This window comes from Lepus europaeus, chromosome 21 (genome assembly GCF_033115175.1).
Source record: "Lepus europaeus isolate LE1 chromosome 21, mLepTim1.pri, whole genome shotgun sequence".
Classification (NCBI taxonomy): Eukaryota; Metazoa; Chordata; class Mammalia; order Lagomorpha; family Leporidae; genus Lepus; species Lepus europaeus.
Genome location: NC_084847.1, coordinates 79,772 through 211,320, shown reverse-complemented (window position 1 = coordinate 211,320; position 131,549 = coordinate 79,772). Strand labels below are relative to the sequence as shown.

The 131,549-nt window shown below is 59.6% G+C and overlaps 14 protein-coding genes and 3 pseudogenes across 20 annotated transcripts in view; 2 read left to right on the top strand and 15 right to left on the bottom strand.

Annotated features, from left to right (window-relative positions):
• The window catches only part of LUC7L (LUC7 like), a 30,864-nt gene extending 25,915 nt beyond the window's left edge, over positions 1-4,949 (top strand). For all 3 annotated transcript variants that reach the window (XM_062180895.1, XM_062180894.1, XM_062180896.1), the window contains 3 exons: positions 371-400; positions 3,971-4,138; positions 4,608-4,949. In XM_062180895.1, the coding sequence (XP_062036879.1) occupies positions 371-400; positions 3,971-4,138; positions 4,608-4,749 (340 nt within the window). In that variant the 3' untranslated portion in view covers positions 4,750-4,949. The remainder of the gene's footprint in view (positions 1-370; positions 401-3,970; positions 4,139-4,607) is intronic.
• A 5,519-nt stretch (positions 4,950-10,468) lies between these two features.
• LOC133750785 (hemoglobin subunit zeta-like) lies at positions 10,469-11,321 on the bottom strand. Its single transcript, XM_062180455.1, has 3 exons — positions 11,227-11,321; positions 10,743-10,947; positions 10,469-10,597 (listed from the first exon to the last, which is right to left on the bottom strand). Exons 1-3 carry the CDS (start codon positions 11,319-11,321, stop codon positions 10,469-10,471), a joined length of 429 nt encoding a protein of 142 aa, XP_062036439.1.
• Positions 11,322-16,789: 5,468 nt separating this feature from the next.
• HBQ1 (hemoglobin subunit theta 1) lies at positions 16,790-17,404 on the bottom strand. The gene is made up of 3 exons (XM_062180912.1): positions 17,310-17,404; positions 17,022-17,226; positions 16,790-16,918 (listed from the first exon to the last, which is right to left on the bottom strand). Exons 1-3 carry the CDS (start codon positions 17,402-17,404, stop codon positions 16,790-16,792), a joined length of 429 nt encoding a protein of 142 aa, XP_062036896.1.
• A 2,701-nt stretch (positions 17,405-20,105) lies between these two features.
• LOC133750421 (hemoglobin subunit zeta-like) lies at positions 20,106-20,959 on the bottom strand (annotated as a pseudogene).
• A 6,231-nt stretch (positions 20,960-27,190) lies between these two features.
• On the bottom strand, positions 27,191-28,038 carry LOC133750422 (hemoglobin subunit zeta-like; annotated as a pseudogene).
• Positions 28,039-34,839: 6,801 nt separating this feature from the next.
• On the bottom strand, positions 34,840-35,467 carry LOC133750744 (hemoglobin subunit theta-1-like). Its single transcript, XM_062180406.1, has 3 exons — positions 35,373-35,467; positions 35,085-35,289; positions 34,840-34,980 (listed from the first exon to the last, which is right to left on the bottom strand). The coding sequence occupies exons 1-3, from the start codon at positions 35,465-35,467 to the stop codon at positions 34,852-34,854; spliced, it is 429 nt and encodes a 142-aa protein (XP_062036390.1). The 3' UTR covers positions 34,840-34,851.
• Positions 35,468-39,120: 3,653 nt separating this feature from the next.
• On the bottom strand, positions 39,121-39,973 carry LOC133750786 (hemoglobin subunit zeta-like). Its single transcript, XM_062180456.1, has 3 exons — positions 39,879-39,973; positions 39,395-39,599; positions 39,121-39,249 (listed from the first exon to the last, which is right to left on the bottom strand). Exons 1-3 carry the CDS (start codon positions 39,971-39,973, stop codon positions 39,121-39,123), a joined length of 429 nt encoding a protein of 142 aa, XP_062036440.1.
• Positions 39,974-45,441: 5,468 nt separating this feature from the next.
• LOC133751032 (hemoglobin subunit theta-1-like) lies at positions 45,442-46,056 on the bottom strand. The gene is made up of 3 exons (XM_062180911.1): positions 45,962-46,056; positions 45,674-45,878; positions 45,442-45,570 (listed from the first exon to the last, which is right to left on the bottom strand). The coding sequence occupies exons 1-3, from the start codon at positions 46,054-46,056 to the stop codon at positions 45,442-45,444; spliced, it is 429 nt and encodes a 142-aa protein (XP_062036895.1).
• A 2,701-nt stretch (positions 46,057-48,757) lies between these two features.
• LOC133750689 (hemoglobin subunit zeta-like) lies at positions 48,758-49,611 on the bottom strand (annotated as a pseudogene).
• A 6,227-nt stretch (positions 49,612-55,838) lies between these two features.
• LOC133750824 (hemoglobin subunit zeta-like) lies at positions 55,839-56,685 on the bottom strand. Its single transcript, XM_062180513.1, has 3 exons — positions 56,591-56,685; positions 56,103-56,307; positions 55,839-55,961 (listed from the first exon to the last, which is right to left on the bottom strand). The coding sequence occupies exons 1-3, from the start codon at positions 56,683-56,685 to the stop codon at positions 55,839-55,841; spliced, it is 423 nt and encodes a 140-aa protein (XP_062036497.1).
• A 6,813-nt stretch (positions 56,686-63,498) lies between these two features.
• On the bottom strand, positions 63,499-64,114 carry LOC133750753 (hemoglobin subunit theta-1-like). Its single transcript, XM_062180415.1, has 3 exons — positions 64,020-64,114; positions 63,732-63,936; positions 63,499-63,627 (listed from the first exon to the last, which is right to left on the bottom strand). Exons 1-3 carry the CDS (start codon positions 64,112-64,114, stop codon positions 63,499-63,501), a joined length of 429 nt encoding a protein of 142 aa, XP_062036399.1.
• A 2,131-nt stretch (positions 64,115-66,245) lies between these two features.
• LOC133750340 (hemoglobin subunit alpha-1/2) lies at positions 66,246-66,955 on the bottom strand. The gene is made up of 3 exons (XM_062179903.1): positions 66,827-66,955; positions 66,549-66,753; positions 66,246-66,465 (listed from the first exon to the last, which is right to left on the bottom strand). Exons 1-3 carry the CDS (start codon positions 66,919-66,921, stop codon positions 66,337-66,339), a joined length of 429 nt encoding a protein of 142 aa, XP_062035887.1. The 5' UTR covers positions 66,922-66,955; the 3' UTR covers positions 66,246-66,336.
• A 3,628-nt stretch (positions 66,956-70,583) lies between these two features.
• On the bottom strand, positions 70,584-71,435 carry LOC133750671 (hemoglobin subunit zeta-like). The gene is made up of 3 exons (XM_062180300.1): positions 71,341-71,435; positions 70,856-71,059; positions 70,584-70,713 (listed from the first exon to the last, which is right to left on the bottom strand). Exons 1-3 carry the CDS (start codon positions 71,433-71,435, stop codon positions 70,584-70,586), a joined length of 429 nt encoding a protein of 142 aa, XP_062036284.1.
• Positions 71,436-75,752: 4,317 nt separating this feature from the next.
• On the bottom strand, positions 75,753-76,605 carry LOC133750596 (hemoglobin subunit zeta-like). The gene is made up of 3 exons (XM_062180178.1): positions 76,511-76,605; positions 76,025-76,229; positions 75,753-75,881 (listed from the first exon to the last, which is right to left on the bottom strand). Exons 1-3 carry the CDS (start codon positions 76,603-76,605, stop codon positions 75,753-75,755), a joined length of 429 nt encoding a protein of 142 aa, XP_062036162.1.
• A 4,143-nt stretch (positions 76,606-80,748) lies between these two features.
• LOC133750597 (hemoglobin subunit zeta-like) lies at positions 80,749-81,601 on the bottom strand. The gene is made up of 3 exons (XM_062180179.1): positions 81,507-81,601; positions 81,021-81,225; positions 80,749-80,877 (listed from the first exon to the last, which is right to left on the bottom strand). Exons 1-3 carry the CDS (start codon positions 81,599-81,601, stop codon positions 80,749-80,751), a joined length of 429 nt encoding a protein of 142 aa, XP_062036163.1.
• A 7,243-nt stretch (positions 81,602-88,844) lies between these two features.
• NPRL3 (NPR3 like, GATOR1 complex subunit) lies at positions 88,845-123,482 on the top strand. Of its 5 annotated transcripts, XM_062180900.1 has the most exons (15): positions 88,845-88,988; positions 93,084-93,153; positions 95,486-95,600; positions 99,853-99,982; positions 102,077-102,151; positions 105,961-106,114; positions 108,370-108,451; positions 114,180-114,317; positions 116,170-116,326; positions 118,879-118,985; positions 119,383-119,512; positions 121,586-121,775; positions 122,311-122,503; positions 123,108-123,278; positions 123,395-123,482. In XM_062180900.1, the coding sequence occupies exons 1-14, from the start codon at positions 88,875-88,877 to the stop codon at positions 123,271-123,273; spliced, it is 1,821 nt and encodes a 606-aa protein (XP_062036884.1). In that variant the 5' UTR covers positions 88,845-88,874; the 3' UTR covers positions 123,274-123,278; positions 123,395-123,482. The 5 variants fall into 5 exon arrangements, with proteins under 5 accessions (XP_062036884.1, XP_062036886.1, XP_062036885.1 ...); XM_062180902.1 differs by lacking the exon at positions 114,180-114,317; XM_062180901.1 differs by lacking the exon at positions 95,486-95,600 and having other exon boundaries at positions 88,845-88,992.
• Positions 123,483-123,773: 291 nt separating this feature from the next.
• Positions 123,774-129,269, bottom strand: MPG (N-methylpurine DNA glycosylase). The gene is made up of 4 exons (XM_062180905.1): positions 129,193-129,269; positions 128,028-128,261; positions 125,552-125,756; positions 123,774-124,249 (listed from the first exon to the last, which is right to left on the bottom strand). Exons 1-4 carry the CDS (start codon positions 129,214-129,216, stop codon positions 123,873-123,875), a joined length of 840 nt encoding a protein of 279 aa, XP_062036889.1. The 5' UTR covers positions 129,217-129,269; the 3' UTR covers positions 123,774-123,872.
• Between the last annotated feature and the right edge of the window lie 2,280 nt (positions 129,270-131,549).

Sequence of the window (131,549 nt, the reverse complement as noted above, 5' to 3'; positions counted from 1 at the left end):
GGGCCCTGCACCTGCATGGGAGACCAGCGCCGGCCATAGCGGCCATTTAGGGGGTGAACCAACAGAAGGAAGACCTTTCTCTCTCTCTCTCACTGTCTAACTCTGCCTGTCAAATAAATAAAAAAAGAAAAGCCAGTGGCTGACCACCAGCTTGTACAGGTGGCGTGGGCTCCGTTCCCATGGGCCTTGTAACTCTGTGATGCTCTGTCCCTGTGGGCACTGGCTCTTCCTGCTCAAAGCCAGGCATAGGCAGGCGGCTTTGGGAGAAGCCCTCCGCCTCGGGGGGCTGGGGAGCTGGGGGGCTGGGGAGGTGGGAGCTTGGGGGGTCCTGGATGCTTCGGGAATCGCTCATCTTGTTTTCCCTTTCTAGGTCTGTGTCGAGAACCAGAGATCGCAGGAGGTGGGTCTCCGGGTCGATGGAAGCGTTCTGCGAAGTCTGCCCACAAACACTGCTGCTCCCTGCACAGCTGTCACTTGTGAAGGGCACGGCTGCTCTCGGCCTGCACAGCTGTCACTTGTGAAGGGCACGGCCGCTCTGCTCCCTGCACAGCTGTCACTTGTGAAGGGCGCGGCCGCTCTGCTCCCTGCACAGCTGTCACTTGTGAAGGGCGCGGCTGCTCTGCTCCCTGCACAGCTGTCACTTGTGAAGGGCACGGCTGCTCTGCTCCCTGCACAGCTGTCACTTGTGAAGGGCGCGGCTGCTCTCGGCCTGCACAGCTGTCACTTGTGAAGGGCGCGGCCGCTCTGCTCCCTGCACAGCTGTCACTTGTGAAGGGCGCGGCCGCTCTGCTCCCTGCACAGCTGTCACTTGTGAAGGGCGCGGCTGCTCTGCTCCCTGCACAGCTGTCACTTGTGAAGGGCGCGGCTGCTCTGCTCCCTGCACAGCTGTCACTTGTGAAGGGCGCGGCTGCTCTCGGCCTGCACAGCTGTCACTTGTGAAGGGCACGGCCGCTCTGCTCCCTGCACAGCTGTCACTTGTGAAGGGCACGGCTGCTCTGCTCCCTGCACAGCTGTCACTTGTGAAGGGCGCGGCCGCTCTGCTCCCTGCACAGCTGTCACTTGTGAAGGGCACGGCCGCTCTCGGCCTGCACAGCTGTCACTTGTGAAGGGCGCGGCTGCTCTAGGCCTGCACAGCTGTCACTTGTGAAGGGCGCGGCTGCTCTGCTCCCTGCACAGCTGTCACTTGTGAAGGGCACGGCTGCTCTGCTCCCTGCACAGCTGTCACTTGTGAAGGGCACAGCCGCTCTGCTCCCTGCACAGCTGTCACTTGTGAAGGGCACGGCCGCTCTGCTCCCTGCACAGCTGTCACTTGTGAAGGGCACGGCCGCTCTGCTCCCTGCACAGCTGTCACTTGTGAAGGGCACGGCCGCTCTGCTCCCTGCACAGCTGTCACTTGTGAAGGGCACGGCCGCTCTGCTCCCTGCACAGCTGTCACTTGTGAAGGGCGCGGCCGCTCTGCTCCCTGCACAGCTGTCACTTGTGAAGGGCGCGGCCGCTCTGCTCCCTGCACAGCTGTCACTTGTGAAGGGCGCGGCTGCTCTGCTCCCTGCACAGCTGTCACTTGTGAAGGGCGCGGCTGCTCTGCTCCCTGCACAGCTGTCACTTGTGAAGGGCGCGGCCGCTCTGCTCCCTGCACAGCTGTCACTTGTGAAGGGCGCGGCTGCTCTGCTCCCTGCACAGCTGTCACTTGTGAAGGGCACGGCTGCTCTGCTCCCTGCACAGCTGTCACTTGTGAAGGGCGCGGCTGCTCTCGGCCTGCACAGCTGTCACTTGTGAAGGGCGCGGCCGCTCTGCTCCCTGCACAGCTGTCACTTGTGAAGGGCGCGGCCGCTCTGCTCCCTGCACAGCTGTCACTTGTGAAGGGCGCGGCTGCTCTCGGCCTGCACAGCTGTCACTTGTGAAGGGCGCGGCTGCTCTCGGCCTGCACAGCTGTCACTTGTGAAGGGCACGGCTGCTCTGCTCCCTGCACAGCTGTCACTTGTGAAGGGCGCGGCTGCTCTCGGCCTGCACAGCTGTCACTTGTGAAGGGCACGGCCGCTCTGCTCCCTGCACAGCTGTCACTTGTGAAGGGCACGGCTGCTCTGCTCCCTGCACAGCTGTCACTTGTGAAGGGCGCGGCCGCTCTGCTCCCTGCACAGCTGTCACTTGTGAAGGGCACGGCCGCTCTCGGCCTGCACAGCTGTCACTTGTGAAGGGCGCGGCTGCTCTAGGCCTGCACAGCTGTCACTTGTGAAGGGCGCGGCTGCTCTGCTCCCTGCACAGCTGTCACTTGTGAAGGGCACGGCTGCTCTGCTCCCTGCACAGCTGTCACTTGTGAAGGGCACGGCCGCTCTGCTCCCTGCACAGCTGTCACTTGTGAAGGGCACGGCCGCTCTGCTCCCTGCACAGCTGTCACTTGTGAAGGGCACGGCTGCTCTCGGCCTGCACAGCTGTCACTTGTGAAGGGCACGGCCGCTCTGCTCCCTGCACAGCTGTCACTTGTGAAGGGCGCGGCTGCTCTCGGCCTGCACAGCTGTCACTTGTGAAGGGCACGGCCGCTCTGCTCCCTGCACAGCTGTCACTTGTGAAGGGCGCGGCTGCTCTCGGCCTGCACAGCTGTCACTTGTGAAGGGCACGGCTGCTCTGCTCCCTGCACAGCTGTCACTTGTGAAGGGCACGGCTGCTCTCGGCCTGCACAGCTGTCACTTGTGAAGGGCACGGCCGCTCTGCTCCCTGCACAGCTGTCACTTGTGAAGGGCACGGCCGCTCTGCTCCCTGCACAGCTGTCACTTGTGAAGGGCACGGCCGCTCTGCTCCCTGCACAGCTGTCACTTGTGAAGGGCGCGGCCGCTCTGCTCCCTGCACAGCTGTCACTTGTGAAGGGCGCGGCTGCTCTCGGCCTGCACAGCTGTCACTTGTGAAGGGCGCGGCTGCTCTCGGCCTGCACAGCTGTCACTTGTGAAGGGCGCGGCTGCTCTCGGCCTGCACAGCTGTCACTTGTGAAGGGCACGGCCGCTCTGCTCCCTGCACAGCTGTCACTTGTGAAGGGCACGGCCGCTCTGCTCCCTGCACAGCTGTCACTTGTGAAGGGCACGGCCGCTCTGCTCCCTGCACAGCTGTCACTTGTGAAGGGCACGGCCGCTCTGCTCCCTGCACAGCTGTCACTTGTGAAGGGCGCGGCTGCTCTCGGCCTGCACAGCTGTCACTAGTGAAGGGCACGGCCGCTCTGCTCCCTGCACAGCTGTCACTTGTGAAGGGCACGGCCGCTCTGCTCCCTGCACAGCTGTCACTTGTGAAGGGCACGGCCGCTCTGCTCCCTGCACAGCTGTCACTTGTGAAGGGCACGGCCGCTCTGCTCCCTGCACAGCTGTCACTTGTGAAGGGCACGGCCGCTCTGCTCCCTGCACAGCTGTCACTTGTGAAGGGCACGGCCGCTCTGCTCCCTGCACAGCTGTCACTTGTGAAGGGCGCGGCCGCTCTGCTCCCTGCACAGCTGTCACTTGTGAAGGGCGCGGCCGCTCTGCTCCCTGCACAGCTGTCACTTGTGAAGGGCGCGGCCGCTCTGCTCCCTGCACAGCTGTCACTTGTGAAGGGCGCGGCCGCTCTGCTCCCTGCACAGCTGTCACTTGTGAAGGGCGCGGCCGCTCTGCTCCCTGCACAGCTGTCACTTGTGAAGGGCGCGGCTGCTCTGCTCTCGGCCTGCACAGCTGTCACTTGTGAAGGGCACGGCTGCTCTGCTCCCTGCACAGCTGTCACTTGTGAAGGGCGCGGCTGCTCTCGGCCTGCACGCCCGGGGGCGGTGTTTTCAGGAGGCGTCAGTGAGGGTCGTGGGGCTGGCCGGCAGATACTAACCCAAGGGACTGTTTTAATCTAAATTGTACATTGATGAGAGGATTGGGAGAACTTGCCGAGAGAGGAAGGCGTCCGGGTGCGTCCTGGGCGTTTGGCGTCTTTGGCTTCTCTTCCCTCTGAGTCTTCTGGGTTTTTCCAGGTCACGTTCCCGGGACCGGCGTCGACGGCGGTCAAGGTCTGCCTCCCGAGAGCGGAGGAAGTCTTCCCGGTCCCATTCCCGAGACAGACACCGACGCCACCGCAGCCGCTCACGGAGCCACAGCCGGGGTCACCGCCGGGTCTCCCGGGACAGGAGTGCGAAATACAAGTAACTACTATGACTCCTTGGGAGTGAGCCCCTTCTCTTCGTGTTGCCAGGGTCTGGTGGTGCTCGGGCAGCCAGGCCCTGTGGCCTTCCTGGTAGCGACAGGGCCAGGTGGCTGTGCCCCAGGTTTGCGGGCCTTGGGGAATGGTGACCGAGACCCTGGGAGCCGGGGCCTGGGGAGGAGCTCCTGTGTAGAGCTCGGCTGGACCGCAGTGGAGACTGGTGTCCTGCCAGGCCCTGCGCTCTGCTGGCTTCCCTCGTGGTGGGTCGTGTTCTCCTTTGTTGTTGTTCTGGGGAGCTTTCCCTCCCACTGAACCTCTTTGTGGATGTCACTTGTTAGCTGCTACTGAGAGGCGGGCTGTGCACAGCACAGTGGCCTGGGGGTGCAGGGCTTCCCTAGCCTGGCATCGAGAGTTGCTGTTGTCGGTTCCTGAGCAGAACCCTGCGCTGACCCTCGGTGCCCACTCCCCAGGTTCTCCAGAGAACGGGCTTCGAGGGAGGAGTCCTGGGAGTGTGGGCGCAGCGAGCGGGGGTCCGTCGACTGGCGGCTCGAGAGCTCCAACGGGAAGACGGCGTCCCGGAAGTCGGAGGAGAAGGAGGCTGGGGAGATCTGAGCCTGAGCCCCGGCACTGTATATAGTCCGATCAGCGGTCAGCACAGCCTACGGCTACCCTTTCTATTTGCTGAATACAACTCATCTTTTGTAGTTCAAACTTTCTATTGTTTTGAAGCTAGCTGTGAGTTGTAGAGCTGTACAGTCCCTCCTGTGTGCCGGGAATAAACGAATCTGACGGGTAGCCTGCAGTCACTCTCCTGTCCTCCGCCGGAGGGACGCCTCCCCACGGCCGCTGCTGCTGGGCGCTGGGCGCAGTGGGCGTGGCTTGCTGGGTGTCTGGGTTGCATGTCTCGGCCCCTCGGTGCAGGGCCAGCGCAGGCCCCAGCAGGGAGGAGGCATAAAGAAAAGAAAGAACCGGCCAGGCTGAGGCTGTTGCTGCTGCCTCTCCTGGGACTGTAGCCCCCCCCCCCCCCCCGCCCCGAATGTATTTACGACTAAAGCAGACCTTGGGTGATGCCCACGTGGCAGCCCGAAGGGCCACGGGGAGCTGGTTGCTGCTCTTCGGTCAGCCGTCCCCCTTGGCCCGTTTGTGTGGCCTCACTGTTGTGTGCTCTGCCAGCTCTTTGTGCTGCGCTGCCTAGACGGGTACTTTGAGACCAGAATGGGGCTGGTGTGGCACGGCTGGTCCAGCCATTGCCCGTGACGCCAGCGTCCCGTATTGGAGTCCTGGCCGCTCCACCTCTGTTGCAGCTTGCTGCTTTTGTAACTGAAAGGCAGTGGCCGACGGCTCAAGTACTTGCTCCCCCGCCTGTGGAGTTCCCACCTCTTGGCTTCAGCCTGGCCCAGCCCTGGCTTTGCTGCCATCCGAGGAGTGAACCGGCAGGTGACAGGTTTCTCCCCTCTCCACTTGCCTCCCTCCACTCTGAGTGTCTACCTGTCAGGTGCGCAGGTCAGTCATTGCCCTGAAGAAGGAGGGGACCAGAGGGAAGTGCTAGGAAAGCGCAGGCTGTTGGCTTGCTTTGCTCCCCAGGGAGGTATTTTTGGAGGGAGCTTCTGATGGGCACGATATGGAGGCCTGGAGTCACCCCGTCCTGTCTGTCTGCAGAGGTGCAAGGCTGCCTGGAGCTGGTGGCTGTGGGCACTGTCCTGTGGATCTGGGGCCTCACAGCTGACCTGGCTGAGGCTACCCAGGCTCTCCTCTGTGGCTTCCCCTTGCGGGGAGACATGCAGGCATGTTTGTCTTCATCTACTTGAAGGGCAGAGCAGCAGAAGGACTAAGAAAGATCTCCCCGGAGCTTAAGCTGCTGCCTGAGGCACCGGCATCCCATGTGGGCGCCGGTTCAAGTCCCGGCTGCTCCACTTCCCATCCAGTTCCCTGCTGTGGCCTGGGAAAGAGATGGAAGAAGGCCCAAGCGCTTGGGCCCCTGCACCCATGTGGGAGACCCGGAAGAAGCTCCTGGTTTAAGACCTGCCCAGCTGTGTGTTTTGTTTTGTTTTTTTTTTTTCTTTTGAAAGATTGAGCTAACTATTTGAGAGGCAGAGGTGGGGGTGGGGGCTTTTCTATCCACTGGGTCACTCCCCAAATGGCTGCAACAGCCAGAGCTGTGTTGATCAGGAGCCAGGAGCGTCTTCTGGGTCTCCCACACAGATGCAGGTGCCCAAGGACTTGGACCATGTTCCACTGCTTTCCCAGGCCACAGCAGAGAGCTGGATCGGAAGTGGAACAGCTGGGATGAGAACCTCCGCCCATATGGGATGCCGGCACTGCAGGCGGCGGCTTTACCTGCTACGCCACAGCACCGGCCCCGCAGCTGTTCTTGAGGTCATTTGGGGAGTGAACCGGTGGATGGAAGACCTCTCGGTCCCTCTTTCTCTTTGTAACTCTTTCAAATAAATAAGTACATCTTTTTTTAAAAAAATGTAAAATTGGCCGGCGCCGTGGCTCAACAGGCTAATCCTCCGCCTTGCGGCGCCGGCACACCGGGTTCTAGTCCCGGTCGGGGCACCGATCCTGTCCCGGTTGCCCCTCTTCCAGGCCAGCTCTCTGCTCTGGCCAGGGAGTGCAGTGGAGGATGGCCCAAGTGCTTGGGCCCTGCACCCCATGGGAGACCAGGATAAGCACCTGGCTCCTGCCATCGGATCAGTGCGGTGCGCCGGCCGCAGCGCGCTACCGCGGCGGCCATTGGAGGGTGAACCAACGGCAAAGGAAGACCTTTCTCTCTGTCTCTCTCTCACTGTCCACTCTGCCTGTCAAAAATTAAAAAAAAAAAAAAAGTAAAATTGTCGTTCTCACTATTTTCAAGTGTACAGTTGGGTGGTTCACATTGTGCAGCCTTTACTACCACATGTTGGAGGGGGTGGTTCTGAAAAGGCAGAGGGAGACACCCCTGGACTGAGAGCCTAGGGTGTGACCTAAAGGCAGCTGGGGCCGGCAGGGCCTGTCCTCCCCGATCCTGGAGTCTGGCTCCACTGCGCTCAGTGGCTCCCAGCCCCACAGGTGTCCACCCACCAGGCTCAGTGCAGTGGGTCTGAGGGTGGTGTCAGGGTGATAGGGTGCACCTGGCCCTGGAAGTTTTCCATACACGGAGGCCCAGCGGAGGGCAGCTCATGGGCAGGGAGCCGCCTTCTCTCTCACCCTTTAGCTTGGGATACAACAGTGTGGGAAGTACGTCAGTAACTTTAAAGACAGCTTGGTGAGCCCATCTGAGGTCATGGTGGACTCGGCTGCTTTGGGTCACCCTGGAGGAGTCCTGCCCTGGCCACTCTTCTTTTTTAAGGCTTATTTATTTGAAAGGCAGAACGAGCTTCATCTGCTGGCTCACAGTGGCCAGGGCTTGGCCAGGCTGGAGCCAGGAGCTTTTTCTCAGTCCCCATGTGGGTGCAGGGGCCCAGGGATGTGAGCCATCTCTATTATTTTTAAAGATTTTATTTATTTGAGAGGTCTTCCATCCACTGGTTCACTCCCCAGATGGCCACAATAGCCAGAGCTGGGCAGATCCGAAGCCTGCAGTCAGCTTCTTCCACGTGGGTGCAGGGCCCAGGCACGCGGGCCATCCTCCACTGCTTTCCCAGGCCACAGCAGAGAGCTGGATCAGAAAAGCAGCCAGGACAGAACTAGAACTGGCGCCCATGCGGGACTCCGGTGCCACAGCTGGAGGATTGACCCACTGCGCTGTAGCGCTGGCCCCTGAGCCATCTTGTGTTGCTTTCCCAGGCGTATCCACAGGGAGCTGGATCTGGAGTGGAGCAGCCGAGACTTGAACCAGTGCCCTGGCCACTCTCGTCTCAAGGTCCCCTCCAGCCACACCAGGAGTGGGGACGGTGGTGGGCACCTCGTGTGGGCCATGGGAGTCTCCGTGGGGCACAGGCACATGGTGTGGCTCTCCAGCCAGCTCTAGAGCGATAGTCGGGGTGGGAGGCCCACGCTGGCTGTGCTGGCAGGTCCTGGGCCTTACTGGGTCACACAGGCGTGGGTGCTGGGCACTGGGAGCTGCAGGGCTTCACTGGAGGGTGTTGCCTGCTGTGGTTCGCGGGGGAAGAAGGGGAGGCGTGGACAGCACTTTACGGTGGAACCAGTCTGGTCCTACTCTGGGGAGGCTGACTCATTGCAGTGGTTCTTGGGCCCCGTCTCAGACTTCTGTTGACTGGGGTGGGGGGTGCAGGAATGTGCCATGGGGTAGTGGGTAAAGCCACATCCCATATGGACACTGGTTCAAGTCCTGGATGCTCCACTTCTGATCCTGTTCCCTGCTGATGCTCCTGGGACTGCAGTGGGAGACGGCCCCCATACCCCCTGGGAGACCTGGAGGAAGTTCCAGGGGTGCCCACCGTGGACGAGGGAGATGCCAGAGGCCTGGGCACACAGCGAGCTCCTGGCCAGCCTGCAGAACCGGAGGGCACCAGGGGGCCTGCCCAGGGCTGGATCTGGGCTGTGCAACACAGGAGGGGAGGTGGGCCCCTGACACGAACTCTCCAACCCGGGCCCTGGTTGCAGGGGAGTGGGTGTCAGTGAGAGGATTTCTGGTGGCTGTCTGTGTCAGGAGCAGCCTGCTTCTGTCTGGTGGGTGTGATCTAGTTGGCCGTATTTCAAAGGAGGGTGCTGGCCCCAGGACACTTTTCCCCTGAGGAAGTCTGGGGCCTCCTCCCCTGGCCACCCCTGTCCCCTGCAGCTGCAGAGGGGGCCTGTGTGTGCCCGGAGGAGTCCTCCAGCCTGCCCCGCACCTCAGGGAACAGAGACTCCACTGACATTCAAGCTTTAGTCAAAGACCAGGGGTGGGGTGCAGAGAGGGGGTGGGGAGGGTTCAGGGGGCAGATGGACTCCCAGGCTCCAGCTTCACCATACCTGCAGATAACTGGGGTCAGTTCTCTAAGCCCCACCCCACCCCCCAGCTCTAGGGAACGGGATCTCAGTATGGGGGGAAGGACAGCTCAGCACAACAGGCTCAAGACCCCAGCCCCAGGACCCCTCCTCAGGGCTGGGTGCTCCCTGCCTGGCCGGCCCTGGCACAGTCGGGATCCTCAGCCAGGATCTGTCTTCCAGGATCTCTTCACTGGGTTAGTGGTTTCCAAGACTGGGAGCCCCAATACCCTAGCTCCTTACTGGGGCCTGGGGAGACTTGGATTGGGGGAGGGGCCCTGCACAAGGCTGAGGGGGGCCCCGAGGCTGCATGGCACCATCTTCAGCAGGACCTCAACATCCCTTCAGGCAGGTGTGTGGCTAGGTGGGTAGGACTCAGCCTAAGGGTGGAGTAGGGGGGAAAGATGCTGCCTGTGGAGCCCAAGTCCCGTGTGGGCAGCAGTTCAGGTCCTGGCGGCTCCACTTCTGACCCAGCTCCCTGCTGATGCTCCTGGGACTGCAGTGGGAGACGCCTGGGTGCCTGGGCCCCGGAACCCACGCGGGAGATCTGGAAGAAGCTCCTGGCGCCTGACTTGGGTCTGGCCCAGCCCTGGCCACTGTGGCCATTTGAGGAGCGATCCAGCAGATGGAAGATCTCGTGTTCTCTGTCTCTGCCTCTTTCTCTGTAACTCTGCCCTTCAGATAAATAAATATCCTTAAAAACCCGGAATGTCTACACTGTGTCACATCGCGATGTATATTAACATGTTTAAACTAAAGACCCAGGATGGACACGGAGCACAGGGAGTGCCTCGGGGTGAATGAAGCCAGGCCCTGCTCCTGTTGTAGCTCCTGGGAGGAGCAGCCTGCAGGCAGCCGGGAGGCTCAGTGACAGCTCTTCCCTCCTCCTGACCTGAGTTCCTGCTCTGGGCTCGCTGAGGTCTGTAACCCCGCAGGACCCACTGGCGCCCCAGCACCTCCCGGATGTGCGATCCTGGCCAGAGATCTGGAGCGGAACCGAATGTCGCGGGCGGGCTTATCACACAGGCAAAGCGCCAGCGCCGCAGCCCTGCATGTCCTTATCAGATCAAGGATCAGTCTGTGCCAAGGGAGTGCCCAGCCTTCAGCCTGTGGGACTCAGAGCGCCTGAGCTGCTCGAACTCTCTGAGGGACCTGGGATGCTCCCTGGGACAGAGGGAGCAGCTGGATCCCCAGTGCAGCCGCTAGGGTCGCGGGAGTCGGGATGCTGCATTCAGAGTGGAACCCCAGCACTAGAGACACCGATTGGCCCTCTGGGCACAGCTCCTGCCCCTTTCCCCCTGACAAGGAAGGCGGGACTCAGCTCATCTGTCCGTATGAGTTTATTGGGGAGTGGAGGGGGGACCCGGGTGGTTGGGGGACACGGGAGGGGTGGCCAGCTATCCAGGGGTGTGGAGCGCTCTCAGCGGTTCTTAGCGGTCATGAGGTCGGGCACTCGGCCCAGGAACTTGTCCCAGGCAGCTTGGGTCTCGGCGGTGAAGTCTCTGGGCAGGTACCTGGCCAGAGTGACCTGCAGGCCATGGGACAGGAGCTGTGCGGCAGGGGGCAGTCAGGAGTGGGTGAGGGTGGACACCACTGGCCTCCACGGATCTGGGACCCTGACCCCTGCCCGGACCTCGTGCCCAGCCCTGCCCACATGGCCCCGTCCCACCCAGTCACCCGCACTGTGCGCTCACCCTGAAGTTGACCGGGTCCACGCGCAGCTTGTAGGCGAGCAGGTCGCTCAGTGGGGACAGTGCGACATCCATGTCGTCCATGTTCTTGACTGCGTCGTTTAGCGCGGCTGCCAATTCGGCTCCACGGGCCCGCAGCTGCGCTGAGCCCGGCAGCTGGTCGAATTGCGGGAAACTGGGCTTGGACTGCGGATAGCTGAGGAAGAACCTGGGGTGGGGGCACCACACCCAGCAGTCAGGAGAAAGCCCATTATCTCCCAGTGTTGGCAAGGCATAACGAGCGTGCAGTCCACACGGAGCACACACAGGATTTCAGACAGGGACTGCGGCCCAGCCCAGCCCCTGCTCCCCTGTTCCTGTCACTCAGTCCCCAGCTGCTGGTGGAGGCCCTGAGCAGGAGGCCTGGACACTGAGTCACCGTCCCTCCTCCCTGCCCTCTCCCCGTCCCTGGCCTGGACACTCAGGCTGTGACCCATGGGGCACCTACCTCTCCAGAGCCTCGGTGCCGATGGCCTCAGCCTGGGAGGAGACCTTGTCCCAGAGGGACATGATGATGCTCTTCTCGCTGTTGGTCAGAGACATGGTGACGGCCGGGGCTGGGCTGCTGCACAGGGGCTGGAGGTGCTGAGCACTGGCTGTGTGGTGCTCAGCCCGCAGGCTCCCTTATATACGGGGAGCAGAGTCCAGCCAGGCCCTGGTGCTTCTGGGAAGAAGGGAGGAGCGGAAGAGGCTGTGGGGGTGGGGTCTCTTATGGGGCAGGATTATAGAAGGTAGCCAAGACTGGTGTGGGAGGCGGGTGAGGGGCTACCACTCTTGCTGGGCCTTCGACGGGCGTTGGCCGCAGTCTGCCCACAGGGTCCAGGAGAGACAGGGGCCCTGTCGTCCCAGGGGTCATCTCGGCATGGCCATGCTGTGCTGTCCTCATCCTCCCAGAGTCACAAAATGGGGACAACCAGAGCAGCAGGGGCCCCTGCCCGCCCTCGGGCCACCCTGACCAGGCACTCGTCAGGCCGTCTGTGACCCTGAGTTCCCTGCAGGAACACGGCTCTCCCTGGGGCGCTGAGCACAGCCCTCTGTGCCCTGAGCTGGGGAGGAGCCGGCAGGCTGATGGGAGATCAGTCACCTGAGGTCATATGCCGCTGCTGGGGACCCCAGTGTTGCTCTGGATGGATCCTCCATCCGCCGGTCCACAGCTCTGCTGCCACAAAGGCCTTACATGACCCAGGCTGAAACCAGGAGCAGAGCTCCATCCAGGTCTCCCAGGGGTGTTCAAGGGCCTAATACTTGGGGCCACCTTCCCCTGCTTTTCCCAGGCTGTAACATGGAGCTGGGTCAGAGGGGGAGCTGCCATGGACTCCAGTTTGATGCCAGGGAGCAGGGGGCTAAGCCACAGGGCCACGACGCCATGACAGCAACCCCATGCTGTGCTTATCTAATTTTTAAAAATTTTTTAAATGATTTTTATTTATTTATTTGAAAGTCAGATTACACAGAGAGTGGAGAGGCAGAGAGAGAGAGGTCTTCCATCTGATGGTTCACTCCCCAGTTGGCCGCTATAGCCACAGCTGCGCGGATCTGAACCCAGGAGCCAGGAGCTTCTTCCAGTCTCCCACGCTGTGCAGGGGCCCAAGGACTTGGGCCATCTTCTACTGCTTTCCCAGGCCACAGCAGAGAGCTGGATTGGAAGTGAGCAGCCAGGACTTGAACCGGGGCCATATGGGGTGTCAGTGCCTAAGTGCAGAGCATTAACCTGTGTGCCACAGCACCGGCTCCACTTTGCTCATTTAAAAAAGTTGTCTGTGGGGCTGGATCTGAGGCCCAGTGGGTAAAGCTGCCACCTGCAGCTCTGGCATCCCATATGGGCCCCAGTTCTGGACTTAGCTGCTCTGCTCTGGTCCAGCTCTCTGCTAATGTGCCTGGGAAAGTAGTGGAAGACAGCCCGAGTGTTTGGAGCCCTCCTCCCATGTGGGAGACCCAGAAGAAGCTCCTGGCTCCAGGCTCCAAACAGGCCCAGCTCTGGCCACTGCAGCCTTTTGGGGAATGAACCAGCGGATGGAAGACCTCTGTCTCTCTCTGTCTCTTCCTCTCTATTTTTTCGAATCTCAAATACATAAATCAGAAAAAAAAATTCCTGTTTATTTTCGTTTTGTTTTTTAATGATTTCTTTATTTACTGATTGGAAATGCATTGTGACACAAAGATAGGGATTGATGTGCCATCTGCTAGTTCACTCCCCAGATGCTTTCATTGGGCTGAGTTGGGCAAACCACGAGGAACTCCCTCCAGGTCACACCTGGGTGGCAGGGCCCTAAGTGCAGGGGTCATCATCCACTGCATCCCAGGGAGCTGAGGGGAGGGAAAGCAGCTAGGACTTCAACGGGCACTCTGGAAAGACATGCAGGGCCCCAAGGGGCAGCTGAATCCGTGGCTGCACAACGCCTGATCCTCTCTCTCTCTCTCTCTTTCTCTCTCTGTCCCTCTCAAGCTGTTCATGTATTTGAAAGGCAGAGAGAGGAGAGTAAGGGAGGTAGCACTCCCATCCACTGGTTCTCTTCCCAAAGAGCTCAACAGCTGGAGCTGTCCTGGCCTCAGCCGGGAGCCAGTGTCTCCAGTGCCTGTCAGGAACCCGAGTCCTTGAGTCATCACCTCCCTCCTTCCCAGGGTGCACAGTGCAAGAAATGGATGCGACGCACACAGAGCCAGGAACCAGACCCAGGCACTCAGGGATGTGGGTATGACTTCTCACTGTGCCAACACCCACCCCTGGTTAATTTCTTCAGTGTTTTTCTATATGGAGTGAAGGTGGATGGGGCTGTGGCAGGGAGAATTGGTGGTGGGGAGGGAGCTGCCAACGGTTCAGACAGGGCCAAGGCAGAGAAAGCGGTGCCTGGGGCCTAACACTGCCCAGAGTCCTACAAGGGCTGGTGCCCCGGCTTGTGCTGGGGTTGGGCCAGGCTGGACGCCCGATGGAGCTTCCAGGGCTTTCAGCCAGGAGGGTGGTGCGAGAGCTGCCTGAGTCTGGGCTGTCTGCACTAGGACAGGGGCCAGTTCCAGGGGTGCCCGCCGTGGACGAGGGAGATGCCAGAGGCCTGGGCCCACAGCGAGCTCCCGGCCGGCCTGCAGAACTGGAGGACACCAGGAGGCCTGCCCAGGGCTGGATCTGGGCTGTGCAACACAGGAGGGGAGGTGGGCCCCTGACACGAAGTCTCCCACCCCGGGTCCTCAGGTACCAGGGGAGTGGGTGTCCGTGAGAGAGGATTTCTGGCGGCTGTCTGTGTCAGGAGCAGCCTGCTTCTGTTTGGTGGGTGTGATCTAGTTGGCCGTATTTCAAAGGAGGGTGCTGGCCCCAGGACACTTTTCCCCTGAGGAAGTCTGGGGCCTCCTCCCCTGCCCACACCTGCCCCCTGCAGGTACCGAGGGAGCCTGTGTGTGCCCAGAGGAGTCCTCCAGCCTGCCCCGCACCTCAGGGAACAGAGACTCCACTGACATTCAAGTCAAATACCAGGGAGGGGTGCAGAGAGGGGGTGGTGGCAGGGGGCAGGTGAACTCCCAGGCTCCAGCTTACCCATAATTGCTGATAACGTGGGGTCAGTTTTCTAAACCCCCTCGCTCACTTTCTGGGCAACAGGATCTTAGATGGGGGGAGGGGCAGCTCAGCACAACAGGCTCAAGAGCCCAGCCCCAGGACCCCTCCTCAGGGCTGGGTGCTCTCTGCCTGGCTGGCCCAGGCAAAGTCTGGGATCCTCAGCCAAGAGCTGTCTTCCAGGATCTCACTGGGTTAGTTGTTTCCAAGACTGGGAGCCCCAATACCCTAGCTCCTTACTGGGTCCTGGGGAGACTTGGATTGGGGGAGGGGCCCTTGACGGGGCCGGGGTGGGGGAACGAAGCTGCATGGCACCACCTTATACATGACATCAACATCTCTTCAGGCAGGTGTGTGGGTAGGTGGGTAGGACCCAGGCTAAGGGCGGAGTAGTGGGGAAAGATGCTGCCTGTGGAGCCCAAGTCTGTGTGGCAGCAGTTCAGGTCCCAGCAGCTCTACTTCTGACCCAGCTCCCTGCTGATGCTCCTGGGACTCAGTGGGAGACGGCCCCCGCACCCACCTGGGAGACCTGGAGGAAGTTCCAGGCTCCTGGCTCCCAGCTGTGGGTCCACCGAGCTCTGGCCATCGCAGCCGTTTGTGGAGTGAAACAGCAGATGGGAGATCTCGCCCAGTCTCTGTCTCTCCCTGTAACCCTGCCTTTCAAACAAATCTTTTAAGAAAAGTTTTAAATGTACTGTTTCAGAGGTAAATGAGAGCCCTCCTCTGGTAGTGAACTTCTCGCTGGGAGAAGGGGCTCAGTGCAGGTCCCCAGTGGGAGGCAGGAACCCAAGGACTTGAGCCCTCACTACATCCGCGAGAAGCCGGAGCGAGGAGCTCCCCAACAGCTGAGCTGAATACCTGCTCCACTCTGCCCGGACGTCTTGGCAGATAACGCACCGTCATTCAGCACTGTGGTCCTCTAGAGGTTGCGGTCTCGCTGCCCCGATGGGGCTCCGCGGGTTAAGCACGTGTCAGTGTTGGTTGGAGGCCCAGCTGCTCCATTCCCAACCCAGGGCCCTACTAATGCCCCTGGGGAGGCAGAGCTGACTGCCCGAGTGCTTGAGTCCCTGCCACGAATGTGGGAGGCCTGGACGGAATTCCAGGCTCCTGGCTTCAGCCTGGCCCAGTCCCAGCTGTTTATAAATGGATAAATCTTTAAAAAATAAATAGAAGTTCCAGAACGTGGTAAACCAGGGCAGCCAGCACTGTGAATACATTAAACACCACCGAACTGCACACAAATATTTACTTGGAAGGGAGGGGGACAGCAAGGAAGAGACAGAGCTTCCATCTGGCTCACTGCCGGTGCCCGCAGTGGGGTGGCCGGGCCAAGCCAAAGCCGGGAGCCCAGACTGGAAATGCAGGCTCCCACGGGTGGCAGGGGCCCAGGTGCTTGAAGTGACTGTCACCCCCCAGAGTCTGCAGGAGCCAGGCATCAAATCCTGGCACAGCATGGGCATCTCGGCTGCTAGGCCCGACACCCACCCCGGGATCTTCCCCTGAGCTCGCTTCTCTCCCGGGAACACCTCGCAGGCGCCCCAGAAATGGCGGTTCACGTACATCCTTGTCCCACGTAGCAGTGCCTGGCTCAAGTCCCAGCTACTGTGCACCTCTGATCCAGGTGCCTGGGAGGGGAGATGGAGTCGCAGACCCGGATGGAGCTCCAGGTTCCCGGCCTCAGACATTGCAGGTTTGGGGAGTGAACCAGCGGTGGAAGACCTTCCCCCACCCCACCTCCATCACTCTGCCTCTCAAATAAACAATCTTCCAGAAAGAATGCTGTGTGTCTCCGCGTGGCTGCTTCTGCCGTGCGGTACTGCCGTGCAGGAGTGATTTGCCGTGTGTCACGTGGACCTCGAAGACGTAGGTACAGAAGGTGGGTATTCTGCAGTGGCCGGGACTAAATATTTGAGGCAAAATCCTGAGCGGAGAGCAGCTCTGCCTTTCCAGGGAGGGGTGGGGTCCCGCCAGCCCTGTGTGCTGCACGGCTGTTCAAGATGGTCCTGATGTCCAGTCTCGCCATGGACCTCCAGCGTTCAGGGCCCGGTACCTGCGCTGGGCAGCAGGGGGCTCCCTTCCCCGATTGTCTGCTGTGCAGCTGCCCAGAGCCCAGGCCGGACTCCGCCCAGGCAGAGGGAAGGGCCTTGGCCTGAGACCAGGCCTGAGCACCTGGGTTTGAGTGGAGTCCAGGAGGACTAAGCGAGCAGTACTGGGATGGACCTGGACTGGGCATCAACCGCACCGCGACCACCTCCTGCCTGCCACCCTCCTGGCCAAGGCCAAGGAATTGGCATTTGGGACCCGGTGCCCCAAACCCGCCAGCCCCTTGGTTTGCGGACCCGAGGCCATCCCCACACACACATCCCCAGGGAGGACTCGCGGGCCAGGCTGCTGCCCGGGGGCTTTACTCCAACACGAAGGCGTCAGGGGCGGGGGCAGGGGCGTCCCACGACCTCCCACCCTCCATTCAGCAGTACGTGGAGGTCAGCGCCGACATGACGTGGTGCAGGAATTTGTCCACCGAGGCGTGCATGGCGGGGCCGAAGTCTCCGGGGTAGTGCCGGGCGAGGGTCACCAGCAGACAGTGGCCCAGCAGCTGCAGGGAGGGGCCGTCCCCGCTCAGGCTTCATCCATCCCCCCCCCCACAAACACACACCTCGCCTTGGGGAGCCCCTCCACGACAGAGTCCCGGTGCTCACCCCGCAGTGGTGGGGGTCCACGCGCAGCGTGCGCACGTGCAGGTCGCTCAGAGCGGACAGCGCGCCGGGCAGGTCGTCCAGGTGGTCCGCGGCGAGGGTCAGCGCGTCGGCCACCTTCCGGCCGTGGGCTCGGACCTGGGCGGAGCCCGGGCTCAGGTCCATGTGGGAGAAGTAGACCTTGGTGCGCGGGAAGGCCTCCAAGGTTCTGCGGGAGGGAGGGGGATGTGGTGTGCGTGGGGGCCCCGCGGGCGGGGGCGCGGGGGGCCGGGGCGCCCTCCCGGTGCGCACCTCTGCAGGGCCTCGGTCGCGTAGACGCCCACGTTGCTCCCCAGCTTCTTGCACAGGGCGCGCAGCAGCGCCTGCTCCGCCGCCCACAGCGCCATCCCGCAGCGGCGGGCCGGTCCCCGCGGGCTCTGGGGGCGTGGCGCAGGCCTGCACCGCCCTGCGTGTCGCCGCGCTCCCCCGGAGTCTCCGCACGCAATCTCGGTCCCCGACTTTCGGGCTTGCTCTGAACCCCAGGCCTTTCAGCAAAACACACAGTAGGAACATTCAGTGGAGAAACGTGTTGTGCACCTGCGCAGGGGAAGACCTGGCCAGGACGGGAACCCCGGGAGGAGTGCAGGCACTGAGGTTGTAGTTGTAAGCACAGAGACAGCCACACACACAAATTCCTTAGCCACTAAATACCAGCTCTATACCCATGGTGCCAATTAGCCATACTTCTACTTAGGACCCTTATCAGTGTCCACTCTGGGTTAAACCCAGCAGGACTGGCTGTTGTGATTCCAGGCAAGTGAGCGCCTCTGCTTGCTGCAGAGGAGGCCCTGGACCCGAGAGGGCACGCGGGGGTCAGGGGAAGCCGGACAAAGCCGGGGCCAGCAGAGGACTGGAGTCTGGGGTCCACCTGATGTGGGTGCCCCCTCCGGGCAGTGTGTCTCCCACTGCTGGGCCCTGGCACACGCGGGGTCCACGTCCCTGAATGGAACCCCAGGAGACCCACAGAGCACATGGGGTCATGCCCTGCCAGCCGCACCCCCAAGTGGTCCCTCACAGTGCCGCCCCCCTCCCCCAGACCCAGGCACTGAGCCCTCCCTGCCCTTCTGCTGACACAGAAGCCAGGCGGGAGCAGAGGAAGCAAGCCAGCGGCTAAGAAGCCGAGTCTGTGCCTGGAGGCACCGAGCAGCACCAGTGTGTGCATATGTCGGGGGGGGGGGGATACTTTCAGCAGCCCCCCGTGGAACTGCAAGCAGGAAGGAAGGAACCAGCCGGGCGCCCACTCCTGTCCCCCTGCAGCTGCTAGGGGGCCTTGGCACATGCACGGACGAGTCCCCCAGCCTCCTGCACCCCAGGTCACAGAGCCTCCACGGACACTGGCGGCCACTCACTCAGACTTTATTCAAAGACCAGGGGTGGCCTGGGGTGGGGGAGGGGCAGGGGGCAGGTGAACTTCCCAGCTCCAGCAGATATCTGCAGATAACGTGGGGTCAGTTCTCTAAGCCCCCTCCCTCACTGCTTTGGGGAACAGGATCTCAGTATGGGGGGAGGGGCAGCTCAGCACAACAGGCTCAAGAGCCCAGCCCCAGGACCCCTCCTCAGGGCTGGGTGCTCTCTGCCTGGCCGGCCCTGTCACAGTCTGGGATCCTCAGCCAGGAGCTGTCTTCCAGGATCTCCTCACTGGGTTAGTGGTTTCCAAGACTGGGAGCCCCAATACCCTAGCTCCTTACTGGGGCGTGAGGAGACTTGGATTGGGGGAGGGGCCCTGGACAGGGCCGAGGGGCACGAGGCTGCATGGCAAAATCTAGAGCATGACCTCAACATCCCTTCAGGCAGGTGTGTGGCTGGGCGGGTAGGACTCAGGCTAAGGGGCTGGTGCAGTGGCCCAACGTGGAAAGATGCTGCCTGTGTGGGCAGCAGTTCAGGTCCCGGCAGCTCCACTTCTGACCCAGCTCCCTGCTGATGCTCCTGGGACTGCAGTGGGAGACGCCTGGGTGCCTGGGCCCCGGAACCCACGCGGGAGATCTGGAAGAAGCTCCTGGCGCCTGACTTGGGTCTGGCCCAGCCCTGGCCATTGTGGCCATTTGAGGAGCGATCCAGCAGATGGAAGATCTCGTGTTCTCTGTCTCTGCCTCTTTCTCTGTAACTCTGCCCTTCAGATAGATAAATATCCTTAAAAACCCGGAATGTCTACACTGTGTCACATCGCGATGTATATTAACATGTTTAAACTAAAGACCCAGGATGGACACGGAGCACAGGGAGTGCCTCGGGGTGAATGAAGCCAGGCCCTGCTCCTGTTGTAGCTCCTGGGAGGAGCAGCCTGCAGGCAGCCGGGAGGCTCAGTGACAGCTCTTCCCTCCTCCTGACCTGAGTTCCTGCTCTGGGCTCGCTGAGGTCTGTAACCCCGCAGGACCCACTGGGGCCCCAGCACCTCCCGGATGTGCGATCCTGGCCAGAGATCTGGAGCGGAACCGAATGTCGAGGGCGGGCTTATCGCACATAAACGGCGCCGGCGCCACTGTCCTGCACGACCTTATCAGATCAACAACCGACCTGTGCCAAGGGAGTGCCCAGCCTTCTGCCTGCGGGACTCAGAGCGCCTGGGCTGCTGGAACTCTCCTGGGGACATGGGGATGCTCCCCGGGAGGGAGAGAGCGGCTGGATCCCAGTGCAGCTGCTAGGGTTGCGGGAGTTGGGATGCCGCGGGAGGCTGGAGAGGCAGCACTGCGGACACCCAAGCGGCCCGCACTGCAGACACTGCCCAGGCCCGCACTGCCAACACCGACCCAGCCCCCTAGGCACAGCTTCTGCCCCTTTCCCCCGGCACAAGGAACTCGGAAAACAGGGACACCTGCCTGAAGGGATGTTGAGGTCATGTTGAAGGCAGTGCCATGCAGTCTCGTGGCCCCCCTCAGCCCTGTCCAGGGGCCCCTCCCCCAATCCAAGTCTCCCCAGGACCCAGTAAGGCACTAGGGTATTGGGGCTCCCAGTCTTGGAAACCGCATGATTTTATTGGGGCGTGGAGGGAAGGCCGGGCGGTTCAGGACCACAGAGGGGTCGCCGGTGGTCGAGGGGTGCGCAGTGCTCTCAGCGGTACTTAGCGGTCAGGGCGGCAGACACTTCCTCCAGGAACTTGTCCCAGGCGGCTTGGGTGGCCGCGGTGAAGTCTCTGGGCAGGTACACGGCCAGGGTGACCTGCAGGCACTGGGACAGGAGCTGCACGGCAGGGGTGGTCACGGGCGCTCGGGGGCGGCCACCACGGGCCCCTTTGGATATCCCAGCCACACCCTGGCCCAATCCTCCCTGCCAGCCCTGCCAAAAAGACCCCCACCACCCAGTGGACCGCACTCTGCGCTCACCCTGAAGTTGACCGGGTCCACCCGCGGCTTGTAGGCGTGCAGATCGCTCAGCGTGGACAGCGCACCATCCAAGTTGTCGATGTTTTGACCACGTTGTCCAGCGCAGCCGCCAGCTTGGCCCCAAGAGCGTGCACCTGAGCCGAGCCGGGGCGCAGGTCGAAGTGCGGGAAGTAGGTCTTGGTCTGCGGGAAGCTGAGGAAGAGCCTGGGGGAGGGCGCCCCCCACACAAAAAGGTCAGGACAAAGCCCATTTTCTCCCAGTGTTTGCAAGGCAAAACCCAGCGTACAGTCCACACGGAGCACACACGGGCATTTCAGACAGGGAGTGCGCCCTGCCCAGCCCCTGCTCCCCTGTTCCTGTCACTCAGTCCCCAGCTGCTGGTGGAGGCCCTGAGCAGGAGGCCTGGACACTGAGTCACCGTCCCTCCTCCCTGCCCTCTCCCCGTCCCTGGCCTGGACACTCAGGCTGTGGCCCGTGGGGCACCTACCTCTCCAGAGTCTCAGTGCCGATGGCCTCAGCCTGGGAGGAGACCTTGTCCCAGGAGGACACGATGATGCTCTTCTGGCTGTTGGTCAGAGACATGGTGATGGCCGGGGCTGGGCTGCTGCACAGGGGCTGGAGGTGCTGAGCACTGGCTGTGTGGTGCTCAGCCCGCAGGCTCCCTTATATACGGGGAGCAGAGTCCAGCCAGGCCCTGGTGCTTCTGGGAAGAGGGGAGGAGCGGAAGGGGCTGTGGGGGTGGGGCCTCTTATTGGGCACCATGACAGAAGGTAGCCAGGTCTGGTTGGGGGAGGTGGGTGAAGGGCTAAAATTATAGCTGGGCCTTCGAGGGGGCGTTGGCCGCATTCTCCAAACTGGGTCAAGGAGAGACAGAGGCCCTGCCGTCCCAGGGGTCATCCGGCATGGCCGTGCTACACTGTCCTCATCCTCCCAGAGTCACAAAATGGGACAACCAGAGCAGCAGGGGCCCCTGCCCGCCCTTGGGCCACCCTGACCAGGCACTCATCAGGCCGTCCCCACTCATGTCTGTGACCCTGAGTTCCCTGCAGGAACACGGCTCTCCCTGGGGCGCTGAGCACAGCCCTCAGTGCCCTGAGCTGGGGAGGAGCCGGCAGGCTGATGGGGGATCAGTCACCTGAGGTCACGTGCTGCTGCTGGGGACCCCAGTGTGGCCCTGGGTGGAGCCGCTGCAGCACGGGCACCTGCCTTCTATGTCTTAGAGATCCTTTGTGTACTTGCCAGGCAGACAAGGGCCTGGATGGCCGGAGCTGGGCCAGGGCTGAGGCCAGGAGCCAGGAAGTGCATCCAGGTCTCCTGCGGGAGTGGCAGAATCCTGGTACTGGAGTGGTCAGTGCTGCCTCCCGGGGCCACACCAGCAGGAGCAGGAGTGGGCCCTGACCTGGCTCTCCCAGCAGTGAGGCCGAGACCCACCCCACACGATGAGATAGAAGAAACCTCCCAGCCCACGATGAAGTCGCCTCTGTTGCTTTAGTGTTGTCTGAGCTGTAACCAGCAGCTGCCGCACACAGCCAGCTCCATCACCCACACACTCCTCAGCCAGGCTGTGGCTGCCCTCCTGCCCTTCCCAACCTCTGGAAACCACTACAAGTTTGTGTTTTGCAAGAATATCCTACATGGGCCAGCTCCGTGGTGGCACAGTGGGTTAAGCCACTGTGTGTGAACAGGCATTGCCATGTGGGCAGCGGTTGGAAATTCCTACAAGTTTGTGTTTTGCAAGAATGTCCTATATGGGCCAGCACCGTGGCACATAGGTTAAGCCACTGTGTGTGAACAGGCATTCCATGTGGAAGCGGTTGGAGGCTGGGCTGCTCCTCTTCCAGTCCAGCTGGCTCCTAATGTGCCTGGGAAGCAGCAGAGATGGCCCCAGAGCCTGGGTGCCTGCCACCTCCGTGCCCCACAGGGTGGAGTCCAGGCTCCTGGCTCCAGCCTGGCCCAGGCCCAGCCTTTGAAGCCATTTGTGGAGTGAACACTGGATGGAAGATCTCTCTGTGTCCCTCTCTCTCTCTCTCTCCCTCTTGTTCCCTCCTTCTCTCTCCCTCCCTCTTGTTCCCTCTCTCTCTCTCTCTCTCCCTCTCTCTGTCTCTCTCTGTAACTGGGCCATTCCAATAAATAAATCCACAAAGAACACCGTGTCCATGGAGTCCTCGGTGCAGTCTGTGCAGAGGGCCTCCTTCCCCTTCATCTGGGCGGGGCCGGGCGTCAGCACTCGACTCCTCTCTGGTGCATGGCCGGATTTGGTCCTTTCACGCCTTGAGGACATTTGGGTTGCATTGGCACAGACAGCTCGCTGTGGACATTCACGGGGTGGGCTCCGTGGGAAACACAGGCTTGAATCTGCAGTGTGCCCAGCAATGTGGCCACTTGTGTCTCTGACATCCTAAGAAGCTGCCCTGTTCCCATCCTGTCGGCATGAAGGGACAGACCACGGCCTGTGTCTGTGCCGCAGTGCCCCCTCCGGGCTGTCTGACCGGCGTGCAGTCGTGTGTCCCCGTGGCTCACCCTGCGCCTCTCTGCCACCATGGACGCCTCCTTGTGTGAGCTCATTTGCTCTGCTTTATCCTTTCTGGTGAATATCTGTACTAGGGTTTTGCTCCTATTTTTTTATTGATTTATTGAAAGAGTTCCAAGAGAGAGGGAGAGACAGAAGAGAGAGATACTCCATCCGCCGGTCCACAGCTCTGATGCTGCAAAGGCCTTACCTGACCAGGCTGAAACCAGGAGCAGAGCTCCATCCAGGTCTCCCAGGGGGGTTCAAGAGCCAAATACTTGGGGCCACCTTCCCCTGCTTTTCCCAGGCTGTTACATGGAGCTGGGTCAGAGGTGGAGCTGCCAGGGACTCCAGTTTGATGTCAGGTTGCAGGCGGCTAAGCCACAGGGCCACAACGCCATGACAGCAACTCCATGCTTTGCTTAACTAATTTTATTTTTTTTAAAGATTTTTATTTATTTATTTATTTGAAAGTCAGATTACACAGAGAGTGGAGAGGCAGAGAGAGAGAGGTCTTCCATCTGATGGTTCACTCCCCAGTTGGCCGCTATAGCCACAGCTGCGCGGATCTGAACCCAGGAGCCAGGAGCTTCTTCCAGTCTCCCACGCTGTGCAGGGGCCCAAGGACTTGGGCCATCTTCTACTGCTTTCCCAGGCCACAGCAGAGAGCTGGATTGGAAGTGAGCAGCCAGGACTTGAACCAGGGCCATATGGGGTGTCAGTGCCTAAGTCCAGAGCGTTAACCTGTGTGCCACAGCACCGGCTCCACTTTGCTCATTTAAAAAAGTTGTCTGTGGGGCTGGATCTGAGGCCCAGTGGGTAAAGCTGCCACCTGCAGCTCTGGCATCCCATATGGGCCCCAGTTCTGGACTTAGCTGCTCTGCTCTGGTCCAGCTCTCTGCTAATGTGCCTGGGAAAGTAGTGGAAGACAGCCCGAGTGTTTGGAGCCCTCCTCCCATGTGGGAGACCCAGAAGAAGCTCCTGGCTCCAGGCTCCAAACAGGCCCAGCTCTGGCCACTGCAGCCTTTTGGGGAATGAACCAGCAGATGGAAGATCTCTGTCTCTCTCTGTCTCTTCCTCTCTATTATTCTGCCTCTCACATACATAAATCAGAAAAAAAAATTCCTGTTCCTTTTCGTTTTGGTTCTTAATGATTTGTTTATTTACTGATTGGAAGGCAGAGTGACACAAAGATATGGAAGTCCTCGGATTGGAATCCCATCTGCTAGTTCACTCCCCTCCCCAGATGCTTTCATTGGGCTGAGTTGGGCAAACCACGAGGAACTCCATCCAGGTCACACCTGGGTGGCAGGGCCCTAAGTGCAGGGGTCATCATCCACTGCATCCCAGGGAGCTGAGGGGAGGGAAAGCAGCTAGGACTTCAACGGGCACTCTGGAAAGACATGCAGGGCCCCAAGGGGCAGCTGAATCCGTGGCTGCACAACGCCTGATCCTCTCTCTCTCTCTCTCTCTCTCTCAAGCTGTTTATGTATTTGAAAGGCAGAGAGAAGAGAGTAAGGGAGGTAGCACTCCCATCCACTGGTTCACTTCCCAAAGAGCTCAACAGCTGGAGCTGTCCTGGCCTCAGCCGGGAGCCAGTGTCTCCAGTGCCTGTCAGGAACCCGAGTCCTTGAGTCATCACCTCCCTCCTTCCCAGGGTGCACAGGGCAAGAAATGGATGGGACCCACACGGACCCAGGCACTCAGGGATGTGGGTGTGACTTCTCACTGTGCCAACACCCACCCCTGGTTATTTCTTCAGTGTTTTTTCTATATGGAGTGAAGGTGGATGGGGCTGTGGCAGGGGGAGTTGGTGGTGGGGAGGGAGCTGCCAACGGTTCAGACAGGGCCATGGCAGAGAAAGCGGTGCCTGGGGCCTGACACTGCCCAGAGTCCTACAAGGGCTGGTACCCAGGCTTGTGCTGGGGTTGGGCCAGGCTGGACGCCCGATGGAGCTCCCAGGGCATTCATCCAGGAGGGTGGTGCGAGAGCTGCCTGAGTCTGGGCTGTCTGCACTAGGACAGGGGCCAGTTCCAGGGGTGCCCGCCATGGACGAGGGAGATGCCAGAGGCCTGGGCACACAGCGAGCTCCTAGCCAGCCCGCAGAACCGGAGGGCACCAGGGGGCCTGCCCAGGTCTGGATCTGGGCTGTGCAACACAGGAGGGGAGGTGGGCCCCTGACACGAACTCTCCAACCCGGGCCCTGGTACCAGGGGAGTGGGTGTCCGTGAGAGAGGATTTCTGGCGGCTGTCTGTGTCAGGAGCAGCCTGCTTCTGTCTGGTGGGTGTGATCTAGTTGGCCGTATTTCAAAGGAGGGTGCTGGCCCCAGGACACTTTTCCCCTGAGGAAGTCTGGGGCCTCCTCCCCTGCCCACCCCTGCCCCCTGCAGCTGCAGAGGGGGCCTGTGTGTGCCCGGAGGAGTCCTCCAGCCTGCCCCGCTGGGACTCCACTGACATTCAAGCTTTAGTCAAAGAACAGGGGTGGGGTGCAGAGAGGAGATGGGGGCAGGAGGCAGGTGAACTCCCAGGCTCCAGCTTACCCATAATTGCTGATAACATGGGGTCAGTTCTCTAAACCGCCTCCCTCACTACTTTGGGGAACAGGATCTTAGATGGGGGGCGGGGCAGCTCAGCACAACAGGCTCAAGAGCCCAGCCCCAGGACACCTCATCTGGGCTGGGTGCTCTCTGCCTGGCCAGTCTTGGCACAGTATGGGAAACCTCAGCCCAGGAGCTGCCTTCCAGGATCTCCTCACTGGGTCAGTGATTTCCAAGACTGGGAGCCCCAATACCCTAGCTCCTTACTGTGGCCTGGGGAGACTTGGATTGGGGGAGGGGCCCTGGACAGGGCCTGGTTGGGGGCCCAAGGCTGCATGGCACTGCCTAGAACATGACCTCAACATCCCTTCAGGCTGGTGTGTGGCTAGGTTGGTGTGGTGGCACAGTGGGGAAAGATGCTGCCTGTGAAGCCAAAGTCCCGTGTGGGCAGCAGTTCAGGTCCTGGCGGCTCCACTTCTGACCCAGCTCCCTGCTGATGCTCCTGGGACTGCAGTGGGAGACGGCCCCCGCACCAACCTGGGAGACCTGGAGGAAGTTCCAGGCTCCTGGCTTCCAGCTGTGGGTCCACCGAGCTCCGGCCATCGCAGCCGTTTGTGGAGTGAAACAGCAGATGGGAGATCTCGCCCAGTCTCTGTCTCTCCCTGTAACCCTGCCTTTCAAACAAATCTTTTAAGAAAAGTTTTAAATGTGCTGTTTCAGAGGTAAATGAGAGCCCTCCTCTGGTAGTGAACTTCTCGCTGGGAGAAGGGGCTCAGTGCAGGTCCCCAGTGGGGAGCAGGAACCCAAGGACTTGAGCCCTCACTACATCCACGAGAAGCCGGAGCGAGGAGCTCCCCAACAGCTGAGCTGAATACCTGCCCCACTCTGCACGGACGTCTTGGCAGATAACGCACCGTCATTCAGCTCTGTGGTCCTCTAGAGGTTGTGGTCTCGCTGCCCGATGGGGCTCCGCGGGTTAAGCACGTGTCAGTGTTGGTTGGAGGCCCAGCTGGTCCTTTCCCAACCCAGGGCCCTACTAATGCCCCTGGGGAGGCAGAGCTGACTGCCCGAGTGCTTGAGTCCCTGCCACGAATGTGGGAGGCCTGGACGGAATTCCAGGCTCCTGGCTTCAGCCTGGCCCAGTCCCAGCTGTTTATAAATGGATAAATCTTTCAAAAATAAACAGAAGTTCCAGAACGTGGTAAACCAGGGCAGCCAGCACTGTGAATACATTAAACACCACCGAACTGCACACAAATGTTTACTTGGAAGGGAGGGGGACAGCAAGGAAGAGACAGAGCTTCCATCTGGCTCACTGCCGGTGCCCACAGTGGGGTGGCCGGGCCAAGCCAAAGCCGGGAGCCCAGACTGGAAATGCAGGCTCCCATGTGGTGGCAGGGGCCCAGGTGCTTGAAGTGACTGTCACCCCCCAGAGTCTGCAGGAGCCAGGCATCAAATCCTGGCACAGCATGGGCATCTCGGCTGCTAGGCCCGACACCCACCCCGGGGATCTTCCCCTGAGCTCGCTTCTCTCCCGGGAACACCTCGCAGGCGCCCCAGAAATCACGGTTTACGTACATCATTGTTCCACCAACCCAGCCCGCTGGGCACAGCTTCTACCCTCCCCCCCCCCCCCCCCCGCACAAGGAACACGGGACACAGCTCACCCGTCCACATGAGTTTATTGGGGAGTGGAGGGAGGACCCGGGCGGTTCAGGGGCACCGGAAGGGTGGCCGGCTGTTCAGGGGTGCGGAGCACTCTCAGGGTTACTCCTCGGTCAGGATGATGGACACTCGGCGCAAGAACTTTTCCCATGCGAGGTGGCTCTCGGCGGTGAAATCTCTGGACAGGTACGTGGCCAGGGGTGACCAGCAGGCAGTTGGACAGGAGCTGCGAGGGGGGGCAGTCAGGGTGGGCGGGGAGAGGGGGCCGCGGGCCGCCCCGGAACCCATCCTCAACCCCGGCCCGGACCTTGTGCCCAGCCCTGCCCACACGTATTCATCTCACTCAGAAGCCGAACTCTGTGCTTACCCTGAAGTTTTGCGGGTCCACGCGCAGCACGTAGGGGAGCGTGTCCCTCAGCGTGGACAGCGCCCCATCCAAGTCGTCCATGTTCTTGACCGCATTGTCGACCGCGGCCGCCAGCTTGGCCCCAAGAACACGCACCTGCTCAGAGCCCCTGTGTACGGGGACGTGCGGGAAGTAGGTCCTGGTCCACGGGTAGACGTGGAAGAGCCTACGGGCAGAGGGCGCCCACACCCAGCAGTCAGGAGAAGGCACAGGTGACCCAGTATTTGCAAAGCAAAACCCAGCGTACAGTCCATAGGGAGCTCACAGGGGCATTTCAGACAGGGACTGCGGCCCAGCCCAGCCCCTGCTCCCCTGTTCCTGTCACTCAGTCCCCAGCTGCTGGTGGAGGCCCTGAGCAGGAGGCCTGGACACTGAGTCACCGTCCCTCCTCCCTGCCCTCTCCCCGTCCCTGGCCTGGACACTCAGGCTGTGGCCCATGGGGCACCTACCTCTCCAGAGTCTCAGTGCCGATGGCCTCAGCCTGGGAGGAGACCTTGTCCCAGGAGGACACGATGATGCTCTTCTCGCTGTTGGTCAGAGACATGGTGAGGGCCGGGGCTGGGCTGCTGCACAGGGGCTGGAGGTGCTGAGCACTGGCTGTGTGGTGCTCAGCCTGCAGGCTCCCTTATATACGGGGAGCAGAGTCCAGCCAGGCCCTGGCTGCTTCTGGGAAGAGGGGAGGAGCGGAAGGGGCTGTGGGGGTGGGGGTCTCTTATTGGGCACTATGACAGAAGGTAGCCAAGCCTGGTGGGGGAGGCGGGAGAGGGGCTACTACTCTTGCTGAGCCTTCGACGGGCGTTGTCTGCAGTCTGCCCACTGGGTCCAGGAGAGACAGAGGCCCTGCCGTCCCAGGGGTCATCCGGCATGGCCGTGCTGCGCTGTCCTCATCCTCCCAGAGTCACAAAATGGGGACAACCAGAGCAGCAGGGGCCCCTGCTCACCCTCGGGCCACCCTGACCAGACACTCATCAGGCCGTCCCCACTCATGTCTGTGACCCTGAGTTCCCTGCAGGAACACGGCTCTCCCTGGGACGCTAGGCAGAGCCCTCTGTGCCCTGAGCTGGGGAGGAACTGGCAGGCTGATGGGGGATCAGTCACCTGAGGTCATGTGCTGCTGCTGGGGATCCCAGTGTGGCCCTGGGCAGAGCCGCTGCAGCACGGGCACCTGCCTTCTATGTCTTAGAGATCCTTTGTGTACTTGCCAGGCAGACAAGGGCCTGGATGGCCGGAGCTGGGCCAGGGCTGAGGCCAGGAGCCAAGAAGTGCATCCAGGTCTCCTGCGGGAGTGGCAGAATCCTGGTACTGGAGTGGTCAGTGCTGCCTTCCAGGACCACACCAGCAGGAGCAGGAGTGGGCCCTGACCCGGCTCTCCCAGCAGTGAGGCCGAGACCCACCACACACGATAAGATAGAAGAAACCTCCCAGCCCACGATGAAGTCGCCTCTGTTGCTTTAGTGTTGTCTGAGCTGTAACCAGCAGCTGCCGCACACAGCCAGCTCCATCACCCGCACACTCCTCAGCCAGGCTTTGGCTGTCCTCCTGCCCTTCCCAACCTCTGGAAACCACTACAAGTTTTTGTTTTGCAAGAATGTCCTATATGGGCCAGCACCGTGGCACATAGGTTAAGCCACTGTGTGTGAACAGGCATTCCATGTGGGCAGCGGTTGGAGGCTGGGCTGCTCCTCTTCCAGTCCAGCTGGCTCCTAATGTGCCTGGGAAAGCAGCAGAAGATGGCCCCAGAGCCTGGGTGCCTGCCACCTCCGTGCCCCACAGGAAGGAATCCAGGCTCCTGGCTCCAGCCTGGCCCAGGCCCAGCCTTTGAAGCTTTTTGATAGAAGCACTGGATGGAAACACTGGATGGAATTTTTCTCTCTTCACTCATGGTTTGCAGTCTTAAACTGGATGGAAGATTTCTCTCTCTCTCTCCCTCTCGCTCTCTCCCTCTCTGTTTCTCCCTCTCTCTCTCTCTCTCTCTCCATCTCTCTGTAACTGGGCCTTTCCAGTAAATAAATCCCACAAAGAACACCGTTTCCATGGAGTCCTCGGTGCAGTCTGTGCAGAGGCCTCCTTCCCCTTCATCCTGGCGGGGCTGGGGTCAGCACTCGACTCCTCTCTGGGGCATGGCCGGACTTGGTCCGTTCCCGCCTTGAGGACATTTGGGTTGCTATGGCCCAGACAGCCGCTGTGAACATTCACGGGGTGGGCTCTGTGGGAACACAGGGCGCCAAGCAGGGTGGCCATGTGTGTCTCTGCCATCCTAGGAAGCTGCCCTGTTCCCATCCTGTCGTCATGAAGGGACAGACCACGGCCTGTGTCTGTGCCGCAGTGCCCCCTCCGGGCTGTCTGACCGGCGTGCAGTCGTGTGTCCCTGTGGCTCACCCTGCGCCTCTCTGCCAGCATGGACGCCTCCTTGTGTGAGCTCATTTGCTCTGCTTTATCCTTTCTGGTGAATATCTGTACAAGGGTCTTGCTCCTATTATTTTATTGATTTATTGAAAGAGTTCCAAGAGAGAGGGAGAGACAGTAGAAGACAGATCCTCCAGCTGCCGGTCCACAGCTCTGCTGCCACAAAGCCCTACCTGACCCAGGCTGATACCAGGAGCAGTGGCTCCATCCAGGTCTCCCTGGGGGGTTCAAGGGCCAAACACTTGGGGCCACCTTCCCCTGCTTTCCCCAGGCTGTTACATGGAGCTGGGTCAGAGGTGGAGCTGCCAGGGACTCCAGTTTGTTGTCAGGGTGCAGGCAGCTAAGCCACAGGGCCACAACGCCATGACAGCAACCCCATGCTGTGCTCATTTTATTTTATTTTAATTTTTAAATAATTTTTATTTCTGTATTTGAAAGATTACAAAGAGAGAGGAGAAGCAGAGAAAGAAAGGTCTTCCATTTGATGGTTCACTCCCAGTTGGCCGCTATAGCCAAAGCTGGGGGCATCGGAAGCCTGGAGCGAGGTGCTTCTCCTGGTCTCCCATGTGAGTGCAGGGGCCCAAGCACTTGGGCCATCCTCCACTGCCTTCCCGGGCCACAGCAGAGAGCTGGACAGGACGAGGAGCAACCGGGACAGAATCCGGCACCCTGACTGTGACTACAACCCAGGGTGCCAGTGCCACAGCGGAGGATTAGTCTATTGATCTGCGGCTCTGGCCTCCTTTTTGTTTTGAATGACTTATTTATTTATTTACTGATTTGAAAGGCAGTTGACACAAAGATAGGGAGTCCTCGGATTGATGTGCCATCTGCTAGTTCACTCCCCTCCCCAGATGCTTTCATTGGGCTGAGTTGGGCAAACCAGGAGGAACTCCACCCAGGACTCCGACTTGGAGGGGAAGGACCTAGGAGCAGGGGTCGTCATCCACTGCATCCCAGGGAGCTGAGGGGAGGGAAAGCAGCTAGGACTTCACGGGCACTCTGGAAAGACATGCAGGGCCACAAGGGGCAGCTTAATCCATGGCTGCACAACGCCTGATCCTCTCTCTCTCTCTCTCTCTTTCTCTCTCTCTCTCAAGCTGTTCATGTATTTGAAAGGCAGAGAGAAGAGAATAAGGGAGGTAGCACTCCCATCCACTGGTTCACTTCCCAAAGATCTCAACAGCTGGAGTTGTCCTGGCCTCAGCCGGGAGCCAGTGTCTCCAGTGCCTGTCAGGAACCCGAGGCCTTGAGTCATCACCTCCCACCTTCCCAGGGTGCACAGTGCAGAAATGGATGGGACAGGCCGGCGCTGTGGCTCACTAGGCTAATCCTCTGCCTTGCAGCGCCGGCACACCGGGTTCTAGTCCCGGTCGGGGCACCGATCCTGTCCCGGTTGCCCCTCTTCCAGGCCAGCTCTCTGCTGTGGCTAGGGAGTGCAGTGGAGGATGGCCCAAGTTCTTGGGCCCTGCACCCCATGGGAAACCAGGAGAAGCACCTGGCTCCTGCCATCGGATCAGCGCGGTGCGCCGGCCGCAGCGCGCCAACCGCGGCGGCCATTGGAGGGTGAACCAACGGCAAAAGGAAGACCTTTCTCTCTGTCTCTCTCTCACTGTCCACTCTGACTGTCAAAAAAAAAAAAAAAAAAAAAAAAAAAGAAGAAGAAGAAATGGATGGGACACACACGGAGCCAGGACCCAGACCCAGGCACTCAGGGATGTGGGTGTGACTTCTCACTGTGCCATCACCCACCCCTGGTTATTTCTTCAGTGTTTTTTATATTGAGTGAAGGTGGATGGGGCTGTGCAGGGAGAGTTGGTGGTGGGGAGGGAGCTGCCAACGGTTCAGACGGGGCCATGGCAGAGAAAGCGGTGCCCAGGCCTGACACTGCCCAGAGTCCTACAAGGGCTGGTGGCCAGGCTTGTGCTGGGGTTGGGCCAGGCTGGACGCCCGATGGAGCTCCCAGGGCTTTCAGCCAGGAGGGTGGTGCGAGAGCTGCCTGAGTCTGGGCTGTCTGCACTAGGACAGGGGCCAGTTCCAGGGGTGCCCGCCGTGGACGAGGGAGATGCCAGAGGCCTGGGCACACAGCGAGCTCCTGGCCAGCCTGCAGAACCGGAGGGCACCAGGAGGCCTGCCCAGGGCTGGATCTGGGCTGTGCAACACAGGAGGCAGCTGTCTGTGTCAGGAGCAGCCTGCTTCTGTCTGGTGGGTGTGATCTAGTTGGCCGTATTTCAAAGGAGGGTGCTGGCCCCAGGACACTTTTCCCCTGAGGAAGTCTGGGGCCTCCTCCCCTGCCCACACCTGCCCCCTGCAGCTGCAGAGGGGACCTGTGTTTGCCCAGAGGAGTTCTCCAGCCTGCCCCGCACCTCAGGGAACAGAGACTCCACTGACATTCAAGCTTTAGTCAAAGACCAGGGGTGGGGTGCAGGGTGGGGGTGGGGGAAGGTGCAGGGGGCAGGTGAACTCCCTGGCTCCAGCTGCCCATACCTGCAGATAACATGGGGTCAGTTCTCTAAGCCCCTCCCTCACAGCTCTGGGGAACAGGATCTCAGTATGGGGAGGAGGGGCAGCTCAGCACAACAGGCTCAAGAGCCCAGCCCCAGGACCCCTCCTCAGGGCTGGGTGCTCTCTGCCTGGCCGGCCCTGGCACAGTCTGGGATCCTCACCAGGAGCTGTCTTCCAGGATCTCCTCACTGGGTTAGTGGTTTCCAAGACTGGGAGCCCCAATACCCTAGCTCCTTACTGGGTCCTGGGGAGACTTGGATTGGGGGAGGGGCCCTGGACAGTGCAGGGGGGGGGCACGAGGCTGCATGGCACTGCCTTCAGCATGACCTCAACATCCCTTCAGGCAGGTGTGTGGCTGGGCGGGTAGGACTCAGCTAAGGGCGGAGTAGTGGGGAAAGATGCTGCCTGTGGAGCCCAAGTCTGTGTGGCAGCAGTTCAGGTCCCGGCAGCTCCACTTCTGACCCAGCTCCCTGCTGATGCTCCTGGGACTGCAGTGGGAGACGGTCCCCGCACCCACCTGGGAGACCTGGAGGAAGTTCCAGGCTCCTGGCTCCCAGCTGTGATCCACTGAGCTCCGGCCGTCGCAGCCGTTTGTGGAGTGAAACAGCAGATGGGAGATCTCGCCCAGTCTCTGTCTCTCCCTGTAACCCTGCCTTTCAAACAAATCTTTTAAGAAAAGTTTTAAATGTGCTGTTTCAGAGGTAAATGAGAGCCCTCCTCTGGTAGTGCACTTCTCGCTGGGAGAAGGGGCTCAGTGCAGGTCCCCAGTGGGGAGCAGGAACCCAAGGACTTGAGCCCTCACTACATCCGCGAGAAGCCGGAGCGAGGAGCTCCCCGACAGCTGAGCTGAATACCTGCCCCACTCTGCATGGACGTCTTGGCAGATAACGCACTGTCATTCAGCACTGTGGTCCTCTAGAGGTTGTGGTCTCGCTGCCCCGATGGGGCTCCGCGGGTTAAGCACGTGTCAGTGTTGGTTGGAGGCCCAGCTGCTCCATTCCCAACCCAGGGCCCTACTAATGCCCCTGGGGAGGCAGAGCTGACTGCCCGAGTGCTTGAGTCCCTGCCACGAATGTGGGAGGCCTGGACGGAATTCCAGGCTCCTGGCTTCAGCCTGGCCCAGTCCCAGCTGTTTATAAATGGATAAATCTTTCAAAAATAAATAGAAGTTCCAGAACGTGGTAAACCAGGGCAGCCAGCACTGTGAATACATTAAACACCACCGAACTGCACACAAATATTTACTTGGAAGGGAGGGGGACAGCAAGGAAGAGACAGAGCTTCCATCTGGCTCACTGCCGGTGCCCACAGTGGGGTGGCCGGGCCAAGCCAAAGCCGGGAGCCCAGACTGGAAATGCAGGCTCCCATGTGGTGGCAGGGGCCCAGGTGCTTGAAGTGACTGTCACCCCCCAGAGTCTGCAGGAGCCAGGCATCAAATCCTGGCACAGCATGGGCATCTCGGCTGCTAGGCCCGACACCCACCCCGGGGATCTTCCCCTGAGCTCGCTTCTCTCCCGGGAACACCTCGCAGGCGCCCCAGAAATGGCGGTTCACGTACATCCTTGTCCCACGTAGCAGTGCCTGGCTCAAGTCCCAGCTACTGTGCACCTCTGATCCAGGTGCCTGGGAGGGGAGATGGAGTCGCAGACCCGGATGGAGCTCCAGGTTCCCGGCCTCAGACATTGCAGGTTTGGGGAGTGAACCAGCGGTGGAAGACCTTCCCCCACCCCACCTCCATCACTCTGCCTCTCAAATAAACAATCTTCCAGAAAGAATGCTGTGTGTCTCCGCGTGGCTGCTTCTGCCGTGCGGTACTGCCGTGCAGGAGTGATTTGCCGTGTGTCACGTGGACCTCGAAGACGTAGGTACAGAAGGTGGGTATTCTGCAGTGGCCGGGACTAAATATTTGAGGCAAAATCCTGAGCGGAGAGCAGCTCTGCCTTTCCAGGGAGGGGTGGGGTCCCGCCAGCCCTGTGTGCTGCATGGCTGGTCAAGATGGTCCTGATGGTCCAGTCTCACCATGGACCTCCAGCGTTCAGGGCCCAGTACCTGCGCTGGGCAGCAGGGGGCTCCCTTCCCCGATTGTCTGCTGTGCAGCTTCAAGAGCCCAGGCCGGACTCCGCCTTGGCCTGGGACCAGGCCTGAGCACCTGGGTTTGAGTGGAGTCCAGGAGGACTAAGCGAGCAGTACTGGGAAGGACCTGGACTGGGCATCAACAGCACCGCGACCACCTCCTGTCTGCCACCCTCCCACCAAGGCCAAGGAATTGACATTTGGGACCCGGTGCCCCAAACCCGCCAGCCCCTTGGTTTGCGGACCCGAGGCCATCCCCACACACACATCCCCAGGGAGGACTCGCGGGCCAGGCTGCTGCCCGGGGGCTTTACTCCAACACGAAGGCGTCGAGGGCGGGGGCAGGGGCGTCCCACGACCTCCCACCCTCCATTCAGCGGTACGTGGAGGTCAGCGCCGACATGACGTGGTGCAGGAATTTGTCCACCGAGGCGTGCATGGCGGGGCCGAAGTCTCCGGGGTAGTGCCGGGCGAGGGTCACCAGCAGACAGTGGCCCAGCAGCTGCAGGGAGGGGCCGTCCCCGCTCAGGCTTCATCCATTCCCCCCCCCCACAAACACACACCCCGCCTTCGGGAGCCCCTCCCAGGCGAAGTCCCGGCGCTCACCCCGAAGTGGTGGGGGTCCACGCGCAGCGTGCGCACGTGCAGGTCGCTCAGAGCGGACAGCGCGCCGGGCAGGTCGTCCAGGTGGTCCGCGGCGAGGGTCAGCGCGTCGGCCACCTTCCGGCCGTGGGCTCGGACCTGGGCGGAGCCCGGGCTCAGGTCCATGTGGGAGAAGTAGACCTTGGTGCGCGGGAAGGCCTCCAAGGTTCTGCGGGAGGGAGGGGGATGTGGTGCGTGTGGGGGCCCCGCGGGCGGGGGCGGGGCGGGCCGGGGCGCCCTCCCGGTGCGCACCTCTGCAGGGCCTCGGTCGCGTAGACGCCCACGTTGCTCCCCAGCTTCTTCCACAGGGCGCGCAGCAGCGCCCGCTCCGTTGCCGACAGTGCCATCCGGTAGCGGCGGGCAGGGGCCCGGAGCGACGGGCCGGTCCCCGCGGGCTCTGGGGGCGTGGCGCAGGCCTGCACCGCCCTGCGTGTCGCCGCGCTCCCCCGGAGTCTCCGCACGCAATCTCGGTCCGCGACTTTCGGGCTTGCTCTGAACCCCAGGCCTTTCAGCAAAACACACAGTTGGAACATTCAGTGGAGAAACGTGTTGTGCACCTGCGCAGGGGAAGACCTGGCCAGGACGGGAACCCCGGGAGGAGCGCGGGCGCTGGGCGATTGGTGACAGCATCTCCTGGGCTGGGGCCGCCTAGGTGGTCATGGGTGGCTCACAGCAGGAGTTCCGTTGCGGGCGGCCCACACCTGCACCTGCGGAGTGCCTAGGCGAGCCTTGCAGCTCCCACACTGAGCTGTCCAGCCAGCGCGTGCGACCCTCCCCACCTCTACTCCCAAACTGCCAGGGCAGTGCCCCCAGCCCCTCCTCCAGCCACCAACCTCCTCTCTGTTTCCACGGGTTTGCTTATTCTGTTTTTTTTTTTTTTTTAAATAAATGGGATTATTCAACATGTGGACTTTTATAAAAGTCATAGATTTTTTAAATGCTTGCATATGATTTTTCTTTGGTAGAAATCAACGTTACATTATTCGAATATAGATTCATTATCCAATGATGAAACAAGATGCACACAGACATTATTAGCTGAGTTTGATGACTGCAGGCACTGAGGTTGTAGTTGTAAGCACAGAGACAGCCACACACACAAATTCCTTAGCCACTAAATACCAGCTCTATACCCATGGTGCCAATTAGCCATACTTCTACTTAGGACCCTTATCAGTGTCCACTCTGGGTTAAACCCAGCAGGACTGGCTGTTGTGATTCCAGGCAAGTGAGCGCCTCTGCTTGCTGCAGAGGAGGCCCTGGACCCGAGAGGGCACGCGGGGGTCAGGGGAAGCCGGACAAAGCCGGGGCCAGCAGAGGACTGGAGTCTGGGGTCCACCTGATGTGGGTGTGCCCCCTCCGGGCAGTGTGTCTCCCACTGCTGGGCCCTGGCACACGCGGGGTCCACGTCCCTGAATGGAACCCCAGGAGACCCACAGAGCACATGGGGTCATGCCCTGCCAGCCGCACCCCCAAGTGGTCCCTCACAGTGCCGCCCCCCTCCCCCAGACCCAGGCACTGAGCCCTCCCTGCCCTTCTGCTGACACAGAAGCCAGGTGGGAGCAGAGGAAGCAAGCCAGCGGCTAAGAAGCCGAGTCTGCGGCCTGGTCATCGATGAGCACTGCTCCCCAGCCCGAGCTGCACGGAGCTGGCGTCTGGTCGGAGAAGTGGGTGCTCCACCCCAGGGCGTGGCCTCCTGCGCCCGGCTGCTCCTCAGCAGGCAGTGTGGCAGGTTCAGCCGTGCCCCACCATCCTGGCTATGGCTGCATCACCGTCTGTCTGCCCATTCACCTGCTGAGGTGCACCTGGCGCGCTCCGCCCTCACCTGAGGTCTCCCTTCCTCTTAAGGAGTGAGGACGCCCCTTCCCACGGCTCCCACTGCCCCCGAGGTGCCCAAGGGGCTGCCATGGCGTCCTCCAAGGAGGAGCCCCAGACCGGGCGTGAAAGGACACTGATGTTAGGCAGGGGCTGGATGGCACGGCAAACCTCCCTCTTCAGGAAGGAAGCCTGCAGCAGGCGTTATCCACCCCCGGGGCCCCGCTGCCTCAGGGCAGGGGTGCCAGCCCCAGGGTGGCCGAGTGGGCACTGGGCCTCACTGGCCCCAAGCACGACCGAAGGGTCTTAGGAGTGAGCATCCCGGGGTGCTGCTGGGATCTGCAGCCTGCACTCAACCTCCGGTTTCGTTAGCACCGTGGGTGGGTAGTTGGGTAGTTTGGGAGAATGAGGGAGAGCCAGAGTCCCCCACCGAGATCCCGGGGGAGCTGGGACCCAGGCAGGAGGCACTGAGCAGCACCAGTGTGTGCATGTGTTGGGGGGGGATTATTTCAGCAGCCCCCCGTGGAATTGCAAGCAGGAAGGAAGGAACCAGCCGGTCGCCCACTCCTGTCCCCCTGCAGCTGCTAGGGGGCCTTGGCACTTGCACGGACGAGTCCCCCAGCCTCCTGCACCCCAGGTCACAGAGACTCCACGGACACTGGCGGCCACTCACTCAGACTTTATTCAAAGACCAGGGGTGGTCTGGAGTGGGGGAGGAGGCAGGGGGCAGGTGAACTTCCCAGCTCCAGCAGATATCTGCAGATAACGTGGGGTCAGTTCTCTAAGCCCCCTCCCTCACTGCTTTGGTGATCAAGATCTCAGTATGGGGGGAGGGGCAGCTCAGCACAACAGGCTCAAGAGCCCAGCCCCAGGACCCCTCCTCAGGGCTGGGTGCTCTCTGCCTGGCCGGCCCTGTCACAGTTGGGGATTCTCTGCCAGGATCTGTCTTCCAGGATCTCCTCACTGGGTTAGTGGTTTCCAGACTGGGAGCCCCAATACCCTAGCTCCTTACTGGGGCCCGGGGAGTCTTGGATTGGGGGAGGGGCCCTGGACATTGCCGGGGGGGGGGTCCCGAGGCTGCATGGCACTGTCTTCAGCATGACCTCAACATCCCTTCAGGCAGGTGTGTGGCTGGGCGGGTAGGACTCAGGCTAAGGGGCTGGTGCCGTGGCCCAACGTGGAAAGATGCTGCCTGTGTGGGCAGCAGTTCAGGTCCCGGCAGCTCCACTTCTGACCCAGCTCCCTGCTGATGCTCCTGGGACTGCAGTGGGAGACGCCTGGGTGCCTGGGCCCCGGAACCCACGCGGGAGATCTGGAAGAAGCTCCTGGCGCCTGACTTGGGTCTGGCCCAGCCCTGGCCACTGTGGCCATTTGAGGAGCGATCCAGCAGATGGAAGATCTCGTGTTCTCTGTCTCTGCCTCTTTCTCTGTAACTCTGCCCTTCAGATAAATAAATATCCTTAAAAACCCGGAATGTCTACACTGTGTCACATCGCGATGTATATTAACATGTTTAAACTAAAGACCCAGGATGGACACGGAGCACAGGGAGTGCCTCGGGGTGAATGAAGCCAGGCCCTGCTCCTGTTGTAGCTCCTGGGAGGAGCAGCCTGCAGGCAGCCGGGAGGCTCAGTGACAGCTCTTCCCTCCTCCTGACCTGAGTTCCTGCTCTGGGCTCGCTGAGGTCTGTAACCCCGCAGGACCCACTGGCGCCCCAGCACCTCCCGGATGTGCGATCCTGGCCAGAGATCTGGAGCGGAACCGAATGTCGCGGGCGGGCTTATCACACAGGCAAAGCGCCAGCGCCGCAGCCCTGCATGTCCTTATCAGATCAAGGATCAGTCTGTGCCAAGGGAGTGCCCAGCCTTCAGCCTGTGGGACTCAGAGCGCCTGAGCTGCTCGAACTCTCTGAGGGACCTGGGATGCTCCCTGGGACAGAGGGAGCAGCTGGATCCCCAGTGCAGCCGCTAGGGTCGCGGGAGTCGGGATGCTGCATTCAGAGTGGAACCCCAGCACTAGAGACACCGATTGGCCCTCTGGGCACAGCTCCTGCCCCTTTCCCCCTGACAAGGAAGGCGGGACTCAGCTCATCTGTCCGTATGAGTTTATTGGGGAGTGGAGGGGGGACCCGGGTGGTTGGGGGACACGGGAGGGGTGGCCAGCTATCCAGGGGTGTGGAGCGCTCTCAGCGGTTCTTAGCGGTCATGAGGTCGGGCACTCGGCCCAGGAACTTGTCCCAGGCAGCTTGGGTCTCGGCGGTGAAGTCTCTGGGCAGGTACCTGGCCAGAGTGACCTGCAGGCCATGGGACAGGAGCTGTGCGGCAGGGGGCAGTCAGGAGTGGGTGAGGGTGGACACCACTGGCCTCCACGGATCTGGGACCCTGACCCCTGCCCGGACCTCGTGCCCAGCCCTGCCCACATGGCCCCGTCCCACCCAGTCACCCGCACTGTGCGCTCACCCTGAAGTTGACCGGGTCCACGCGCAGCTTGTAGGCGAGCAGGTCGCTCAGTGGGGACAGTGCGACATCCATGTCGTCCATGTTCTTGACTGCGTCGTTTAGCGCGGCTGCCAATTCGGCTCCACGGGCCCGCAGCTGCGCTGAGCCCGGCAGCTGGTCGAATTGCGGGAAACTGGGCTTGGACTGCGGATAGCTGAGGAAGAACCTGGGGTGGGGGCACCACACCCAGCAGTCAGGAGAAAGCCCATTATCTCCCAGTGTTGGCAAGGCATAACGAGCGTGCAGTCCACACGGAGCACACACAGGATTTCAGACAGGGACTGCGGCCCAGCCCAGCCCCTGCTCCCCTGTTCCTGTCACTCAGTCCCCAGCTGCTGGTGGAGGCCCTGAGCAGGAGGCCTGGACACTGAGTCACCGTCCCTCCTCCCTGCCCTCTCCCCGTCCCTGGCCTGGACACTCAGGCTGTGACCCATGGGGCACCTACCTCTCCAGAGCCTCGGTGCCGATGGCCTCAGCCTGGGAGGAGACCTTGTCCCAGAGGGACATGATGATGCTCTTCTCGCTGTTGGTCAGAGACATGGTGACGGCCGGGGCTGGGCTGCTGCACAGGGGCTGGAGGTGCTGAGCACTGGCTGTGTGGTGCTCAGCCCGCAGGCTCCCTTATATACGGGGAGCAGAGTCCAGCCAGGCCCTGGTGCTTCTGGGAAGAAGGGAGGAGCGGAAGAGGCTGTGGGGGTGGGGTCTCTTATGGGGCAGGATTATAGAAGGTAGCCAAGACTGGTGTGGGAGGCGGGTGAGGGGCTACCACTCTTGCTGGGCCTTCGACGGGCGTTGGCCGCAGTCTGCCCACAGGGTCCAGGAGAGACAGGGGCCCTGTCGTCCCAGGGGTCATCTCGGCATGGCCATGCTGTGCTGTCCTCATCCTCCCAGAGTCACAAAATGGGGACAACCAGAGCAGCAGGGGCCCCTGCCCGCCCTCGGGCCACCCTGACCAGGCACTCGTCAGGCCGTCTGTGACCCTGAGTTCCCTGCAGGAACACGGCTCTCCCTGGGGCGCTGAGCACAGCCCTCTGTGCCCTGAGCTGGGGAGGAGCCGGCAGGCTGATGGGAGATCAGTCACCTGAGGTCATATGCCGCTGCTGGGGACCCCAGTGTTGCTCTGGATGGATCCTCCATCCGCCGGTCCACAGCTCTGCTGCCACAAAGGCCTTACATGACCCAGGCTGAAACCAGGAGCAGAGCTCCATCCAGGTCTCCCAGGGGTGTTCAAGGGCCTAATACTTGGGGCCACCTTCCCCTGCTTTTCCCAGGCTGTAACATGGAGCTGGGTCAGAGGGGGAGCTGCCATGGACTCCAGTTTGATGCCAGGGAGCAGGGGGCTAAGCCACAGGGCCACGACGCCATGACAGCAACCCCATGCTGTGCTTATCTAATTTTTAAAAATTTTTTAAATGATTTTTATTTATTTATTTGAAAGTCAGATTACACAGAGAGTGGAGAGGCAGAGAGAGAGAGGTCTTCCATCTGATGGTTCACTCCCCAGTTGGCCGCTATAGCCACAGCTGCGCGGATCTGAACCCAGGAGCCAGGAGCTTCTTCCAGTCTCCCACGCTGTGCAGGGGCCCAAGGACTTGGGCCATCTTCTACTGCTTTCCCAGGCCACAGCAGAGAGCTGGATTGGAAGTGAGCAGCCAGGACTTGAACCGGGGCCATATGGGGTGTCAGTGCCTAAGTGCAGAGCATTAACCTGTGTGCCACAGCACCGGCTCCACTTTGCTCATTTAAAAAAGTTGTCTGTGGGGCTGGATCTGAGGCCCAGTGGGTAAAGCTGCCACCTGCAGCTCTGGCATCCCATATGGGCCCCAGTTCTGGACTTAGCTGCTCTGCTCTGGTCCAGCTCTCTGCTAATGTGCCTGGGAAAGTAGTGGAAGACAGCCCGAGTGTTTGGAGCCCTCCTCCCATGTGGGAGACCCAGAAGAAGCTCCTGGCTCCAGGCTCCAAACAGGCCCAGCTCTGGCCACTGCAGCCTTTTGGGGAATGAACCAGCGGATGGAAGACCTCTGTCTCTCTCTGTCTCTTCCTCTCTATTTTTTCGAATCTCAAATACATAAATCAGAAAAAAAAATTCCTGTTTATTTTCGTTTTGTTTTTTAATGATTTCTTTATTTACTGATTGGAAATGCATTGTGACACAAAGATAGGGATTGATGTGCCATCTGCTAGTTCACTCCCCAGATGCTTTCATTGGGCTGAGTTGGGCAAACCACGAGGAACTCCCTCCAGGTCACACCTGGGTGGCAGGGCCCTAAGTGCAGGGGTCATCATCCACTGCATCCCAGGGAGCTGAGGGGAGGGAAAGCAGCTAGGACTTCAACGGGCACTCTGGAAAGACATGCAGGGCCCCAAGGGGCAGCTGAATCCGTGGCTGCACAACGCCTGATCCTCTCTCTCTCTCTCTCTTTCTCTCTCTGTCCCTCTCAAGCTGTTCATGTATTTGAAAGGCAGAGAGAGGAGAGTAAGGGAGGTAGCACTCCCATCCACTGGTTCTCTTCCCAAAGAGCTCAACAGCTGGAGCTGTCCTGGCCTCAGCCGGGAGCCAGTGTCTCCAGTGCCTGTCAGGAACCCGAGTCCTTGAGTCATCACCTCCCTCCTTCCCAGGGTGCACAGTGCAAGAAATGGATGCGACGCACACAGAGCCAGGAACCAGACCCAGGCACTCAGGGATGTGGGTATGACTTCTCACTGTGCCAACACCCACCCCTGGTTAATTTCTTCAGTGTTTTTCTATATGGAGTGAAGGTGGATGGGGCTGTGGCAGGGAGAATTGGTGGTGGGGAGGGAGCTGCCAACGGTTCAGACAGGGCCAAGGCAGAGAAAGCGGTGCCTGGGGCCTAACACTGCCCAGAGTCCTACAAGGGCTGGTGCCCCGGCTTGTGCTGGGGTTGGGCCAGGCTGGACGCCCGATGGAGCTTCCAGGGCTTTCAGCCAGGAGGGTGGTGCGAGAGCTGCCTGAGTCTGGGCTGTCTGCACTAGGACAGGGGCCAGTTCCAGGGGTGCCCGCCGTGGACGAGGGAGATGCCAGAGGCCTGGGCCCACAGCGAGCTCCCGGCCGGCCTGCAGAACTGGAGGACACCAGGAGGCCTGCCCAGGGCTGGATCTGGGCTGTGCAACACAGGAGGGGAGGTGGGCCCCTGACACGAAGTCTCCCACCCCGGGTCCTCAGGTACCAGGGGAGTGGGTGTCCGTGAGAGAGGATTTCTGGCGGCTGTCTGTGTCAGGAGCAGCCTGCTTCTGTTTGGTGGGTGTGATCTAGTTGGCCGTATTTCAAAGGAGGGTGCTGGCCCCAGGACACTTTTCCCCTGAGGAAGTCTGGGGCCTCCTCCCCTGCCCACACCTGCCCCCTGCAGGTACCGAGGGAGCCTGTGTGTGCCCAGAGGAGTCCTCCAGCCTGCCCCGCACCTCAGGGAACAGAGACTCCACTGACATTCAAGTCAAATACCAGGGAGGGGTGCAGAGAGGGGGTGGTGGCAGGGGGCAGGTGAACTCCCAGGCTCCAGCTTACCCATAATTGCTGATAACGTGGGGTCAGTTTTCTAAACCCCCTCGCTCACTTTCTGGGCAACAGGATCTTAGATGGGGGGAGGGGCAGCTCAGCACAACAGGCTCAAGAGCCCAGCCCCAGGACCCCTCCTCAGGGCTGGGTGCTCTCTGCCTGGCTGGCCCAGGCACAGTCTGGGATCCTCAGCCAGGAGCTGTCTTCCAGGATCTCACTGGGTTAGTTGTTTCCAAGACTGGGAGCCCCAATACCCTAGCTCCTTACTGGGTCCTGGGGAGACTTGGATTGGGGGAGGGGCCCTTGACGGGGCCGGGGTGGGGGAACGAAGCTGCATGGCACCACCTTATACATGACATCAACATCTCTTCAGGCAGGTGTGTGGGTAGGTGGGTAGGACCCAGGCTAAGGGCGGAGTAGTGGGGAAAGATGCTGCCTGTGGAGCCCAAGTCTGTGTGGCAGCAGTTCAGGTCCCAGCAGCTCTACTTCTGACCCAGCTCCCTGCTGATGCTCCTGGGACTCAGTGGGAGACGGCCCCCGCACCCACCTGGGAGACCTGGAGGAAGTTCCAGGCTCCTGGCTCCCAGCTGTGGGTCCACCGAGCTCTGGCCATCGCAGCCGTTTGTGGAGTGAAACAGCAGATGGGAGATCTCGCCCAGTCTCTGTCTCTCCCTGTAACCCTGCCTTTCAAACAAATCTTTTAAGAAAAGTTTTAAATGTACTGTTTCAGAGGTAAATGAGAGCCCTCCTCTGGTAGTGAACTTCTCGCTGGGAGAAGGGGCTCAGTGCAGGTCCCCAGTGGGAGGCAGGAACCCAAGGACTTGAGCCCTCACTACATCCGCGAGAAGCCGGAGCGAGGAGCTCCCCAACAGCTGAGCTGAATACCTGCTCCACTCTGCCCGGACGTCTTGGCAGATAACGCACCGTCATTCAGCACTGTGGTCCTCTAGAGGTTGCGGTCTCGCTGCCCCGATGGGGCTCCGCGGGTTAAGCACGTGTCAGTGTTGGTTGGAGGCCCAGCTGCTCCATTCCCAACCCAGGGCCCTACTAATGCCCCTGGGGAGGCAGAGCTGACTGCCCGAGTGCTTGAGTCCCTGCCACGAATGTGGGAGGCCTGGACGGAATTCCAGGCTCCTGGCTTCAGCCTGGCCCAGTCCCAGCTGTTTATAAATGGATAAATCTTTAAAAAATAAATAGAAGTTCCAGAACGTGGTAAACCAGGGCAGCCAGCACTGTGAATACATTAAACACCACCGAACTGCACACAAATATTTACTTGGAAGGGAGGGGGACAGCAAGGAAGAGACAGAGCTTCCATCTGGCTCACTGCCGGTGCCCGCAGTGGGGTGGCCGGGCCAAGCCAAAGCCGGGAGCCCAGACTGGAAATGCAGGCTCCCACGGGTGGCAGGGGCCCAGGTGCTTGAAGTGACTGTCACCCCCCAGAGTCTGCAGGAGCCAGGCATCAAATCCTGGCACAGCATGGGCATCTCGGCTGCTAGGCCCGACACCCACCCCGGGATCTTCCCCTGAGCTCGCTTCTCTCCCGGGAACACCTCGCAGGCGCCCCAGAAATGGCGGTTCACGTACATCCTTGTCCCACGTAGCAGTGCCTGGCTCAAGTCCCAGCTACTGTGCACCTCTGATCCAGGTGCCTGGGAGGGGAGATGGAGTCGCAGACCCGGATGGAGCTCCAGGTTCCCGGCCTCAGACATTGCAGGTTTGGGGAGTGAACCAGCGGTGGAAGACCTTCCCCCACCCCACCTCCATCACTCTGCCTCTCAAATAAACAATCTTCCAGAAAGAATGCTGTGTGTCTCCGCGTGGCTGCTTCTGCCGTGCGGTACTGCCGTGCAGGAGTGATTTGCCGTGTGTCACGTGGACCTCGAAGACGTAGGTACAGAAGGTGGGTATTCTGCAGTGGCCGGGACTAAATATTTGAGGCAAAATCCTGAGCGGAGAGCAGCTCTGCCTTTCCAGGGAGGGGTGGGGTCCCGCCAGCCCTGTGTGCTGCACGGCTGTTCAAGATGGTCCTGATGTCCAGTCTCGCCATGGACCTCCAGCGTTCAGGGCCCGGTACCTGCGCTGGGCAGCAGGGGGCTCCCTTCCCCGATTGTCTGCTGTGCAGCTGCCCAGAGCCCAGGCCGGACTCCGCCCAGGCAGAGGGAAGGGCCTTGGCCTGAGACCAGGCCTGAGCACCTGGGTTTGAGTGGAGTCCAGGAGGACTAAGCGAGCAGTACTGGGATGGACCTGGACTGGGCATCAACCGCACCGCGACCACCTCCTGCCTGCCACCCTCCTGGCCAAGGCCAAGGAATTGGCATTTGGGACCCGGTGCCCCAAACCCGCCAGCCCCTTGGTTTGCGGACCCGAGGCCATCCCCACACACACATCCCCAGGGAGGACTCGCGGGCCAGGCTGCTGCCCGGGGGCTTTACTCCAACACGAAGGCGTCAGGGGCGGGGGCAGGGGCGTCCCACGACCTCCCACCCTCCATTCAGCAGTACGTGGAGGTCAGCGCCGACATGACGTGGTGCAGGAATTTGTCCACCGAGGCGTGCATGGCGGGGCCGAAGTCTCCGGGGTAGTGCCGGGCGAGGGTCACCAGCAGACAGTGGCCCAGCAGCTGCAGGGAGGGGCCGTCCCCGCTCAGGCTTCATCCATCCCCCCCCCCACAAACACACACCTCGCCTTGGGGAGCCCCTCCACGACAGAGTCCCGGTGCTCACCCCGCAGTGGTGGGGGTCCACGCGCAGCGTGCGCACGTGCAGGTCGCTCAGAGCGGACAGCGCGCCGGGCAGGTCGTCCAGGTGGTCCGCGGCGAGGGTCAGCGCGTCGGCCACCTTCCGGCCGTGGGCTCGGACCTGGGCGGAGCCCGGGCTCAGGTCCATGTGGGAGAAGTAGACCTTGGTGCGCGGGAAGGCCTCCAAGGTTCTGCGGGAGGGAGGGGGATGTGGTGTGCGTGGGGGCCCCGCGGGCGGGGGCGCGGGGGGCCGGGGCGCCCTCCCGGTGCGCACCTCTGCAGGGCCTCGGTCGCGTAGACGCCCACGTTGCTCCCCAGCTTCTTGCACAGGGCGCGCAGCAGCGCCTGCTCCGCCGCCCACAGCGCCATCCCGCAGCGGCGGGCCGGTCCCCGCGGGCTCTGGGGGCGTGGCGCAGGCCTGCACCGCCCTGCGTGTCGCCGCGCTCCCCCGGAGTCTCCGCACGCAATCTCGGTCCCCGACTTTCGGGCTTGCTCTGAACCCCAGGCCTTTCAGCAAAACACACAGTAGGAACATTCAGTGGAGAAACGTGTTGTGCACCTGCGCAGGGGAAGACCTGGCCAGGACGGGAACCCCGGGAGGAGTGCAGGCACTGAGGTTGTAGTTGTAAGCACAGAGACAGCCACACACACAAATTCCTTAGCCACTAAATACCAGCTCTATACCCATGGTGCCAATTAGCCATACTTCTACTTAGGACCCTTATCAGTGTCCACTCTGGGTTAAACCCAGCAGGACTGGCTGTTGTGATTCCAGGCAAGTGAGCGCCTCTGCTTGCTGCAGAGGAGGCCCTGGACCCGAGAGGGCACGCGGGGGTCAGGGGAAGCCGGACAAAGCCGGGGCCAGCAGAGGACTGGAGTCTGGGGTCCACCTGATGTGGGTGCCCCCTCCGGGCAGTGTGTCTCCCACTGCTGGGCCCTGGCACACGCGGGGTCCACGTCCCTGAATGGAACCCCAGGAGACCCACAGAGCACATGGGGTCATGCCCTGCCAGCCGCACCCCCAAGTGGTCCCTCACAGTGCCGCCCCCCTCCCCCAGACCCAGGCACTGAGCCCTCCCTGCCCTTCTGCTGACACAGAAGCCAGGCGGGAGCAGAGGAAGCAAGCCAGCGGCTAAGAAGCCGAGTCTGTGCCTGGAGGCACCGAGCAGCACCAGTGTGTGCATATGTCGGGGGGGGGGGGATACTTTCAGCAGCCCCCCGTGGAACTGCAAGCAGGAAGGAAGGAACCAGCCGGGCGCCCACTCCTGTCCCCCTGCAGCTGCTAGGGGGCCTTGGCACATGCACGGACGAGTCCCCCAGCCTCCTGCACCCCAGGTCACAGAGCCTCCACGGACACTGGCGGCCACTCACTCAGACTTTATTCAAAGACCAGGGGTGGCCTGGGGTGGGGGAGGGGCAGGGGGCAGGTGAACTTCCCAGCTCCAGCAGATATCTGCAGATAACGTGGGGTCAGTTCTCTAAGCCCCCTCCCTCACTGCTTTGGGGAACAGGATCTCAGTATGGGGGGAGGGGCAGCTCAGCACAACAGGCTCAAGAGCCCAGCCCCAGGACCCCTCCTCAGGGCTGGGTGCTCTCTGCCTGGCCGGCCCTGTCACAGTCTGGGATCCTCAGCCAGGAGCTGTCTTCCAGGATCTCCTCACTGGGTTAGTGGTTTCCAAGACTGGGAGCCCCAATACCCTAGCTCCTTACTGGGGCGTGAGGAGACTTGGATTGGGGGAGGGGCCCTGGACAGGGCCGAGGGGCACGAGGCTGCATGGCAAAATCTAGAGCATGACCTCAACATCCCTTCAGGCAGGTGTGTGGCTGGGCGGGTAGGACTCAGGCTAAGGGGCTGGTGCAGTGGCCCAACGTGGAAAGATGCTGCCTGTGTGGGCAGCAGTTCAGGTCCCGGCAGCTCCACTTCTGACCCAGCTCCCTGCTGATGCTCCTGGGACTGCAGTGGGAGACGCCTGGGTGCCTGGGCCCCGGAACCCACGCGGGAGATCTGGAAGAAGCTCCTGGCGCCTGACTTGGGTCTGGCCCAGCCCTGGCCATTGTGGCCATTTGAGGAGCGATCCAGCAGATGGAAGATCTCGTGTTCTCTGTCTCTGCCTCTTTCTCTGTAACTCTGCCCTTCAGATAGATAAATATCCTTAAAAACCCGGAATGTCTACACTGTGTCACATCGCGATGTATATTAACATGTTTAAACTAAAGACCCAGGATGGACACGGAGCACAGGGAGTGCCTCGGGGTGAATGAAGCCAGGCCCTGCTCCTGTTGTAGCTCCTGGGAGGAGCAGCCTGCAGGCAGCCGGGAGGCTCAGTGACAGCTCTTCCCTCCTCCTGACCTGAGTTCCTGCTCTGGGCTCGCTGAGGTCTGTAACCCCGCAGGACCCACTGGGGCCCCAGCACCTCCCGGATGTGCGATCCTGGCCAGAGATCTGGAGCGGAACCGAATGTCGAGGGCGGGCTTATCGCACATAAACGGCGCCGGCGCCACTGTCCTGCACGACCTTATCAGATCAACAACCGACCTGTGCCAAGGGAGTGCCCAGCCTTCTGCCTGCGGGACTCAGAGCGCCTGGGCTGCTGGAACTCTCCTGGGGACATGGGGATGCTCCCCGGGAGGGAGAGAGCGGCTGGATCCCAGTGCAGCTGCTAGGGTTGCGGGAGTTGGGATGCCGCGGGAGGCTGGAGAGGCAGCACTGCGGACACCCAAGCGGCCCGCACTGCAGACACTGCCCAGGCCCGCACTGCCAACACCGACCCAGCCCCCTAGGCACAGCTTCTGCCCCTTTCCCCCGGCACAAGGAACTCGGAAAACAGGGACACCTGCCTGAAGGGATGTTGAGGTCATGTTGAAGGCAGTGCCATGCAGTCTCGTGGCCCCCCTCAGCCCTGTCCAGGGGCCCCTCCCCCAATCCAAGTCTCCCCAGGACCCAGTAAGGCACTAGGGTATTGGGGCTCCCAGTCTTGGAAACCGCATGATTTTATTGGGGCGTGGAGGGAAGGCCGGGCGGTTCAGGACCACAGAGGGGTCGCCGGTGGTCGAGGGGTGCGCAGTGCTCTCAGCGGTACTTAGCGGTCAGGGCGGCAGACACTTCCTCCAGGAACTTGTCCCAGGCGGCTTGGGTGGCCGCGGTGAAGTCTCTGGGCAGGTACACGGCCAGGGTGACCTGCAGGCACTGGGACAGGAGCTGCACGGCAGGGGTGGTCACGGGCGCTCGGGGGCGGCCACCACGGGCCCCTTTGGATATCCCAGCCACACCCTGGCCCAATCCTCCCTGCCAGCCCTGCCAAAAAGACCCCCACCACCCAGTGGACCGCACTCTGCGCTCACCCTGAAGTTGACCGGGTCCACCCGCGGCTTGTAGGCGTGCAGATCGCTCAGCGTGGACAGCGCACCATCCAAGTTGTCGATGTTTTGACCACGTTGTCCAGCGCAGCCGCCAGCTTGGCCCCAAGAGCGTGCACCTGAGCCGAGCCGGGGCGCAGGTCGAAGTGCGGGAAGTAGGTCTTGGTCTGCGGGAAGCTGAGGAAGAGCCTGGGGGAGGGCGCCCCCCACACAAAAAGGTCAGGACAAAGCCCATTTTCTCCCAGTGTTTGCAAGGCAAAACCCAGCGTACAGTCCACACGGAGCACACACGGGCATTTCAGACAGGGAGTGCGCCCTGCCCAGCCCCTGCTCCCCTGTTCCTGTCACTCAGTCCCCAGCTGCTGGTGGAGGCCCTGAGCAGGAGGCCTGGACACTGAGTCACCGTCCCTCCTCCCTGCCCTCTCCCCGTCCCTGGCCTGGACACTCAGGCTGTGGCCCGTGGGGCACCTACCTCTCCAGAGTCTCAGTGCCGATGGCCTCAGCCTGGGAGGAGACCTTGTCCCAGGAGGACACGATGATGCTCTTCTGGCTGTTGGTCAGAGACATGGTGATGGCCGGGGCTGGGCTGCTGCACAGGGGCTGGAGGTGCTGAGCACTGGCTGTGTGGTGCTCAGCCCGCAGGCTCCCTTATATACGGGGAGCAGAGTCCAGCCAGGCCCTGGTGCTTCTGGGAAGAGGGGAGGAGCGGAAGGGGCTGTGGGGGTGGGGCCTCTTATTGGGCACCATGACAGAAGGTAGCCAGGTCTGGTTGGGGGAGGTGGGTGAAGGGCTAAAATTATAGCTGGGCCTTCGAGGGGGCGTTGGCCGCATTCTCCAAACTGGGTCAAGGAGAGACAGAGGCCCTGCCGTCCCAGGGGTCATCCGGCATGGCCGTGCTACACTGTCCTCATCCTCCCAGAGTCACAAAATGGGACAACCAGAGCAGCAGGGGCCCCTGCCCGCCCTTGGGCCACCCTGACCAGGCACTCATCAGGCCGTCCCCACTCATGTCTGTGACCCTGAGTTCCCTGCAGGAACACGGCTCTCCCTGGGGCGCTGAGCACAGCCCTCAGTGCCCTGAGCTGGGGAGGAGCCGGCAGGCTGATGGGGGATCAGTCACCTGAGGTCACGTGCTGCTGCTGGGGACCCCAGTGTGGCCCTGGGTGGAGCCGCTGCAGCACGGGCACCTGCCTTCTATGTCTTAGAGATCCTTTGTGTACTTGCCAGGCAGACAAGGGCCTGGATGGCCGGAGCTGGGCCAGGGCTGAGGCCAGGAGCCAGGAAGTGCATCCAGGTCTCCTGCGGGAGTGGCAGAATCCTGGTACTGGAGTGGTCAGTGCTGCCTCCCGGGGCCACACCAGCAGGAGCAGGAGTGGGCCCTGACCTGGCTCTCCCAGCAGTGAGGCCGAGACCCACCCCACACGATGAGATAGAAGAAACCTCCCAGCCCACGATGAAGTCGCCTCTGTTGCTTTAGTGTTGTCTGAGCTGTAACCAGCAGCTGCCGCACACAGCCAGCTCCATCACCCACACACTCCTCAGCCAGGCTGTGGCTGCCCTCCTGCCCTTCCCAACCTCTGGAAACCACTACAAGTTTGTGTTTTGCAAGAATATCCTACATGGGCCAGCTCCGTGGTGGCACAGTGGGTTAAGCCACTGTGTGTGAACAGGCATTGCATGTGGGCAGCGGTTGGAAATTCCTACAAGTTTGTGTTTTGCAAGAATGTCCTATATGGGCCAGCACCGTGGCACATAGGTTAAGCCACTGTGTGTGAACAGGCATTCCATGTGGGAAGCGGTTGGAGGCTGGGCTGCTCCTCTTCCAGTCCAGCTGGCTCCTAATGTGCCTGGGAAAGCAGCAGAAGATGGCCCCAGAGCCTGGGTGCCTGCCACCTCCGTGCCCCACAGGGTGGAGTCCAGGCTCCTGGCTCCAGCCTGGCCCAGGCCCAGCCTTTGAAGCCATTTGTGGAGTGAACACTGGATGGAAGATCTCTCTGTGTCCCTCTCTCTCTCTCTCTCCCTCTTGTTCCCTCCTTCTCTCTCCCTCCCTCTTGTTCCCTCTCTCTCTCTCTCTCTCCCTCTCTCTGTCTCTCTCTGTAACTGGGCCATTCCAATAAATAAATCCCACAAAGAACACCGTGTCCATGGAGTCCTCGGTGCAGTCTGTGCAGAGGCCTCCTTCCCCTTCATCTGGGCGGGGCCGGGCGTCAGCACTCGACTCCTCTCTGGGGCATGGCCGGACTTGGTCCATTCCCGCCTTGAGGACATTTGGGTTGCATTGGCCCAGACAGCCGCAGTGGACATTCACGGGGTGGGCTCCGTGGGAACACAGGCTTGAATCTGCAGTGTGCCCAGCAATGTGGCCACTTGTGTCTCTGACATCCTAAGAAGCTGCCCTGTTCCCATCCTGTCGGCATGAAGGGACAGACCACGGCCTGTGTCTGTGCCGCAGTGGCCCCTCCGGGCTGTCTGACCGGCGTGCAGTCGTGTGTCCCCGTGGCTCACCCTGCGCCTCTCTGCCAGCATGGACGCCTCCTTGTGTGAGCTCATTTGCTCTGCTTTATCCTTTCTGGTGAATATCTGTACTAGGGTTTTGCTCCTATTTTTTTATTGATTTATTGAAAGAGTTCCAAGAGAGAGGGAGAGACAGAAGAGAGAGATACTCCATCCGCCGGTCCACAGCTCTGATGCTGCAAAGGCCTTACCTGACCAGGCTGAAACCAGGAGCAGAGCTCCATCCAGGTCTCCCAGGGGGGTTCAAGAGCCAAATACTTGGGGCCACCTTCCCCTGCTTTTCCCAGGCTGTTACATGGAGCTGGGTCAGAGGTGGAGCTGCCAGGGACTCCAGTTTGATGTCAGGTTGCAGGCGGCTAAGCCACAGGGCCACAACGCCATGACAGCAACTCCATGCTTTGCTTAACTAATTTTATTTTTTTTAAAGATTTTTATTTATTTATTTATTTGAAAGTCAGATTACACAGAGAGTGGAGAGGCAGAGAGAGAGAGGTCTTCCATCTGATGGTTCACTCCCCAGTTGGCCGCTATAGCCACAGCTGCGCGGATCTGAACCCAGGAGCCAGGAGCTTCTTCCAGTCTCCCACGCTGTGCAGGGGCCCAAGGACTTGGGCCATCTTCTACTGCTTTCCCAGGCCACAGCAGAGAGCTGGATTGGAAGTGAGCAGCCAGGACTTGAACCAGGGCCATATGGGGTGTCAGTGCCTAAGTCCAGAGCGTTAACCTGTGTGCCACAGCACCGGCTCCACTTTGCTCATTTAAAAAAGTTGTCTGTGGGGCTGGATCTGAGGCCCAGTGGGTAAAGCTGCCACCTGCAGCTCTGGCATCCCATATGGGCCCCAGTTCTGGACTTAGCTGCTCTGCTCTGGTCCAGCTCTCTGCTAATGTGCCTGGGAAAGTAGTGGAAGACAGCCCGAGTGTTTGGAGCCCTCCTCCCATGTGGGAGACCCAGAAGAAGCTCCTGGCTCCAGGCTCCAAACAGGCCCAGCTCTGGCCACTGCAGCCTTTTGGGGAATGAACCAGCAGATGGAAGATCTCTGTCTCTCTCTGTCTCTTCCTCTCTATTATTCTGCCTCTCACATACATAAATCAGAAAAAAAAATTCCTGTTCCTTTTCGTTTTGGTTCTTAATGATTTGTTTATTTACTGATTGGAAGGCAGAGTGACACAAAGATATGGAAGTCCTCGGATTGGAATCCCATCTGCTAGTTCACTCCCCTCCCCAGATGCTTTCATTGGGCTGAGTTGGGCAAACCACGAGGAACTCCATCCAGGTCACACCTGGGTGGCAGGGCCCTAAGTGCAGGGGTCATCATCCACTGCATCCCAGGGAGCTGAGGGGAGGGAAAGCAGCTAGGACTTCAACGGGCACTCTGGAAAGACATGCAGGGCCCCAAGGGGCAGCTGAATCCGTGGCTGCACAACGCCTGATCCTCTCTCTCTCTCTCTCTCTCTCTCAAGCTGTTTATGTATTTGAAAGGCAGAGAGAAGAGAGTAAGGGAGGTAGCACTCCCATCCACTGGTTCACTTCCCAAAGAGCTCAACAGCTGGAGCTGTCCTGGCCTCAGCCGGGAGCCAGTGTCTCCAGTGCCTGTCAGGAACCCGAGTCCTTGAGTCATCACCTCCCTCCTTCCCAGGGTGCACAGGGCAAGAAATGGATGGGACCCACACGGACCCAGGCACTCAGGGATGTGGGTGTGACTTCTCACTGTGCCAACACCCACCCCTGGTTATTTCTTCAGTGTTTTTCTATATGGAGTGAAGGTGGATGGGGCTGTGGCAGGGGGAGTTGGTGGTGGGGAGGGAGCTGCCAACGGTTCAGACAGGGCCAAGGCAGAGAAAGCGGTGCCTGGGGCCTGACACTGCCCAGAGTCCTACAAGGGCTGGTACCCAGGCTTGTGCTGGGGTTGGGCCAGGCTGGACGCCCGATGGAGCTCCCAGGGCATTCATCCAGGAGGGTGGTGCGAGAGCTGCCTGAGTCTGGGCTGTCTGCACTAGGACAGGGGCCAGTTCCAGGGGTGCCCGCCATGGACGAGGGAGATGCCAGAGGCCTGGGCACACAGCGAGCTCCTAGCCAGCCCGCAGAACCGGAGGGCACCAGGGGGCCTGCCCAGGTCTGGATCTGGGCTGTGCAACACAGGAGGGGAGGTGGGCCCCTGACACGAACTCTCCAACCCGGGCCCTGGTACCAGGGGAGTGGGTGTCCGTGAGAGAGGATTTCTGGCGGCTGTCTGTGTCAGGAGCAGCCTGCTTCTGTCTGGTGGGTGTGATCTAGTTGGCCGTATTTCAAAGGAGGGTGCTGGCCCCAGGACACTTTTCCCCTGAGGAAGTCTGGGGCCTCCTCCCCTGCCCACCCCTGCCCCCTGCAGCTGCAGAGGGGGCCTGTGTGTGCCCGGAGGAGTCCTCCAGCCTGCCCCGCTGGGACTCCACTGACATTCAAGCTTTAGTCAAAGAACAGGGGTGGGGTGCAGAGAGGAGATGGGGGCAGGAGGCAGGTGAACTCCCAGGCTCCAGCTTACCCATAATTGCTGATAACATGGGGTCAGTTCTCTAAACCGCCTCCCTCACTACTTTGGGGAACAGGATCTTAGATGGGGGGCGGGGCAGCTCAGCACAACAGGCTCAAGAGCCCAGCCCCAGGACACCTCATCTGGGCTGGGTGCTCTCTGCCTGGCCAGTCTTGGCACAGTATGGGAAACCTCAGCCCAGGAGCTGCCTTCCAGGATCTCCTCACTGGGTCAGTGATTTCCAAGACTGGGAGCCCCAATACCCTAGCTCCTTACTGTGGCCTGGGGAGACTTGGATTGGGGGAGGGGCCCTGGACAGGGCTGAGGGGGGCCCAAGGCTGCATGGCACTGCCTAGAACATGACCTCAACATCCCTTCAGGCTGGTGTGTGGCTAGGTTGGTGTGGTGGCACAGTGGGGAAAGATGCTGCCTGTGAAGCCAAAGTCCCGTGTGGGCAGCAGTTCAGGTCCTGGCGGCTCCACTTCTGACCCAGCTCCCTGCTGATGCTCCTGGGACTGCAGTGGGAGACGGCCCCCGCACCAACCTGGGAGACCTGGAGGAAGTTCCAGGCTCCTGGCTTCCAGCTGTGGGTCCACCGAGCTCCGGCCATCGCAGCCGTTTGTGGAGTGAAACAGCAGATGGGAGATCTCGCCCAGTCTCTGTCTCTCCCTGTAACCCTGCCTTTCAAACAAATCTTTTAAGAAAAGTTTTAAATGTGCTGTTTCAGAGGTAAATGAGAGCCCTCCTCTGGTAGTGAACTTCTCGCTGGGAGAAGGGGCTCAGTGCAGGTCCCCAGTGGGGAGCAGGAACCCAAGGACTTGAGCCCTCACTACATCCACGAGAAGCCGGAGCGAGGAGCTCCCCAACAGCTGAGCTGAATACCTGCCCCACTCTGCACGGACGTCTTGGCAGATAACGCACCGTCATTCAGCTCTGTGGTCCTCTAGAGGTTGTGGTCTCGCTGCCCCGATGGGGCTCCGCGGGTTAAGCACGTGTCAGTGTTGGTTGGAGGCCCAGCTGGTCCTTTCCCAACCCAGGGCCCTACTAATGCCCCTGGGGAGGCAGAGCTGACTGCCCGAGTGCTTGAGTCCCTGCCACGAATGTGGGAGGCCTGGACGGAATTCCAGGCTCCTGGCTTCAGCCTGGCCCAGTCCCAGCTGTTTATAAATGGATAAATCTTTCAAAAATAAACAGAAGTTCCAGAACGTGGTAAACCAGGGCAGCCAGCACTGTGAATACATTAAACACCACCGAACTGCACACAAATGTTTACTTGGAAGGGAGGGGGACAGCAAGGAAGAGACAGAGCTTCCATCTGGCTCACTGCCGGTGCCCACAGTGGGGTGGCCGGGCCAAGCCAAAGCCGGGAGCCCAGACTGGAAATGCAGGCTCCCATGTGGTGGCAGGGGCCCAGGTGCTTGAAGTGACTGTCACCCCCCAGAGTCTGCAGGAGCCAGGCATCAAATCCTGGCACAGCATGGGCATCTCGGCTGCTAGGCCCGACACCCACCCCGGGGATCTTCCCCTGAGCTCGCTTCTCTCCCGGGAACACCTCGCAGGCGCCCCAGAAATCACGGTTTACGTACATCATTGTTCCACCAACCCAGCCCGCTGGGCACAGCTTCTACCCTCCCCCCCCCCCCCCCGCACAAGGAACACGGGACACAGCTCACCCGTCCACATGAGTTTATTGGGGAGTGGAGGGAGGACCCGGGCGGTTCAGGGGCACCGGAAGGGTGGCCGGCTGTTCAGGGGTGCGGAGCACTCTCAGGGTTACTCCTCGGTCAGGATGATGGACACTCGGCGCAAGAACTTTTCCCATGCGAGGTGGCTCTCGGCGGTGAAATCTCTGGACAGGTACGTGGCCAGGGTGACCAGCAGGCAGTTGGACAGGAGCTGCGAGGGGGGGCAGTCAGGGTGGGCGGGGAGAGGGGGCCGCGGGCCGCCCCGGAACCCATCCTCAACCCCGGCCCGGACCTTGTGCCCAGCCCTGCCCACACGTATTCATCTCACTCAGAAGCCGAACTCTGTGCTTACCCTGAAGTTTTGCGGGTCCACGCGCAGCACGTAGGGGAGCGTGTCCCTCAGCGTGGACAGCGCCCCATCCAAGTCGTCCATGTTCTTGACCGCATTGTCGACCGCGGCCGCCAGCTTGGCCCCAAGAACACGCACCTGCTCAGAGCCCCTGTGTACGGGGACGTGCGGGAAGTAGGTCCTGGTCCACGGGTAGACGTGGAAGAGCCTACGGGCAGAGGGCGCCCACACCCAGCAGTCAGGAGAAGGCACAGGTGACCCAGTATTTGCAAAGCAAAACCCAGCGTACAGTCCATAGGGAGCTCACAGGGGCATTTCAGACAGGGACTGCGGCCCAGCCCAGCCCCTGCTCCCCTGTTCCTGTCACTCAGTCCCCAGCTGCTGGTGGAGGCCCTGAGCAGGAGGCCTGGACACTGAGTCACCGTCCCTCCTCCCTGCCCTCTCCCCGTCCCTGGCCTGGACACTCAGGCTGTGGCCCATGGGGCACCTACCTCTCCAGAGTCTCAGTGCCGATGGCCTCAGCCTGGGAGGAGACCTTGTCCCAGGAGGACACGATGATGCTCTTCTCGCTGTTGGTCAGAGACATGGTGAGGGCCGGGGCTGGGCTGCTGCACAGGGGCTGGAGGTGCTGAGCACTGGCTGTGTGGTGCTCAGCCTGCAGGCTCCCTTATATACGGGGAGCAGAGTCCAGCCAGGCCCTGGCTGCTTCTGGGAAGAGGGGAGGAGCGGAAGGGGCTGTGGGGGTGGGGGTCTCTTATTGGGCACTATGACAGAAGGTAGCCAAGCCTGGTGGGGGAGGCGGGAGAGGGGCTACTACTCTTGCTGAGCCTTCGACGGGCGTTGTCTGCAGTCTGCCCACTGGGTCCAGGAGAGACAGAGGCCCTGCCGTCCCAGGGGTCATCCGGCATGGCCGTGCTGCGCTGTCCTCATCCTCCCAGAGTCACAAAATGGGGACAACCAGAGCAGCAGGGGCCCCTGCTCACCCTCGGGCCACCCTGACCAGACACTCATCAGGCCGTCCCCACTCATGTCTGTGACCCTGAGTTCCCTGCAGGAACACGGCTCTCCCTGGGACGCTAGGCAGAGCCCTCTGTGCCCTGAGCTGGGGAGGAACTGGCAGGCTGATGGGGGATCAGTCACCTGAGGTCATGTGCTGCTGCTGGGGATCCCAGTGTGGCCCTGGGCAGAGCCGCTGCAGCACGGGCACCTGCCTTCTATGTCTTAGAGATCCTTTGTGTACTTGCCAGGCAGACAAGGGCCTGGATGGCCGGAGCTGGGCCAGGGCTGAGGCCAGGAGCCAAGAAGTGCATCCAGGTCTCCTGCGGGAGTGGCAGAATCCTGGTACTGGAGTGGTCAGTGCTGCCTTCCAGGACCACACCAGCAGGAGCAGGAGTGGGCCCTGACCCGGCTCTCCCAGCAGTGAGGCCGAGACCCACCACACACGATAAGATAGAAGAAACCTCCCAGCCCACGATGAAGTCGCCTCTGTTGCTTTAGTGTTGTCTGAGCTGTAACCAGCAGCTGCCGCACACAGCCAGCTCCATCACCCGCACACTCCTCAGCCAGGCTTTGGCTGTCCTCCTGCCCTTCCCAACCTCTGGAAACCACTACAAGTTTTTGTTTTGCAAGAATGTCCTATATGGGCCAGCACCGTGGCACATAGGTTAAGCCACTGTGTGTGAACAGGCATTCCATGTGGGCAGCGGTTGGAGGCTGGGCTGCTCCTCTTCCAGTCCAGCTGGCTCCTAATGTGCCTGGGAAAGCAGCAGAAGATGGCCCCAGAGCCTGGGTGCCTGCCACCTCCGTGCCCCACAGGAAGGAATCCAGGCTCCTGGCTCCAGCCTGGCCCAGGCCCAGCCTTTGAAGCTTTTTGATAGAAGCACTGGATGGAAACACTGGATGGAATTTTTCTCTCTTCACTCATGGTTTGCAGTCTTAAACTGGATGGAAGATTTCTCTCTCTCTCTCCCTCTCGCTCTCTCCCTCTCTGTTTCTCCCTCTCTCTCTCTCTCTCTCTCCATCTCTCTGTAACTGGGCCTTTCCAGTAAATAAATCCCACAAAGAACACCGTTTCCATGGAGTCCTCGGTGCAGTCTGTGCAGAGGCCTCCTTCCCCTTCATCCTGGCGGGGCTGGGGTCAGCACTCGACTCCTCTCTGGGGCATGGCCGGACTTGGTCCGTTCCCGCCTTGAGGACATTTGGGTTGCTATGGCCCAGACAGCCGCTGTGAACATTCACGGGGTGGGCTCTGTGGGAACACAGGGCGCCAAGCAGGGTGGCCATGTGTGTCTCTGCCATCCTAGGAAGCTGCCCTGTTCCCATCCTGTCGTCATGAAGGGACAGACCACGGCCTGTGTCTGTGCCGCAGTGCCCCCTCCGGGCTGTCTGACCGGCGTGCAGTCGTGTGTCCCTGTGGCTCACCCTGCGCCTCTCTGCCAGCATGGACGCCTCCTTGTGTGAGCTCATTTGCTCTGCTTTATCCTTTCTGGTGAATATCTGTACAAGGGTCTTGCTCCTATTATTTTATTGATTTATTGAAAGAGTTCCAAGAGAGAGGGAGAGACAGTAGAAGACAGATCCTCCAGCTGCCGGTCCACAGCTCTGCTGCCACAAAGCCCTACCTGACCCAGGCTGATACCAGGAGCAGTGGCTCCATCCAGGTCTCCCTGGGGGGTTCAAGGGCCAAACACTTGGGGCCACCTTCCCCTGCTTTCCCCAGGCTGTTACATGGAGCTGGGTCAGAGGTGGAGCTGCCAGGGACTCCAGTTTGTTGTCAGGGTGCAGGCAGCTAAGCCACAGGGCCACAACGCCATGACAGCAACCCCATGCTGTGCTCATTTTATTTTATTTTAATTTTTAAATAATTTTTATTTCTGTATTTGAAAGATTACAAAGAGAGAGGAGAAGCAGAGAAAGAAAGGTCTTCCATTTGATGGTTCACTCCCAGTTGGCCGCTATAGCCAAAGCTGGGGGCATCGGAAGCCTGGAGCGAGGTGCTTCTCCTGGTCTCCCATGTGAGTGCAGGGGCCCAAGCACTTGGGCCATCCTCCACTGCCTTCCCGGGCCACAGCAGAGAGCTGGACAGGACGAGGAGCAACCGGGACAGAATCCGGCACCCTGACTGTGACTACAACCCAGGGTGCCAGTGCCACAGCGGAGGATTAGTCTATTGATCTGCGGCTCTGGCCTCCTTTTTGTTTTGAATGACTTATTTATTTATTTACTGATTTGAAAGGCAGTTGACACAAAGATAGGGAGTCCTCGGATTGATGTGCCATCTGCTAGTTCACTCCCCTCCCCAGATGCTTTCATTGGGCTGAGTTGGGCAAACCAGGAGGAACTCCACCCAGGACTCCGACTTGGAGGGGAAGGACCTAGGAGCAGGGGTCGTCATCCACTGCATCCCAGGGAGCTGAGGGGAGGGAAAGCAGCTAGGACTTCACGGGCACTCTGGAAAGACATGCAGGGCCACAAGGGGCAGCTTAATCCATGGCTGCACAACGCCTGATCCTCTCTCTCTCTCTCTCTCTTTCTCTCTCTCTCTCAAGCTGTTCATGTATTTGAAAGGCAGAGAGAAGAGAATAAGGGAGGTAGCACTCCCATCCACTGGTTCACTTCCCAAAGATCTCAACAGCTGGAGTTGTCCTGGCCTCAGCCGGGAGCCAGTGTCTCCAGTGCCTGTCAGGAACCCGAGGCCTTGAGTCATCACCTCCCACCTTCCCAGGGTGCACAGTGCAGAAATGGATGGGACAGGCCGGCGCTGTGGCTCACTAGGCTAATCCTCTGCCTTGCAGCGCCGGCACACCGGGTTCTAGTCCCGGTCGGGGCACCGATCCTGTCCCGGTTGCCCCTCTTCCAGGCCAGCTCTCTGCTGTGGCTAGGGAGTGCAGTGGAGGATGGCCCAAGTTCTTGGGCCCTGCACCCCATGGGAAACCAGGAGAAGCACCTGGCTCCTGCCATCGGATCAGCGCGGTGCGCCGGCCGCAGCGCGCCAACCGCGGCGGCCATTGGAGGGTGAACCAACGGCAAAAGGAAGACCTTTCTCTCTGTCTCTCTCTCACTGTCCACTCTGACTGTCAAAAAAAAAAAAAAAAAAAAAAAAAAAGAAGAAGAAGAAATGGATGGGACACACACGGAGCCAGGACCCAGACCCAGGCACTCAGGGATGTGGGTGTGACTTCTCACTGTGCCATCACCCACCCCTGGTTATTTCTTCAGTGTTTTTTATATTGAGTGAAGGTGGATGGGGCTGTGCAGGGAGAGTTGGTGGTGGGGAGGGAGCTGCCAACGGTTCAGACGGGGCCATGGCAGAGAAAGCGGTGCCCAGGCCTGACACTGCCCAGAGTCCTACAAGGGCTGGTGGCCAGGCTTGTGCTGGGGTTGGGCCAGGCTGGACGCCCGATGGAGCTCCCAGGGCTTTCAGCCAGGAGGGTGGTGCGAGAGCTGCCTGAGTCTGGGCTGTCTGCACTAGGACAGGGGCCAGTTCCAGGGGTGCCCGCCGTGGACGAGGGAGATGCCAGAGGCCTGGGCACACAGCGAGCTCCTGGCCAGCCTGCAGAACCGGAGGGCACCAGGAGGCCTGCCCAGGGCTGGATCTGGGCTGTGCAACACAGGAGGCAGCTGTCTGTGTCAGGAGCAGCCTGCTTCTGTCTGGTGGGTGTGATCTAGTTGGCCGTATTTCAAAGGAGGGTGCTGGCCCCAGGACACTTTTCCCCTGAGGAAGTCTGGGGCCTCCTCCCCTGCCCACACCTGCCCCCTGCAGCTGCAGAGGGGACCTGTGTTTGCCCAGAGGAGTTCTCCAGCCTGCCCCGCACCTCAGGGAACAGAGACTCCACTGACATTCAAGCTTTAGTCAAAGACCAGGGGTGGGGTGCAGGGTGGGGGTGGGGGAAGGTGCAGGGGGCAGGTGAACTCCCTGGCTCCAGCTGCCCATACCTGCAGATAACATGGGGTCAGTTCTCTAAGCCCCTCCCTCACAGCTCTGGGGAACAGGATCTCAGTATGGGGAGGAGGGGCAGCTCAGCACAACAGGCTCAAGAGCCCAGCCCCAGGACCCCTCCTCAGGGCTGGGTGCTCTCTGCCTGGCCGGCCCTGGCACAGTCTGGGATCCTCACCAGGAGCTGTCTTCCAGGATCTCCTCACTGGGTTAGTGGTTTCCAAGACTGGGAGCCCCAATACCCTAGCTCCTTACTGGGTCCTGGGGAGACTTGGATTGGGGGAGGGGCCCTGGACAGTGCAGGGGGGGGGCACGAGGCTGCATGGCACTGCCTTCAGCATGACCTCAACATCCCTTCAGGCAGGTGTGTGGCTGGGCGGGTAGGACTCAGCTAAGGGCGGAGTAGTGGGGAAAGATGCTGCCTGTGGAGCCCAAGTCTGTGTGGCAGCAGTTCAGGTCCCGGCAGCTCCACTTCTGACCCAGCTCCCTGCTGATGCTCCTGGGACTGCAGTGGGAGACGGTCCCCGCACCCACCTGGGAGACCTGGAGGAAGTTCCAGGCTCCTGGCTCCCAGCTGTGATCCACTGAGCTCCGGCCGTCGCAGCCGTTTGTGGAGTGAAACAGCAGATGGGAGATCTCGCCCAGTCTCTGTCTCTCCCTGTAACCCTGCCTTTCAAACAAATCTTTTAAGAAAAGTTTTAAATGTGCTGTTTCAGAGGTAAATGAGAGCCCTCCTCTGGTAGTGCACTTCTCGCTGGGAGAAGGGGCTCAGTGCAGGTCCCCAGTGGGGAGCAGGAACCCAAGGACTTGAGCCCTCACTACATCCGCGAGAAGCCGGAGCGAGGAGCTCCCCGACAGCTGAGCTGAATACCTGCCCCACTCTGCATGGACGTCTTGGCAGATAACGCACTGTCATTCAGCACTGTGGTCCTCTAGAGGTTGTGGTCTCGCTGCCCCGATGGGGCTCCGCGGGTTAAGCACGTGTCAGTGTTGGTTGGAGGCCCAGCTGCTCCATTCCCAACCCAGGGCCCTACTAATGCCCCTGGGGAGGCAGAGCTGACTGCCCGAGTGCTTGAGTCCCTGCCACGAATGTGGGAGGCCTGGACGGAATTCCAGGCTCCTGGCTTCAGCCTGGCCCAGTCCCAGCTGTTTATAAATGGATAAATCTTTCAAAAATAAATAGAAGTTCCAGAACGTGGTAAACCAGGGCAGCCAGCACTGTGAATACATTAAACACCACCGAACTGCACACAAATATTTACTTGGAAGGGAGGGGGACAGCAAGGAAGAGACAGAGCTTCCATCTGGCTCACTGCCGGTGCCCACAGTGGGGTGGCCGGGCCAAGCCAAAGCCGGGAGCCCAGACTGGAAATGCAGGCTCCCATGTGGTGGCAGGGGCCCAGGTGCTTGAAGTGACTGTCACCCCCCAGAGTCTGCAGGAGCCAGGCATCAAATCCTGGCACAGCATGGGCATCTCGGCTGCTAGGCCCGACACCCACCCCGGGGATCTTCCCCTGAGCTCGCTTCTCTCCCGGGAACACCTCGCAGGCGCCCCAGAAATGGCGGTTCACGTACATCCTTGTCCCACGTAGCAGTGCCTGGCTCAAGTCCCAGCTACTGTGCACCTCTGATCCAGGTGCCTGGGAGGGGAGATGGAGTCGCAGACCCGGATGGAGCTCCAGGTTCCCGGCCTCAGACATTGCAGGTTTGGGGAGTGAACCAGCGGTGGAAGACCTTCCCCCACCCCACCTCCATCACTCTGCCTCTCAAATAAACAATCTTCCAGAAAGAATGCTGTGTGTCTCCGCGTGGCTGCTTCTGCCGTGCGGTACTGCCGTGCAGGAGTGATTTGCCGTGTGTCACGTGGACCTCGAAGACGTAGGTACAGAAGGTGGGTATTCTGCAGTGGCCGGGACTAAATATTTGAGGCAAAATCCTGAGCGGAGAGCAGCTCTGCCTTTCCAGGGAGGGGTGGGGTCCCGCCAGCCCTGTGTGCTGCATGGCTGGTCAAGATGGTCCTGATGGTCCAGTCTCACCATGGACCTCCAGCGTTCAGGGCCCAGTACCTGCGCTGGGCAGCAGGGGGCTCCCTTCCCCGATTGTCTGCTGTGCAGCTTCAAGAGCCCAGGCCGGACTCCGCCTTGGCCTGGGACCAGGCCTGAGCACCTGGGTTTGAGTGGAGTCCAGGAGGACTAAGCGAGCAGTACTGGGAAGGACCTGGACTGGGCATCAACAGCACCGCGACCACCTCCTGTCTGCCACCCTCCCACCAAGGCCAAGGAATTGACATTTGGGACCCGGTGCCCCAAACCCGCCAGCCCCTTGGTTTGCGGACCCGAGGCCATCCCCACACACACATCCCCAGGGAGGACTCGCGGGCCAGGCTGCTGCCCGGGGGCTTTACTCCAACACGAAGGCGTCGAGGGCGGGGGCAGGGGCGTCCCACGACCTCCCACCCTCCATTCAGCGGTACGTGGAGGTCAGCGCCGACATGACGTGGTGCAGGAATTTGTCCACCGAGGCGTGCATGGCGGGGCCGAAGTCTCCGGGGTAGTGCCGGGCGAGGGTCACCAGCAGACAGTGGCCCAGCAGCTGCAGGGAGGGGCCGTCCCCGCTCAGGCTTCATCCATTCCCCCCCCCCACAAACACACACCCCGCCTTCGGGAGCCCCTCCCAGGCGAAGTCCCGGCGCTCACCCCGAAGTGGTGGGGGTCCACGTGCAGCGTGCGCACGTGCAGGTCGCTCAGAGCGGACAGCGCGCCGGGCAGGTCGTCCAGGTGGTCCGCGGCGAGGGTCAGCGCGTCGGCCACCTTCCGGCCGTGGGCTCGGACCTGGGCGGAGCCCGGGCTCAGGTCCATGTGGGAGAAGTAGACCTTGGTGCGCGGGAAGGCCTCCAAGGTTCTGCGGGAGGGAGGGGGATGTGGTGCGTGTGGGGGCCCCGCGGGCGGGGGCGGGGCGGGCCGGGGCGCCCTCCCGGTGCGCACCTCTCCAGGGCCTCGGTCGCGTAGACGCCCACGTTGCTCCCCAGCTTCTTCCACAGGGCGCGCAGCAGCGCCCGCTCCGTTGCCGACAGTGCCATCCGGTAGCGGCGGGCAGGGGCCCGGAGCGACGGGCCGGTCCCCGCGGGCTCTGGGGGCGTGGCGCAGGCCTGCACCGCCCTGCGTGTCGCCGCGCTCCCCCGGAGTCTCCGCACGCAATCTCGGTCCGCGACTTTCGGGCTTGCTCTGAACCCCAGGCCTTTCAGCAAAACACACAGTTGGAACATTCAGTGGAGAAACGTGTTGTGCACCTGCGCAGGGGAAGACCTGGCCAGGACGGGAACCCCGGGAGGAGCGCGGGCGCTGGGCGATTGGTGACAGCATCTCCTGGGCTGGGGCCGCCTAGGTGGTCATGGGTGGCTCACAGCAGGAGTTCCGTTGCGGGCGGCCCACACCTGCACCTGCGGAGTGCCTAGGCGAGCCTTGCAGCTCCCACACTGAGCTGTCCAGCCAGCGCGTGCGACCCTCCCCACCTCTACTCCCAAACTGCCAGGGCAGTGCCCCCAGCCCCTCCTCCAGCCACCAACCTCCTCTCTGTTTCCACGGGTTTGCTTATTCTGTTTTTTTTTTTTTTTTAAATAAATGGGATTATTCAACATGTGGACTTTTATAAAAGTCATAGATTTTTTAAATGCTTGCATATGATTTTTCTTTGGTAGAAATCAACGTTACATTATTCGAATATAGATTCATTATCCAATGATGAAACAAGATGCACACAGACATTATTAGCTGAGTTTGATGACTGCAGGCACTGAGGTTGTAGTTGTAAGCACAGAGACAGCCACACACACAAATTCCTTAGCCACTAAATACCAGCTCTATACCCATGGTGCCAATTAGCCATACTTCTACTTAGGACCCTTATCAGTGTCCACTCTGGGTTAAACCCAGCAGGACTGGCTGTTGTGATTCCAGGCAAGTGAGCGCCTCTGCTTGCTGCAGAGGAGGCCCTGGACCCGAGAGGGCACGCGGGGGTCAGGGGAAGCCGGACAAAGCCGGGGCCAGCAGAGGACTGGAGTCTGCGGTCCACCTGATGTGGGTGCCCCCTCTGGGCAGTGTGTCTCCCACTGCTGAGCCCTGGCACACGCGGGGTCCACGTCCCTGAATGGAACCCCAGGAGACCCACAGAGCACATGGGGTCATGCCCTGCCAGCCGCACCCCCAAGTGGTCCCTCACAGTGCCGCCCCCCTCCCCCAGACCCAGGCACTGAGCCCTCCCTGCCCTTCTGCTGACACAGAAGCCAGGCGGGAGCAGAGGAAGCAAGCCAGCGGCTAAGAAGCCGAGTCTGCGGCCTGGTCATCGATGAGCACTGCTCCCCAGCCCGAGCTGCACGGAGCTGGCGTCTGGTCGGAGAAGCGGGTGCTCCACCCCAGTGCGTGGCCTCCTGTGCCCGGCTGCTCCTCAGCAGGCAGTGTTGCAGGTTCAGCCGTGCCCCACCATCCTGGCTTCGGCTGCACCACCGTCTGTCTGCCCATTCACCTGCTGAAGTGCACCTGGCGCGCTCCGCCCTCACCTGAGGTCTCCCTTCCTCTTAAGGAGTGAGGACGCCCCTTCCCACGGCTCCCACTGCCCCCAAGGTGCCCAAGGGGCTGCCATGGCGTCCTCCAAGGAGGAGCCCCAGACCGGGCGTGAAAGGACACTGATGTTAGGCAGGGGCTGGATGGCACGGCAAACCTCCCTCTTCAGGAAGGAAGCCTGCAGCAGGCGCTGTCCACCCCCGGGGCCCCGCTGCCTCAGGGCAGGGGTGCCAGCCCCAGGGTGGCCGAGTGGGCACTGGGCCTCACTGGCCCCAAGCAGGACCGAAGGGTCTTAGGAGTGAGCATCCCGGGGTGCTGCTGGGATCTGCAGCCTGCACTCAACCTCTGGTTTCGTCTGCACCGTGGGTGGGTGGGTACGTTTGGGAGGCTGAGGGAGAGCCAGAGGCCCCCACCGAGATCCTGGGGGAGCTGCGGACCCGGCAGGAGGCACCGAGCAGCACCAGTGTGTGCATGTGTCGGGGGGGGGGGGATTCTTTCAGCAGCCCCCTGTGGAACTGCAAGCAGGAAGGAAGGAACCAGCCGGTCGCCCACTCCTGTCCCCCTGCAGCTGCTAGGGGGCCTCGGCACATGCACGGACGAGTCCCCCAGCCTCCTGCACCCCAGGTCACAGAGACTCCACTGACACTGGCGGCCACTCACTCAGACTTTATTCAAAGACAGGGGTGGGCTGCGGGGGTAGGGGTGGTGGGGTGGAGGGCCAGGCAGGCTCCCAGGCTCCAGCTTAACGATATTTGGAGGTCAGCACGGTGCTCACGTTGGCCAGGAACTTGTCCAGGGAGGCGTGCACCGCAGGGGTGAATTCGCTGGGGTGGTGGTTGGCCAGGGTCACCAGCAGGCAGTGGGACAGGAGCTGCACAGAGAGGGACGGACGTCGGTGGGTGTGGTCGGGGACCGCCGACCCCGGCGACGCTCCCAGCCGGACTGCGGGCTCACCTTGAAATTCACCGGGTCCACCCGCAGCTTGTGAGCGTGCAGGTCGCTGAGAGCAGACAGGGCGCCGGGCAGGTCGTCCAGGTGGCTCACGGCCTTGGTCAGGGCGTCGGACACCTTCTTGCCGTGGGCCTTGATCTGGTCAGAGCCGTGGCTCAGGTCGAAGTGGGGGAAGTAGGTCTTGGTGGTGGGGAAGCCCAGGAACATCCTGCGGGGACGGGAGGCGGTGAGCGGGACGCGGCGCCGGCGGATCGGGGCGGGGCTGGGGCGGGGGTCCTCACCTCTCCAGGGCCTCGGCGCCATACTCGCCACCGTGGCTGCCGATCTTATCCCAGGCAGCCTTGATGTTGGTCTTGTCAGCGGGAGACAGCACCATGGTGGTTCCTTCTCAGTTGGACTGGACCAGAAGTGTGCGGAGCCCGGCTGCGCGGCGCTTTTAAGCCCGAGGTGCGGCGGGCACGCCCCGCGGGGCCTCGCTCATTGGCCGGCGCGGCCGGGGCGCGCGGCGGCCGGGCACCGCTGGGGGCGCCCTCGCGCCGTCTGCCCTGGACCCGGCCCGCCGAGGCCGCGCTCCGCGAAGCAGAGTCCCTCCCACGCTGGCCGCTCGGCCGGCCCCGCCGCGCGGGACCCAGCGACGGCCGCGGGAAGGGACGAACACCGCGGCGCCTAATGCGCGCAGCCGGGGACCTGGGCCGCTGCGGCTCCGCGCCCAGCCTGCGCCTGTAGGGGCCTCTTCCTCGCCCCGCTGGACCCGCGGGAGGTGCGGAGCTGTGCGGACCACGGGGCTGTCAGGACTCGGTGCCCGCCGGCACAGCCCCCTTGCTGGCTGGGTTACGCCCAGGTGTAGCATTCCGGAGGCCTGGAGTGCTGGCATCCCCCATGGGCACCGGTTCAAGTCCCCTTGTTTGGGGAGTGAGTTGAAGGGGTGTCCTCCGCCCGGTCGTCCCCCTCACCGCACCCCCGACCCCCGCCCCGGCTCAGGACCCCGACTCAAGACCCCGTGTCCAGGAGGCCGAGCTGTGCAGGCCCGCCTGAGCCCTGCTCGCCTCACCCCTTCCCACGCCTGTTCTGGTCCTGGTCCCGCCCCAGCCTGGCGCTCCCCGGAGTCTGGGGGCTGAGAGGCCCCTCCAGGCCTGTGAGAGCCCTTTCCTTCCCCGCCTACCGCAAGTCCCACTGTGCCTCGAGCCCTTCCCAGGCCGATGCTTCCCGTGCAGAAAGAGCTGTCCCCAGAAAACGTGGAGCAAACGACTTCTGGGAACAGCTGAGCACGCATTGTGACAGCAAAACAGAACCGACCGACAGCACCGTGCAACGAGACGGCTGCCAAAGCTGCCTGGGAGTGTGGAGTGGGCACAGTGGAGAGAGGGGAGCGTGTGGGGCAGCAGCACAGAGGCCCAGGTCCCTGAGCACAGACCCAGTGGTGACCTCGGCATCCAGCCAGGGCCTTGTGCTGGGCTGTGGGACAGGGCAGAGGGCCTTTCCTTCCCTGCTTAGAGAAGCACAAAAAACTGGCGTGTGGGGGGGGGGGGGGGCTGGCCCTGTGGCCTGGCGGGTAAAGCTGCCGCCTGCAGTGTTAGCATCCCATATGGGCACCAGTTCAAGTTCCCGCTGGTCCTCTTCCGACCAGCTCTCTGCTGTGGCCTGAAAGCAGCAGAAGGTGCCCCAATCCTTGGGCCTCTGACCACATGGGAGACCTGGAAGAAACTCCAGGCTCCTGGTTTCCTATTGGCCTTGCTCTGGCCGTTGTGGCCATTTGGGGAGTGAACCAGCAGACAGAAGACCTCCCTCGCGCTCGCTCTCTCTCTTTCTGCTTCTGCAGCTCCACCTTTCAAATATTAAATAAATAAAATATTTTAAAAAATACTAAAAGCTAAAAACTGTATGAAGGCATGGTTGGATTGTAGTTCATTTCATTTGTCTATTTTTTAGAGATTTCATAAGATTTATTAGAATCAAGAGATCCAGCCAGAGTGGATGGAGGGGGGCTTCCAAGAGAGGAAAAATCCTTCATTTATGGATTTCAAAGGCAGAGAGAGAGAGAGCACTTCAGATCACTGCTTCATCACCCAAATTCCACAAAAGCTGGCCTGGCCAGGTCAAAACCAGGAGCCAGAACTCCAGCTGCTGTCTCAGGTGGATGGCAGGAACCGGAGTCCTTGAGTCATCACCTCCCAGCTTCCCAGGGCGCACAGTGCAAGAAATGGATCCAGCGCCCACGCGGCCAGGACCAAACCCAGGCACTCAGGGATGTGGGTGAGGCTTCTCACTGTGCCAACACCCACCCATGGTTATTTCTTGTGTTTTTCTATATTGAGATGAGGGTGGAGGGGCTGTGGGAGGGGAGAGTTGGTGGTGGGGAGAGAGCTGTCAACGGTTCAGGAAAGGCCCCAAGACACCTTTTCCCCTGAGGAAGTCTGGGGTCTCCTCCCCTGCCCACCTCTGACCCACAGTAGCTGCAGAGGGGGTCTGTGTTTGCCGGAGCAGTCCTCCAGCCCCTCTCCCCCACCTCAGGAAACAGAGACTCCACTGACATTCAAGCTTTAGTCAAAGACCAGGGGTGGGGTGCAGGGAGGGGGTGGGGGAGGTGGCAGGGGGCAGGTGAACTCCCCGGCTCCAGCTTACCCATATCTGCAGATAACTTGGGGTCAGTTCTCTAAGCCCCTCCCTCACAGCTCTGGGGAACAGGATCTCAGTATGGGGAGGAGGGGCAGCTCAGCACAACAGGCTCAAGACCCCAGTCCCAGGACCCCTCCTCAGGGCTGGGTGCTCCCTGCCTGGCCGGCCCTGGCACAGTCTAGGATCCTCAGTCATGAGCTGTCTTCCAGGATCTCCTCACTGGGTTAATTGTTTCCAAGACTGGGAGCCCCAATACCCTAGTGCCTTACTGGGTCCTGGGGAGACTTGGATTGGGGGAGGGGCCCTGGACAGGGCTGAGGGGGGCCCCGAGACTGCATGGCACTGCCTTCAGCATGACCTCAACATCCCTTCAGGCAGGTGTGTAGCTACGCGGGTAGGACCCAGGCTAAGGGTGGAGTAGGGGGGAAAGATGCTGCCTTTGGAGCCCAAGTCCCGTGTGGGCAGCAGTTCAGGTCCTGGCGGCTCCACTTCTGACCCAGCTCCCTGCTGATGCTCCTGGGACTGCAGTGGGAGACGCCTGGGTGCCTGGGCCCCTGAACCCACGCGGAAGATCTGGAAGAAGCTCCTGGCGCCTGACTTGGGTCTGGCCCAGCCCTGGCCACTGTGGCCATTTGAGGAGCGATCCAGCAGATGGAAGATCTCGTGTTCTCTGTCTCTGCCTCTTCCTCTGTAACTCTGCCCTTCAGATAAATAAATATCCTTAAAAACCCGGAACGTCTACACTGTGTCACATCGCGATGTATATTAACATGTTTAAACTAAAGACCCAGGATGGACACGGAGCACAGGGAGTGCCTCGGGGTGAATGAAGCCAGGCCCTGCTCCTGTTGTAGCTCCTGGGAGGAGCAGCCTGCAGGCAGCCGGGAGGCTCAGTGACAGCTCTTCCCTCCTCCTGACCTGAGTTCCTGCTCTGGGCTCGCTGAGGTCTGTAACCCGCAGGACCCACTGGCACCCCCGCACCTCCCGGATGTGTGATCCTGGCCAGAGATCTGGAGCGGAACCGAATGTCGGGGGAGGGCTTATCGCACATGGGCTGCCGCCCTGCTCGACCTTATCAGAACAATGACCGACCTGTGCCCAGCCTTCAGCCTGTGGGACTCAGAGCACCTGCGCTGCTAGAAATCTCTGAGGGACCTGGGGTGCTCCCGGGACAGAGGGAGCGGCTGGATCCACAGTGCAGCCACTGGAGTTGGGGGAGTCAGGATTCCGGGCTCCGCGTGGAAGGCCCACACTGCCGACACCGACCTGGCACTCTCAGCACAGCTTCTGCCCCTTTCCCCCGGCACAAGGAACTCGGAACACAGCTCATCTGTCTGCATGATTTTATTGGGGCGTGGAGGGAAGGCTGGGCGGTTCAGGACCACAGAGGGGTCGCCAGTGGTCGAGGGGTGCGCAGTACTCTCAGCGGTACTTAGCGGTAAGGGCGGCAGACACTTCCTCCAGGAACTTGTCCCAGGCGGCTTGGGTGGCCGCGGTGACGTCCTGAAGCAGGTGCCCGGCCAGGGTGACCTGCAGGCACTGGGACAGGAGCAACGTGGCAGGGGTGGTCACGGGCGCTTGGGGGCGGCCACCAAGGGCCGCTTTGGATATCCCAGCCACACCCTGACCCAATCCTCCCTGCTAGCCCTGCCAAAAAGACCCCACCACCCAGTGGACCATGCTCTGCGCTCACCCTGAAGTTGACCGGGTCCACCCACAGCTTGTAGGCATGCAGATCGCTCAGCGTGGACAGCGCACCATCCAAGTTGTCGATGTTCTTGACCGCGTCGTCCAGCGCAGCTGCCAGCTTGGCCCCAAGAGCGTGCACCTGAGCCGAGCCGGGGCGCAGGTCGAAGTGCGGGAAGTAGGTCTTGGTCTGCGGGAAGCTGAGGAAGAGCCTGGGGGAGGGCGCCCCACACCCAGCAGTCAGGACAAAGCCCATTTTCACCCAGTGTTTGCAAGGCGAAACCCAAGTGCAGTCCACACGGAGCTCACAGGGGCATTTCAGACAGGGACTGCGGCCCAGCCCAGCCCCTGCTCCCCTGTTCCTGTCACTCAGTCCCCAGCTGCTGGTGGAGGCCCTGAGCAGGAGGCCTGGACACTGAGTCACCGTCCCTCCTCCCTGCCCTCTCCCTGTCCCTGGCCTGGACACTCAGGCTGTGACCCATGGGGCACCTACCTCTCCAGAGCCTCGGTGCCGATGGCCTCAGCCTGGGAGGAGACCTTGTCCCAGGAGGACACAATGATGCTCTTCTCACTGTTGGTCAGAGACATGGTGACGGCCGGGGCTGGGCTGCTGCACAGGGGCTGGAGGTGCTGAGCACTGGCTGTGTGGTGCTCAGCCCGCAGGCTCCCTTATATACGGGGAGCAGAGTCCAGCCAGGCCCTGGTGCTTCTGGGAAGAGGGGAAGAGAGGAAGGATCTGTGGGGGTGGGGTCTCTTATTGGGCACCATGACAGAAGGTATCCAGGCATGGTTGGAGGAGGTGGTGAGGGGCTACCACTCTTGCTGGGCCTTCGAAGGGGCATTGGCAGCAGTGTGTCCACAGGGTCCAGGAGAGACAGAGGCCCTGCCGTCCCAGGGGTCATCAGGCATGGCCGTGCTGCACTGTCCTCATCCTTCAAGAAACACAAAATGGGGACAACCAGAGCAGCAGGGGCACTGCCCGCCCTCGGGCCACCCTGACCAGGCACTCGTCAGGCCGTCCCCACTCATGTCTGTGACCCTGAGTTCCCTGCAGGAACACGGCTCTCCCTGGGCACTGAGCACAGCCCTCTGTGCCCTGAGCCTGGGAGGAGCCGGCAGGCTGATGGGAGATCAGTCACCTGAGTCTGACTCTGAGTTCACTGCAGGAGCACGGCTCTCCCTGGGGCGCTGAGCACAGCCCTCAGTGCCCTGAGCTGGGGAGGAGCCGGCAGGCTGATGGGAGATCAGTCACCTGAGGTCACGTGCTGCTGCTGGGGACCTCAGTGTGGCCCTGGGCAGAGCCGCTGTAGCACAGGCACCTGCCTTCTAGTCTTAGAGATCCTTTGTGTGCCTGCCAGGCAGACAAGGGCCTGGACAGCCAGAGCTGGGCCAGGGCTGAGGCCAGGAGCCAGGAAGTGCATCCAGGTCTCCCTTGGGAGTGGCAGAATCCTGGTACTGGAGTGGTCAGTGCTGCCTCCCGGGGCCACACCAGCAGGAGCAGGAGTGGGCCCTGACCCGGCTCTCCCAGCAGTGAGGCCGAGACCCACCCCACACGATGAGATAGAAGAATCATCCCAGCACACGATGAAGTCGCCTCTGTTGCTTTAGTGTTGTCTGAGCTGTAACCAGCAGATGCCGCACGCAGCCAGCTCCATCACCCACACACTCCTCAGCCATGCTTTGGCTGCCCTCCTGCCCCTACCAAACCTCTGGAAATCAATACAAGTTTGTGTTTTGCAAGAATGTCCTATATGGGCCAGCACCGTGGCACAGTGGGTTAAGCCACTGTGTGTGAACAGGCATTCCATGTGGGCAGCGGTTGGAGGCTGGGCTGCTCCTCTTCCAGTCCCGCTGGCTCCTAATGTGCCCGGGAAAGCAGCAGAAGATGGCCCCAGAGCCTGGGTGCCTGCCACCTCCGTGCCCCACAGGGTGGAGTCCAGGCTCCTGGCTCCAGCCTGGCCAAGGCCCAGCCTTTGAAGCATTTGTGGAGTGAACACAGGATGGAAGATCTCTCTCTGTCCCTCTCAACGTCTCTCTCCCTGTCTCTCCTTCTCTCTCTCTCTTTCTCTCCCCCTCCCTCTCTCTCTCTTTCTGTCTTTCTTCCTCTCTCTGTCTCTCTATAATTCAGCCTTTCCAATAAATAAATCCCACAAAGAACACCGTTTCCATGGAGTCCTCGGTGCAGTCTGTGCAGAGGCCTCCTTCCCCTTCATCCGGGCGGGGCCGGGCGTCAGCACTCGACTCCTAACTGGGACATGGCCGGACTTGGTCCGTTCATGCCTTGAGGACATTTGGGTTGCTATGGCCCAGACAGCCGCAGTGGACATTCACGGGGTGGGCTCCGTGGGAACACAGGCTTGAATCTGCAGTGTGCCCAGCAATGTGGCCACTTGTGTCTCTGACATCCTAGGAAGCTGCCCTGTTCCCATCCTGTCGGCATGAAGGGACAGACCACGGCCTGTGTCTGTGCCGCAGTGGCCCCTCCGGGCTGTCTGACCGGCGTGCAGTCGTGTGTCCCTGTGGCTCACCCTGCGCCTCTCTGCCACCATGGACGCCTCCTTGTGTGAGCTCATTTGCTCTGCTTTATCCTTTCTGGTGAATATCTGTAAAAGGGTTTTGCTCCTATTATTTTATTCATTTATTGAAAGAGTTCCAAGAGAGAGGGAGAGACAGAAGAGAGAGATCCTCCATCCGCCGGTCCACAGCTCTGCTGCCACAAAGCCCTACCTGACCAGGCTGAAACCAGGAGCAGAGCTCCATCCAGGTCTCCCAGGGGGGTTCAAGAGCCAAACACTTGGGGCCACCTTCCCCTGCTTTTCCCAGGCTGTTACATGGAGCTGGGTCAGAGGTGGAGCTGCTAGGGACTCCAGTTTGATGTCAGGTTGCAGGTGGCTAAGCCACAGGGCCACGATGCCATGACAGCAACGCCATGCTGTGCTCATTTAAAATATTTCTCTCTAGGACTGGATCTGTGGCCTTGTGGATAAAGCTGCCACCTGCAGCTCTGGCATCCTATATGGGTGCCAGTTCTGGTCCTGCTGCTCTGCTCTGGTCCAGCTCTCTGCTAATGTGCCTGGGAAAGTAGTGGAAGACAGCCCAAGTGTTTGGAGCCCTCCTCCCATGTGGGAGACCCTGAAGAAGCTCCTGGCTCCTGGCTCCAAACAGGCCCAGCTCTGGCCATTGCAGCCTTTTGGGGAATGAACCAGCGGAAGGAAGATCTCTGTCTCTCTCTGTCTCTTCCTCTCTATTATTCTGCCTCTCACATACATAAATCAGAAAAAATTTCCTGTTTACTTTCCTTTTTGTTTTTAATGGTTTATTATTCTACTGATTGGAAATGCATTGTGACACAAAGATAGGGATTGATGTGCCATCTGCTAGTTCACTCCCCAGATGCTTTCATTGGGCTGAGTTGGGCAAACCACGAGGAACTCCCTCCAGGTCACACCTGGGTGGCAGGGCCCTAAGTGCAGGGGTCGTTATCTACTGCATCCCAGGGAGCTGAGGGGAGGGAAAGCAGCTAGGACTTCAACGGGCACTCTGGAAAGACATGCAGGGCCCCAAGGGGCAGCTGAATCCGTGGCTGCACAACGCCTGATCCTCTCTCTCTCTCTCTCTCTCTCTCTCTCTCTCTCTCTCTGTCCCTCTCAAGCTGTTCATGTATTTGAAAGGCAGAGAGAGGAGAGTAAGGGAGGTAGCACTCCCATCACTGGTTCTCTTCCCAAAGAGCTCAACAGCTGGAGCTGTCCTGGCCTCAGCCGGGAGCCAGTGTCTCCAGTGCCTGTCAGGAACCCGAGTCCTTGAGTCATCACCTCCCTCCTTCCCAGGGTGCACAGGGCAAGAAATGGATGGGACCCACACGGACCCAGGCACTCAGGGATGTGGGTGTGACTTCTCACTGTGCCAACACCCACCCCTGGTTATTTCTTCAGTGTTTTTCTATATTGAGTGAAGGTGGATGGGGCTGTGGCAGGGGGAGTGTTGGTGGTGGGGAGGGAGCTGCCAATGGTTCAGACAGGGCCATGGCAGAGAAAGCGGTGTCCAGGGCCTGACACTGCCCAGAGTCCTACAAGGGCTGGTGCCCAGGCTTGTGCTGGGGTTGGGCCAGGCTGGACACCCGATGGAGCTCCCAGGGCATTCATCCAGGAGGGTGGTGCGAGAGCTGCCTGAGTCTGGGCTGTCTGCACTAGGACAGGGGCCAGTTCCAGGGGTGCCCGCCGTGGACGAGGGAGATGCCAGAGGCCTGGGCACACAGCGAGCTCCTGGTCACTCTGCAGAACCGGAGGGCACCATGGGGCCAGCCCAGGACTGGATCTGGGCTGTGCAACACAGGAGGGGAGGTGGGCCTCCGACACGAACTCTCCAACCCTGGGCCCTGGTTCCAGGGGAGTGGGTGTCAGTGAGAGAGGATTTCTGGCAGCTGTCTGTGTCAGGAGCAGCCTGCTTCTGTTTGGTGGGTGTGATCTAGTTGGCCGTATTTCAAAGGAGGGTGCTGGCCCCAGGACACTTTTCCCCTGAGGAAGTCTGGGGCCTCCTCCCCTGCCCACCCCTGCCCCCCTGCAGCTGCAGCGGGGGGCACGGTGCACAGGCCTGTGCCAGAGCTGCTCCCACTGCCCGAGGACCCGGGGATGCCCCTGGGACGGAGGGAGCGGCTGCATCCCAGTTCACACGCCTGGGTCATGGAGTCGGGGTGCCAGGCTCCTGACTCAGTGTGTGGAAGGCCCGCACTGGCGACACCCACCCAGCCCGCTGGGCACAGCTTCTGCTTCTTTCCCCCGGCACAGGGAATACAGGACACAGCTCATCCCTCCGCATGAGTTTATTGGGGAGTGGAGGAGGGCCCGGGCGGTTCAGAGGCACGGGGTGGGGGTGGTGTCGCCGGCTGTCCAGGGGTGCAGAGCGTTCTCAGCGGTACTTCTCGGTCAGGATGGCGGACACTTGGCACAGGAACTTGTCCCAGGCGGCGTGGGACTCGGCGGTGAAGTCCGCGGGCAGGCGCATGGCCAGGGTGACCAGCAGGCAGTGGGACAGGAGCTGCGCGGAAGACGGCAGTCAGGGGCGGACACGGGTGGCCTCCGTGGTCCGTCCCTCATCCAAACCCCGACCCCTGCACAGACATCACCCCCAGCCCTGCCCACACGGCCCCGAACACCCGGTCGTCCCCGCTCTGGACTCACCCTGAAGTTGACCGGGTCCACGCGCAGCACGTAGGCGTGCAGCTCACTCAGCTTGGACAGCGCGCCGGCCAAGTTGTCGATGTTCTTGACCGCGTCGCCCAGCGCGGCCGCCACCTTGGCGCCATGAGCGCGCAGCTGCGCTGAGCCCGCGTGCAGGTCGAAGTGCGGGAAGTAGGTCTTGGTCTGCGGGAAGCTGAGGAAGAGCCTGGGGGAGGGCGCCCCACACCCAGCAGTCAGGACAAAGCCCATTTTCACCCAGTGTTTGCAAGGCAAAACCCAAGTGCAGTCCACACGGAGGTCACAGGGGCATTTCAGACAGGGACTGCGGCCCAGCCCAGCCCCTGCTCCCCTGTTCCTGTCACTCAGTCCCCAGCTGCTGGTGGAGGCCCTGAGCAGGAGGCCTGGACACTGAGTCACCGTCCCTCCTCCCTGCCCTCTCCCCGTCCCTGACCTGGACACTCAGGCTGTGGCCCATGGGGTACCTACCTCTCCAGAGCCTCGGTGCCGATGGCCTCAGCCTGGGAGGAAACCTTGTCCCAGAGGGACATGATGATGGTCCTCTCGCTCTTGGTCAGAGACATGGTGATGGCCGGGGCTGGGCTGCTGCACAGGGGCTGGAGGTGCTGAGCACTGGCTGTGTGGTGCTCAGCCCGCAGGCTCCCTTATATACGGGGAGCAGAGTCCAGCCAGGCCCTGGCTGCTTCTGGGAAGAGGGGAAGAGAGGAAGGGGCTGTGAGGGTGGGGTCTCTTAGGTCTCTTATCTGGAGGGATGACAGAGGGCTGTCAGGGCCTGGTGGGGGAGGCGGGTGAGGGGCTAAAACTCTTGCTGGGCCTTGGAGGGGGCGTTGGCCGCAGTCTCCCCACAGGGTCCAGGAGAGATAGGGGCCCTGCTGTCCCAGGGGTCATCTCGGCATGGCTGTTCTGCGCTGTCCTCATCCTTCAAGAAACACAAAATGGGGAAACTGGAGCAGCAGGGGCCCCTGCCCGCCCTTTGGCCACCCCCGCCCAGGCACTCGTCAGGCCGTCCCCACTCATGTCTGTGACCCTGAGTTCCCTGCAGGAACACGGCTCTCCCTGGGACGCTGAGCAGAGCCCTCTGTGCCCTGAGCTGGGGAGGAATGGCAGGCTGATGGGGGATCAGTCACCTGAGGTCATGTGCTGCTGCTGGGGACCCCAGTGTGGCCCTGGGTGGAGCCGCTGCAGCACGGGCACCTGCCTTCTATGTCTTAGAGATCCTTTGTGTGCCTGCCAGGCAGACAAGGGCCTGGATGGCCGGAGCTGGGCCAGGGCTGAGGCCAGGGGCCAAGAAGTGCATCCAGATCTCCCTTGGGAGTGGCAGAATCCTGGTACTGGAGTGGTCAGTGCTGCCTCCCGGGGCCACACCAGCAGGAGCAGGAGTGGGCCATGACCCGGCTCTCCCAGCAGTGAGGCCGAGACCCACCCCACACAATAAGATAGAAGAAACCTCCCAGCCCACGATGAAGTCGCCTCTGTTGCTTTAGTGTTGTCTGAGCTGTAACCAGCAGCTGCTGCACACAGCCAGCCTCATCACCCGCACACTCCTCAGCCAGGCTTTGGCTGCCCTCCTGCCCCTCCCCAACCTCTGGAAACCACTATAAGTTTGTGTTTTGCAAGAATGTCCTATATGGGCCAGCACCGTGGCACAGTGGGTTAAGCCACTGTGTGTGAACAGGCATTCCATGTGGGCAGCGGTTGGAGGCTGGGCTGCTCCTCTTCCAGTCCCGCTGGCTCCTAATGTGCCCGGGAAAGCAGCAGAAGATGGCCCCAGAGCCTGGGTGCCTGCCACCTCCGTGCCCCACAGGGTGGAGTCCAGGCTCCTGGCTCCAGCCTGGCCAAGGCCCAGCCTTTGAAGCATTTGTGGAGTGAACACAGGATGGAAGATCTCTCTCTCTCCCTCTGTCTCTGTCCCTCTCTCTCTCTCTCTCTCCCTCTCTCTCTCCCTTCCTCTCTGTCTCTCTGTACTCAGCTTTTCCTGTCCATGGAGTCACGGGTGGGGCCGGGCGTCAGCTCTCGACTCCTAACTGGGACATGGCCGGACTTGGTCCGTTCATGCCTTGAGGACATTTGGGTTGCTATGGCCCAGACAGCCGCTGTGGACATTCACGGGGTGGGTCTGAGGGAACACAGGGTACCCAGCAGGGTGGCCACATGTGTCTCTGACATCCTAGGAAGCTGCCCTGTTCCCATCCTGTCGGCATGAAGGGACAGACCACGGCCTGTGTCTGTGCCGCAGTGGCCCCTCCGGGCTGTCTGACCGGCGTGCAGTCGTGTGTCCCTGTGGCTCACCCTGCGCCTCTCTGCCAGCATGGACGCCTCCTTGTGTGAGCTCATTTGCTCTGCTTTATCCTTTCTGGTGAATATCTGTAAAAGGGTTTTGCTCCTATTATTTTATTCATTTATTGAAAGAGTTCCAAGAGAGAGGGAGAGACAGAAGAGAGAGATACTCCATCCGCCGGTCCACAGCTCTGATGCTGCAAAGGCCTTACCTGACCAGGCTGAAACCAGGAGCAGAGCTCCATCCAGGTCTCCTAGGGGGGTTCAAGAGCCAAACACTTGGGGCCACCTTCCCCTGCTTTTCCCAGGCTGTTACATGGAGCTGGGTCAGAGGGGGAGCTGCCAGGGACTCCAGTTTGATGCCAGGGAGCAGGGGGCTAAGCCACAGGGCCACGACGCCATGACAGTAACTCCATGCTGTGCTCATTTTAAAAATTTGATGTGGAAGATCTTTCTCTCTGTCTATCTCTCTCACTGTATAACTCTGCCTGTCAAAAAAAAAAAAAAAAAGTTGTCTGTAGGGCTGGATCTGTGGCCCAGTGGGTAAAGCTGCCACCTGCAGCTCTGGCATCCCATATGGGCCCCAGTTCTGGTCCTGCTGCTCTGCTCTGGTCCAGCTCTCTGCTAATGTGCCTGGGAAAGTAGTGGAAGACAGCCCAAGTGTTTGGAGCCCTCCTCCCATGTGGGAGACCCAGAAGAAGCTCCTGGCTCCTGGCTCCAAACAGGCCCAGCTCTGGCCATTGCAGCCTTTTGGGGAATGAACCAGCGGAAGGAAGATCTCTGTCTCTCTCTGTCTCTTCCTCTCTATTATTCTGCCTCTCACATACATAAATCAGAAAAAATTTCCTGTTTACTTTCCTTTTTGTTTTTAATGGTTTATTATTCTACTGATTGGAAATGCATTGTGACACAAAGATAGGGATTGATGTGCCATCTGCTAGTTCACTCCCCAGATGCTTTCATTGGGCTGAGTTGGGCAAACCACGAGGAACTCCCTCCAGGTCACACCTGGGTGGCAGGGCCCTAAGTGCAGGGGTCGTTATCCACTGCATCCCAGGGAGCTGAGGGGAGGGAAAGCAGCTAGGACTTCAACGGGCACTCTGGAAAGACATGCAGGGCCCCAAGGGGCAGCTGAATCCGTGGCTGCACAACGCCTGATCCTCTCTCTCTCTCTCTCTCTCTCTCTCTCTCTCTCTCTCTGTCCCTCTCAAGCTGTTCATGTATTTGAAAGGCAGAGAGAGGAGAGTAAGGGAGGTAGCACTCCCATCACTGGTTCACTTCCCAAAGAGCTCAACAGCTGGAGCTGTCCTGGCCTCAGCCGGGAGCCAGTGTCTCCAGTGCCTGTCAGGAACCCGAGTCCTTGAGTCATCACCTCCCTCCTTCCCAGGGTGCACAGGGCAAGAAATGGATGGGACCCACACGGACCCAGGCACTCAGGGATGTGGGTGTGACTTCTCACTGTGCCAACACCCACCCCTGGTTATTTCTTCAGTGTTTTTTATATTGAGTGAAGGTGGATGGGGCTGTGGCAGGGGGAGAGTTGGTGGTGGGGAGGGAGCTGCCAACGGTTCAGACAGGGCCATGGCAGAGAAAGCGGTGTCCAGGGCCTGACACTGCCCAGAGTCCTACAAGGGCTGGTGGCCAGGCTTGTGCTGGGGTTGGGCCAGGCTGGACGCCCGATGGAGCTCCCAGGGCATTCATCCAGGAGGGTGGTGCGAGAGCTGCCTGAGTCTGGGCTGTCTGCACTAGGACAGGGGCCAGTTCCAGGGGTGCCCGCCGTGGACGAGGGAGATGCCAGAGGCCTGGGCACACAGCGAGCTCCTGGTCACTCTGCAGAACTCCAGGGGCCTGCCCAGGGCTGGACCTGAGCTGTGCAACACAGGAGGGGAGGTGGGCCTCCGACACGAACTCTCCAACCCCGGGCCCTCAGGTTCCAGAGGAGCAGCCTGCTTCTGTTTGGTGGGTGTGATCTAGTTGGCCGTATTTCAAAGGAGGGTGCTGGCCCCAGGACACTTTTCCTCTGAGGAAGTCTGGGGCCTCCTCCCCTGCCCACCCCTGCCCCCCTGCAGCTGCAGCGGGGGGCACGGTGCACAGGCCTGTGCCAGAGCTGCTCCCACTGCCCGAGGACCCGGGGATGCCCCTGGGACGGAGGGAGCGGCTGCATCCCAGTTCACACGCCTGGGTCATGGAGTCGGGGTGCCAGGCTCCTGACTCAGTGTGTGGAAGGCCCGCACTGGCGACACCCACCCAGCCCGCTGGGCACAGCTTCTGCTTCTTTCCCCCGGCACAGGGAATACAGGACACAGCTCATCCCTCCGCATGAGTTTATTGGGGAGTGGAGGAGGGCCCGGGCGGTTCAGAGGCACGGGGTGGGGTGGGGGTGGGGGGTGGGGGTGGTGTCGCCGGCTGTCCAGGGGTGCAGAGCGTTCTCAGCGGTACTTCTCGGTCAGGATGGCGGACACTTGGCACAGGAACTTGTCCCAGGCGGCGTGGGACTCGGCGGTGAAGTCCGCGGGCAGGCGCATGGCCAGGGTGACCAGCAGGCAGTGGGACAGGAGCTGCGCGGAAGACGGCAGTCAGGGGCGGACACGGGTGGCCTCCGTGGTCCGTCCCTCATCCAAACCCCGACCCCTGCACAGACATCACCCCCAGCCCTGCCCACACGGCCCCGAACACCCGGTCGTCCCCGCTCTGGACTCACCCTGAAGTTGACCGGGTCCACGCGCAGCACGTAGGCGTGCAGTTCACTCAGCTTGGACAGCGCGCCGGCCAAGTTGTCGATGTTCTTGACCGCGTCGCCCAGCGCGGCCGCCACCTTGGCGCCATGAGCGCGCAGCTGCGCTGAGCCCGCGTGCAGGTCGAAGTGCGGGAAGTAGGTCTTGGTCTGCGGGAAGCTGAGGAAGAGCCTGGGGGAGGGCGCCCCACACCCAGCAGTCAGGACAAAGCCCATTTTCACCCAGTGTTTGCAAGGCGAAACCCAAGTGCAGTCCACACGGAGGTCACAGGGGCATTTCAGACAGGGACTGCGGCCCAGCCCAGCCCCTGCTCCCCTGTTCCTGTCACTCAGTCCCCAGCTGCTGGTGGAGGCCCTGAGCAGGAGGCCTGGACACTGAGTCACCGTCCCTCCTCCCTGCCCTCTCCCCGTCCCTGACCTGGACACTCAGGCTGTGGCCCATGGGGTACCTACCTCTCCAGAGCCTCGGTGCCGATGGCCTCAGCCTGGGAGGAAACCTTGTCCCAGAGGGACATGATGATGGTCCTCTCGCTCTTGGTCAGAGACATGGTGATGGCCGGGGCTGGGCTGCTGCACAGGGGCTGGAGGTGCTGAGCACTGGCTGTGTGGTGCTCAGCCCGCAGGCTCCCTTATATACGGGGAGCAGAGTCCAGCCAGGCCCTGGCTGCTTCTGGGAAGAGGGGAAGAGAGGAAGGGGCTGTGGGTGTGTGGTTTCTTATCTGGAGGGATGACAGAGGGCTGTCAGGGCCTGGTGGGGGAGGCGGGTGAGGGGCTAAAACTCTTGCTGGGCCTTGGAGGGGGCGTTGGCCGCAGTCTCCCCACAGGGTCCAGGAGAGACAGGAGCCCTGCCGTCCCAGGGGTCATCAGGCATGGCCGTGCTACACTGTCCTCATCCTTCAAGAAACACAAAATGGGACAACCAGAGCAGCAGGGGCCCCTGCCCGCCCTCGGGCCACCTCGCCCAGGCACTCGTCAGGCCGTCCCCACTCATGTCTGTGACCCTGAGTTCCCTGCAGGAACACGGCTCTCCCTGGGCGCTGAGCACAGCCCTCTGTGCCCTGAGCTGGGGAGGAGCCGGCAGGCTGATGGGAGATCAGTCACCTGAGGTCACGTGCTGCTGCTGGGGACCCCAGTGTGGCCCTGGGTGGAGCCGCTGCAGCACGGGCACCTGCCTTCTATGTCTTAGAGATCCTTTGTGTGCCTGCCAGGCAGACAAGGGCCTGGACGGCCGGAGCTGGGCCAGGGCTGAGGCCAGGGGCCAAGAAGTGCATCCAGGTCTCCCGCGGGAGTGGTAGAATCCAGGTCCTGGAGCGGTCAGTGCTGCCTCCTGGGGCCACAGCAACAGGAGCCGAGGTGGGCCCTGACCTGGCTCTCCAGCGTTGAGACCGAATGACCACCCACCTGATGAGATAAAAGAAAAACTGTTGTACCTGAGTAAGTTTATACAGTGGAACACCACACATTGATAAAATTTGATTTCGTTTATTTTTGGTGGTGGAGAGTGGGCTCATGCCCTAAAGAACTCTCGAGCTCAAAGCCCAAAGAAACAGGGTTTATAAAGGCAAAAGCTACCAAATCGGGAGCGGGATTATGGTTGCTAGGATCGTGCATAGTCCATGGTTACCAGGGTGAAGGTGACCTAAAACCTATGGGAAACTAATATCAATTATAATCTTAAAAATACCTGTTACCATCTTAACAAGTTCAATTATAATCTAGACATTAATCCAGGCATTAGCTTAAATCATATGTAGTACATAGACAAATTACATTTTTATTGTTAACCCAAATGCTACCTATCAGTTTCCAAGCTTGATCAATGATGCTAGGGGCTTTCTATGCTCTGCCACGTGTGATGCACGTTGCCAGGTGTGATGTGGTGGACTGCTGTTGTGTGAGTGTTTTAGATCATAGTTTCAGACCAGAGTCTCACGGTGGTGGTGGGGGGTGCTTTCTCAAGATGGAGTCTCAGGTGCTCCAAAATGGAGTCCCTACTGTCAAGGTGTTACTTCAAAATTCCAACACACGATGAAGTCGCCTCTGTTGCTTTAGTGTTGTCTGAGCTGTAACCAGCAGCTGCCACACACAGCCAGCTCCATCACCCGCACACTCCTCAGCCAGGCTGTGGCTGCCCTCCTGTCCCTCCCCAACCTCTGGAAACCACTACAAGTTTGTGTTTTGCAAGAATGTCCTATATGGGCCAGCACCGTGGCGCAGTGGGTTAAGCCACTGTGTGTGAACAGGCATTCCATGTGGGCAGCGGTTGGAGGCTGGGCTGCTCCTCTTCCAGTCCAGCTGGCTCCTAATGTGCCCGGGAAAGCAGCAGAAGATGGCCCCAGAGCCTGGGTGCCTGCCACCTCCGTGCCCCACAGGGTGGAGTCCAGGCTCCTGGCTCCAGCCTGGCCCAGGCCCAGCCTTTGAAGCCATTTGTGGAGTGAACACTAGATGGAAGATCTCACTGTGTCCCCCTCTCTCTCTCCCTCCCTCTCGTTCCCTCTCTCTCTCTCTCTCTCTCTCCATCTCTCTGTCTCTCTCTGTAACTGTGCCTTTCCAGTAAATAAATCCCACAAAGAACACCGTGTCCATGGAGTCCTCGGTGCAGTCTGTGCAGAGGCCTCCTTCCCCTTCATCTGGGCGGGGCCGGGCGTCAGCACTCGACTCCTCTCTGGGACATGGCCGGACTTGGTCCGTTCACGCCCTTGAGGACATATGGGTTGCTATGGCCCAGACAGCTGCTGTGAACATTCACGGGGTGGGCTCCGTTGGAACACAGGGCGCCCAGCAGGGCTGCCACGTGTGTCTCTGCCATCCTAGGAAGCTGCCTTGTTTCCATCCGTGTGGCAGCCTGCACTCGACCCTCACAGCTGCTGTCCCGCATCACGGTTCAGTGTTTTAATATAATGGGATGGAGGTTCCAAGAGGTGAGGAGGGAAGCACCTTGCCATTTTGGACAGGTGGCTGGCGGTCCTACCTGTCTCTGGGTTCCCCCTGTGTTGTGTGGACCCCAGCTGTGCAGCTGGCCAGGGTCTGGGGCTGCTGGTCTCTGGATGGAATTCAAACTCCAAGTCCATGCTGAGCCTGGGTACCTGGGGGCTTAGCTCCGTGGGGCAACTGTTCACTCAGTCACCTTTGGGATGTGGACCCTGGGGACCCAGTTTTGCCATTTTTATCCTTGGTGGTGGGGGCTAGACTGACTTCCCCCTGAGGATCAGGATCCGTGCCACAGGAGCTGGAGACGTGGCAGCATGAATTTTTAAAGATGATTCTTGTTATTTGGTGAGTGGTTCTTCCCTCGTGGGACAGAAACACTGCAGCCCAGAGCGTGGAGGTGGCAAGGCAGGGGCCAAAAGCGTCTTGAGCCCCACCCAGCCCTTGGTCCAGATGGTGGGGCAGATAAGGCCCAGAGTCCACATGGGCCTCCTACCCAACCCATGGGAGACCCAGGCGGGGAGGAAGGGTAGAGTTTCAAGGTCAAAAAATCCACTGTGTGCAAATAAACAGATTTCAAAACAGAGTTTCTCACACTTAAAATGAGGCGGTCCCAGCAGAGAGAGCTGGACATGGCGGCGGCGGAGGGGGGGGGGGTGTCCTCCACTCCTGTAATTAGCAGAGTCGGCCCTGGTTCCTCACTCATAGACCTCCTGAGAGCCGAGAGTGACTACTTTGTGGACACCGTCCACTCTGCGTGCTGCCTGGTGGGAACCTGCAGCTCAGGAGGGGCCGGCTGACCTCGGCCAGCACTTGACGGTGAGCTCCGATTCCTGTAGCTGCCCTAGGAGGTTGACAGACATGGCACTGAGGTCCTGCCCAAGACAGTGACACCGGACTAACCCCCGGCTCTGGCAGCCTGCAGAGAGACATGCTCCGGGCCGGCGGGCTGGCGTTCCCCGTGCTCTTCACTGTGCTACATGCCCCCGACACGCTCACTTCTGTTCCAGAGAAAGAAACTCTTTAATGAATGGTGCTGGGAAACCTGGATGTTCATGTGCAGGAGAAACGAAACTCGACCCTCCCCCCACCTCTCACCATTTACAAAAATCAACTCAAAACGGACCAAAACCTGAGTGTGAGGCCCCACATTATGAAGCTAGTAGAAGAAAACACAGGGGAACTACTCCAAGACGTCAGAAGAGGGAATGACTTCTGGCTAAGGAAGACCCCGAGAGGGGCCAGCATCGTGGTGAAGCAGACAGTCTCCACAGCAATTGCAGCTGTGGGCGCTGGTTTGCTGCACTTCCAACCCAGCTCCCTGCTGCTGGCCGGGGAGAGCAGCAGAAGATGGCTCAGGTGTGTGGGCCCCTGTCCCCCATTTGGGAGGCCCAAATGGAGTTCCAAGCCCCTGGCTTCAGCTTGGCCCAGCCCTGGCTGTCGCAGCCATTTGGGTTGTGACCCAGAGGTTGGAAGACCTCTTGCTGTGTCTGTCTATTTCTCTGTAACTTTTCCTTTCAAGTAAACAAATAAATCTGCTTAAAAAGACCCCAAAAGCACAAGCAATCACAGCAAAAGTAGATAAATGGGATTATGTCAGACTCAGCAGCTTCTGTACAGCAAAGGAGACCATCAGTAGAGTGAGGTCACCTGCAGGCTTGAAGCCAGTGTTTTCACATTACGCATTTGTAAGAGACTCATGGGGAGAGGGGAGGGAGGGGGAGGGGGAGGGGAGAGGAGGAGGGGGAGGGAGAGGGAGGGGAGGGGAGAGGAGGAGGGGAGGGAGGGGGAGGGGAGGGGGAGGGAGGCCACTTGGTACAGTTGTGGTGCCTGTACCCCATATTTGAGTGAGTGATTTAAATTCTAGAACATCGGTTTCTCACCCAACTTACTGCTCATTTGCAACCTGGAAGGCAGTGGTGTTGGCTTAAGTACTTGGGCAGCCTCCCAGCCAAGTGGTACTTGTGCTACCCACAAGAGAGACCCCAACTGAGTTCTAAGCTCCTGGCTTTGTCCTGGCCAAGGCCCTGATGTTGTGGGCATTTGGGGAGTGAACCAAAGGTTGGGAGATCTCTCTCTGCCTTTCTGTCCATCAAATAGAATGAAAAGAAATTTAAAAAAATTTTACAACGAACAACAACAACAAAAATAGTCCAGGGTGGGTGTTGTGGTGCAGCAGATGAAGCCGTTGTTTGGGATGACTGCAATCCCGTTTCAGAGAGCAGCTCCAGCCCTAGTTACTCCACTCCTGACCTGATTTCCCTGTTAAGCTCCTGGGAAAGCAGGAGAGGGTGGCCCAAGTACTCGTGTCCCTGCCACCCACAGGGGAGACCTGGATGCAATTCCAGGCTCCTTGCTTTGCCTCACCCAGTCCTGGCTGTTGAGCACATTTGAGGAGTGAGCCAGGGGAGGGAAGCTCGATACCTCTCTCTGTCTTTCAGATAAATAAGTCAATCTTTCAGAAATGTGGTGCATGGCTTAGCAGATAAAGCCACTGCCTCAGACACTGGCATCCCACAGGGGCACCAGTTCATGTCCCGGCTACTCCACTTCTTCTTCTTTTTTAAAAATTCCTGTTATTCTTCAAACCTTTTTTCTTTTTTTTAAAGATTTATTTATTTGAAAGTCAGGGTTACACACACACACACACATACACACACACAGAGAGAGAGAGAAAGAGAGAGAGAGAGAGAGGTCCTCCATCCGCTGGTTCACTCCCCAGGTGGCCACAATGACTGGAGCTGTGCCGATCTGAAGCCAGGAGTCAGGAGCCTCTTCCGGGTCTCCCACGCGGGCACAGGGTGCTCCACTTCTGATCCAGCTTTCTGCTTATGAGCCTAGTAAAGCAGTGGAAGATGGCTCAGGTATCTGGGCCCCTGCTACCCATGTGGGAGACCCAGAAGAAGCTCCTGGCTTTGGCCAGGCCTTGCTCTAGCCCTCGCAGCCATGAGGGGAATGAAACAATGGATGGAGGACCTCTCTTTCTGTAACTCAAAGAAATAAATCCGAAAAAAAATTTAAAATGTGGTATGCATACACAATGGAGTGTTGTTCAGTTTTAAAAAATGAAATCCTGTCATTTGTGGCAAGGTGGACAGAACTGGAGGACATTAGGTTGTGATATAGACCAGTCATTGAGAGACAAATGCCACATGTTGCCCCTCACGCCTGGAAGTGAAAACAGTTGATCACATAGCTGTGCAGAGTAGGACAGTGGTCCCTGGAGGCTGGGAAGTGGCAGAGGGGCAATGGAGGGAGGTTGGATAATGGGAGGAACGGCACAGCAGGGTGACCATCGTGTGTGAGAATTAGTTATATAATTTATAAAGAACTCAAAGAAAGAAGCTGAAGGTTCCTAACACAGTGGATGGTACATGTGTAAGGGATAGAAATGCTAGTGTTCCCGACTTGATAATTATACCCTGCACACGTTAGAGTTGTCGCACTTCCTGTTCTGTCAGTATGTGACTACACTTCACAGCCCTGCTCCATGGTGTCACTGTCTGCCAGTAAAGAGTGCAGATTTAAAAAGGCAATTCTCAGACCCAGGCAAACACTCCAGTGACACAGCTCCTCAATATTAATCAAAGACGCACTATGGAACAAGCCATCACTTCACTTCATGGACATTTGGGGAAACTAGAATAAAATTACTGTGACGCAGCTGTGTGCCTGGCAGTGCTCTGCTGGCCCGAGACGTTTCACATACAGGCACCCTTCATGCTGCTAAGGCCAACCTGGGGGTCTGTCCCGCAGAACACACACTTGTTTGTGGCAGTAACCTACATGTGTCTCAGACGAGTGTTTAGGCGTTGAGGGAAAGCCACAGCAGACTTTATTTCCGTGGGGATGCTTCGGTTAGGGTGGGTGAAGAGATTTTTATTTAGAAAACAGCTTTATTGAGGTATGATTCACACATCACAAAATATACCCATTTAAAGTGTACAAGTCGATGGTTTTTAGTGTATTCACAGAATTGTGCAAACATCACCACAATCCACATTTTCATCATTCCCTTGCAAAAATAAATAAATAGATAAAAACAAAAATCCCCGGCCAAGGCCAGCGCTGTGGTGCAGCCTGTGATGCCGACATCCCACAGGAACCCTGGTTCAGCCTCAGCCGGTCCACTTGGATCCAGCTCCCTGCGAATGTGCCTGGCAAAGCAGAGGAAGACGGCCGGAGCGCCTGGGCCGCTGCACCTGCGTGGGAGGCCGGGAAGAAGCTCCTGGCTCCTGGCTCCTGGCTCCGGATCGGCGCAGCTCCGGCCGTTGAGGCCAACCGGGCAGTGAGCGGATGGAGGACCGATCTCGCTCTCCCTCTCTCTCTCTGCCTCTTTCAAATAAACAAGTAAAGATTTTTTAGAAGTCATCACCAAGACACGACAAGCAGGCCTGTGTGTCACCCTGCCCGCCGCGCCCTCCCGCAGCGTGGCCCGGCCCGTCGCAGCGCTGTGAGCGGGGTCAGTGCCAGGCCCGCGCCCGCGCCACACCTCGGCGTGGCTGCCGGATCATCCTCCGCGGGCCGGGTCCTCCTCCGCGGGCCGGGCCATCCTCCGCGGGCCGGGTCCTCCTCCGCGGGTCGGGTCATCCACCGCGGGCCGGGTCATCCTCCGCGGGCCGAGTACAAACCCCCACTTATAGACCCGCAAACGCCACGTCTCCGCGCCGCCGTCTGCCCACGCGGCTGTCCACCTGCGCAGGAACTGCCCTCGCGTGGGTGTCGGACACCGCCGGGCCCGCGGCTCCGCGCCACGGCTCCGCTCCGCGGCGACCCGGCCCTCGGCGCCTCGGCGGCCGCCCGCGCCTGCGCAGATCCCGGGCGCGCGCTGTCTCGCGGCCGGCGGGCGGAAGTCTCGCGAGCTCGGCGGCGGGGCTGCGGCGCGGGGGCGGCATGGGCGACGCCACCAGCCCCCTCAGCGTGATCCTGGTGAGCTCGGGCAGCAGGGGCAATAAGCTGCTCTTCAGGTACCCCTTCCAGCGCAGCCAGGAGCACCCCGCGTCCCAGGCAAGTAAGTGCGCGCCCCGCCCGACGGCGGCTTCCGCCCGCGCGCGCCCGTGGCGGGCGCGTCCTCGTGGGCGCGCGGAGCGCCCGGCGCCCCTGGGAGCCCAGGCCTGAGCGGGCGCGCGGCTGCCTCAGCTTCCCCCAGGTCTGCTCGTTTATTTTCGTCGCGCTCACGCGCGAGCGCTTCCACCCGGTGGTCCGCAGTGAGCAGGGCGTGGCCGGGCCGGAACCGGGCCTGGGGCTGCGAACCGGCGCCCGCGCGGGGCCGGGCCGGAACCGGGCCTGGGGCTGCGAACCGGCGCCCGCGCGGGGCCGGGCCGGAACCGGGCCTGGGGCTGCGAACCGGCGCCCGCGCGGGGCCGGGCCGGAACCGGGCCTGGGGCTGCGAACCGGCGCCCGCGCGTGGCCGGGCCTGAAGGCGGCGCCCCGCACGAACCGGCGCCCACGCGGGGTGCTTCACCCGCCACGTGGCAGCGCTGCCCACACCTTTTCACTAGCACAGACCTGCGTGTAAGTCTGTTTTGCTTTAAAAACTAACCGGCGCAGTGGGCTAAGCCTCCGCCTCTTGCGTCCCATATGGCTGCCGATGCTCCTCTTCCGATCCCGCTCTCCGCTGTGGCCTGAGTCCTTGGGTCCGCACCCACGTGGGAGACCGGATGATGCTCCCGGCTTCGGGTCTGCCCAGCTCTGGCCATGAATCAGCAGAAGGAAGACTTCTCTCTGCCAATCCCTCTTTCTGTGTGTAATGTATCTCTCAAGTAAATAAATAAATAATACCTTAAAAAAAAAAAAAACCAAAACTTGCTGACGTGGTACAAAGTTTTAAACGTACAAAGGGGTTCAGATTCTGTCCGTATCCCATGTCAGCACCTGTTCCAGTCCCAACTTCTCCAGTTCCGATCCAGCTCCTGCTCCCAGATGAAGCTCCTGGCTCCTGGCCCTGCCCTGCCTATTGCAGCCATTTGGGGAGTGAACCAGCAGATGAAAGATCTTCACTCAGCCTTTCGGAAAATAAATATTAAAAAAAAAAATGTGTGTGTGTGTGAGGTTATAAAATAGAGTCCCTTCCCATTGTAGAACCCTGGTCCCCCAGTTTTCCGGATAGGGACAACTACTGTTAGCTTATTCCTGGGCATCTTTCCAGAATCTTCCTATGCACACATTTTGTTTTCTAAGCACCCCTTGTTGCCTTCATCTTCACTTGACGTCTACACCTTGGATAAGAAATCAGGCCCTTTTTGATGGCTGTGGTGAGTTCCATCCACAAGTAACATGTCTGGCAGTAGTTTTTTTTATATGTCTTACCGTTGAGAGGACGCATATTTTTCTCTTTTCATTGCTATCTGAATTTCTTTTCCCATGACTGACCAGTATAACCTTTGCTTAATTTTTTGTTGGATTGTCTCTTTTTTTTTCCTTATAAACTTGAAGGAGCTCATCATACATGTAAGATATAAATAGGTCTTTGTGACAATGCTGGAAATACCCATTGGCATGAATGTAGTTCTTGCCAGATGGAGTTTTGATTTTTTTTGAAAAAAATTTTAAGAGATTGATTTATTTATTTGAAAGGCAGAGTGACACAGAAAGGAAGAGATAGATGGTGTTTCTACTTGTTCACTTCACACATGGATGGAATGGACGAGGTTGGGCCAGGTCAAATCCAGGAGCCGGGAATTTGATCTTGGTCTCCCACATGGGTGGCAGGAGACCAAGTGCTTGGGCCAGCTTCTGCTTTCCCAGGCACATTGGCAGGGAGCTAGACCCGAGCGGAGCAGCCAGGACTCAACTGATGCTCCTGTGGGCTGCTGGTGTCGCAGGTGGTGACAACCCACCGCACCACAGCGCTGGCTCCTGGAGTGTTGACATTTTATGGAGTCAAGTTTGCAGCCGGATCCCTAACGGTTTCTGAATTTTTTGTCCTGGTACATAGAAGGGCCTTTTGCTCTACAATATTACCGACAAAACAGGTCTTCGGGACTGGTGCTGTAAGCTGCCACCTGTCGTGCTGGCATCCCATCTTAGGGTGCTGGTTCCAATCCTGACTGCTCTGCTTCTCATCCAGTTTCCTGCTGATGTGCCTGGGGAGACAGTAGAAGATGATCACACATGTGGGGGACCAGGATGTAGTTCCTAGCTCCTGCCTTCAGCCTGGCCCAGACCTAGCTGTCGTGGCCATCTGGGGAGTGAACCAATGAATGGAAGATCTTTTTCTCTTCTACCCTCTCTGTCACTCTGCCTTTCAAATAAACACATCTTAAAAAAAAAAAAAAAAAAGGAAGTCCTCTACAGAGACTGCTCCTGTCTGTTGGTTCACTTCCCGGATGACCTCAGTGCCTAGGGCTGGGCCAAGCTGAAGTCAGGAGTGTGGAACTCAATCCATGTGTGTGGTGGGAATCCAGTTACTTCGGCCATAACTGCTGCCTCCCAGGGTGCTCATTATCAGGAACCTAAAATTGGAAGTGGAGCCAGGGTTCGAACCCAGGCATTCTATTATGGGATGTGGGCATCCCAAGCAGTGTCAACTGCTGTGCCAAATGCCTGCCCCCAGTTTTGGGTTTTCAGTTATAATTATCTTGGTGCAAGGTATAGGCTCCTTCTAAGAATTGGTGTTTTGGGGGCACTTGCTAAGAGCTACATGTGCGCTCTTTGGAGCCGTGTGGCATGGGAGCTGTGACAGGCCAGGACATGGCTGCCAGGAGTGCCAGACAGCAGTGGTGTAAGAGCCAACGTAATTTTCTTTTCCATATGACCTCTTAGTTCCAGCATCATTTTATGGAACAACTCATCTGACAGAGGGAGAGACAGAGAGAGACGAGAGATCTTCATCTGCTGTCTTACTCTCTCAGTATTCACCACAGCTGTGGCTGGGCCAGGCTGAAACCAGGAGCCAGGAACTCCGTCCAGGTCTCATGTGGGTGGCAGGGATCCTAGTACTTGGGCCCTGATCCGCTGCCTTCTAGGAGTGCTAGCAGGAGGCTGATGGAAGTGCAGAGTAGCTAGCTGGACGCAGACCAGTGCTGGTGCAGTGTAATCTGTCACATCACAGTGCCCACACCTAAATACCTAAAACATAGGAGCAAAAACATTCCCTCCATGTTGTCATAACTTCTTGGAAACCATAGTTTTTTTTGAAAATTTAATATTTTTAAATGTTTTAAGGATATAATTCAGTGACAATAGTTACACTGTATTATATTATTCAACCATCACTAATACCTATTTCCAACACTTCTGTCATCTAAACTGAACCCCTGTACCTGTGAAGCAGTAACCCCTCATTTCCCCTCGGCCTCCAGCTCCTGCTGACTTTTGTACTTTCTGTTTTTGATGAATGTGTGTGTTCCAGAGAATCCATAGAAGCACAGTATTTGTCCTTTTGTGTCTGGCTTATTTCATTAAGCACAGTGCTTTTTTTGTTTTTGTTTTTTATTTGAGAAGTAGAGTTACAGACAATGAGAGAGACAGAGAGAAAGGTTTTCCACCTGCTGGTTCACTCCCTGAAGCTGAGCCGAAGACAGGAACCAGGAACTTCTTCCAGGTCTCCCACGCAGGGAGACCAACTGGTGCCCATATAGGATGCCAGCGCTGCAGGCAGAGGATTAACCCACTGTGCCACAGAACAGTGTTTTTAAGATTCATGCTTGGGACTGGCACTGTGGCATAGTGGGTAAAGCCGATATGGATGCCGGTTCGAGTCCCGGCTACTCCACTTCCAATCCAGCTCTCTGCTATGGCCTGAGAAAGCAGTAGAAGATGGCCCAAGCGCTTGAGCCCCTGCATCTGTGTGGGAGACCTGAAAGAAACTCCTGGCTCCTGGCTTCACATCGCCACACTTCTGGCCGTTGTAGCCATTTGGGGAATGAAGCAGCAGATGGAAGACCTCTCTCTGCCTCTTCCTCTCTGTAACTCTGCCTGTTAAATAAATAAAAATAAATCTTTTTTTTAGAAAAGATTCATGCTCACTGCTTTTGATGGCTGAAGCCTGTTCTGTTGTGTGGGTAGAATGTGTTTTGGAAATGGTGGTTTTCCGTGGCCCCACGGTCCCATAGCGAGATCCTGCTTTCTTAGCCATTGTCTTCTTTTTGCCTCACTCAGGTCAGCCACGTAGCAGGTATGCTGTTAACAATACCGGGGACCATGTTGATGACCAGGACGGCGACTCCAGGTAAGGACTCCGTGTGCCCAGGCCTCAGCAGAGCCCTCCTCTCCTGTGGAGGACGTTTCCTTCTGTGAGAAACCTGCTCACCGAACGCTCTGAGGCAGTGCGGAGCAGGGGACCGCAGTGCCGTTTCTGTTCCAGCTGCGGGCTGTGAGGCTGTGAGCAGGCCGGGGGTGGAGAGGGCTACGTCCAGGCGGGACACTGACCTCCTGTAAGAGGAAAGCAGACCCTGTGCTGTCTTCAGCTGAGTGCCGGGCGTCACGTGCAGATGCTCAGGTACGGCACAGCCTGCCCAGGCCCCTGCTCGGTTGCCAGGCTCAGGTGGTAGTAGGGGCAGTAGGGCTGAAAGCTCTTTTCGACACAGATGATATTGCCCTCGCTCTCCCTGGGAGGTGCTGTCAGGCCAGAAACCTCGGAAAAGGCCAGGAGCTGAGAGCTCACTCTGTGTCTCCCACATGGGCAGCAGGGACCAGTCTCTGAGCCACCCCCTGCTGTCTCCCAGGCACACACGAGCAGGAAGCTGGAGTTAGGAGTGGAAGCCAGGTTTGAACTCAGACACTCTTGATGAGGGGTGTGAGCATCCTAACTGCTGCACCAAATGTCTGCCCCTCGAACTGGCCATTTAATTGGAAAAATAACAAATTAAATAAAGTTAAAAAATGGCCAGTTGCACCTTCCAGATTTCAGGTGCTCAGTGGCCATGTTGGACTGGAAGCTGCTGTATGTGTGGTGCAGATCTGTGACACTCCTGCTGCAGAAAGTTCTCCTATATAGTGCTGGCTTGGAGAGCAGCCCAGTTGTTTGTTGTTTGTTGTTTTTTTAAGATGTATTTATTTATTTGAAAGTCAGAATTATACACAGAGACAGGCGAGGCAGAGAGAGAGAGGTCTTCATCTGATGGTTCACTCCCCAGTTGGCCACAATGGCCAGAGCTGCGCCAGTCCGAAGCCAGGGGCCAGGAGCTTCTTCCAAGTCTCCCTCCCAGTTGCAGGGGTCCAAGGACTTGGGCCATCTTCTGCTGCTTTCCCAGGCCATAGCACACAGCTGGATTGGAAGAGGAGCAGCCGGGACTAGAACCGGCGCCCATATGGGATGCCGGTGCTTCAGGCCAGGACATTAACCCACTGCACCACAGCGCCGGCCCCAGCAGGCCAGTTTTTTAAGGTGTATCATCAAGATACAATTCGGCCGGCACCGTGGCTCAATAGGCTAATCCTCCGCCTTGCGGCGCCGGCACACCGGGTTCTAGTCCTGGTCAGGGCACTGGATTCTGTCCCAGTTGCCCCTCTTCCAGGCCAGCTCTCTGCTGTGGCCCGGGAATGCAGTGGAGGATGGCCCAAGTGCTTGGGCCCTGCACCCGCATGGGAGACCAGGAGAGGCACCTGGCTCCTGCCTTCGGATCAGCGCAGTGCGCCGGCCGCAGTGGCCATTGGAGGGTGAACCAACGGCAAAAAAAGGAAGACCTTTCTCTCTGTCTCTCTCTCTCACTGTCCACTCTGCCTGTTAAAAAAAAATAATAATAAAAATAAAAAATAAAAAAAAAGATACAATTCATAGAAACTAGAAGTTATTTTTTACATATAAAAAATTCAGTAAGGAGTAAAGAAAATGGATATTGTTCATTGTTTCTAGGACTTGAAATTTGAGGTCAGATAAGTTGTGTTGGTTAGCGTTAGGGGATGGGGTGCTTATGTTTCAGTGTGTCACGTGTTCCTCACACCGGTAGGGGCAGAGGTCAGTGAGAGGTCTGAGAAGAAAGCAGGGCCCCCTCCCGTCCCAGTGTGACCAGCCATCTTGTTGCCCCTCTGCAAGACTGCCAGCAGCCGTCTGGCCTCTACTTTAAGAGAAGCAGAGAGTTAGAAACCTGGAGAAGAGTTGATTTCTTTTAGTATCAAAATGCCCAGAAATCAGTTTTCTTTAGATACCACCTAGAAGAGCTTCCCAGAGCTGGGCTCCGGTTCTCTTTACCCTTCCCCTCTGGAGGGCCGTTGTGGTGGCACTGCTGCCCTCTCTAGGCTGGGCTGCTTTTCTCCCGGTAGTGGGTCCAGCTTGCAGATGGAGGAGGGGTGGGGCGCTGGCCAGATGGAGTCTGTGTCCAGGCAAGCCCAAGCCCTGTGCAGCCCACAGCACTCAGTGCTGTCACCAAGTGCACACAGGGCTCTGCGTCTGCTGGCCTTGCCTCTGGTAGCATGTGCCTAGGGCCGTACGCCCTCCTTCCTGTGGTGAGGTCGATGTGTGAGAAAGTGGACAGTGGCTGTGTCCCCACACTGCAGGGCAGTGTCCTGGGACAGGTGCAGACCCATGGCACCAGGGTTGACTGCTGCTCTGCATCCCACAGTGTGTACTCCTCGGGTTGAGTCTTCGTCTCAAATCTTCTGTGGGTGCCTGCGGATGGCAAGTTACCTCCCGCCCCTCCCAGACCTGGGTGTTGTGGGAACGTCCATGTCTCAGTGGTGAGTGCTGACTGCCCTGCTCCCTCTCAGGGCAGCCACAGGTCCTTCTAGCACTCCTGCCAGGAGATGGGATGTTGCAGGCGCGCAGAAGTCCTGGGGTGTGCTTGCTGTTGCTCTTTGCAGGTGCAGGGCTTGCACTGTGTTGTGTGGTTGTAGTTGTAGGAGACAGAGCTCAGAAGGAGCCTGGTTCTGGATTCTGGCTTTCTCGGCTGTTTTGGGAAAGTCCGTGCAACTTCTTGACCCTTTAACTTGAGGATATTTCACAGAAAAATGGGGTTAAAATGTAAGTTTATTCGGTACCAAAAAAATGGAAATTCATGCGTGGGTTTTTCATAATTTGCATTTTCCATGAGCTTTTGAAGACTGCTTATATTAGACTCATGTAACCTGATAGGCTGAAGTTTAGGAGCGGGTTCTTGGTTGTGTATTTTTCCTGGATCAGCCAATGTGTATTTCTCAGCCAGAACTGTGGGGAGCAGCTAGCCGGGCGGGAGGCTCCATGGCTGTAGCACATGGTCACGGCAGGGCTCCCACTCTGGTCTCACTCCTGGGTTCCCTAGACACTTGGAAAGCAGCGTGTCCCAGCATGACAGTCTCTGTAGGGGAACATACATTCTTAGTCGGCACCAATACCTGTGGGTGCACCAGGGCTGCTCACTGTGCAGGCACAGGCCTGGGGCGGCACTGGGGCTGGTGATAGCCAGATGACTCTGCGGTTTCCAGAGGCCTCTGCCTGTGGGGCGTGTCTGATGCTGAGCAGATGGTTCCAGGCTGTGCAGATGAGAGCCGGGTGCTTGGATAGATAGGGCCCTGGTGTGCCGGCGCTCAGCTAGTCCAGCGTGCTGCCTTTGGGGTCAGGGCTTCAGCGTTGCGCTTGCTTCCAAAAAGAGACTCACATTCCCACCCAACCTGTGTTTTTTAAAAAGTTTATTTTTTTAAAAGGCATAGCAACAGAAAGTGAGAGAGTGCTTCCATCTGTTGGGTCTCTCCTTAAATGCCCGAAACAGTTGGGGCTGGGCCAGGCCGAGGCCAGGAGCCCGGAACTCCATCCAGGTCTCCAGTGAGCGTGTCAGGGACCCGAGTGTTTGAGCCCTCACTGCTGCCAGGTGCTGCCTCACAGGTGCCAGGGTGCACATGAGCGAGAAGCTGGATCCCAGGCCCTCTGATAGCAACATCCCAGACAGAAGTCTAATCTGTTGTCCGCCACAGCCATCCCCAGCCCATAGGTGTGGGAACTGAAGCTTTAGTAAGAAACCCTCGTGGTAAGCGTTCGAGGTGGCACGGTTCTTGCTGTCTAAGCTGGCCAGCTTCGCTCAGCAGCTGAAGCGTCATGATGGCATTTCTGCTTGATGCTACTACTGTTTTGTTTGTTTTTTAAAGATTTATTTTATTTATTTTACTTGAAAGTCACAGTTACAGAGAGAAGGAGAGGCAGAGAGAGAGAGAGAGGGGTCTTCCATCTGCTGGTTCACTCCCCAGATGGCCGTACGGCCGGAGCTGTGCCGATCTGAAGCCAGGGTCTCCCATGTGGGTGCAGAGGCCCAAGGACCTGGACCATCTTCTACTGCTTTCCCAGGCCACAGCAGAGAGCTGGATCGGAAGTGGAGCAGCCGGGTCTTGAACCGGCCCCCATATGGGATGCCAGCAATGCAGGCGGCAGCTTTACCCACTGTGCCACAGCACTGCTCCTGACGTTACTACTGTTTTTATAAAACAGCATTGTAACATTTCATGGTGCTTATTTGCCTGGTCCTGATGGTTCTGTTCCCGTTTCTGCCAGCCATATCTTCCAACCAGTGAGCATGGTTGCCTGGGACCAGGGAGGCTCTAGGACCAAGTGTGTCACACAGACCATCTGCTCTCCCTGGTGGGCACTGGCTTTCCTGTGAGGGCGGAGGGGTTTCTCATTGCCCTGGCCCACCCCGCTGTGGTCTTTGCTCCTTGTCTCCGTTTCTCAGGGGGTTTAGTGGGACCTTTCCCAAGGGCTGGGCATTAGTGTGATGCTACTGGGCATGCCTCATAGGAGCAGCAATGTTCCCACGGAGCTGATAGGGTAGCTGTGCTGGAGCTCATGGTGGTGAGGCCAGGCTCCTAACACTGTGTCTGTGAGCACCCAGCATCGAGGCTGGGGCAGGGAACACAGTCGAGCTCCCTCCTGGGCTGTCCTCCCACCTCTATTTTTGGCCAAGCCATGCTCCGGAACAAGCATCTTGACAGGAATAGAGGACTTGGCCCATACTGGCTGGGCTGCTCCACTTTACTGTGTTACAATACATTTATCAGGTCATTAACAATCAAAATAAAGGAAAGGATTTTTTTAAAATTTGTAAGCAACAAGCAAATATTGTCACCTCATGTTATAATTGTGACTGCACGTTATATCACCAGATGTGTTATTTAAAGAATGAAGCCACTGGTGTGTTTTCCACCCCAGGTGTATGACATGGAGCTGTGCTGCGCTCCACTAAGCCACACACAGCTCTACTGGCTCCGTGCAGCTGCCCTAGGGAGGAACGCCGTGGCCCTTGTGAGGGCAGCTTGGGGCTGGAGTGTTTGTGGGTGGGAACTGGGCTGCCTCTGCTTGCCCCTGAGGGTCCCTGGCCTAGAACCGGACCTGAGGCACGCTTGTCATTCTTCATGACACAGTGGCCTCCAGTAGGGAGCTTTGGCGGTCCCAGGAGGAAGGACACTCTCTGGAGCAGTAGAAGTCATTTTTCTGTCTGCTTTCCCTGCCAGGGGTGGGGAGCGGAGGCTGTTTGTCCAGACGACTTGCGAGGGCACTGGATTATCTGTTGCGGCAGAAGTGTTCCTAGGGGCTTTGATAGCCGAAGCTGCCTCTGGCCTCTCTGGGTCCTCAGATTACAGGACAGGGTGAGACAGAGTTCTTGAGGGTGGCGTTTGCTCCTTGGGCTTCCCCTGTCTGGTGTCATCCCAGAGAGCAGTATTCCAGGGAAGGCGAGGCCTGAAGCAGGTGGCCAAGGACACTGCTTCTAAGGGTGTCTCAGTTTCAGAAGGCCTGACTGCCACTGTAGCCACATGAGACAAGACGGCCCCTTCTCACCAGACCTCCTGCGTCTGGTTTGTGTGGAGGTCCATCATGACCCGTTCTGGAGGAAACCAGGACTTGGCAGTCTTTGGCCCCCCACTGGTCCGGGGGAGACCTGGGAAGAATCCACAGCTGCTGGTCTTGTGTTTGGTGCCAGTGTTGGTTGACCATGGTGAGACTCTTGCTGCAGACTGACTTCGGGTCACTCAGTCCCAGCCCTGCCTTGTGTAAGGTTGCCGAGGAGGCTGGCTCCCTTCCCAGGTCTTCATCCCAGAGTCGCTTGCTGATACGGAGTTGGGTTACCGCTGCTTCGCCAAGCAGACGTTGCTTTTCATCATAAATGAAGGTGTTGAGAGGTCAGTCTCCCCCAGCCCCACTGAGAGGACGGCCAGGAAGGAAGTGTGATCAGGCCCACGCGCTGCAGGGTCTTGGGCTGTGGCATGTGGCCTGCCCCGAGACAGCGTACCCTCCTGACCCCGACGGTAGAAAAGATTTTCCTGGTGGATAGAAGGACAGGAGTTCCTCTCTCCTAGCTTGAGCAGACACAGCGCTTCCATGTTTCTGGAGGAGAGGCCCTCGGAGCCCTGGGCCCTGAGATGAGAGCCAGCTCTGTACCCAGAGCGCTATCCTCTCTGCAGGCTTCTCTCCCTTACCCAGACGGGCTCACATACCACACCCCGCCGTCCCCATGGCTCTGTGGCAGCCACTCTGGCGAGTCCCTAGCAAATAGCTGTAACCGCGATGGTTCTGCACACCTTAGACAGCTTCTTGCCCACTCAAAGCGTTCAGGACAAGGTGCTGTGCTGCACACATTGCTCAGTGCGGTGCCCTTGCCCTTTCAGTACCCTGGGCGGGGGCAGGGTCTGGGGCCGAGGGGCACCGCGCACAAACCTGCCGCAGCCTGGGAGCCCCTCTTTGGGCACCGCCAGCTCCAGCAGGCTGCAGCTGTTTCCTGGATTTCATGGCGCCTGGGACAGCTGACAGCTGGTGCTCTGTCTGCCTTCCATCCCTCACCTGTGGTTCTGGCGACTTCACGTCCTTCGCCGTGCGAAGTCCTTGTGGAGGGAACTGGTGGGAACCGGGGCCAGCAGTGGAGGCCGAGCAGCTTGGCGGCGGCTGCTCACGGAGGCCCTCGCCCAGGCAGTGGGCCCTGGTGGTATGCTACTTTGGTAACTTATTTCTGTTCTACCTTTTTTTAATTTTGAGGTTTTCAGATGTTATTCTGGCAACAATTTTGGCAACCAAGTCTGAAATGTGTGGCCAAAAATTTGAGCTGAAGATCGATAATGTGCGATTTGTTGGGCACCCAACGTTACTGCAGCATGCTCTGGGGCAGGTATGGCCCTTCCTGGGTGGGAGGCCTGGCCATTCCTGGGTGGGCAGGTATGGCCCTTCCTGGGTGGGAGGCCTGGCCCTTCCTGGGTGGGCAGGTATGCCCCTTCCTGGGTGGGAGGCCTGGCCCTTCTGGGTGTGCAGGCCTGGTTCGTTCTAGCTGTGTGGCTGGTGCTGGCTTTGCTGAAGGCAGCAGTGGGCAGCAGGCGTTTGCTGTGAGCTGTGTGTCTTCACAGGCCCTCGGGTGCCCCCTGTGCTTCAGCTCCTGCCCTGGCCTTTGCCGTTACATCCCGGGTCTCCTGACTGTGCCTTCCCCTTTACAAGCACAAGATGTGTATGTTTCTAGAAAGGCCCAGAGCATGAGCTAACCAGCATATGTCAGACCTGAACTTTGTTTTTGTTTTTAAAGATGTATTTCTCTATTTGAAATCCAGAGTTAGAGAGTCTGAGAAAGGTCTTCCATGTGCTGATTCACTCCCAAGATGGCTACAATAGCCAGGGCTGAGCTGGGCTGAAGCCAGGACCCAGCAGCTTTTCCTGGGTCTCCCATATAAACCCTGAACTTTTCTTTCTTTTTTTTAATTAAAGATTTTTTAAAATTTATTTGAAAGAATTACAGAGAGAGATAGAGATAGAGAAAGACAGGTCTTCCATCTGCTGGTTTGCTCCCAAATGGCCACAACAGGTGGAGCTGAGCTGATCCAAAGCCAGGAGCCAGGAGTTTCTTCCAGTAGTTTCTTCCCTCTTGGGTGCCAGGACCCAAGCACTTTGGCCAACTTCCACTGGTTTTCCCAGGTGCAGGGAGCTGGATCAGAAGTGGAGCAGCTGGGACTTCAACTGGTACCCATATGGGATGCTGGCACTGCAGGCCAGGCCTTTAACCCACTGCGGCCCAAACCCACAAAATGGTGCAGATGTTTCTTCTTCCTTTATATTAAAGGAAGCATTTACTAAATTCTGTTCCACTAGCCAGTGCCAGTGTTCTAAAGAAGCACTTGGTATTGTGCTAAGCTCTTGTCTTGGTCTCTGTCTTTTTTAACATTTATTTATTCATTTGAAAACAGAGTAACAGAGATGCAGAGACAGAGAGATATTTCATTTGCTGGCTCACTCCCTAAATGGCTGCAATGGGCTGGGCTAGGCCAGGCTGAAGCCAGGAGCCAGGAGCTTGTTCTGGGTGTCCCAGGTGGGTCTCTGATGAGTGCACATCACAGTACCAAGAAGGAGTGTCAGCAAGGTGGATTGTCCTGTTGGTTACCAAGGGAACCTGCACACCAGAGCCTGCCATTGGCTTTTTGCACACAGGCAGTCAGCAGCATCCCTCAGATTCCTTTAGGGAATCCTTAAATCATGTGAGATGTGGTTCACAGACCTCCATGAAGAAGCCCATGGAGGCAGATGGAAGGCACCCTCCTTCCTCACCGTGGGGCTCAGTCCCTGTCTGTGGGTGATGGGGGGAGGGCTGGCAGCCTGCCCCGTGGAAATGGAGTGACAGGTGGGGATGGAGATCCTGCCTGGGGTGGCTGAGAGAGAGCTGGGGAAGGGACGCCAGTTCCCCCAGTGGCAATGGCTTTGGAGAGCTCTGTAGAGCGTCCCCCAGCCACCCACCACCTTCGATGCTGCTTTGGTGTGCTTCGGTGTTTGTGATGTCAGAGTAGCGCAGAGCCGAGGACTTGACCGTGGAGTGAGGACAGCTGCTCCACCTCATCGAGTATCTGCTTAGGCCTCTGCTGACCCTGAGTATGGCCCTGTCTCTATAAACTGTCCTAAGTACTTGTCATCTGTGACAGAGCAGTCTGGGTGGGTGCAGGTGGACTCTGAGGACAGCAGCAGGGCCGTGGGTCTGGGCCATGTGCCACTGTGAGCCCCCAGCCTGTTTCCTCTGGGCATGGTCGGCTCACGTCCGCAGACCTGGGCCGTCAGAGCACTGCCTTCCTGCTCAGGTCACAGCTGGGTCTCCGTGTGTCCGCAGAGCAGGCACTCCTCTGAAACAGGCACTGATCCCTCTCGTTCTGCTCTGGGCCTTTTCCTCTGCTCTAAGCAGCTTTTTTTTGGAAGTCGTGGCTCTGTATGAATTGGAATTACTCCTCTATTACAGATCTCCAAAACAGATCCATCTCCGAAGAGGGATGCACCTACCATGATTCTCTTCAACGTGGTGTTTGCGCTGAGGGTGAGTGTATGAATGGTTGGGCTCAGGACGCAGGGTCAGGGAGGCTTCTGTCCCACGACTGTGCTGTTTAGCCAGAGCTCACACCGTGGGCAGGCAGAATCCACCTGGTTGTTCCCCTTTGTTTTTGTAAAATGAGTGTATTGACCATGTTCAAGTGCATAGTGAGTGACCGATGTCACTCCATTCACAGTATCCATCACCACTCCCTCACTCATCTTCTGTCACTCTTGATCATTCCTCACCACCGTCTAGATCCGGAACGTTCTCACTATCGTGGAAGGAACCCCTGAACCCATCAGCAATTGTTCACTGGTCTCCCCCCTGGAGAGCACCAGTGCCTTCTGTCCTTGTGGGTTTGCTGTGCGTGTTTTGTGTAGGTGTGATCCCGTGGTGCTGGCCTTTGGTGTGTGGCTCCTTCGCCTGGCAGACTGCCGAGGGCCGTCCCTGCGGTCGCTTGTGTCAGCACTTCATCCCTTCTGCGGCCCAGTCACCCATTCTTCTGTCGATGGACGTTTGAGCTGCTAGGAACAGTGCTACTGTGGGCACGTGCGTGCTGCAGGTTCTTGTGTCACACTCATCTTCGTTTCTCTCAGATGTATGCCTGGAAGGGGATCTTGGGCCTCGTGGGAACTGTGTATCCTCTTGAGGAACTGCTGACTATGCGTTGTTTTTATTCTCATCTGCAGTGCGTGTGAGGGTTCTGATTGTCCACACCCTCATCAACACCTTGCTACATTCCATTCTTTTTCTTTTTTTAAAGATTTCGTTTATTTGTTTGAGAGGTAGAGTTGCAGACAGTGAGGGAGGGAGACTGAGAGAAGGATCTTCCATCAGGCCAGATCCCAAGCTGTTATTTCTTTTTTTTTTTTTTTTTTTTTTTTGACAGGCAGAGTGGACAGTAGAGAGAGAGACAGAGAGAAAGGTCTTCCTTTTTGCCGCTGGTTCATCCTCCAATGGCCGCTGCAGCCGGCGCATCGCGCTGATCTGAAGCCAGGAGCCAGGTGCTTTTTCCTGATCTCCCATGCGGGTGCAGGGCCCAAGCACTTGGGCCATCCTCCACTGCACTCCCGGGCCATAGCAGAGAGCTGGCCTGGAAGAGGGGCAACTGGGATAGAATCCCGTGCCCCAACCAGGACTAGAACCTGGTGTGCCGGCGCCGCAAGGCGGAGGATTAGCCTGTTAAGCCACGGCGCCGGCCCCAAGCTGTTATTTCTTGAGGCAGTTCCCAGCTCTGCCTAGGGTTGTTTCCACCACTCACAGAAAATGTGTTTTCCTTAAACCTGACCTATCAAAATGAATGTGATCCAGATGAACTGGAAATGTACGCCTGGGTAAAGACTGTCCTATGTTTGGAAGGACTGTGAAATACTAAGAAAGTTAATTTCCATGGCCATTAAATAATGGAGCCCTCTGGAATACCCACTCTGTATTCGCCAGAGCATCCAGTACTTCTTTGCGGGCATATGTGCAGACGTGCAGGGAAGGGACTGGGTCTCAGGGTCAAGGTGCCATTTGTGCTCTGGAAACCTTCAGAGCAAGGGGCTCTGCCCCGTCTCCAGGTTAGGATTCTGTTTAGAGTTATTTGGCGTGGAGACCACAGGTCTCACTGTGAATGGCTCAAAATGAAAATAACGAGAGCGAAAAGCTCCTTTTAAAGGGAGCTCGGGGCTGGCACTGTAGTGCAGTGGGTTAAAGCCCCAGCCTGCTGCACTGGCATCCCATATGGGTGCTGGTTCTAGTCCCGGCTGCTCCACTTCCAATCCAGCTCTCTGCTATGGCCTGGAAAAGCAGTAGAAGATGGCCCAAGTCCTTGAGCCCCTGCACCCATGAGGGAGACCTGGAGCAAGCTCCTGGCTCCTGGCTTTGTATCAGCTCAGCTCTGGCCATTGTGGTCATTTGGGGAATGAATCATTGGAATGGAAGACTTCTCTCTCTCTCTCTCTCTCTCTCTCTCTCTCTCTCTCTCTCTCTCTCTGTAACTCTGTCTTTCAAATAAATAAAATAAATCTTTAAAAAAAAAGAAAGGGAACTCAATTTTAAACTTCCCCCCTTGTTATTAGATAGTGATAGTGAAACCGTCCCTGTGGCCTTGAGGCCCTGGGAGGAGTGCGTCACCCTCTGCTTGATACACTTCACTGTTCTCACATATCCTGTGTTTTTTACGTAATTACATAATGAAAATAAGAAGAAATGAGTGAACAAGCCCGTGCTGACTGCTGTCCACCTGTCAGCCCTGGTGCCCGGATGGTGCTGAGGCAGCCACGCCTCACCAGGCAGGCTCTTGGCTCTGAGGAGCAGTGCTGCCCTCGGCAGCCGCAGGCCTGCTGGCAAGGAGACGGCGGCTTTTTTTTTAAATTTGAGAAGCAGGGAGAGGGAGAGTGCTCTAGTCAGTTGTTCACTTCCCACAGGTCTGTAATGGCCAAGGCTGGGCGAGGGCTGAAGCTTGGAGCCAGGAACTCAGTCCAGGTCTCCCACAGGGGTGGAGGGGTGGCAGGACCCAGGGGCCTGAGTCAGCACTGCAGTAGCACGAAGCCGGAGGCAGGGGCCAGAGCTGGGAGCTGAGCCCAGGCAGTCTGGTGTGGGATGTGGGCGTCCTAGCCACCAAACAGAACCCCTGACCCGCACAAAGACCTCTGTGATGATGACCGAGCTGGAGATGTGTCTACTCTTGGAAAGTGATTACAGAACATGCAAATTGTCATCTAGCCCATTCTGCGGCCATCGCAGGTGAGAAGCGGCAAGTCCGCCCAGGGATGAGTTCCGTCATCCCTTGTGACCGTAGCTCTGTTGAGAGAATAGAAAATCTCTCCAATTCCAGATGAAGAAAGTGTTCACACGCCTGGGTGAGCCTTTGGCCCCAAAGTCTGCTGTGCTCACTTTTCAGATAAGCAGGAGGGAGGCAGCACCAGCGGCTGTAATCATCTGGACCATTTGTCCCTCTCCCCTCCCACCTCCACCCCATAGGGTGACTCAGCACCCTCTTGGCCTCCAAAGCACTGAGTCATGCTTGGCCCGGTTATCTGCTCCCCTGAACGTCTTCACAGACCCTGCAGCTGCACGTTCCACCCTTGGCCTGGGCGATGCACTTACCTGGCCACCTGTGGCTCCTGATAGCTCCAGAGGAGCGAGGGCCTGTCACACTCCCGAGAGCCTCTGCGCCCTTTCTTGGTCTGGGCAAGATGGACGCAAAGGGAGCTGTGAGACGGGGACATGGGCCTGGAGCCTGCTGGTTCTCTGGGTACCAGGGGTCCTTTTTGCCCAGAAGAGCTTCTCAGCCTTGATAGGAAGTGCTCAGGGGACAGCTGGCACAATGCTCTGGACTGTCCTGGACTCCCTGTTCCCTTCTCCTGTTGTCACTGGTTCTCATATGGCAGGCTGTGATGACCGTAGACACTTTTAGGGTCTTTGCCTGGCCACTTTGAGCACTTAGTGTCTGACGCAGTTCTCTGCTCAGCTCAGTCTCAGATGAAGACCTGTGACCCTGGTTCCCACAGCTGTGCCCTCAGCTGCGCCCTGCCTGTCTGCATGGTCCCGCATGGTGGAAAGGCCCGTGTTCCCCTTGGGGACCCGTGGAGCCATCTCTGGATGTTGCCCTGGTGACCATTCCCAGGAACAGAGCACCGGGCGTTCCTGCTGCACTGTGTGGAGCCGGGGAGCCCGGGCAGCACTGAGAGGACTTGGCAGACGGAGTGGAGAGGTTTCCTCAGAGCTGCAGTCTTGCTGTGCACACGTGTGAGCTCCTTTTAGCTTGTGTGTCCGGCTCTGTCCCGTGTGCATGTGTAAGCCCATGTGCGGCCTCTCTGCTGCAGGCCAACGCTGACCCATCGGTGATAAACTGTCTGCACAACCTGTCTCGGCGCATTGCCACGGTGCTGCAGCATGAGGAGCGCCGCTGCCAGTACCTCACTAGAGAGGCCAAGCTGATCCTGGCGCTCCAGGATGAGGTGTCCGCGGTGGCTGATGGTGAGTGTGGCAGGGCATGGTGGGCGTGGGTCTGGGCTAGCTCAGGGCCTGTCTGTCCTTCCGTATTGCTGTGCAGACATAGTGAGGCCTCTCCACCCCAGCACAGTACAGCAGCCAGGAGCTGGCGATAGCATTAGCCTCTGGTGCCCTGGGCCCTGGAGACGACCTCACAGCAGCTCATGGGCAGGGGCTGCTCCCGTCCCTCTTCTGACACTGTGGAGTGAGGCTGGGAGAAGCTGATGCATCTGTGAGTTGAACTGCTGGGGTCCAGAGAGCACCCCTGTAGCACCACTTTTTTTTTTTTTTTTTTTTTTTTTTTTGATTGGTTGGTTGATTCCAAAGGCAGAGCTGGAGAAGGAGAGACAGAGCTCTTCCATCTGCTGGTTCAATCCCCAAATGGCTACAACGCCCTGGATTGGGCCAGGCCAAAGCCAGGAGCCAGGAGCTTCTTCTGGGTCTCCCATGTAGGTGGTAGGGGCCCAAGGGCTAGGGCCATCTTCCATTGCCCTTCCAGGAGCATGAGCAGGGAGCTGGATTGGAAGTAGAGCAGCCAGGACCTCTGTGGCACCTCTGTGGGATGCTGGCACTGCAGGCTGAGGCTTAACCTGATGCACTGCAGCTCTGACCCCAAGCTCTGCTTTATCGGGTAGATTTGCCAAGGTTGTTTCCTAGCTGGAATGTTCTCTTTCCCCATGTGCTGCTGTGGGGTCCCTTCCCCTAGGCCAGGCCCTGGTCCTGCTGATGAGTTTCCCTGGGGTAAGTGGACCTGGGTGGACCCAGCTGGAGGTGAGAAGTCTTGATTCTTATTGTTCAGCTAGGTTGAAAGAAGCCCTAACAGAGTTACCAACTAACCAGTTACAAAAATTAATCTTTGCATGTAGATGGCTGGATGTTTGTCCTAAGTAAACATTTTAAAACGTGGAGGGATACCTGTAAGCTCTGTACCTTGTTTTCCCAGTTAGCACCTCCATCCCAAGTGAGAGAATTGGGAACAGCATAAAAGTCCGGCCTGCCCTTACAGCCGCACCAAGCAGCGATTGTCACACACGAGCTAATGACACGGGAACTCTGACGCTTGACTCAGATGTATCATCAGTCAAGTCTTTATATTTGACAGTTACCTATCAAAATTTGTAATATATTTCTGTTTGGGCCAACTATGTGCTAGTTATGACTACAATCTAGAAGTTTATTTTTATTTATTTATTTGAAAAGTGGAGAGAGATTTCTCTTCCTCTTGTTTGCTCCCCAAATGCCCACACCAGCCACATCCAGGGCAGGCCAAATCCAGGAGCCAGACCCCCACCTGGGCCTCCTGTGTGAGTAGCAGGGGCCCCGATACTTGAGCTCCCATCTGCTCCCTCCCAGGGTTACGTTAACAGGAAGCTGGACCCAACGTGACTTCAGGCACTCCGGTATGGAATACAGACACTCAGTGTCTTAGCCACTATGCCAAATGCCTGTCTCCTAAGTCTCATGTTTTTCTTTAAAGATTATTTATTTATTTGAAAGAGTTACAAAGAGGGAGGGAGAGAGAGAGATCATCCATCTGCTTGTTTACTCCCCAGATGACCACAATGGCCAGGGCTGGGCCAAGCAGGAGCCGGGAGCTTCTTCCAGGTCGGGAACAGGGGCCCAAGTGCCTGGGCCATTCTCTGCTGCTTTCCCAGGCCATTAACAGGGAGCTGGATGGGAACTGGAGCAGCTGGGACATGAACCAGCACCCATATACGATTCCAGCAGCACAGGTGGTGGCTCTGTCTACTACACCACGATGCCAGCTCCATGTCTCATTTTTAAAAGTTTATTCCTTTTCATCTACTTGAAAGCCAGAGTGACATAAAGAGAGAGAAATCTTCCATCCACTGATTTCACTCCTTAAATGGCCACAATAGCCAGGTGTGGGACAAGTCGAAGCCAGGACAGAATTCCATCTAGGTCTTCCATTTGAGTGGCAGAGGCCCTAACACTTGAGCCATTATCTGCCACCCCCAGGAGGGACTAGCTAGAACTGGATGAGAAGCACAGGGCAGCCAGGACTCAAACCAGCCCTCTGGTAATGTGACATGGATGTCCCAAGCTGCCGCTTAGCCCACTGGCCACAACGCCCACCAGTCAGAACAACTTTTATTTAGGTGGAGACGGGGAGTTTTCTGATGTTCGGCTTGATGTTCCCTTGAAGGCAGACTTGCTGTGAAGATGTCCCCATGCCAGCCTGTCTGAAAGCTCTGAGTCCTGTGTTGTGATTCTTGCAGCCAGTGAAGGCCCCCAGTCCCCGTTCCATCACATCCTGCCCAAGTGCAAGCTGGCCCGGGACCTCAAGGAGGCTTACGACAGGTAGGACGGGGGCCATGGGCCAGCCTCTCTGGGCCTCAGGGCCTGAGGAGCACCCACAGAGGGGGCGCTCTGTGCTGGAGCTCTGCTGGTACTGGGGAGAGAGAGGGTGGGTAGGGGGCAGCTCTGTGGCCACTCTTGACAGAAGTGACCTTCATGGCTGCTTTTAAAATGGCAGCTCCTTAGCTGAGCCACGTGCACTCAGCTAGGACAGTCTCCTCCATGGTCTTCTTAGAACAGAAAGCACCTGAAGTCAGGTATGGCGTCTGGAGGAGTCAGTTGTCAGTTGCGGGGGGACGTTTTATCGAGTGTGACACAGTGCCAGGTTGTGGGCCCACCTTCCTCGGGATCGTCCTTCTCCTCACTTCACCGTTGAGGGAACCACGGCTGCCTGCGGCCGGCTGTGCTGTTCCTTGTGCTTGGGGAGCTGAGGTCCCAGATGCTGCGTGTATGAGGGCAGGCAACAAGCGTTGGGATGCTACGGAGAGCTCCCAGTTGATGTGTTCTACTGGTGGCTGCACCAGCTCTGGTAAGTTGTGGGTGAGCAAGGAGGTCTGTTGTTCTTAAAGGATCCTGCTGCCCAGTGCCAGCTGTGGATCGTCCCTGGCCATGAAGCTGCAGCCGGGGATGCACTCAGCTGACTGCACCCCCTCCCTGGCAGCTTTGCCTGCTCGTCACTTACCTCTGAGAGGACCCACAGAATGGGCACAGTGCTGGCAGCTGGCGCATCCGGGGCAGGCCTTTAGCTTGGCACAGGTGTGTCACGATGCCGCGCCCCTGTGACCTGGGGCCTCCGTCTTCCTGCCCTCTGTGCCTCCTGCACGGTCTGCCTTCCTTTGCCATGCATTCAGCTCAGTGCCTCTTCCCAGGCCTTCCTGGGGCTTCACTCCTGAGGCTGGGGGCTCTCCACTCCCCGCTCGAGGTGGGTCTGAGCCGAGAGCTGAGGCTGGGGGGCTCCAGGGTCCACGTGCGCAGGGAGTGAGCGGTGACCATTTTGTCTGATTTCACCACCGATGCTTGTTTGTTATGGATGTGTGAGGAATTTGCAAGAGTATAAAGAAGAGGAAGCATCTGCAGTGAGAATCACTGTTAGCATTTCGGTAATTTTCTCATTCTTCTAACTTTGCCCTTGGAAAGGTGACGTGTACCTTGAGTTTGAAAATCAGCGTCCATTGTCCTTGGTGCAGCCTGTGCAGGTTCCACCGTAGGCAGCCCTGTGCCAGCTGTCCCCCTTTACAGTGGGCACTCACTGCCTGTGTCACTTTGCACCTGGTCGGTGAGGACTTTACCTTTCTCCTTCTGGCTGCGTCACTATCCCAGCCCCTAGGCACTTAGCTGGTAGAGGTGTGCTTTGTCCTGTGGTCTTGTGTGTGCCGTGTCTCTGGCAGGGGCACTGGCAGAGCTCCCTCTCAGGGCTGTGTCTGGCTGTGCTCCCACCGGCAGCTCGTGGTGCCCGTCCCCCCACACTCTGCCCACACCGAGTCTTAGGGAACAAGGGCTGCACCATCCATATTTAGTCTTCTGGGTGCTGTCTGCTCAGATCCTTGTTTCATTTTTCTGTTGGGAAGTTCAGGCGCCTTAAATCAGGATGGAGCTTGGTCGTGATGCAGTGGCCAGTGTTGCATCTGCCTTGCTGCCCTGCAGGTGTGTCTCCCCTGGTGGTAGAGATCATCACCCAGCAGTGCTCTGGTTTCTCATCCCACCTGCTCTAGAGAACTCCGTCTGGGCCTAGACGGGACCTTTGTGGTTTTCACCACTCACGTCCTCACCGTGGCGTTTTCTGTGGGAGGAGAATGACTGCACTCTGCTGTCAGAAATCCGTTCCTTGGAAATCGTTGTCTTGTTCTCAGTGGGAACCTGCAGGCCTCAGCTAACTGGGATTAAAGGCAAAATAGTGACTTATATCTCTCAATCAAAATGGCCTGTGATTTCTTAGGTTTGAGTGTTGTTAAAAAGTTGGGAGCGAGTAAGACCTTGGACAGCTCAGAACTTGAGGCAGCCCAGAGCCACCTAGTGGACGTTAGTTTCCAGGAGACCTGGAATCCAGTTTGTGTTGAACAAGGTAGGTTCCCAGGCTCTGGGCACTTTGCATTCTTCCCAGAGCCCAGGACCCCGACCGTCCTGGGGCTGGGGGTCTGTCCAAGGAACGCTGGGAGCTGTGCTTCTCTGGCAGGAAGCCCGGGCAGGCCTGCTCCCCTGCCTCTCACCGCTGCCTGGCACCTGCTTGCAGCTGCCCACGAGCCTCTGGTGGTGGCCTCCTCTCCATCCTTTCCCCAGCAGGTCCATGGTTGGCCCTGAGGGCTGCCTGCCTCTGCCCCTGAAGGACAGACCACAGCTGGGTGCAGGGGAAGGGAGACAGCTTACATAGCAGTCAGGGGGCGCAGAGCACAAGCCCCTTGAGGCTGTGACTCTGCCTGGCCCCTGGGAAAGCTGTTCTCAGAACTGGAAGACCAGAGTGTGAGGCTTAATGAGCCTTACCAGAGGAGTTGTTCTGGATTTGCTATTTTATTTATTTTTAAAATTTAAAAAAATGTATTTACTTGAAAGGCAGAGAGAAAGATCTTTCTGCTGGTTTACCCCACCTCCCACCCCCTTGCCTGCAACAGCCAGGCCTGGGCCAGGCCAAAGCCAGGAGGAGCCCGGAACACAATCCTCGAGCTCTCACCTGCTGCCTCCCAAGGTGTGCATGTGTGGGAAGCTGGGACTGGGAGCAGAACTGGGACTTCAGGCTTTCTGATTTGGGATACACGTGTCCCAAGCGGCGTCTCAACTGTTACACCAAATGCCTGCCCCACGGATTTGCTATTTTAATGAAAAGCCCAGATTATAGTGTGGCTGAGCAGCCTAGTGGCCCTGTGCCCTGTGCCCTGTGTGTCTTTGAATATAGACTGGAAATGTGTATCCCTCAGGGAGCCACCTCCACTGTCCTAGCACTTACGTCTTCCTGTGGAGCTCACGGCCATGGTGAGAGCCACCCACTTAGGAGTGTGACCTTTGGGCTGTGTGCTCAGCGTGTGCAGGACATGGTGTGTCCACTAGTGGTTGAAGGAGTGTGTAGTCGGGGTGACCACATTGCAGATTCCTTGGGGGTAGAACGGTTTGTTGAGTGGTTTTCAGAATTTAACGGGACTCCCAAGGCTCAGAGCTCGGTGCCTTTGGGGTGTCCTGAGAGTCACAGACCTGCTTCTGTAAGAAGGAGCTCCTGTGTGGAATGTTAACGAGGCCCTTTGGAGCCCAGCAGATGTCCTGGTTCACGCAGAGTCTCACCACGTGTGATGGAAGCCGGGCCCCTGTGCGGGAGCTGAGGGCGCAGTGTGCAGGACGGTTTCATGAGGGTCTGTCCTGGCGGGAGGAGGGTGGGTCAAGGGCACAGAAAGGACTCAGCGAAGCAGATTCCCCTCATGGGTGTGAGAGATAAGTGTCTGGAAGGCAGTCATCGAAGGGGGCAGAGCACTCCTGGGAGTGCCTATCTCCTGTCGCAGGGCGGGCTAGAGCTGCGTGGGGCTGGATAAGCCTCAGGGAGCGACAGTGTTTTTCTGCAATAGTTTTTAGAGTAAATTTTTTTTAATTTGGGGTGTGATAGAAATGTTGACTTAGAAATTATTTTTATTTCAGAGACAGAGATCTCCCATCCTCTGGTTCACTCCCCAGATGCCCACAACAGACGGAGTGGGGCTGAGCCAAAGCCAGGAGCTGGGAACTTCATCTGGATCCCCTTCTAGGTGTCAGAGACCCAAGTACTTGAGCCATCGTCTCCTGGCTCCCATGGTGTGCATCAGCAGGGAGTGAAAGCCCAGAGCAGAGCTGGGACTCCAGCCCAGGCTCTGACATTGGGATGTAAGCAGCCCCATCAGTGTCTTGTCTCTCTTCCTTCCTTCCTTTTTTAAACTTTCTGAAACTTATTTTTATTGATCTGGAAGGCAGAGAAGGGCTGGCATTGTGGTGTAGCAGATTAAGCCACTACCTGCAACACCAGCATCCCATATGAGCGCTTGTTTGTGTTCCAGCTGCTCCTCTTCCATTCCAGCTCCCTGCTAATGCACTAGAGAAGGCTATGGAAGATGGTCCAAGGACTTGGGCCTCTGCCACCCGTGTGGGAGACCCCAGAAGAGGCTGGCTCTTTTGGCTATTTGGGGAGGGAGCCAGCAGGTGGAAGATCTCTCTGTCTCTCCTTCTCTTTCTGTAACTCTGCCATTCAAATAAATCTTTTTAATTAATTTATTTATTTATTTAGTACTGCTTGGCTGCCCTCCTGGGTGGGGGCAGCAGACATAATGGAGGACAGCATAAAACTTGAAGGAGGTTGGTGTGGGCCATGCCTGCTTTGGGAGCTGGTGCTGCCACGAGGCTTTTGTTGTGTGTCTGCTAGGAGGGTGCCTGCCCTCTTGACTCTTCCCTGCCTGCCTGGTCACTGAAAGTGTCTTCACACAGGCCAGGCCTCGGCAGACAGGCACAGGTGCCACCACCTAGAGCCTGGGACTGTGTGCGCGTCCTTGCTTCTCTGTGTCACACACCCTGTGCCACTGCCACTTAGCACAGGGACTTTGTCACTGGCTGTTGGGGGCTTCTCATCACAGAATTTCAGGAGCTCCTATTGGAAACAGCCCTGTCCCTTCTCTGTGTGTGTGGTGTCCCCAGGGAACTACCTTCAGGCCTGATCTTGGGCCATGTGCTCCCTGGACAGGCTGGACACCTGGAGAGGGCAGTGTGTCCCTGAGGCCCGTTCCCTTTCCCTGTTCATGACAGGGTTCTCTGTGCCCACTGTGTGCCTGACACTGGGCCATGTGTGCCATGGCAGGGTAACACCTTGTCCTTGGAATCATGCTCTGGCTGGGGACAAGGCATCAGTCAGCAGACAGGGAGCATCGCATGGTCCAAGGGCTCAGCGTGCCCTCGGGACCCAGGTCAGGGGTGCCTCACCTGGCATGTGATGTGTGCCTGAGCTGGCCGAGGAGGTGGAGGAGGCCCAGGTTGTCTGGGGAGAGAGCTGTGGTGAGGGCGGGCGCCTGCACCCTGAGAATGCTGGGCCTGAGTGGCGTAGAGACGAGGGGCCTCTGTGTTGCTGGCATTAGCCGGGATTGCCCAGGGGTGAGACTTGGGACTATGGGGAGGGTGGACAGAAGTATGTTGACCAGGCTGGTGCTCTGGACATCCCCGCAGGTGGAGCAGACGCATTTACTGACAGCTTCAGGTATAGTGTGAGAAAAACAAGGAGGTAGGGCCCCGTTATCTCCCTAAGCAGAGTCGGCCTGGATCACCCAGAGACTCTGGTCGGGGCTGGGACTGATGGCTGCCTGGGGTGACTGCTTGGACCCACACATGTTGCCTTTGAGGCACTCCTGGCCTCTGCAGGGAGCGTCTCACCCCTGAAGTGTCTGGGAGATTTGGCGCCCCCTCTCGTCTCCTTCCCGCCCGTGACTGGGCCTCCATCAGGTGCGCAGGGCAGGCTCTTCCACAGAGATGTGGCAGGCAGGGCTGGACAGTGGAGGCTTACCTCGAGCCTTGGCCGTCTGGCTGGACTGCAGATCGCAGACGTGGCCAGGAGCGCTGTGTGTGTGGGTGTGCCTCCTGGACATCCTGAGATCCGAAACAGTCCTCTTGCCCATGAGGTCTCGTTCCTCTAACCAGGAGGGCCTCTTGCTGGGGAAGCAGCAGGTGAGCGGGCGCCGTCTGACCTGGCTGATGTGGCTGGGTGGGCGGCACCCGCAGTGACGGCGCCCGCTCTCTGCAGCCTGTGCACCTCTGGCGTGGTGCGGCTCCACATCAACAGCTGGCTGGAGGTGAGCTTCTGCCTGCCCCACAAGATCCACTACGCTGCTTCCAGCCTGATCCCCCCCGAGGCCATTGAGCGCAGCCTGAAAGCCATCCGGTGAGTGCCTGCCCTCTGGCGGCTGCCCGAGCCGCCACCGGTACGTTCCCGAAGTTCCTGTCCCTGCGGCAGAGGTCGGCAGGAAGGCCCTGCTGCGTTTGTGTCCAGTTCTGTCCAGAAGTGACCAGTCCCAGGTATCCCCCGGCCCCTCCAGCATGTTCAGGGCAGCCTGGGCAGGGAGTGGGGCTGAGGGTTGTGGGGTCTCATCTTCATGGTGCTGCTCATCTGGTCCTCTGCCTGTGAGTCAGAACTGGTCTCAGGGAGTTTGTCCAGCCACTGGTTCCTGCAAGGGAAGACCTGAATCCGGTCCGTGGCACTGGCCCCGCTGCCAGTAGACACTCATTTCCTCGAATACTCTTAAAAAAAAAAAAAAAGAAAGAAAGAAATCTGGAAGGGTGGGCATTTGGCAGAGAGGTTAACATTAACCTGGAGGTTAACCAGGTTAACCTGGAGGCCACTTGGGATGCCTGCACCACATTGGAGCACCTGGGTTTGAGTCGCTGCTCGACTCCGAGTTCCAACCTCCTGGGAGGCGGCAGGTGATGGCTGAAGGTTTTGGTCCCTTCCACCCATGTGGAGATACAGATTGAGTTCCCTGCTCCCAGCTCTGGCTCTTGGGAGCATTTGGGGAATGAACTAATGGAAGGAAGATCTCTCTCTGCCTTTCAAATAGATTTTTTTTTTTTTTTACAATTTATTTATTTATATATTTGAAAAGTTTAGAGACAGAATTTCCATCCACTGATTCACTCCCCAAACGCCTGAAAATGAGGAATTGAGTTATTAAAAAAGAAAAAGGGGAGGGGAGAGGCAGTGCTGTGGCACAGCAGGTAAAGCCATGGCCTGCAGTGCCAGCATCCCATATGGGCGCCAGTTCAAGTCCCAGCTGCTCCACTTCCAATCCAGCTCTGCTGTGGCTTGGGAAAGCAGTGGAAGATGGCCCAGGTCCTTGGGCCCCTGCACCCACATGGGAGACCTGGAAGAGGCTCCTGGCTCCTGACTTCAGATTGACTCAGCTCTGGCCATTGCAGCCTCCCCCATCTCCTTTTCTCTCTACCTCTTGCTGTTTGTAACTGTGCCTTTCATATAAATAAATCTTTTAAAAATAATGGAAAGAAATTTGGGTATATTCTGGAAAATTTGGAAATGACAGCACAGTGCCGCAGAGTTCTCCAGAACCCTTCTCGTCAGAGATCTGCCCTTTCAGCTTCCTGTTAAGCACATTTTAATGTAATTCTGTTCACGGGGGGGGGGGGGGGGGGGCTTTGTTTTACCGTACACGGGACTGTTTCCTTAAGAAAGGTTCATTTCTTCAATCAACAGATGTTTTTCTGGGCAACCTATTTTTGTTTTTACCCCCACAGTGACAGTAATCCATGCTTATTTTATTTATTTATTTAAGATGTATTTATTTAAAATAGTTACAAGGACAGAGGGAGAGAGAATCTTTCATCTTCTGGTCCACTCCTCAGATGGCCCCAATGGCCAGGGCTGGGCCAGGCCAAAGCCAGGAGCCAGGAGCTCCATCCGGCTCTCCCACATGGTTCAGGGGCCCAGGCACTCGGGCTGTTTGCTGCTGCTTCCCCCAGTGGATGAGAAGTCGAACAACCAGGACTTGGACTGGCACCCATATGGCTTTGCAGGGGCGGCTTTACCCACTGTGCCACAATGCTGGCTCCCACGTTCATTTTCTAAAGGCCTTTGGACACCCTGCCTTCCTGATTTCCCCCTTGGCCTCTTCTCTCTGCAGCTCCATTCTCTGGGACCCCACCTACACCTCTGTGCTGCAGATACTTGCAGTGGGTGCTGCCCAGGTCTGTGCGCCAGGCTGACGTGTGGCTCTGCTCCACAGCCCGTACCATGCCCTGCTGCTGCTCAGTGACGAGAAGTCCCTGCTCGGTGAACTGCCTGTGGACTGCTCCCCGGCCCTGGTGCGCGTGATCAAGACCACGTCTGCCGTGAAGAACCTGCAGCAGCTGGCCCAGGACGCCGACCTAGCGTTGCTGCAGGTGTGGCCCTGGGACCTGGAGGCCTGGGAGGGAAGGGCCCCTAGGAGAAGGTGGCAGGTTCTGGGGCTTCAGGGCCCCTGCCTAGCTGAGAGCCCCTGGTCTAGCTGCACGGCCTGCCATGGGCCCAGGTGCTGGGCTGGCTTGGGCTCTGGCATCTGAATCAGACATGGGTTCAGGGTTGGCTTGGTGAGTTGGTTACAGGAATGACTTCCTGTGTTTGAAGGGGAGGCAAGGCTGCAGGAGGAAGGCAGTGAGGTGCTCCCGGCACCAGGGAATGGCCTCAAGGACCGAGAGGGAGGCCGGAGCTCGGGGCAGGGGCCAGCGTGTAGAGGCACCTGAACGGCCTTACCCCACTGTGTGTGCACACTGCCACCTTCCTGCTGAGCTGTGCTGTGTGCTGCTCTGCACTGAGGGGCCCTCAGCCTCATTCAGACGTGGGTATGTGGCCAGGAGTGTCGGCTGCTGATGTAGTGGCCTTGGATGGCAGACTTCAGGGTCCCCCTGATGCTAATTATAGAGGAGCAACCCGGGCTGTGGACCCCCAGCTGACAACATGAGGGCCCGAAGCCAGGACTGTGGGACTGGTGGCTGTTGGCACTCTGTAGCCACCAGGGGGCAGCAAAGGCCCAGCCCAGGGAACTCGTTCTGCCAAGGCCGAAGCGGGGACACCTTCCTTGTGTGCGGCAGGCCCGCCTGGGTGTCTCTGGCTCAGCTTCCTGGCTCTGTTTGGCTGGGTGTCTGGGGGGTGCTGGCCTGTGTTTCCTAGCACGTTAGGGGGCTCTCACCACAGGGCCTCTCAGGCTGGTTTTTCCCCAAGCAGCCTTTTTGGGCTTTCAGAGTGAGCATCCCCTCCTCTGTATCCTGTGCCGGCCCTGTATCCAGCCTCAGTAACAGCACTTGCGGGCCTCTGCCTCCTGGGCCCACCAGGACTGCTGTCGCCCACAGCAGCCGCAGCACTGCGTGGGGGCCCTCGGCTCGGCTCGGCTCTGGCCATGTGCCCGACACCTGTGACTGCTGCATACGTCGCCCTTCTCAGCTCTGAAAGGAGCTGCTGTCTGTCTGGGAGGCTGGCTGCACTGCCTCAGCCTGGCCATCTCCCTGGACAGAGCACGCTGATGTCCCTTTGGTGTCCCCTTCACTTCCCGGCCTCGGATGCTCCCGTGCAGCCTCCCTGCTGGAGCTGGGGCAGATCCTCCAGGGGTTGCTGCTGGTGTGGCTGAAGCCCCCGGGCCCAGCTGCACCCGCCTGTCGTGGGGAGCAGTGGCCCCAGGGCGGTGTCGAATGTCACCAAGTGGTTGTTCGATCTCAATCCAAAGAGGACCAAATTTGGGTTTTTTTCCCATGATAAGATTCACATGTTGTTTCTTGCAGACATTCAAGTACTGCACCAGTTACGGATGCAAAAAGAGAAAGTCCCCATAATTCCACCTCCCAGAAGAAACTGCTGTGGCTCCTTTAGTGGGATGAGGACCATGCTGGGATCCTTGTGATGGGCTGAATAACGGCCCCACAGACATCTGTATCCCCACCTGCAGGAGCTGTGTTCATGACCTCGTTTGGGGCTTCGACTGTGTGGGGATGGGAGGGGGTCCTGATGGGCCCTCAGTGTAGTCCCAGGGACCGCAGGAGGGAGCCGGATCTGACCGCAGCGCGGGCCCTGTGACTGCTGCAGCACCTGGGCCATGGCGGCCCTGCCAGCCTGATTCCTGCCCGGCAGCACTGGCTGCAGGTCTCTGGTCTCCAGAGTGGCGCCCTGACCACTTCCTGGAGGGTGTCCCGGAGGGGCGGAGCCCAGGGAGGCGGGGAGCCCACAGGCCGGGCTGTGGCAGAGACTGGCAGACAGACACAGACAGACGGGCAGCTGCAGGTCTGCTTTGGAGGGAGTGTCGGAGGCACTTGTCATGAGGGGACAGGGCTGGCGAAGGAACAGGATTTCCTCCGTGCTGGAGTTGGCAGTGTCACTGGGGGTCCCATCTGCCAAGATGAGCGGCACGTGGGTGCTGTGTCCAGGGAGGGAGTGGGCTCCTCAAACAACCAGTGCTTGGAATCTCGCGTGCGTCTCCTTCAGCGCCGTGGGCAGTGCTCTTGGACCTGCTGTCCCCCAAGGTGCCCCTGGAGGCGATTTCTGGCATCTCCTGGTGTCTGAGAACCTGGGGGGCAAGGCAGTGGGCTGTTCTCTGCAGGGAGGTGGGGCCTGCAGGGGTGGGTCAGGGCCTTTGAGTGTGGGTGGGTGGCTTCTGGGCTCATCCCACACGCATTGCCATGCTGGGATCTGGTAGGCATGTGAGTGCCCAGCCAGGCTCCCTGCCTGGCCGGGCTCACCCTGTGTCCCTGGCACCCCAGATGTCATTGTGCTCAGAGGCTTGTAGCCTGGGCCTGAGACCACCATTCCCCAGTGGGAGCTAAGACAGCACAGGGCCTAACGGGAAACAGAGGTGTTACACAGCACGAGACATGCTGTGTGCCGGGACCCTGGTGGGAGGCAGGGAAGGAGCCCTGGGCGCTGTGGCCACACTGTGCTGCAAGCCTCAGGCCAGCTTCTCGGCCTACAGGTTTTCCAGCTTGCAGCTCACCTGGTGTACTGGGGCAAGGCCATCATCATCTACCCACTGTGCGAGAACAACGTCTACATGCTGTCTCCCAACGCCAGCGTGTGTCTGTGAGTGCCTCTGGCTGCCACCGCCTGCGCCCCCTGGTGGGACAGGGTAGGGCTGGCGGGTGGAGCTGGCTGAGTGCCCCCACTCTGGTCTGGCTCAGTGCTGCGTGGCCCTGCTGGTGTTGGGGTGTCCTCCTGGCTGTGCTGTGAAGCTGGGGCATCCATGGGTCTCGCCTCCTGTACTTCCTACAGCGCCCACAACCAGGGCACCAAGGGCGAGAGGGGTGTAGCTTGTGCCATGGCTCCTGATGCCCCAGAGGGAAATTGCCTGGCCTCTGTCCACCTTAAGGCCTGCACAGTTCCACTGTCACCTCCCCACGGTGCCTCCTCCCACCGGTCGGGCCGACGGCCCCTGAACAGGAGCATCTGCCATGCTCACGGCTGCCCTCCCTGTGTGCAGGTACTCCCCGCTGGCAGAACAGTTCTCCCGCCAGTTCCCGGCGCACGACCTGCCGTCCGTCCTGTCCAAGTTCTCCTTGCCCGTCTCTCTGTCAGAATTTAGGAACCCCTTGGCCCCCCCTGTACAGGAGGTGAGTCCAGGAGCCCCGGGAACCTGGTGTGGTAGCAGTGCGGTAGCTCAGGCCCTTCAGGTCTGGCTGTTGACCCCGACCTGAGGCCTCAGCCTGGCCGCCCCCTTGGCTGTGGTTGTGGAACATCTGCTAGGCCAGGGTGACCCTGAAGCCACCTGCTGGCACTTTGCCATTTCCCCACCACAGGGCACACACCCCTCGGCTGCTGTGGTGAGGTGGCTTGGCAGGGAGCTCTCCCAGGGCCCCTCAGGGCCTGGGGCTTTCCTGCAGATGAAGGATGCAAAGACAGCCTGGGCCCAGCTCTGTGACAGGGGCTTCTCCATAGCCCCAGCTGCGTTTAAGGCGGCCACAGGGCCTGAGGCGTCCCACAGCCTCCTTGTCCAAGGAGACAGCATCCTGGGATGGTGCCCACAGCGGGCCTGCATCAAGGCCAGGGCTTGGTGGCAGCGATGAACTGGCCAGTCTGGGGCAGGGTCGGGTCGGTGGCTCTCCCTGGGCTGGGGTCGCTGTTCACAGCTTCAGGCCCTCTTCTCTGTGCCGAGCACCTGGACCCTGGGCAGGGACCCAGGACGGGGCAGTAGGACAGGTGCCGGATGGGGTTGGGTGTTCTCCAGGCTTTGTCTTTTAAAGTACAGTACTGTTTTTATTTTTTATTTTTTAAGATATATTTATTTGAAAGCCAGAGTTACAGAGTCAGAGAGAGTGAGTGAGAGAAAGGTCTTCCATCCATCTACTGGTTCACTCCCCAAGTGACCAAAATGGCTGGAGCTGTGCCATCCAAAGCCAGGAGCCAGGAGCTGCTTCTGGATCTCCCATTTGAGTGCAGGAGCCCAAGGACCTGGGCCACGTTCTGCTATTTTCCCAGGCCATAGCAGAGAGCTGGATTGGAAGACCCTGGTTTTTCAGCTCATGAGATGGCAAGCGTGAGAGTGCAATGCTGTCTTTTGCAGAGCCTGTGGCTTCCAGGAGCTGTGCCAGTCAGGCCACAGAATAAGCGACTGTCTCTGTCCCCCCCTCCCCCCCAAGGCAGAGCTCCCCTTCTTGTAGTCCGGATGACACAGTGCATTTTCCAGGCTATGCCTGAGGGACTGCTCCGGGCCTGGTCAAGGGGCCTGGTCCTGCCAAGTCCCAGGGATCTGCTCTCTAGGGCTTACGCAGACTGCAAAGTTTCTAAACTTGGCATGGAATGGCCCTGGTCAGCAGTTCCTGGTGGACTCTCCCAAAGACGAGCAGACGGCTGTCTGGAGGGTGCTTTGGCACTGGCACTGGGGCTGTGCCTGCATAGGGCTCCTCACTCCCCTGTTACCAGGGCACACACTGTGGGCCTGGCCTGGCCATGCCTTCTGATGCCTTGCTTAAGCAGGGAGTCTCTATCCCCAGCTTCCTTCTGGAAGCATCTGTGTGGCCCAGGGCAGACGTTCAGGTAGGCCCAAGCAGAGGACTCCTGCTCTCAGGGCATGACTGTCCACAGCCCCTTTCTTTTCTTTCTTTTTATTTAAATAGGTTTTCTTTTTTTCAAAGATTTATTTTATTCATTTGAAAGAGTTACAAAGAGAGGTAGAGACAGAGAGAGAGAAGTCTTCCATCTGCTGGTTCACTGCCTTAAATGGCTGCAACGGCCAGAGCTGAGCTGATCCGAAGAGCCAGGAGCCTCCTCCAGGTCTTCCACATGGGTGCAGGGGCCCAAGGGCTCGAGCCATCCTTTGCTGCCCTCCCAGGCGCAGAGAGCTGGGGCTGAAGTTGAGCAGCTAGGACTTGAACCAGCACCCATATGGGATGCCGGATGCAGGCTGGGGCTTTAACCTGCAGCGCCAGTGTCAGGCCCCAGAGCCCCTTTCTGAACAGTGTCTAGTGCGGGACCCACGGGCAGAGCCAGGGCCGCTCTGCAGCATAGCGAGGGCCTCCACCTGCATGTGTGGTCCTGGAGCCCTGGCCCTGGCCCTTCTCTAGAGGGCTAGCTGCCTTTGCAGAAATGGCCAGTAGCTGGGGCTCCCTGATCCCCAGGAGGGGATGGGGCCTGACTTGGACCTTGTCTCACTTTGCCCCCGGGCTCTGGCACTGCCCACCCCACAGACCCAGCTCATCCAGATGGTGGTGTGGATGCTGCAGCATCGGCTGCTCATCCAGCTGCACACCTACGTCTGTCTGATGGCCTCACCCAGCGAGGAGGAGCCCCGCCTGCGAGAGGATGACGTCCCCTTCACTGCTCGGGTCGGCGGCCGCAGCCTCAGCACACCCAATGCCCTCAGCTTCGGCTCCCCAAGTAAGAGCCCCCCCAGGTATCTCTCTGGTAATGGGAGGCCTGACATGGGCAGGCGCACATGCGTGCCCCTCGCGTGTCCCATCTGCCCTGGGGAAGAGGCTCTACTTTGGCTCTGCTGGAGTCAGGAGTGGAACCCACCCCACCACAACCACTGCCAGAATTCTCTGCCTCAGCCTGGGATCTGGGCAGTTTCACAGTCACTGGAGGACCCTGATGGGACAGGGACTGTCAGCCACTGCCTGGGAGAGCTGTCGTGGCCACAGTGTGCCCACCGGGGAACGGCAAGGGCTGGAAGGCTCTGCAAGTGCTCCCCAGTGGACTGGGCCCAGGCTTGGGGTGAGGACCCACCTGTCCAGGGCGCTGTCCTCCAGGCGGGGTGTGCCGTTCAGGGCCCCCACAGCAGACTGCCTGTGCTCCAGGCCCCCCCAGGCGAGGGCGTGTGTCACACCCAGGCGACAGGGTGGACACTGGCTGCTGGACGTGCCCTCGCTGTCCCCATCCATGCTGCTGTCAGCTGACTTGTGCCCACCCACAGCCAGCAGCGATGACATGACCCTCACCAGCCCCAGCATGGACAACTCCAGCGCAGAGCTGCTCCCCAGTGGGGACTCGCCACTGAACAAGAGGGTGACCGAGAACCTGCTGGCCAGCCTGTCGGAGCACGAGCGGGCGGCCATCCTCAGCGTGCCCGCGGCCCAGAACCCCGAGGACCTCCGCATGTTTGCCAGGTGGGGCCGGGACAGTTCTGGAGCATGGACAGGAAGCGGACAGGGACGTGCTCAACCCCCGACAGGAAGCAGTGCCCACTGGCTGACGGGCTGTCTTCATCTGAGGCCTGTGCGCCTGACCGTGGGGGTCTCCCCAGTGCCGAGAGGCAGCAGTCAGTTCTCATCAAGGTCCCTTCCTCATGGGCTCGGCAGGGGTTCATCTGCCCAGGACCCTTGATGGCTGTCGGTCTGTCGCCCCCACTGCCGGGGGCGGCTGCGCAGGTCCACGGTTCTCTAGTCAGGTGGGGGGATGAGGCCTTAAGCCGCAGAATGTTCCGGGCTGCATCTGTCTTGCCCTCCTTTGTGCAGCTTCAGCTGGAGCCCCCACCTGGAGCAGTGCCCACGTGTGCATCTAGAGCCACACGGGTCTCTGTGCCAGCGCAGACCCCTCCCCACACCACCAGCCAGCCTGTCTGCCCACCCCGTGAGGGTGCAGCCAGAAGAGCCGCACACCCACGGACAGATCAGGCCCACACGCTGGCTTCTCGGGCCTCTGGTGGGTGCCTCCCCATATCGGCTCAGGGCTGGTGCTGGAGGCAGGGCTCACGGCACCCCCTCCCTGCAGGCTCCTTCACTATTTCCGTGGCCGCCACCACCTGGAGGAGATCATGTACCACGAGAACACGCGGCGCTCCCAGCTGCTCATGCTATTTGACAAATTCCGCAGCGTGCTGGTGGTGACCACCCACGAGGACCCCGTCATAGCTGTCTTCCAGGCACTGCTCACGTGAGCCAGGTGAGGGTGGAGAGGCTGCTGGGGTGTGGGTGGGGTCCAGCCTCCCCCTCCCCCGACACCAGGGCGCTCTACCAGCTTGAGTGGCAGCTGCCCACTGTGCTTACCCCTTCCTGCAGTCTCCAGAGCAGCTGGAGGGAGCCGTGCCGTGCGCCTCGCAGACCTGCTCCCGCCTTGCCTGTGCCAGCCTGAGGAGCGGGCAGCCACGCCTGTCCTGGCTGTCAGCGTGTGAGGCCCCTGCAGCCAGCACCACCTCTGCCCACCACGTGCGCCGTTCCTGCCAGTTCTCTGCGGGCCTCCCCTGGCCTGGCCCTCCATATAGCCCCACAGGCCACCAGCAGGCTTGGCCAAGCTGTCACCCAGTCCTGACATCTGAGGTCCCTGTCACCTGTGCCCATCCTGTGGCTGGGGGAGGCAGAACCCACCTTGCAGGCCCTGGCTCTCCAGTGTCTGTCCGTGTCCACACTGCTCCTCCTAGAGCTAGGCCCAGACCATGTGCTGACCGCCCAGAGGGGAGAAATAGTTTTCTAGAAATGTAGCCTTTATTTGTTTTAAAAGTGGCATTAAAAAGCCTCCCTTGTCTGAGCAGGGCCTTGTTCAAACCTGCATGTTCTGCTCAGCCACTCTGTCCACCACACTGACCCAGGGACTGCCCCGGACATAGAAGCGCAGGGGCTTCTGGGCCCACTCTCCTGTATGGCCAATGCCCACCCGGGCTGCTGCCACCATGGCTGATGCACTGGGCCCAGGAGGGCCATGCTCCAGCCACAGGGCCTCATCCTGGGCCAGGTCCCGCTGGTCAAAGCTCTTGTCAATGGCCAGGGCCTGGCACAACTTGGAGGGGCCACTGCAGAGCTCACGGTCCTTGAGGGTGCGGCTGGCGGTACCTTTCCGGATGGTGCTACGAAGCTGCCGCATGGTCTCGAGGCCCCCCAGGGGCTCCAGCGCTCGCAGCAGGACACACGCTCCATCCCCTGTGAGACAGACAGACAGCATGAAGTGGAGCCTTCCCGGGCCCCTGCCCGCGCCCAGCCTCACAGGGATGGGCCGGCTGCCTTCCTGAGGGACAGGCCCGTTGTGCGCAAACCTGCGCTAGCTGCCTTCTGTCTGACCTGGTGGTGGGGTGGGGTCTGCATCTCCCTGTCTGCCCCTCCTGCCAGCCTCCTCCAGCAAGGCAGCTGTGCCTTCTGTGTGTGTGTCTAGCTGCTGGGAACCAGGACTCGCTCGGGAGACCCCGTAAGGACACGTGCCTTTCCCCTGACTTCCTCTGGTCCCATGACTGGCAGAAGCTGTGAGGCCAATCCTCCTAGGGCAGGGTCGCCAAGCCCCAGGCTCCACATTGGCCCAGGCTGCTCAGCATCCCAGTTGGCCAAGCTGCAAGGTTGGCTTGGAGCAGCCACCAGAGCTGGAGGGCTCCCTCCCTCCGGGGCCCCTTGAGCCCAGAGGCCACAGACCACAAACCCACTGGTGGGCCCAAGGGCTCGCTCGGGGGCATGCAGACGCCCACACTGTCACTCTGCAGCTTCCTCTGCTCCACCTAGGCGACCCTGGCCTGACTGCACCCCTGCGGGGGTCACATCATACCGGTCTCTGCTCTGACCACCACACCCCAGAAGCCTAGGCTCCCTTCCCCTGCTCACCACAGCACCCAGCGTTTCTGGGCTGGGTCTCTCCCCTGAGTTTAGCCTCATAGGAAGGCCTGGTTCCACCACCAGCCCAAAACTGGCAGAGTGACAGGACCCTTCAGGAGGGAGCACCCCAGGGTCTCAACACCTGCTTTGTGCCAGGGCCTGCCCTGGATGCCTGCGGCTCTGGCACTGGACACCACAGCTCCATGGCTGTGGGCTTCGGTCCTGCCTGGCCACCTCTTCCTCTTGAGCACGGGTCACCCAGAGCCACAGGCCCACCAACGGCCAGAGGTGAGCGTCTCCACTGCTGACACTCAGGCCCAGCTGGTTTCACAGGCCGGGGCTGTCCTGTGCCCTGCGAGCAGCATCCGAGCCCCTGCCCGCTGGACGCCAGCAGCACCCCCAGCTGTGGTGACTTTGCCTGTCACTAGGAGCAGCTGACTGCCTGAGATCGCTCACTCCAGGTGGGCCCCACCCACCTAGCCTCAGCCCCAGTGGTGACCCGACAGCAACTGCCTGCTTTGCATGGTCTCTGTAGGGGACCCTGTTCCTTTAACCAGCCATGCTGTTGATGCAGCCAGAGCTCTGAGACCCTGAGCTGGCCGGCAGCGGCCCCACCGCGGGGGCTCCCACCCCAGGACCACTCACCCTGGCTGGAGACATTCATGCAGAAGTACATGCCGTAGATGAGGTAGACGTACAGGGTCCCTGGCTTCATGAACATGGCACGATTGCGAGCAGTCTGCCGGCCACCCCTTGAGTGGGCAGCTTCGTCCTCTGGCCCCACATAGGCCTCGGTCTCCACAATGCGGCCGCGGAGCTCTGTGCCATCGGCGAGTCGACGGACCAGGACCTGTGGAGTGGTCAGTCCCTGCTCAGGGCAGGAAGGGGAGAGCCTGCCAGTTCCCAGCCTCAACTGGCCAGCTTGGGACGCGCCAGCCCTCACCTGTCTCCTCCATCATGCCTCTTGTCCCTGCTCAGTGCCTGATCCCTGAGGCTGCCAGCTGTCTCCCCCAGCCCCCTGGACCAGCTGATCACAGGCCAGAGCTTAAGGACTCCCTCGTGGGTTCACGCTCACGTTCTCTCAGTGGGACCCTCCATTCCTCTACCTCGTCCCTCGCATGAGGTAGGTGGGCAGCGTTACGGCTCAGTAGGTTAAGCCGCCTTTTGTGACACCGGCACCATTTCTGACCCAGCTCCCTGCTAATGCACTTGGGAGAGCAGCAGAGGGTAGCTCAAGCCTTGGGCCCATGCCCCCCATGTGGGAGACCCTGGGGGAGTCTGGGTTCAGCCTGGCCTTTTGGGAAGTGAACCAGCAGATGGAAGATGACTCTCTCCCTCTCTTTCCATAACTGCCCTTCAAATCAGTCGGTCTTAAACACTTAGCATGAGGCTGAGTGGCAGGAAGACAAAGGGCCCCAAGGTGACGTGGCCAGCTGAGATTCCAGAGCCTGGGCTGTGGGAGTGGCCACAGAGCCCTCCTGCTCAGCTTCTGCTACCAGCTGCAGAGAGAGGTCTTCACCCACTGGTGCACTCCCCAAATGGCCACCACAGCGGAAGCTGGGCCGATCTGAAGCCAGGAGCTTCTTCTGGATCTCTCACAGCGGTGCAGGGCCCAAGCACTTGGGCCATCTTCTGCTTTCCCAGGCCACAGCAGAGAGCTAGCTGGAACATGAACCGCACCCGTGTGGGATGCCGGCACTGCAGGCAGTGGCATAACCCACAATGCAGGCCCTGCAGACTCAGAAGTGTGTGACGTGGCCTGGTGGAGGGTCTGCACTGGGAGGCCATGGTCCCTGAGTGGATACTCAGGAAACAGCTGGACAGCAGCTTCTCCGATAGGCTCAAGTGGGCCCAATGGGGGCCCGCAGGGAACCCTGCAACATCAAGGGTGACCTGACACCCCCAACTTGGGCCCTGAGTGGACCTTGGGACCCACTGGCTCCGACACTGGCATGCTGTTTTGTCACTGAAGGCTTATTACAAAGGTGTTTTTGGAAGGGCCCTCGGGAGCCTGGCCGGCCTTGCAGCACAGAGTTAAGCTGCTGCCCGTGACACCGACATCCCATATCAGTGCTGGTTCAAGTCGCAGCTGCTCTGCTTCCAATCCAGCTCCTGCCAGTGGCCTGGGAAAGCAGCAGCAGATGGCCCAACGGCTTGGACCCCTGCACCCACGTGGGAGGCCAGGGTGGAGCCCTTGGCTTTTGGTTTCAGCCTGGCCCAGCTCCAGCCCTTGAGGCCATTTGGGGAAGAAAGCTCTAAGTCTTCCAAACAAAACCAAAAGGGCCCTTTGGCCCATCCAGCTGAGTCAACCTCACAGAAACAGAACCTCTCTGGAGGATTAAGCATAGGTCAGGGTCTGTCCTTTGGGCACCCAACTCCTGGTCTTCCCATGAATCCCTGGCCCTTGTAACCTGGTCAAAGGGAAGGGGTAGGCCACAGCACCTCCAGAACGGGAAAGCCAGAACCACCCCGAGCAGGTGCTCCAGAGATGGATCAGCCAAACCCCGGGGCCGCGTGAGCATCGCCCCTGGTGACACGTGAGCTGTGTGCACAGCAGGGCCCCCCAGGACAGGTCCACTCCACGTCTGATGAGCAGAGTCCAGACCCTGGACCTACACTGAGCGACGGGGGACGCTGGAAGGTCAGCACTGTGCCGTGAGCTGCTCAGTGGGAGGCAGGCTGTCTCCGCGCAATTCTGATGCTGGCCCCAGCCACGGCTCCAGTATGGCTAAAACCTGTCACCACTGGGGTCGGCCCTGTGGCGCAGCCGGGCAGGCAGGCAGGCTGTCCCAGTCCCAGTCCAGCTGCCTGCTAAGGTGCCTGGGAAGTGCTGAGGCCACTGACACACACAGACAAGCCCCAGGAGGGCAGTGACCGTCAGGCTGCGTGGGCAAAGGTGGCCGCCCTGGGGGACAGCCCAGGTAGCCCAGGAAGCGGGGCTAAAGGTGCCAGTGCTCCTGACCGCACAGCCAGGGCAGGAAGCAGACAGCAACACCCCTGCCTCCACCGAAGGAAGCCAGCAAGGCGATGAAACCATCCCTGCACAGACGGGAGCCGGCTGAGGGCCGAGGCAGGGGTGGGGGCCACTTCAGCAGAGGCCACGTCACCGTCTTCACGTTACCTGTCCCAGAAATGCCTGTGCCAGCGGGACGGCTGGCTGGTTGAAAAACTCTGACCCCAGCCGGGCAGGACGGTCTCTGGGGCTCGAGAAGTAGATGCTGCGCTGGGGACCCAGGCTCGCAGGCAGTCCCAGGCGGGGTTCCTCGGGGCCAGGTATGGGAGCTGCGTCCAGCGGGCTGTGCTGCAAGTCTGCCTCCGCCAGCCGCTGCCTTTTATGCCCTATCTTTTGGGAGAGCTGTAGTAGGAAAGAATAAAATGAAGCATCAGGAGAGGACGGTCCTGCGCTCAGGTCAGTGAGCCCAGACTGCCCTGTGTGGTGGGCGTGGCCTCGCTGTGGGCCGGCAGGAGGCAGAAGCAGGGCTTGGGAAATGACGGCGGCCCCAGGTGGTGGCAGGTGGCTGCTCTGCTCTGCTCCGCCCCGAAGACGCACAGCCTGGTGCCCCAGGGCTGCAGGGCAGCGGGCGGCATCTCCACAAGGACTCTGCCAGCCACGTGGGAGACCAGATCCAGTCCCCAGCTCCTGGACATGTGGGCAGTGGACCACGGATGGCAGCGCCCGCTGTGTGTGTCTAACCAAGTTTTTCCCTATCTGAACACCTGCTCCACCCCCCAATTCCAAGCTTCCTGCGCCCTGGGAGGCAGCAGAATATGGCTCAAGTACTTGGGTCCCTGTCCTCGCCCCTGGACCAGTGGCTGGAAGATCTGTTGTCTCTGATGGGAAACAGGGAAAATGCAAAAGACCCATGAAGTGATGACACAGCCCAGACCTCAGCAGGGCCTGTCCGAGAAACAACCGCAGGTTCCTCCCCACGGCCCAGGCTCCCCAGGAACACAGGTGGGCGACCACGGGCTGCCCACCCCCCTGGCCCCGTCCCAGGTCCCCAGAGAGCTGCGAGACCGGGCCTGACCTCACACCCCAGGCCGGCGCGAGGCCCATTATTTTTAACACGACCGCGGAGACTGCCCGTCCGCCGGGAATGGGCACTGACGTGACCGTCTCCACAGCCCGGCCCGCGCTGCCTGCACGCCCCGCTTCAGGCTCCGGGGCGCTGCGGCCCGCGGGTCACCGGGCCTGCGCCCCGAGCCCCCGGGGCCGCTCGTCCGGGCCACGCAGCCCCGTCGGGGTCGGGCCGGCTCGGGCTCTGCCGCTCGGGGGGCGCGCTCACCTGGGCCCCGCGGCGCGCCCGCATCCCTCGGCTCCGGCGGGGAAGCCAGCGAGGAAGCGGCTCCGGAAGCGCCGCCGGGCCGGGGCGGGGCCGCGCCTGCGCGCCAGGCCGGGGGCGGGGCCACGCGGTCGGCTCCTCCTCCCCGCGCCTCTGCGTCCCGGACCGGGCGGCTGGTGGGCGGCGCCCGGCCGACGGCCCCCGCGCCGGGTGAGACGGCGCGGACCCAGGCCCCGGCCCTCGAGTCCGGCTGCAAGGGTCGAGCGCGGGGGCGCTGGGCCGATCGCGGCGCGCGCGCCTGGGCGGCGGCGGCTGAGCTCCGTTCTTGGGACGCGGGCTTCCAGACCTTAGTGGCGTGGCCTGGGGTCAGGACCCGGGTTGGGGACCCCAGGCACATCCGGAAGCTCCGCCCCTAGCCGGGTCGTCAGAGGAGCAGGGGGCGATCAGCCCCCGAGGTGGAGCCCCCACCCCATCCGCCGCCCACGCCCCGGGTGGCACCTGCGAACTCCTGCGGGGCCTCGCCGACCACCCTGCTGCCGACCACCCTGCCTGTAGCAGGGAGGAGGGCCCAGGAGAGGGGTCTCGGCAGCCCCCCTACCCGCCGAGCCACCCTTACCCCACTCTGCCCTGCCCTGGGAGAAACACCCAGGGTCTTGTCCCCAGCGGACTCTGGGCCTGGGAAGGGGTACGCAGAGACCTCGGCGGGCGGTGGGTGCTAGGTGGGAGGTTAGGCTGGGATAAGGCCGGGGCCTGTGACACCCCCCCCCCCCCCATGCACTGGCAGGGTCCTGGGGCAAGGCCGGCAGGGCAGCACCGTGGCCGCTGACTGCTTCTCCTCTGACCAGTTCCGGGGCTGGTCTCTGGCTGGGACTGGAGCCCAGCCTCCCACCTCCATGGGCCCCAGCTAGCACTTCCCGGGTAGGAGGGGCAGCGGCTGGAGCAGCCCCGTGTGCCACTTCCGGGCGTGGGGGTGGGGTGGGGTGGGGGGACAGTGTGGCCTAAATCCGGGCTCACAGGCAGGTCCGGTGCGAGTCCCCTTCTGCCTGACCCCTGCAGGCATTCTGCCCATGCCCAGGCACTGCCCTCTCCCCCTCCCTGCGGTCAGCTCCTCCTGTCCATCTAGAAGGAAAACAGGCCCCCGCAGTGGGGGTGGGGTGGGGGGCCCGGCTGATTTCACAGATAAAACTAGGGAGGGGTTCTGTCCCCACCTTTTGGCCAGGCAGACAAGCTCTCGGGATGGGCAGCAGAAGGAGCTGGGGCCGGGCCAGGAACCCACTTCTCCAGATGTTCTGGCCCAGGGGGAAGCCTTGCGCAACCTCCAGCCCCACCCCTCACTTCCTGGCTTGTGGGACAAGGCCCCGGCTGCACGCTGGAAATGGCCGGGGAGCTTTCCCTACTGTGGCCTGCGGGGCTGGCTGCCAGGGTGGCGGGGGCAGCGAGAGGTGACACCAGGGGCCTCCTCCGTCCCCAGGGTGCGCTACGACACTGTGGGGGGTCTGGAGCTGCCTCCAGCTGTGGCAGATGTGCCCATCTGCAGCTTTCGGAAGCAGAACTGCTGGCCCCGAGGCCTGGGTGCCCACACGCCCACGCAGGTCTGCTGGCCCCAGAGGCCGGGGTGCCCACACGTCCGCGCAGGTCTGCTGGCCCCAGAGGCCGGGGTGCCCAGTACTCGGTCCCTCTGTACCACGGGATGAGCTGCCAGCTGTCCAGTTCCGCAGGGTGGCTGCTGGCATCCTAGCTGGCCTTTCTGAGCCTGGCTGTCTGGCGGGTGGAAGAGGCTCCCTGGGCAGACAGGGCTGCCGAGGGGCAGGCCAGGGGAGCGGCACGCGGGCTGGCTCCTCCCTTCCTGCCGCTGCGCTGCCTGTGTGGCCGGGCCCTTTTGGGACCCTGGGCCCTGGGAAGAGGGCAGCTGCCTCAGAAATAGCCTGTGACTTCAGGCCTCCTGCCAGCCTGGCCCACTTCCGCCTCCTCCCCAGGCTGCCAAGGGTTGGTCCCAGGCCCATCGCTGCCTCTGCTGCCGGGCAGGGGCGGCTTTTCCTGACCTGTCCAGGGGCCAGCCTTCTGGGGTCTTTCAAGGTCCGAGCACAGGAGTCCGGTGTGGCTGGGCTGCCCACCCGGACCCCACACTGGGGCTTTGCCCGCAGGGAAGTATTGAGCGAGCTCTTGGGAACAACACCTGTGAGGCGGGGCTGCTGCATATCCCACTGTGGCTGGAGGCTGCGCCGGCTCTGGGAGGGACCCTGAATGGCCCAGAAGGGAGGCCTTGCACCTGTCACTGGGTGCAGCCTTCTCCGGGGCGGGTGCCTGCCTCTGGCCAGGGCTGGGGTGTGAGCCTCACTGGCCAGTGCTCCTGGCCCCTG

Bases quoted from the DNA above. Each gene is read 5' to 3' on its own strand.
- LOC133750785 (XM_062180455.1), bottom strand. From the start codon at position 11,321: ATGTCTCTGACCAACAGCGAGAAGAGCATCATCATGTCCCTCTGGGAC. The intron at 10,948-11,226 runs GTAGGTGCCCCA...CCCCCACCCCAG, and splicing joins GGCACCGAGGCTCTGGAGAG to GTTCTTCCTCAGCTATCCGC. The intron at 10,598-10,742 runs GTGAGCGCACAG...CCTGCCGCACAG, and splicing joins TGGACCCGGTCAACTTCAGG to CTCCTGTCCCATGGCCTGCA.
- HBQ1 (XM_062180912.1), bottom strand. From the start codon at position 17,404: ATGGCGCTGTGGGCGGCGGAGCAGGCGCTGCTGCGCGCCCTGTGCAAG. The intron at 17,227-17,309 runs GTGCGCACCGGG...TCCCTCCCGCAG, and splicing joins GCGACCGAGGCCCTGCAGAG to AACCTTGGAGGCCTTCCCGC. The intron at 16,919-17,021 runs GTGAGCACCGGG...CCCTCCCTGCAG, and splicing joins TGGACCCCCACCACTGCGGG to CTGCTGGGCCACTGTCTGCT.
- LOC133750744 (XM_062180406.1), bottom strand. From the start codon at position 35,467: ATGGCACTGTCGGCAACGGAGCGGGCGCTGCTGCGCGCCCTGTGGAAG. The intron at 35,290-35,372 runs GTGCGCACCGGG...TCCCTCCCGCAG, and splicing joins GCGACCGAGGCCCTGCAGAG to AACCTTGGAGGCCTTCCCGC. The intron at 34,981-35,084 runs GTGAGCGCCGGG...CCCTCCCTGCAG, and splicing joins TGGACCCCCACCACTTCGGG to CTGCTGGGCCACTGTCTGCT.
- LOC133750786 (XM_062180456.1), bottom strand. From the start codon at position 39,973: ATGTCTCTGACCAACAGCGAGAAGAGCATCATCATGTCCCTCTGGGAC. The intron at 39,600-39,878 runs GTAGGTGCCCCA...CCCCCACCCCAG, and splicing joins GGCACCGAGGCTCTGGAGAG to GTTCTTCCTCAGCTATCCGC. The intron at 39,250-39,394 runs GTGAGCGCACAG...CCTGCCGCACAG, and splicing joins TGGACCCGGTCAACTTCAGG to CTCCTGTCCCATGGCCTGCA.
- LOC133751032 (XM_062180911.1), bottom strand. From the start codon at position 46,056: ATGGCGCTGTGGGCGGCGGAGCAGGCGCTGCTGCGCGCCCTGTGCAAG. The intron at 45,879-45,961 runs GTGCGCACCGGG...TCCCTCCCGCAG, and splicing joins GCGACCGAGGCCCTGCAGAG to AACCTTGGAGGCCTTCCCGC. The intron at 45,571-45,673 runs GTGAGCACCGGG...CCCTCCCTGCAG, and splicing joins TGGACCCCCACCACTGCGGG to CTGCTGGGCCACTGTCTGCT.
- LOC133750824 (XM_062180513.1), bottom strand. From the start codon at position 56,685: ATGTCTCTGACCAACAGCGAGAAGAGCATCATCGTGTCCTCCTGGGAC. The intron at 56,308-56,590 runs GTAGGTGCCCCA...CTCTGCCCGTAG, and splicing joins GGCACTGAGACTCTGGAGAG to GCTCTTCCACGTCTACCCGT. The intron at 55,962-56,102 runs GTAAGCACAGAG...CCCCCCTCGCAG, and splicing joins TGGACCCGCAAAACTTCAGG to CTCCTGTCCAACTGCCTGCT.
- LOC133750753 (XM_062180415.1), bottom strand. From the start codon at position 64,114: ATGGCACTGTCGGCAACGGAGCGGGCGCTGCTGCGCGCCCTGTGGAAG. The intron at 63,937-64,019 runs GTGCGCACCGGG...TCCCTCCCGCAG, and splicing joins GCGACCGAGGCCCTGGAGAG to AACCTTGGAGGCCTTCCCGC. The intron at 63,628-63,731 runs GTGAGCGCCGGG...CCCTCCCTGCAG, and splicing joins TGGACCCCCACCACTTCGGG to CTGCTGGGCCACTGTCTGCT.
- LOC133750340 (XM_062179903.1), bottom strand. From the start codon at position 66,921: ATGGTGCTGTCTCCCGCTGACAAGACCAACATCAAGGCTGCCTGGGAT. The intron at 66,754-66,826 runs GTGAGGACCCCC...CCGTCCCCGCAG, and splicing joins GGCGCCGAGGCCCTGGAGAG to GATGTTCCTGGGCTTCCCCA. The intron at 66,466-66,548 runs GTGAGCCCGCAG...CTCTCTGTGCAG, and splicing joins TGGACCCGGTGAATTTCAAG to CTCCTGTCCCACTGCCTGCT.
- LOC133750671 (XM_062180300.1), bottom strand. From the start codon at position 71,435: ATGTCTCTGACCAACAGTGAGAAGAGCATCATTGTGTCCTCCTGGGAC. The intron at 71,060-71,340 runs GTAGGTGCCCCA...GCCCTCCCCCAG, and splicing joins GGCACCGAGGCTCTGGAGAG to GCTCTTCCTCAGCTTCCCGC. The intron at 70,714-70,855 runs GGTGAGCGCAGA...CCCTGCCACGTT, and splicing joins GTGGACCCGGTCAACTTCAG to GCTCCTGTCCCAGTGCCTGC.
- LOC133750596 (XM_062180178.1), bottom strand. From the start codon at position 76,605: ATGTCTCTGACCAAGAGCGAGAGGACCATCATCATGTCCCTCTGGGAC. The intron at 76,230-76,510 runs GTAGGTACCCCA...GCCCTCCCCCAG, and splicing joins GGCACCGAGGCTCTGGAGAG to GCTCTTCCTCAGCTTCCCGC. The intron at 75,882-76,024 runs GTGAGTCCAGAG...TCTTCCGCGCAG, and splicing joins TGGACCCGGTCAACTTCAGG to CTCCTGTCCCACTGCCTGCT.
- LOC133750597 (XM_062180179.1), bottom strand. From the start codon at position 81,601: ATGTCTCTGACCAAGAGCGAGAGGACCATCATCATGTCCCTCTGGGAC. The intron at 81,226-81,506 runs GTAGGTACCCCA...GCCCTCCCCCAG, and splicing joins GGCACCGAGGCTCTGGAGAG to GCTCTTCCTCAGCTTCCCGC. The intron at 80,878-81,020 runs GTGAGTCCAGAG...TCTTCCGCGCAG, and splicing joins TGGACCCGGTCAACTTCAGG to CTCCTGTCCCACTGCCTGCT.
- NPRL3 (XM_062180900.1), top strand. From the start codon at position 88,875: ATGGGCGACGCCACCAGCCCCCTCAGCGTGATCCTGGTGAGCTCGGGC. The intron at 116,327-118,878 runs GTGTGGCCCTGG...CTCGGCCTACAG, and splicing joins CCGACCTAGCGTTGCTGCAG to GTTTTCCAGCTTGCAGCTCA. The intron at 118,986-119,382 runs GTGAGTGCCTCT...CCCTGTGTGCAG, and splicing joins CCCAACGCCAGCGTGTGTCT to GTACTCCCCGCTGGCAGAAC.
- MPG (XM_062180905.1), bottom strand. From the start codon at position 129,216: ATGCGGGCGCGCCGCGGGGCCCAG. The intron at 128,262-129,192 runs GTGAGCGCGCCC...TTCCTACTACAG, and splicing joins GGGCGCGCCGCGGGGCCCAG to CTCTCCCAAAAGATAGGGCA. The intron at 125,757-128,027 runs GTAACGTGAAGA...ACCACTCCACAG, and splicing joins CACAGGCATTTCTGGGACAG to GTCCTGGTCCGTCGACTCGC.